Genomic DNA, 121,896 nt, shown 5'->3' on the forward strand with positions numbered 1-121,896 from the left:
TTTCCAAAACTCTTGTGATACTTTAAATTCAAGCTAGTATGATTCAGGTGGCTTTATATAGGTTAATGAAAATGCAATTTGGCAATGAGAAAAGGTTTTTTTTGTTTCATTTTTTGAAGAAATTTTGATGTTCAGTTCACTATAAAATAACAGTGTAAGTAATTTGAGAAGATTGCAAGTTAGAGTGGAATTTCAATATCCACAGTCTCAGTTTATGGTTCTACAGTCAATCTAACAATGCTTAAGAGCTCCCCTTTTTTGCATTTCTAATCTTAAAATTATAATCAACTATGTAGGTTTGAAAACATAATTAGATGTTAACTAGCCACAATTCTTATGTACATAGAATTCCAGATCTATACATGTTTTCAGTGGAGCTTCTCATTCCTGCTTCTCTCAATGTACACCAGCAAATATTTCCTTGCATTCCGCGAAACACCTATCTGCATGAAGATATGAGCACCTGGAGGCTGTCTCCAAATAGTCCATCTTTTGGGTACTTTGTACTTTGACCTTTAAGACAATTGTCAATCTTTTGAGAAATATATTTTGAAACCCTCACAATACCTCTCTTCAGTCCAAAAGTAGATTCCCCTATATACTACATTTAATACAAGCATTTTTTCTGATTTTTAACAAGAACACTTTATGTGTCTACTGTTAACATGCTCCTTCCTCATACTTCCTGTTGTACTCAATCTAACACAAATCACAACAGACACCTACTTTGCTTTATGTACCATGAAATATTCTTCATCAAGCATAGTATCATTTTTAGATATATTACAGATAAGGATGAAAAATTATTTTCACATGGTTTTCTTTTATCTATGCCAATATTATGAGAGACTGAGTGAACAAGTCATTGTTTGTGTGAATGTAAAATCTTGAATTATTTTTATTGACAGAGGTTGAAATTGAATTGGTGAACAAATGTTCTCTTTCAATGAAATAAAAATATCACTACCCCAGACACACTCATCAGATGAAAGGCAATTCTAAATAAAAAGTTCTTTTAAAGTCCTAGATATTATTTAACAGTTTAGGTAATTATCGATCTGTCTTAAGATTATTAGGAAACTGGGAATTCTGATCAGGCAAGCGGTGCCATTGGTTCCAGAGGCTGGGTGGCCTGGCTTAAGTGCCCCATGCACTTTCCCCAGAGTCTGACTAGTTTGGGAACCTCACTGAGCCCCGGAGGAAGATCTTTGCATTGGGTCCTGGGTAGGCCTGTGGTGGCCTCCCGTTTCCCAGCAGTGCTTGGTGGACTCTGGAGTTCTAAGCAAGCAAGTAGATGCCATTGTTTCCAGAGGCTGTGTGGCATGGTGTAACTTTCCCCTGAGTCCAACTAGTTTGGGATGAACGCTCAGCCCCATAGAGGGAACTTTGTGGATTCCTGATGCACTGGACCAGAATGGCAGGTCCTAGACTGGTCTGTGGTGACCTCCACACTCCTGGCAGTGCTTGGAGGCCTCTGGGGATCTGGGTGACAGGGTGCCATCATTCTGGGTGCTGGCATTGGGCCAGGCTCCCCCACCCTCAGAGACTCTTTCTAAATCCGGGAAGCTGGGTGGCCAGAGTCCCAGAAGCTGAGGGCATAGGAGAAAATCTCCAATAGACCTTGGGGAAGTCTTGGAATAACACTTGAAACACAGAAATATAAGAAAATGACAGAATGAAACACCAAATTACAATCTCAAGCCTCTAGAGCATCCAAAGAAACCTTAGGAGTGATGTACATAACAGAAAATATATGCCATACACCTCAAATATTGAACATAAGAGCAACTGAAATAAAGAAGCAACACTGGGAAGCTTTAAAGGAATTCAAATTAGAAAAAAAATGGAAAAGAAGCAATGATAAAATAAATGAAAGAGATGCTGACTATATCTAAAGAAGACACAGTTAAAATAATTGGAAGAACTAAAAAAAGATAGAATCTCTGGATGAGCAATATTAGAAACGAACAGAAAACATATAGCAAATGCACAGAGATATTCAGGAAATAAAAAAAATTCCATTGAAAGTTGTAAAAACCACCTCAATGAAAGTGCAGAGATACTTTTAGTCCCCAAAGACAAGGTTGCAGCTAGTGAATAAGAAAGGAAAGATCTTTTAAAAATAACAAGGAATCAGGAAATAACAATTCAACAACTGCAAGATGATGCAAAGAAAAACAACATAAGATTGATAGGGATTAATGAAACAGAAGGGGACAACATAAAAGATGTCAGGAGGATATTTAGAGAAGTAACAGCTGTAAATTTCCCAAGCATGAGATAAGAAACTGACATTTGGGTCAGTGAAGCACATAGAACCAAATAGTCATAACCAAAATAAAACTACACCCAGACATATAATAAACACCATCCCTGAAATCCAACACAAGAATAGAATATTAAAAGCTGTGAGAGAGAAAAGACAGATCACTTATAAAGAAAAACCTATCAGAATCACAGCAGACTTCTCAGCACAAAAAATAAAGTCAAGAAGAACATGGAGTGAAGTATTCCAGACCCTACAGAAAATGATTTCCAACTGAGACTGATGTACCCTGAAAAACTGTCCTTCAAAATCGATGGAGAACTAAGATATATTCATGACAAAGGGCAGCTGAAAATCTTCATGATCACCTAGCCAACCCAAAGAATATTGAAAGACAGTTTATATAGAGTTAGGAAAAATCCCCTAAGCAAAGAAGACAATTAAAAAAAAAAACAGAAAGATACAAATGGAACAGCAGAAAGATAACATGTGAACAATAAACAAGCATATAACAGCTATAACTATTAATGTATACGGTCTCAAGGCACCAATTAAAAGAAACAGACTGGCAGAATGGATCAAGAAACAACATCTAACCATATGCTGTCTACAAGAAGCCCATCTCACCCAAAAGGATACTCACAGACTGAAAGTCAAAGAATGGAAAAAAACACTTCACAAAACAAGAACTCAAAAAAAAAGAAAATGAGAGGTAGCGATTCTGTTTGCAGACAATGTGAACTTTAAATCAATAATGATCAGAAGAGATAAAGAAGGTCACTACATAATGGTTAGGGGAAAACTTCAAGAGCAAGACATAACTGTCTTAAAGATATATGCAGCAAATTCAAGAGCACCCAGTATATAAAACAAGTATTAACAGAAATGAAAAACCAAATTATCAGTAACACAATTATAACAGGAGTCCTTAACACACCATTGACTCCAAGGGACCGACCAACCAAACAGAAAATGAGCAAAGAAATAACAGACTGAATCACACCTGTGAACAAATGGACTTGATAGATATATACAGAGTGTTTCATCCAACAATGTCAGAATACACATTCTTCCCAGCATTACATGGGTCATTCTCTAAAATAGACCATATATTAGCTCACAGAACATATTTAAATAAAGCAAAAGATTTGAAACAATCCCTGGCATATTATTGGATCATAGCTCTATGAAATCAGAAATTAACGATAAAAGATACTGCAAAAATCTCACAAACACATGGAAACTAAATAACACTCTCTTGAGTAATCAGTGGGTAACAAGGAAAATTAAAGAAGAAATTAAACAATACCTACACGCAAATGAAAATACAAATACGATTTACTGGAATCTGTTGAATGCAATGAAATCCATCCTCAGAGGAAAATTTATGCACTGAGATGCCACATCAGGAAAACACAATGAATGCAAAAAAATAACCTGATGTTACACCTCAAACACTTAGGAAAAGAAGGGCAAGTCAAGCCCAAAGCCAAAAGAAGGGAGGAAACTGTAAAAATAAATGCAATAGAGACTAAGAAAACAATCCAAAGAATCAATGAATAAAAGAATAAGTTCTTTGAAAGAATAAATAAATTTGATAAGCCCCTAGCTGACCTTATTTTTAAAAAGTGAGGAAAAAACACAAATTCATGCAATAACAAATGAAAAAGTTGAAATCATTACAGACTCTGTAGAAATGCAGAAGTTCATCAACAGCTATTTGAAACACCTCTACTCTCATGGTTTGATAACACAGAAGAAATAGACTAATTCCTAGAAACATATGAAGTACCAAAGCTAGGTCAAGAAGATGTAAAACTTCTGAATAACCCAAATTCTATTAATGAAATTGAAAATGTAATTAAGACCTTATCTACAAACAAGAGCCCAGGCCCAGATGGATTCACTGCAGAATTCTACAAGAAATATAAAGAACATTAATGCCAGCACTACTCAAACTCTTCAGTGAAACTGAAGAAAAGCAATCCTTCCTAAGTCATTCCTGGAAGCAAATATTACTCTAGTACCAAAACCTGGAAAAGACCCAACTGAAAAAGAAAACTACAGACCAATCTCCCTAATGAACACAGATGCAAAAATCCTCAATAACATATTGGCAAATAGGATGTAGCAAATCACCAAGAAGATTATACACCATGACCAAGTGGGATTCCTCCCAGGAATGCAGGAATGGTTCAACATACATAAATCAATAAATATAAGCCACCATATCAATAAAGCCAAAAGTAAGAATCACATGATCATTTCTATAGATTCAAAAAAGCCTTTGATAAGTTCCAAAATTCATAAATGGTAAGAAAATTACAGAAAATTGGAATAGATGGTCTTTACCTCAATATAATACAGGCCATCCTAGACAAAGCAACAGCCAGTATCATACTAAATGTCCAAAAATTGAAAGCCTTTACTTTAAAATCAGGCACAAGACAAGGATGTCCCTTATCACCACTGCTATTAAATAAAACACTGGAAATACTAGCCAGAGCAATTAGACAAGAGAGAGAAATAAAAGGGTAAAGATAGGAAAAGAAGAAGTTAAATTATTAATGATTGCAGATGACATGATACATTACATAGAAGACCCCTAAAACGACATTGAAAAACTCTTAGATATATTAAATAGATTCAATAATGCAGCTGTATACAAAAACAACCCTCAAAAATCAATAGTACTCCTATAAAATAATAACAAAATCACTGACAGAGAAATAAGAGAAGCTAGATAGTTTACACTTGCAAGCAAAAAAAAAAGGGAAATATTTAAGAATTATTCTCATGAAAGAAGTGAAAGACCTATACAAGAAAAATTATAATACTCTGAATATGAAATTGAAGACAATCTCAGAAAATGGAAAGGCATCCCTTCCTCATGGAAGGGAAGAAGAAATATTGTGAACATGGCCATTCTCTCAAAACTATTATACAGATCCAATGCAATCCCAATAAAAATAACATCAACATACCTCATAGATCTTGAGAAGTCAATCCTAAAATTCATCTGAAGGGAAAAGAGTCCTAGAATAGCAAAGACATTTCTAAGAAGCAAAGACAAGGCAGGAGGCATCACAAGCCCTGACGTGACGTTATACTACAAAGCAACCATAGTAAAATCAACATGGTACTTGAATCCAAATAGAGCTGAAGATCAGTGTAATAGATTAGAAGATACAATCACAACTACAACACACTCAACCACCTTATCTTTGATAAAAGGGAAAAACAGGTTCACAGGAGGAAGGGCAATCTATTTAATAAAAGGTGTTGGAAAAACAGGCTTTCCATAAGCCAAAAACTAAAACTAGACCCATGGCTCTCACCATGTACTAAATTGAAATCTAAATGGGTCAAAGATCTGAATATTAAACCAGAAATACGAAATATATTGGAAGACAATTTGGGTAAATACATGAAGACATAGGGGTAGGTAGAGAATTCATGAACAGGACTCAAACTGCTTTGGAAATACTTCCGACAATCAATAACTGGGACTAACTCTTATGAAAAAGTTTCCACATGTCAAAAGAAATCTCCAGCCTAGTGAAAAGAAAACCCATAAACTGGGAAAAAATTTTAGTGAATTTTCTCTCAAACAAGGGACTTCTCTCTAAAACATATAAAGAAATTTTAAAAATCAGACCTCCAAAATTCAAAGATCCAATCCAAAAATGGGCACTGGAGATGAATACACAATTCTCAGATGAAGAAATAGAAGTGGGAAATAAATGCATGAAAAATGTTCACTATCATTACTCTTTAGAGAAATACAAATTAAAACCACAGTGAGATTCAATCTCACTCCTGAAACAATGGCAAGGGCTTATGAAAACACCAAATGCTGAAGAGGCTGTGGGGTAAAAGGAACTCTCCTGCACTTTTGGTGTGAGTGTAGACTGGTGCACCCATTGTGGAGGTAAGTCTGGAGATTTCTCAAAAAGCTGGGATTGGAAGTCCCACTTGTTCAAGCTATTCCACTTGTAGACATATTCCCAGAACAACTAAAAATATTATACCACAGTGATATATGAGCACACATATATATAGCTCCACAATTTGTAGTAGCCAGATCTTGAAAACAACCTATGTGTCCATCAACTGAAGAATGGATAAAAACGTGGTATTGTTTTACAATGGAATACTACTCAGCTATAAAGAATGATTACATTGAGATATTTAATAATAAATGGATGCAGGTTGAGACAATACTCATAAGTAAAATAAATCAAACTCACATATATTAATACCAAATAGTTTCCCTAGTGTAAGAAATGATATAAATACATAAAAGTGTGTGGTAAGCAAGATTCCCCATTATATGGCTTTGAAGACTTATAAAGTTTTAACTTATTGTATGGAATGGTTTTATTCTGGACTGTTTGATATTATTGTCTGTGATGGTATGAACAGCAATTTTGAAGAAAACCAGACATCATAATATCTAGTGCTAATATAATATCATCTTGTTTTGAAGTCCCATCAAGCTGCTGTTCTTCTGTCTAAATTGTTCTTATCATGTTGTATCATATTGGATTTTATTATATATGATAGTATAAACAAAATTTTTATAGACAAAGAGATAATATAGAAACCATCGTTTGTTTTCTCTTAGCTGGTTCTAAATACCTTGTAATACTTTTTTCCTCTTGAATGGTTTCACACTGTCTTGATATGTATGATGCTATAGTATACGAAGTTATACTCAAATATTTCAAGGAAAGAGACACTATGCTAACTACTGTTAAGTCGAATTATTTTGTGTGGAACGCTTTGTTGCTTAAGTTGTTTTGTTCTGACCTGTATTATTATGTTTTTTAATGTCCTCTTTACCTCAATCTCCCCCTTTTTAAATAATTTATTATTTTTTTTAATTAAGGGAAAATTTAAAAAATTAGAGGAATATATTATACTAACTTTTTGATTTCCTAATAACTCAATTTGAAGACCTGTATGGCTCTAAGTACCTTCTTTTGACTGTTTTACTCTATTCTCTTCTGTTTGATATTATCAGTTTTGGGGGTATAGGCAACTACTTTGAAGGCAGTAAGGTTCAATATGATACCCATTCTGGTTTGACTATTTTGTTTTGAAATTCAGTAGTGTCTTCAATGTTTAGGTTTTAACGTTTTTTTCCTGTACTGTTTTGTTCAATTTTATTATACCTGATGATATAGGCAATTCTTTTTAAGGTAGCAAGAGGCATTATGGTAACCATTGTTGATTACCTTGTATTCTGTTTTTGCATCATGTACTATGTCCAACCTTTGTTTGGACTGACTGCTTTGTTTTGTCACATTTGGTTTTATCTCTTCCAAAAAAAATAATAAGAACGTGGGAGTAACAAAACCCAAAATGTGTAAATGATATTATAAAAAAGAGAGGAAAAGAAAGTGCTTTGAAGGATACAACTGCAAGTGTGTTTAGGTGTGTAAGATAGATTACTATATTACTACATTTTTGTTGGATCATTGAACACAATTGTTTGTGGTTTCACTGTTTGAGTACCCTCTTTGTATGCTTAGTTTCATAACTTGATCAAGAATTTTTAAGATGACAATATGTAATCTATTAGCTAGTGATTTCTTACTTTTTTTGAAATTCTGTATCACTTATACCCTTTTACTGTTTAGTTTTTTTTCTTTAAATACTAAAAGAAAGATTATTAGGAAACCAAGTACAGAATCAAAACTTAAGAATGAAAGAATTAAAGACAAATGTTAGTACTTATGGCATCCAAGTATCACAATAAGTCAAAGATGTATTACTAATCAAAATGCATTTGGATCCCAAATATTGTGAAATACTTGGGATCGTTATCATTAAGTTTGTTTATACTCTTTTAATATGAAAATCCATTAACAAATTCATACCTCATAAAGTGCAATATTAATGGAGTGCCTCTCAATAATATGAAAAGATTATTGAAAACTTGCACACTTAGATGAATTTACAAATTGTTTTTATAGTGATCATCTATTGGGCATTCACCCAAGTGGGCTGAAAAACTTTTATTGGGGAAACTCGCTATTTTGATACAGCTGCAGCAATATAATACCTAGAAAACAGTTTTTGAAATATTCCACAATAAATTTACAAACTCTGGTAAAATTCTAAAAACATTTCATTATGCTTCTAAAAATGTCTAAGCCAATACAAAAAAGGCAAAATAGTTTTCTGGATACCTATCCAGGCAATGAAATTTAACTCTCTTATTTTTAAATTTTATTTTAAAGAGGAAAAAAAAACACTGAAAGAAAAAAAACAAGGAAGAAACAACAATGACAAGAATAGCAAAAACCCAAAACAATAACAATATAGGCTTTCAAAACAAGGTGGTAGGCATTTAACAATAGTTGTTATATTGCATAGGGTTATATGCAAAACAGTTGCTTAGATTACCAGTATAGACATACAAAATTGGTCAAACCATATAAGTATTAACTGTTGTTTTTTATTAACTAATAGAATTAATAGTATACTCATTTTAGCTATCTTATGAGTATATATACAAATTAAACTCATTTCTAAGCTGAAATTAAGAAAGGATTGATGTTAGCATTTAAATAGTATATAATATTCTCATTCATAAAAACTTTGCAATACTTCTCTTCCACCCATTTTTCCTTTAATTTCTTTCTTTTTATTTGAACTGGGGATTGAACTTATGACCTCACGCTTGCCAGGCAGGCACTTACACCACTGAGCTAAATCCCCAGCCCCTTTCTACCTATTTTATAAGAATCTCTTCTAAGCATTGGAGAAACACGATGGAGAGGAATACTCACACAAGGCATCAACAAAATACTTTAATAGAGATGAAAATGGCATGGTGTTCAAGGAAAATAAAGCCAAGCAAAAGTGTTGTACTTCTACTCTAATAGACAAAATAACACCCAAGAGAACACTTACAAGCAATAGAATGGATGACGTGTTAGCAGATTAGGGCAGCACAACAAAATTCCTGAACCAAAAAAGCACAAAAGTGGAAAAATTTAAAAACACCTGATTGTAGATATTTAACCAGGAAATTAGATGACATAAATGACTGCCTTTAATGAATTGTATTCCAATTCTAAACTAATATTTTAGGAATGCTTACTTTGAATCTATTAATTTTAAAGAAGAATACTAGAGGAAGAATTGAGGAAGAAACCATACTTAGGTATTTACACAAAGCTTTAATTTCTTCCTTTTTTCTCCAACCAGGAATCATGTGCGGGGATCCTGTAATGAACAAAAATATTGGTCATTGAGCCATATTTCAGTATAAAGAACCTTATATCAGAAGAGATAATTTATTTCTGAGAGTGTCTTGCAAGGCACTTGGAATAGCTTCAAGTTGTTGAGAAGATGATACAGTAAGAGACAGAAATATCTTGAGTTATTCTAATATCATGTTTCCTCCAGACTTCCAACAAGGGGAAAACAAGGAATGAGAATTAAATGGCACTTTCAGTGAAAGCACAAAAATACAAATATGAGTGGTGAGCTTTTAAGGACACTATTTCAGGCCATATTTGTTGCGCAAGCTTATTAAGTCTGGTACACTTTTGGAAAATCTAGCATGATTTATTTTGACAATTAATAAATCTTTTCTGAAGTACAGTCTTTAGACTTATAGATAAGGAGATGATGAAAAATCTTTGAGAATCAATCTTGAAAATGTGTGGGAGAGAGCAACGTTCACAGTTGGCTGTGTTTCTATACAAGTATTTGGGGAAGGGCTAGGAAATGTTTGTCCAACTTTGTGAGGTGTTGAGTAAACTGGTGGTATGGGCAGCACCACAAAGTGATGGCCATATTCCACATGGAAAGAACAGTTTTGAGCAAGGAAGTATGGGATACTTTATGAGGTATGTAGACAATCTGTGAGGAGGATACTAAATTGCACTATAGAAAGGTGCCAGTTATGAGATATTCAGGATATGAAGACAAGAATTTGGAAGGTGATTATGCAAGAAGAGTTAGCAATTTCTTGGAAATTAAAAGGATGGTCAGGCTACAATTAAACTCATCAGACTATGTATTCAAAACTATGTTTACATTGTTTTTACACATTTCGTGCATATAATGTGCTAATGAGGCAGGTAGTTGTGACAGTTGACTGCCTTAGATTTTCCCCTAATGTTTAGAAGGCAAGGCAATTGAGATTCAATGGAAATTATATGCTTCAGTAAAATGAAATGCTCCATAGAGAGTTGAAATACATTCATATTTAAAACATCACATTTTTATTATCTCAAGGAAAAAAATCAGGAAATCTCAACATAGAATTCAACTAACAGAAAAACCATATTGAGATCCAAAGCAAGACTTTTAAATGAAACTTTGTGTACACAATATAACAACTACCAAAATGATTGAAAAGACTAAAATATTTTTATATAGCATTTAATGGGAACATTAATTATAGGAAGATTTCATAAGTGATTGTTAAATGTGAACCTATGATCCTGGTTACAGAGCTGAGTGAAAATAATTCATCACCACCTCTAACTTTGCATCCTGCCAGATGAGGTGACAAGTAAGTTATTCCATTGCTACTACAGACAGGTTCTCATTTACATTCATCACAGTTGCAGTCGGATTTGCAAAAAGAGAGTGATGCATTTGCATGAGGTATCACTGAATTAAGTCTGGAAATAAATAAAAGATGAATATAAAAGTAGAAAAGAGGGAGACAGTGGAACAGAAGTGATAGGAGGGAAGAAAACAAAGAAGAGGGGAGTATGTTACCTTGGTTGTAAATAATAAAGAAAGGAATATAAGATAGTTGGACTGCATGGTCTGTAATATTCTTTTATCTCTGGAATTCAAAATTCTGCTATGTCAGGTTATGATTTACTAAAGCACAGTGAATAGGAATAATCAAAGACTATCAGCAATAAGAACAAGCTGAGAGATAATTTAGGATTAAATGAAGACACCTCCAAGATCATGATGAATATCAACAAAAGAATGTGGAAAGATTGTAACCTTAGTATTGATACGTTAGAGATTCTGTATTTTGAAATCTCAGAGCTTAACAGCAAATAATACTAATGAATATGGTTACTGAACTGTGATCCAAGGAACTTTGCAGTTAGGTAGTAAGAAACTATCTTAAAATGTTAGCTGTAATCAATAGATTTTCATTTGCCTAGTGTCTGAGATTTGACTTAGGATAGACTTAAGTGCAAAGAATACTTGATACTATATGATAGTAGTGGATAGGCAAAGATTTTGAGCCTAATATGAAATTTTGTGTGGAATGTTTAGTATTTATATTTACAATCAAATTGTACTGCTTTTAACAATATTACTTTTCATAAATAAAGGATTCAGTAAAATGGCAGGACATGGTTTCATATTTAGTTTTTTTTCTTTTTTTTGTCTTTTTTTGTTTTGTTTGTTTGTTTGTTTGTTTGTTTGTTTGTTTTTTATCGGTACCAGGGATCGAACTCACGACTGCCTGCTTGCACGGCAGGTGCTTATGCCGCTGAGCTAAATCCCCAGCCCCTTCATATTTAGTTTTTAAACTCCAAAGAGAACTGTAAATAAGGGTTGCAAAATCACTTTTGGAGACTATAATCTATACTGCAATTATGACCTACCCAAGTTTAGGACTCAAAAGTAAGAGTTTTAGGATCAGTAATGAAGACTAAAACTTTTAGAGTCAGAAACACTGAATTTAAAGAAGAATCTGTCAGGATACAAAATGATATTTTCATATATATAAAATAGGGATAAAAATACCTACTATTTATTGCAATCAGCCTGAAAAATAAATTATCTTTATAACTCACTTTAAAGTAGAAATAAAAACCACAGTTTCAGGTTTTAAGAAGTATAAAATTTGCAAATGTATCTTTCAAGATACACAAATCCAACAATTACCTATGTAAAAGAAATTTCTGAGTGACAGACATTTCCTAGGAAATCCTTCATACTAGTGATAAAGATAGAAACCATAAAAATTTACAAAAATCATCGCAGAAAAAAATAAACATTCATAAAATAAAAAGACACACAAAAAAAATTGCAACCCCATATTTCTAGTCCTATCAGTACACTACAGGTGGCAACAAGGTAGGGAAAATGAGAAGCCAGCCACATGATTTTTCTAAAATGATAGCATAAGAATTTTAAAAATGAGATCAATGTGGTTATAGAGAAAATAATCTCTAAGGCTAAAAAAAAAGACACAAATTCAAGGACATTTTCAATGAATCTGAAGTAGGCACAGATTTAAAAAGTAAAGCAGATAAGGAAAATTATGGAAACCAAGAATGGCAAATATAGGAAAAAAAAAAAGGAATCTCTGAAACAGATCCAAACTGAGAATCAGGGGATTAAAAAATCCATTCAAATGAACTCAGTTAATTGAATGAAGGGGAGTACAGAATATCAGATCTAGAATACAGAATTTTGGGTCCAATCAGATAAAGTAACATATATTAAAAATAGCAAGGGGCTGAAAAATCAATCCAAATCTGGAAGATAATGCAAAGAAGAGCAACATCAAATAGATCAGAGTCAAAAGGAGAGCCAGAGAAGCTAAAAACACCATTAAGAACCTGTTTACAGAAGTAATGGCAGAAAACTTTCCAAGCTTGGAAGAACGAATTTGACATGGAAACAAGTGAAGTCTATAGAACTCCAATTATCCATGGCCAAAATAAATCTGCACCAAACTTATCAAGTCTCCATAATTTCAGCACATAAATACAATATTAAAACCTATTAGAGAAAAAAAAAATAAATCTCCTCCAAGGGAAAGTCCATCAGAGTCATAGAAGAATGTTCAAGACAAACCCCAAAGTCAAGAAGAGCTTGGACTGATGTATTAGATTTCTTCAAATAAAACAAGCAGGGCTGGGGATTTAACTCAATGGCTTAAGTGCCTGCCTTGCAAGTGTGAGTTCAATCCCTGGTACTGAAAAAAACAAAAAAGACAATAAAACAACCTCCAATACAGTTAACTCCAACTTAGTGTGTTCTTCAAACTTATCTTTCAAAATAAATTGATAAACAAGATACTTCCACGACAAAGTACAACTGAAGAATGCCATGACCAGAAAAGCACTTTTAAAAAATGCTTGAAGGATATATTTTAAAAAGATGATGAAATAAGATGAATGTGATCATCATTTATATCTAAATTGTACCAATAAACTCTGATTTGAAAACAAAGAGATAATAAAGACCAAAATTCCAACAGCACCAATATAAATAAGCCACAAGGTAAATAAACATGCTAAACAGAAGGAAAAGACAGAGAACTAATAGCAGGTTAATGATATGAGAAAGATAAGCCAAACATACCAGTTATAACCACTGAGGTAAATGGTCTCAATACACCAATGAAAAGATACACACTATCAGAATGAATCAAGAAACAAGAACCAACACTGCACTACATTTGAGTGAGAAACACATTAAACTCTAAAATAAATTCATATACTAATAGTCAAAATATTGAAAACAATAGTGCACATGACACGAATCTTTTGTACCCACCCTCCTCCCCAAGGAGATTACTGGGCCCTAAAGGATGAGAACACAATGAACAGTGTGCCAAAGGAGCAATACTAATAGGAAAATCTTTCCGTGCTTTCATAGAAAGAAACTGGTAAAGCCATAGCCATGACTCATCCTGATCACTGACCCTGACTCAAGAAATGAGAGGTCATGTACATGGTTTATGGTAAATTCTGAGGAGACTTAACTGACCTAGGCAGGTAGTAAGTTGTTAATTTTAATTACTGCAGGTGTCAATTTAACTTGCTCTTAAATATACACCAGAAAATTATAAGCAAATATACATAAAACAAGTCATCATAGTAAAATAGATACAGGACTAGGAACAAGCCTCTAAACCTCTGGAAGTTTCCAACTACACTAGCAATTGACCACTGATCTAGGTTATCAAAAATAAATTACAATAAAATCTGTATGTATTCATACCTGCTAAAATAAAATATGACATTCTGAAGCCCATCTTTGGTGAAAACTTCTGACAGTGGTCTCTCATTAAATCATCAACTCTTCTCAACTCAAGCAGTTAAGATAGAATCTAAGCCAATTCTGCCCTAATTGTAGTTGGGAATAGCTCTTCAGAGAAAAAATATGAACAGCTACATTAGTTATAAATATTACTGGCAGTTAAACATAGCTGACCCTCCAACATGTGAAATGATTATAGCCAAAACCATATTCAGTAAAAGAACAGGCTACAAAAACAAACTAACTATATATATAGCCACATACTCACCTTTGTTTAAAAACATTCACAAAACATAGAGGAGAAATATAGTTACCTAGAAGAAATTAGAATGTGCCACATTTACAAAAACAAACAAAAATTTTAAATATGTTTTCAAAAATTAATCATATTCTTTCAGAATTAATTGTTCACAGGGACAAATTGACAAACACTGCTAGAATGCAAATCTTACAAAAAGCCAAAGTGAAAATGAACTGGCCCAAAACAGTTAATAACATAGGAGCAAGGATATGCTTTTATCTTAACAGGTCATAAAACATAATCATGGGTGCCATCCTAGAACACAGTTATAGAGATAAAATCTCTACATGATGAAACTGCTACTACCAGACCAGTCATGTGTTCTACAATGAATTGACTATATTAACATGCTGCTATTATTTCTGTTCTTAGTAAGTTACAGGGGACACCAAGCATAATTCCTACAACTGTTCACCCTCAAGTCAACTATTACAATTACAAAACAAGTTATACTCAAGCAGCTGTTATACTTACAAAAACAAAAAGGAGTAAATTTGGCAGATGATAGATTATATACTAAGTTTAGAGGATGTTGGAGGCTGTCCTTGTCCTGCCCTTTGAGGCAGACTGGAACACAGAAACTGATAACCTGCCATCTCTCTCACTATCCTCCTCAACATAAAGACTCTCATTAGCATAACTCAACCACCACCCTCTGAGTCATCAGGTAATCACCTCACCACTTCCTCAATCAAGGCTAGAGTTCTGATGCCTCTTCTTCCCAGAGATCAACTTGTCATCTAAGATCCCAATACGTTGCCATTTTGTCTCTTGCTCTTTCTTTTTGCCATGTGGTGTAACACTTTTCAGAAAACTGGGGACTTTACCATGATTGCCTGATAGCATTATTTTCATTTTATAGGAAAAAAACATAATTCACAGAATTCAGTAGCAGTAGGCACTAATGGAAAACTTCTCCAAACTTGTTATGATGGGACATTTATATTAACCCTCTGCATTCTGGGAGATTAAGACAGAAGAAGCAGAAGTTCAAGCATACCCTAGGTAACTCTACAAATTAGTGAGATACTGTCTCAAAATAAAAATGAATATATTTGTAAATGTTGTACCCCAAAAATGAGACCCAAAGATGTTGTCCAAAAAATGGGGCAAGACATTTTTTAAAACAAAAAGGAGTGCTTTTCTTAGCTGGCACCAGTGGCACAGTGCAGTTGGAGTTTGCAAAGCTGTGTAACTGGGTTAAAATTTTGACAGACTTTCATCACAAGGCAAATGATGGGTGGGAGAACAAGAATAAGGAAGACAATTGTTCTCCTCTACTTAAGGACAGAGAAGTTTCACAGTTGGTGGTTAGTCATTTCCTTCATTACAAGAATTTACAGCCATTTGTCTACTAATTTCATGATCAATTATCTTTCACAAAAGGGTGACAAAGATCGAGAGGAATATAGGTAACTCAAGGTTGACTGATTCCAGGAACAACTTTCCCTCACAAAGGGAACAAAGGTTAACACAGTAAACAGATTACCAGGGTGATGATGCATACAGAACAGTATGGCAGCACATTTTGGTTACAGTATAATATTCCACAATAATTCTCATTAGTGATCCAAATCACTGGCTCATGAGGATATCAGAGAGTGGTACCTGCTCATTGCCTGTATCCTTAAGATCATTAATTTAACAGTTTGAACTCAGTCTTTAACAAAATTATCAATTTGTTTACAATACAGGATGGAAAATTTACACAGATGAGGACTAACAAAGTTCCTGCGGCCACTGTTATTAAAGGTGTTAATCAAGGGGAGAAAGAAAAACAATGTTTAAACCAGCTCTGCCTGCCTGTCTCTCTGTCATTCTTATAATTACTTCTTCAGGTTAGCCATGTTCTGCCCGATGACTTCAGAATGATTGGCATTCAGACAGCAGTTTTGCCCTAAAGCCAAACAAGCCCTCTTTCTTTTAGGAATAGTAGATCTAGTCCCTGTCAGTTTTGTAAAACCATCTCAGCCATGGAACTCAAGGAATCTTCAAGCTCAGAGACAGCGTCACTGAGTGTGACTAGATCCTGATCAATAAGAGCACTTAAGTGTGTGTTCTTTTGGTCTGGGATTATTATGCCGGACACTTCTACACCAATTGATCCTGCCAATCCAATATCTACAAAAGTATTTTATTTCTAAGGACTGTGAACGCCTCTCTAGATGCACCAATATGGGTAAGGTCAGTAGGTGATTGTTATAACTGGGGGCAGAGGTACTAGCCAATTGACTATAATCTCTTGACTATATAGGTCTTTGTAAGGCCCAGTTTGTCTTTCTTTAATCTGCCAAACTTGCTGCATGGCACAGTGTCCTATTTTTATCCTCTTTTGTCTAATTTTTACTATGGTATTTTTTAATAGAGCACATAAATCTAGTTTAATTATCCCATGGACAGTGGTGTTGGTTATCCACATCTCACCAGTATTGTAACCAGTTATCTTTCAAGTTGTAAATTGAGGATTATGAAACATGCTTTTCAGGTCTCCATAAGGGAGAAGACATAGAAACAAGACCATTAAGTACATTTGGCAATTTTAAGTTTTAAAGGGGTCCTTGGAGAGGATAACAGTTCACTTATCTGCAGGTCCTTCACCATCAGAGGCCAGGACCAGCTTGAATTGAGAATGATGGATCCAGACAGGTTTCCCAGTGTCTCTGACAGAAGTTGGAGTGCTGAGGACCACAGTGTACAGGCTCTCCAACCTTGGTTTGAGAGATTCTCGGTAATGTCTTCTGAAGAGGAGTAGTGTCTCAGGTTCCACTGCAGGGAGTTCATCCTCAGAATGAGCTGCAGGTGGAGGATGTTGTTGTTGGAATAACTGATGGATGGAAGTCAGAACTGGTTGAAGGGATGGGAAGGATGTAAGATCTTGATTAGCTAGATCAGCCAGTTTTTTCTTCAGAAATCTTAAGAATGATGGTGAGGGGGTCTCCCATACAAAACCTCAAAAAGGGAAATACTAGCATCATAGGGGGTACATCACACATGCAAGAGGATAAAACAAAGGTGACTCACCCAGTTCTTGCCATTTTCCAAGACCATCTTAGTTATTAACATTTTTAAAAGCTGGTTCATCCTTTCTACTTATCCTGAACTTTGAGGCCTGTAAGCACAATGGAATTTCCAATTGATCTGCAAAGCTTGAGTTAGTTTTTGAGTTATCTGAGCTATAAAAGCTGGGTCATTACCAGACCCCATGGATAAAGGGAGGCCAAATCATGGGACAACCTCATATAAAAGCTTTTTGACTACTATCAGAGTTGACTCAGATTTAGTAGGAAAGGCTTCGACCCAACCAGTGAAAGTATCAACCATTACTAATAAGTACATATTCCCTTGAAGTCCAGGCTTTCCTATCTCTATGAAATCTGTTTCCCAATGTTCTCCAGACATGGTCCCAAGGTAGCAAGTGGTTTCTATTTGTTTGGTTTCATCAATTGGCACTGAGGGCATCTGAGGCTCACAGACTGGGTAAGATTTGATATCAGCCCCCAGGGATATCAGGTTTGCTTGAAGTTGAGCCTCCAGAAGCAAGTCTTCCTGAGTATGAATGGGCTCTGAGAGAGTAGGTGGGATCAACAGTAATATCAGGGCTGTCTCAATCCCCACTGATTTTTGGCCCCCTTTCAGGTGGTAGCATCTGCTAAATTTTTTACCAGGATCATATCCCACTTGATGAGTTTTAAAATGGATGATAGCCACCTTCCTTGGCATCCAAATGGCCATCATCAAATCTAAAATTTGGGGAACATTTTGATCTTTTGGCTGCTGGAACTCAATAATCCCCTTTCTTGTTAAATGGCCCCATGAACATGGGCAGTACAATGCATATTCTGACGACTTGAGGGCCTCAGTGAAGGCAATGTGTTCAACCCATTGGGTCAATGTTCCTGGGTCCAGGTTTTGTTTCCATGGAATATGACAGTCTGTGGTAACAGTAGCTACCATGACCTGCTTACCTTGATAGATATAACTGCTTCCATCAGAGAAATACAAAGGAACTCTGGATAGTGGCTCATCCATCAAGTCTGGTCAAAGCCCTGTGAGATGATCAATAACCTCAATACATTGTGGAGGGGCAAGGAGGGGCTCATAATCAAGGAGCATAGTAGCAGGGTTTAAAGCTACTGTTCCCTTGAAACTGATCGTTGTCAGATTCAGAAATAATGCCTGATGTACGTGACTCAGGAGTTACAGAGCCATAGGTCTGTTGGAGCCTTGATGAGAGTCTCCAGCATGAATAGGAGGAGACAATTTACAGGGTCCATGCAAGTCATTTTTGATCCTTCTTTACCAAGAGGGCCACCAAGTCAATCACCCCTTCAGGCCATCCAGCTGCCACATTATCAAGTCTTTTGGAAATATAGGCAACAGGCCTCTGGCAGGGTCCCAAACTCTGGGTCAGTACTCCTTTTGCTATCCCTAGATTCTCCTCAACATAGAAGGAAAAAGGTTTTAGCAGATGTGACAACTCCAGGGCAGGAGCCTCAGTTAAGGCCATTTTCAGCTGTTTAAAAGCCTGCTCTTGATAGTCTGTCCACTCTAGAGTGTCCAGTGGCTCTCTTTAAAGAGACTGCCCTATCTCAGTAATACTAATACTCCAAAAGCAACTATGTCCTATGGCTCCTAAAATTGCTCACACTTGCTTTTTAGTCATAGAAACTGGAACCTGTGTGATGACTTGCACCCACTGGGAGGAAAGATTCAATTTTCTGCATACATTTAGTAACCTAAGTAGGTCACATGTTTTTGGCATAGTTGTGTCTTTTTTTGTAGAGACCTTATAGCCCAACTCATCTAAAGCCATGGAAGAGCTTGAGGCATTCCTTTTGGTAATGCCCCTTCTCTTTGCAATAAGCACATTGATTTTTATCTAGGGGCAGCTGAGATTTCACATCAGGCTGGGTGACTGTCCATTTCTGGCCTTTAGTGTCCTCCCAGGTGTCAAATATCTTTACACAATCTCTAATAACTGACTGAGTGGCATTCCCTCAAATCCCTCAAGCTTTTGCAATTTTCACTCCGTATCAGGGGCCAACAGGGTTACAAAGGCAATATTAGTGGACTTGCATTTTCAGGTGCTACCAGACCTATGGTTGTATAAATGTGATGGGGCTTTTGCAATCTTTGCAGCAACCCTCAAGGGAGACTCATTAGCCAATTGTCTCACCTCTTTTACCTTGGGCACATTGGTGGGTTTTTCTGGTGAAACCCTTAAGGGCTTCGGAGAACAATCAGTGAAACCAATCAAGAGCCTACTTATCTCTGGTTGTCCAATCATAGTGGGACAAAAGGAAAACAAGGTTCTGGTGTTCAGAATCAGAAGACGGGTTTCCTTCTGGATCACATACTACTATTTGTCCAGGGTGTGAAGGTGCTCTCTCCTCCTTAGTAAATAGTACCTGTAGCAGCTACTCACAGTCATCCCAAGTGGGATGATGAGTGAAAAAGATAGATTCCAAAAGAGAAATGAGGCCTAGGGGATCCTTAGACAAAGGGTGGGTTCTGCTGTTTCCAGTTGTAGAGATCAGAAAGGGAGAATGGGGACAAAGGTAAACAACAGTGCAGAGTGGTAGGACAAGAGAATAGCTCCAGTTCTGAAGCTGAATGCATCAGGGCAGGGGGAAAATAGGGTTGGGGCAAAGGTTTTTTCCTAGTCCTTTGCCTGTTTTTATATCCCATTTTAATCATCATTTTCTTAATTTTAAGATTTGAATTTATTTGTTCAGTTTGCAAATTGGAACTTGTTGGTTCAGCTTTAAAATCAGAATCGCTAGTTAGCACTAATTTCTACTTTTGTAACAAATGTCTTCGCCACAAGTTAATTGGAATAGATGCCACATAAGGTAAAAAGAAACCCTTTTGTTGGTCAGATTCCTCATAATGCAAAGGTGAGGCACTCAAAAAAAAAAAAATCAACTGTGCCACATAGTCTCCCTGTTCAATAACCTAGATGTCCGCAGCACATGCAAGAACTTGTATTTTATCTCTACAATCACCATCAATCACACTAGGCACAATAGTTATTCCTTTTAAATTTAGATCGGCTTTTTCCAGCACAAGAACAACTGTTCCTTCAGTTGGGGGCCTGCAAATTCCTGTCCCAGAAAGCATTTCCTCATTTATTGCTGGACAGGGATTGGGACTCATTCTATTTTTATGAGCCTGCTCCAAGACAAGGGTTTTATAGGTTTACATCAAAATTCAGGAATTGAGAAGGAGACGGGCTCATTAGTGCCAAGTGTGTGATATCCTAAGTTGTCAACTGATATGTATCCAAAACATTTTGCAGTAAAGGTTTACTAATCCAATTCTATCAAATTCTGAACACACTTGTTTCTCTCTCTTAAAAAAAAACTTGTTATTCAAAGGTACTATAAAGGAAAGCAAATAAAATTTTCAACCCCTCAAGCTTTCTACTACTTACTACACACTCTCAAATTGAGCTTTTTCTATCATATTTCACATTCTGGCACAGAAAGACATTTTTACTTGAGGACAAAACCATTTTCTTTGTCCCTCTTTTTTTTAATTACCAGTCAATTACCTTCTTTTTCACTTTTCAAACAACAGTAAAATTTTTAACAAAATCCTTGAACTGACTTTCTTTCAGTTGTCTAAAACATATACTGAATCATTTTATGTTTTCTCACAACCTTAAAATGCTACACTTTAAAAATTGTAATTTGTTAACTGGCTCAAGTAGAGTCTGACCTGGTTTCACTTGGTAGTTAATATGGTTTTTTTTTAATCTTTTTTTATCAGTACTGGTGGTGATTAAACTCAAGACTGCCTGCTTGCAAGGCAGGTCATTATGCCCCTGAGCTAAATCTCCAGCTCCTGGTAGTTAATGATCTTTAAAACCCATAAAAGAATATATATTCACATTTTAACCAGAAAGAAAGTACTTTTTAAAGGCATGCCAAGGTTGCAAGTAATCAATTGAGGACTAAAACATAACACAAGGTGCCACAAAAGAAAAGACCACCATTAAAGACACAAACAAAGGTTTTTCAGCCCGAAGTCCAGTGAGCTAAAGGTAAATAATTTTCATTATGACCCATGAGTCCAATAGACCACATGGAGTCTGCAACATAAATGGGCAATGAGCCCCTAAGTTAGTAACAAATTCAAATGGGTAAAAGCCCGGAGTTAGTAACAGATTTAAACAGGCAGAGAACTCCAATGTACAAAAACACTGAACATTAAGACAAATGGGAAAAAGCCCCAAACTATAAACAGCAAACTGCACCAAATTACAAACAGGCAAAAAGCCCCTGGATGGGATCCCACCCTTGTGCACATGGAGCACTGGGCTTCTCTGTAAATAAATGTGCACATCCAAATTACAGATTGGCAAAAAATACAAAACTTACAGATATTTAAGCTGATCGATTGGTGAAAAATAATCTGGGAGTGTTTCCCGAGCAATACTACATAATCCCCAAATGTTGTACCCCAAAAGTGAGACTCCAAGATGTGGTACAAAAAGTTGGCAAGAGGTTTTTAAAAGAAAAAGGAGTGCTTTATTTAAGCTGGCACCAGCAGCACAGTGCAGTTGGAGTTTGCAAAGCTGTGTAACTGGGCTGAGATATTGACAGACTTTTATCACAATGTAAATAATGAGTGGGGAAACAAGAATAAGGAAGACCTTTGTTTTCCTCTGCGTGAGAAGAGAGAAGTTTCACAGTTGGTGGTCAGCCATTTCCTTCTTTACAAGAATTTACAACCCTTTTTCTACTAATTTCAGGATCAACTATCTTTCACAAAATGGGGACAAAGGTTGAGAGGAATATAGGTAACTCAATGTCGACTGATTCCAGGAACAATTGTCCCTCACAAAGGAAACAAAGGTTAACACAGAAAACAGGTGACCAGGGTGACAACACATACAGAACAGCATTGCAATACTTTTTAGTTACAATATAAAAGTAAAAAGTCCTGGAGATGTAGATCATTGCAAAGTTCAATCTCCAGTACCACAAACAATACCAACAAAATGCATATGTCAAAAATGAATCTTAAAGATTATATCCATCTCTGAACATACACATAGAATATTTACTGGGATAAAGTCACAGAGTTAGGATTTAAATTCATCCTAAACTCTCATATTAATGTTGTTCAGTCATTACAAATGGTGGACACTTTCTTTACGAGAAGAATATATTTATTTAATCAAGCATCTAGGTTTTGGGCACTAAATGTGTTTTCCACATTGTGAATGGAAATTACAGATTTCAATCTTGAAGTTAGCCCTCTCTTGTTCATTCCTACCATATGGACCAACCACAGAGATTGGGTCTTCATTTTTAAATTCTAATAATACCTGAAAAAAATGCTTTCCACATGGTAAGCATTTATTTAATACTTGTTTATTGATTAAATGTTTTTCTGGAATAAATGGATTCTATGATTCTTAAAGGACACAGCTTTTATGCCATAACTATAATGTGTAGGTAGGCTACACAGTAATCCTTAGGAAATTTCTATTTCTATTTTGGGAAAAGAGAGAAATTCTGGAAAGGGGTTTAGCTCAGGAGAATAAGCACTTGCCTGGAAAGCATGAGGTCATGCATTTGGTCCTTGGTACAGAGAGAAAGAGAGAGAGAGAAAGAGAGAGAGAGAGAGAGAGAGAGAGAGACAGAGAGAGAGAGAGAGAGACAGAGAGAGAGAGAGAGAGAGACAGAGAGAGAGAGAGAGAGAGACAGAGAGAGAGAGAGAGAGAGAGAGAGAGAGAGAGAGAGAGATGAGCATTTGGGGATCACAATTAAAAATAGGAAAAATTGTGTTTGAATAGTCTTTCAATTTTCATGGTAATATTTTTAAATCATTTCAGAATTCAACAAGATTTATATGTGAGAGGTAATGTCCTTGCTGACTGCAATAAATTTTGTTACTCCACAATTAAAATATAGGATCCCGTGTGTGGAGACAAATGTTTATCATATATGTTAGCTTCTTTCAAGTTGTGAAACATCCTTTGAAACTGAACTGAGCATGGTAACTTCCTGTTGGCGTTTTTTGACAGAACTTTTGTGTAATGCATTAGAAATTTCTGACTGTGAAGTGTGTCTACGTTTGTTAAAATATTCGGTCTGAAAACTAGATTCATTTGTTTGAGGAAATTTTAAATTACTGTCTATACGTATACTTAATTAATTTTTTCCTGTATCTGAGCACTGGTTTCCAATTTCCAAGTACTTTAAATTTTTTCCTCATATAATGTAGGTAAAAATAATAAAGATAGGAATTTCTTTATCATTTGCATAAAGTTGGCAGTTTTGATGTCAATTATCCAGATAATTACTTTTTTTTCTCTGTGGATACTCATCTATATGTTGTTTTTCACACAGAGGTAGTTTTTGTTTATATGTTTGTTTGTTTGTTTCTTAACAAGACACAGTTAGGTACATTCTCTTCCCTCAGAATATCCACAATGACTATCAAGTTGTTGGTTTAAAGTAAAACTTCAGGTTGGTTGTAGTTAGGCTTGAATATAACCTGATTCTTAGTAAGTCTCACACAATGCAATTTATTTCAACTCCATGCAGTAGTTTGAAAAAATAAATGCCAGACAAAGACTGACAAGCATTTTGAAAAGGATTGCTTTTTCTCTGTTTTAGAATAAACTATATTTTTGTGGCAAGCTTTTTTTCTTTGTAAACATTTTCCTCTTACAACTGATTACTCTGAAAGAGATAGCTTTTAATAGTGCTGTTACAATAATTTTTTTATTGAGTAAAATCTCCAGGGATACACATGTTGAATATGAAGCAGATTACAATGATTTCTCTGAATGATCAACAGTTTTATTCTGTGATAATAATCAGTATACATCATGCTATGTTATGTATATAGTTCACCACGTCACTTGTAGCTTGACCATCTGGGAAAGATTCTATTTTCTAAATGTTTTTCTCCCTTGTATATGATACATAGATGTACATCAGAAAATATTTCTTTTTCTAAAACTTAAATCTTACATTTTGTTTTACAATAAATACATTTACCAATCAACTGAAATAATGTCTTGCATCCCATGACTTTATTGTAGCTATTTTAAGTTTTACACAATACTCAAAGTTCTTATCTGTAGAATTCATATTTCATAAGACTGGTAATTTGGAAACTGTTTATCCATGACTTCATTCATTCTTTCTTTCAAATTTATAAATAAGGCAGCTCTTTTGGATTGTGCAGCAAGCTAGATGATAGGAATTAAATAAATGGAGTTAATTTTTATCAACTTGACTAAATCTAGAGAGTAGAATTTGTTCATTTCTGGGTATTTCTGTGAGGATGTTTCCAGATGACACTGAAGTAAAAGGTCTGAGGAAGAATGAGTGGGAAGATCTTCCTAATGTGAGACATAATTCCTACAACAGTACTGAAAGAGTCTTGGCCCAGACAGGACACTGTAGCCAGTGAAGCCTTAGAGGCAGAACCAAGGAGCTCCTATCTCCCCCACCCCTAGGAAATTACCTGTGACTCCATCTTCCCCACCCCTAGGAATTTACCTATGGCACCAAACCAAGACCAATGGGCTCCCCATGCATCCCTAATGGCCCCTTAGGTTCCACTGCAAACCAAGGCTACTTATATATCCCCAAGCCACATGTCTGCCAGAGAGAAAGCCTGATTTCAGTGGTCAGGGGGGTGTTTTGTTTTTTTTCTTTTCACGTTCTCAGAATAATGGCCTCTTTTATTTTATACTTTCCATCTTTTGGATATGATCTTATCATTTGGTGCCATGACTCAGATCAGCAGGCAATTGACTCCTGGGACACACCCAGTTTGAGGCCCCAGCCAATTCATGAACCTGATTACATCCTGGATTAATTCTCCACTTTTAGTCTCCTGAGACCTGCTTAACTTGTCACCAACTGCTGGTACACAACACCAGCCCGATTTATCTCAGGTGAGCAAACTCTGGAGGATTCTTTGGTGCTGGGCTCTGTCCCAGGCAGGCTTTCTCCCCCTTTCCGTGGGTTCATGACACTCTCACGTCCTTCAGACAGCCCAAGCAGGGTCTTTCTGGGAAACCGGTGTCCACACTCGGAAACTCTCACATCCTTTGGGTTCGGATAGCCCAAAGCAGAGTTTTCCTGGAACAGCCCTCGCTGGAAGGCTCTCACGTCCCTCAGAGCTTCACACTCTCATGGGCAGAACTGTTACTGAACCCACAGGGAAGCCACTCGTACATCTCTCGGTGACGACTTGAAATATGAGATTTTGGAACCCTAACTGCCGTTTGGTGCCATGGGACGAGTGATAGCTCAACCTCTGGACCATGACTCATTTCTTGCCTGAATTAGTCATGTGAAACACTTTTTCTAATTCCAAAGACTCCTCTACAATGCTCAATTTCCAATCTACATGCTCTTAAAATTAAAAGCACCATAAAAACTAAACAATTTTTTACTGCCAGGAGGTTTGGCCGAGCTACCCACTTACCAGCAACACATAGCCCAAAGGGGGATGTTTGACCCCTATATTCTCAAAACTCTGCATGATTTTTGCCAAACTGGTGACAAGTTAAGAGAGATCCCTTACATACAGGTTTTCCTTGCTCTGAGGATGCACCCATCTCTCATTAAATCTTGTACCCCCACCCAGGTACTTTTAGCTAACTGTGCTGAACCGCAATCTCTCCCCTCCTGCCCTCATGATCCACTAAATGAAGCCGCAACATGCCTATCCTCAAAATTGTTCCTTGCCGTTCTCTCCCATTGTGCGATCATCTTCCCCTCCTTCTCTCTGGACCCGTAACTGTCCCAGTGACTCTAATCCCTCTGTTACCACTTCTTTGCAGTGTCCAACCTCTTGCTCTCCTGAGAATTCTGTCCCCTATGGCATTCTCACCTCCAGCCCACCATACTAGGTCTGCTATATCCTTCCAGCAGGCCACGTGACTGTTGCAGCTTACGCTGGGGACCGTCGCCATGTTGCAGCCCTCTGCCATGTGAAACGGCCCTGCCATCTCGGGATGGATCTCATGGTCAATGGCCACCCCCTTGTGGCTGCTCTTGTGATCAACAACAGCCACCCTTTTGCGGACCACATGAAGGTTCACTGTGCTATGGACAGCAATTGCATCGCTGCAAGGCACACAGTGAGGCACCAACTGCCTGTGTTTCCTCGTCCCGTGTTAACTGGCAGACACTTTGTAGCCAGCCATTCTACAGATAATTGCTCACACATGCCTACCAGACAAATGGCTGCCCAATGGCCATCTACTCCACAGTCTTCTCCTAAATCTCTGCTACCACTTCAGGAGCAAGTTGGCCCCAAGGGACTTGCTAATATGCATGTGCTTTTCTTCTTTTCTGACTTATCACAGATTACCCATAAATTAGGGAGCTTCTCTGTTGAGCCACAGAATTATATCAGGCAATTTGAATTTATAACTAATTGTTATGATTTACATTTGAAGGATTTTATGTGATTCTAAATACCATTCTCAGCTCACAAGAGAACTCAGATGTGGCAGGCAGCTTGAGAAGAAGCAGATCGCAAGCACTGCTGATAATGACACTGGGCCTACAGCTGTACCAGAACAAGATCCTAACTGGGACTATCAAAATGAAGAAGGTTCAACAAAATTACATAAAATCATTGACTGCTTAATTGTGGGCCTTAACATGATTGCTCACAAACATACTAATTATAACAAACTTTTAGAACAGGTCCAGGAGGCTAATGAAAACCCAGCTGTGTTCGTAAATTGGCTTCCGGAAACCTTGATTAAGTTTACTAATGTGAACCCAGACTCTCAAGAAGGGATAATTGTTGTTAACTCTTATTTTATTTCCCAGTCTGCTCCTAATATTCATGCAAAATTACAAAAGGTTGAAGATGGCCCTCAAACTCTGCAAGGGGATCTTCTTAAATTAGCTTTCTATGTCTTCAACAACAGAGAAAAAAATCAAAAAGAGGGAAAACAAGCTCAAAAAATTAAGTTTGCTAAATATCAGTCTGATCTCTTAGCAATGGCACTTGGAGCTCCAAGGAAAAGAAATCCAAAACAAGGTATGGCTGCCCGAGTCCCACTGGAACCGTGCTTTAAATGCAGCAAACAAGGACACTGGGCAAAACATTGCCCCAACTCTGGCATCCCTCTAGGGGCATGTCCATACAGCAATGTTAAGGGCCATTGGAAGAGTGACTGTCCTAGCTGCCAGCCAGCAGGTAAGTTAGAACTCCTTGTCTTCACAGGAGACTCTGTCAGTGCCAGATTCATCACTGACTAATCTGCTCAGACTTGCTGTGGAAGATTGATGGGCTTGGGGCTCACCGTACTCACTCCGGTAACCTTGTTGGAGCCCTGAGTCTCACTGGAGGTCTCAGTCTAACAACCTTGCATTCACCACTGGAGTTGTCCTGGCTAAAACAACAGGCAGCAGCATCTACCTGGGCATCAACCGTCATCCTGTTGACTCCCGTAGAATCCAGTACAGCGCCCCCTGCCAGAAGGAAGTTGTTAAAGAGAGAAATCTTCACCTCTTTTTGTAATAATAATCATAAGATGGGATACGAAAGAATTTTGGCCCAGACAGTTTACTGTAGCTGGTGAAGATTTAGATGCGGAACCTATGAGCTACTATCTCCCTCGTCCCTAGGAATTGACCTGTGACTCCTGACCACTAGGAATTTATCTTTGGCACCAAACAAAGACAAATGGGCTACACATGCATCTCTAATGCCCCCTTATGTTCCACCTCAAACCAAGGCTACTTATATAAACCCCATGCCACGTATCTACCTGAGAGAAAGCTGGACTCCAGTGGTCAGGGGGTGTTTTGGCTTTCTCTCTCCGCATTCTCAGAATAAAGGCCTGTTTTGTTTTACACTTCTCATCTTTTGGATATAATCTTATCAAGTTCAACCTCAAGTCAACTATTATAATTACAATACAAGTTATACTCAAGCAAATGTTATACTTACAAAAACAAAAAGGAGGAAACTGGAGGGATGATAGATTATATACTGAGTTTGGAGGATGCTGGAGGTTTTCCTTGTCCTGCCTTTTGAGGCAGACTGGAACACAGAAACTGATAACCTGCTATCTCTCTCACTATCCTCCTCAACATAAAGACTCATTAGGATAACACAACCACTGCCCTCTGAGTCATCAGGTAATCACCTCACCACTTCCTCAATCAATAAAGGCTAGAGTTCTGATGCCTCTTCTTCCCAGAGATCAATTGGTCATCTAAGATCATAATACGTTGCCATTTTGTCTCTTGCTCTTTCTTTTTGCCATGTGATGCTACACTTTTCAGAAAACTTGGGACTTTCCCATGATTGACAGATACCGTTATTTTTATTTTATGGGAAAATATCAGAATTCACAGCGTTCAGTAGCAATAAGCATTAATGGAAAACTTCTCCAAACTGGTTATGATGGGACATGAATATTGTCCCTCAGCATCCTGAGAGATTGGGACAGAAGAATCAGAAGTTCAAGCCTACCCTAGGTAACTCAGCAAATTAGTGAGATCCTGTCTCAAAATAAAAATGGATATATTTGTAATTGTTGTACCCCAAAATAAGACCCTGAGATTTTGTCCAAAAAATGGGGCAAGACGTTTTTTTAAAAGAAAAAGGAGTGTTTTTTTTTTTTCTGGACCCAGTGGCACAGTTTAGTTGGAGTTTGCAGAGCTGTGTAACTGCGTTAAAATTTTGACAGACTTTTATCACAAAGTAAATGATGGATGGGAGAACAAGAATGAGGAAGACATTTATTCTCCTTTATTTGAGGACAGAGAAGTTTCACAATGGGTGGTCAGTCAATTCCTTCTTTACAAGAATCACAGCTGTTTGTCTACTAATTTCATAATCAACTATCTTTCACAAAAGAGTGACAAAAGCCAAGAGGAATATAGGTAACTCAGGGTCAACTGATTCCAGGAACAATTGTACCTCTCAAAGGGAACAAAGGTTAACACAGCAAACAGGTTACCAGGGTGATGACACATACAGAACAGTATGGCAGCGCTTTTTAGTTACAGTATAACATTCCCCACTGATTCTCATTAATGATCCAAATCATTGGCTCATGAGGATTTCAGAGAGTGCTGAAAGGACACAAGGTACCTGCTCATTGCCTTGTGTCCTTAAGATCATTAATTTAACAGTTTGAACTCAGTCTTTAGCATAACTTATCAGTTTGTTCATAATAGAAGACTGAATAGTTACACAGACGAGGAGGATTAACAAAGGTCTGGAGGGCACTGTTATTAAAGGTGTTAACCAGAGCGAGAAGGAAAACCAATGTCCCAACCAGCTCTGTTTTGCCTGCCTGGATCTCTCTCATTCTTACAATCACTTCTTGAGGTTAGCTACATTCTGCCTGATGACTTCAGAATGATTGGCATTCCCCTAAAGCCAAACAAAGACCTCCTTCTTTTAGGAATAGGAGATCTAGTCCCTGTCAGTTTTGTAAAACCATCTCAGCCAGAGAACTCAAGGAATCTTCCAGCTCAGAGAAAGAGTCACTGAATGTGGCTAGATCTTGATTGATAAGAGCACTTAATGGCCTGTACTTTTGGTCTTGAATTATTAGGCTGGACACTCCTACAACAATTGATCCCACCAACCCAATATCTACAAAATTATTTTATTTCTAAGGACTTTGAACATCTCTAGATATGATAATCTCTAGATACACCAATATGGGGAATGTCAGTAATTGGTTGTTATATCTGGGGGCAGAGGTACCAGCCAATGGACTGTAATCTCTTTTAACTACATAGGTCTTTGTAAGGCCCCTTTGTCTTCCTTTCATCTGCCAAACTTGCTGAATGGCACACTGTCCCATTTTTACCCTCTTTTGTCTAATTTTTACTAGGATCTTATTTAATAGAGCACATAAATCTAGTGTAATTATCCCATGGACAGTGATGTTGGTTGTTGACATCTCACCAGTATTGTAACCAGTTATTTTTCAAGTTTCAAATTAAGGATTATGAAACATACTTTTGAGGTCTCCATAAGGGAGAACATATAGGAACAAGACCATTAAATACATTTGTCAATTTTAAGGTTTAAAGGCGTCCTTTGAGGGGAAGACAGTCCACTTATCTGCAGGTCCTTCACCATCAGAGCTTAGGACCATCTTGAAGTGAGAATGATGGATCCAATGGGGTTTCCCAGTGACTCTGACAGCAGGTGCAGTGCTGAAGCCAACAGTGTAGAGACCCTCCCACTGTGGTTTGAGAGATTCTTGGTGATGTCTTCTGAGGAGGACTAAGGTCTCAGGTTCCACTGCAGGGAGTTCATCCTCAGAATGGGCTGCAGGTGGAGGACGTTGTTGTTGGAATAACTGGTGGATGGAAGTCAGAACTGGTTGAAGGGCCTGGAAGGACTTAATAAGAGCTTGGTTAGCTAGATCAGCCAAATTTTCTTCAGAAATCTTAGGGAAGAGTGGAGGGGTCTCCCATACAAAGCTACAAAAGGGGAAATACTAGCATCATAGGGGGTATACCGCACATGCAAGAGGGTAAAAGGTAGGAGACCCACCCAGTTTTTGCCAGTTTCTAAGACCATATTAGTTATTACCATTTTTAGAGCTGGTTCATCCTTTCTACTTATCCTGAACTTTGAGTCCTGTAAGCACAATGGAGTTTTCAGTTGATCTGTAAAGCTTGGACAAGTTTTTGAGTTATCTGGCCTATAAAAGCCAGGTCATTGTTAGACCCCATGGATAAAGGGAGGCCAAATCAAGGGACAACCTCATATAAAAGCTTTTTGACTGCTATCAGAGCTGACTCAGATTTAGTAGGAAAGGCTTTGACCCTACCAGTGAAAGTATCAACCTTTACTAATAAGTACTTATTCCCTTGAAGTCTAGGCTTTCCCATCTCTGTGAAATCTATTTCCCAGTATTCTCCAGACATGGTTCCATGATAGCAAGTGGATTCTATTTGTTTGGGTTCACCAATTGGCACTGATGGCATCTGAGGCTCACAGGCTGGGTAAGATTTGACATCAGCAACCAGGGATATTAGGCTTTGCTTGAAGTTTAGCCACCAGAAGCAAGTCTTTTTGAGTATTATGAATGGGCTCTGACAGTGTAGGTGGGATCAGCAGTAATGTCGGGGCTGTCTCAATCCCCACTAATTTTGCGGCTACCTTTCAGGTGGTAGCATCTGCCAGATTTTTTACCATGATCATGTCCCACTTGATGAGCTTTACAATGGAAGATAGCCACTTTCCTTGGCATCAGTTATGGGTTGAGAACTGGTGTTCAACTTAATGCCAGCTGGATTACATCAGTATGTATTGAGTGAAAGATGCTCCACCTGAGGAGGGTTGACAGGATAAATAGGTGGAGAAGAAGGGAGGTGTCGGAGGGTTGAGGCATTAAAAGGCATTGTGAGTTCTCCTATGAGTAGCTGTCTGAGCTCTTAGCTCTCCTGGAGAAGCTTTGGTCCTCACATCGCGCTTTGCTTCCTGGCTCTAGAGGGGAAACATGTGCTGCTTGGTCTCCAGGATGAACTCTTCACACTGCTTCCTGGCAAATACACCACTGTGCTTGTCATTGGAGGAGCTCGGGGCCTCCATGTCACTGAGGACAGCTGTGGTGCCTTTCAGGATAACCTGGTCTTTGTTGTGAGTGTGACTTCTTGGCTCCAGCATAGAACTCTCATCCCACTAGCAAAGCTCCTTAATCCTGCTGGCATAGACTTTCTGGCTTCCACCGCTGACCCTTGGCTCTTCCTGGCACAGATCCATAAAAGAGACTGGGGTGAATCCTTCTTATGAGCTCTAGACCTCCTGTTGGACTCGTGGGAGGCATTGTCCTGAGCTCTGGGCTTTTATCTGGACTCATGTGGGACATTGCTGTGGGGTTTGACTCTTGACTAAATATCTATATCTTTGGTGTTGTGGATTTTCTGCATTTTCTCTGTGTTAACTTCCAGTGACCATTATAAAAATATTATAAACTCTATGTCCTAATCATAGTTGTGCTCTGTGTATAAACCCTGACTACAATAGCATCCAAATGGCAGCCAAAAAATCTAAAATTTGGGGAGCGTTTTGATCTTTTGGCTGCAAGAAGTTAATAATCACCTTTCTTGATAAATGGCCCCTCAAGCATGGGCAGGAGAAATGCAAATTCTGACAACTTGAGGGCCTCCATGAGGGCTATGCATTCAACCCATTGGAGTGATGTTCCTGGCTCCAGGGTTGATTCCCATAGAATCTGATAGTCTGTAGTAACAGAAACTCCCATGACCCACTTACCTTGATAGATGTAACTGCTTCCATCAGAGAAATACAAAGGAACTCTGGATAGTGGCTCATCCATCAAGTGTGATCAAAGCCCTGTGAGACGACCAATAACCTAAATACAGTTGTGGAGGGGCAAGGAAGGGGTCATATCAAGCAGCATAGTAGCAGGGTTTAAAACCACTGTACTCTTGAAACTGATGGTAGTTGGATCCAGAAGTAATGCCTGATAGTGCATGACTCAGGAGATATGCAGCCATAGGTCTGGTGGAGCCTTGATGAGAGTCTCCAGGACAAATGGGAGAAGACAATTAAGAGTGTCCATCCAAAAGTCATTTTTGAGCCTCCTTTACCAGGAGAGCCACAGAGGCAATCACCCATAAATAAGGTGGCCATCAAGCTGCCACATTATCAAGTCTCTTGGAAATATAGGCAACAGGCCTCTCCCAGGGTCCCAAACTCTGGGTCAGTACTCCTTTTGCTATCCCTTGCTTCTCATCAACATAGAGAGAAAAAGGTTTTAGCAGATGTTACAGTTCCAGAGCAGGAGCCTCAGTTAAGGGCAGTTTCAGATGTTTAAAAGCCTGCTCTTGAGAGTCTGTCCACTCTAGAGGGCAAAGTGGCACCCCTTAAATAGTCATAAAGAGACTGAGCTATCTCAGGAACATTAATAATCCAAAGCCAACAATATCCTATGGCTCCTAAAAATTCTCGCACTTGTTTTTTAGTCACAGGGAATGGAATCTGTTGGATGGCTTGCACCTGCTGGGAGGAAAGAGTCCATTTTCTTCATGGATTTGGTAACCTACATAGGTCACATTCTTTTGACATAGTTGGGACTTTTTTTGCAGAAAAAGGCCCAACTTATAGCCTAGCTCATCTAACGCCATGGAAAAGCTTGGGACAGTCCTCTTGCCAATGCCCCTTCTCTTTTAAATAAACACATTGATTTTTATCTAGGAGCAGATGAGAGTTCACATTAGGCTGGATGACTCTGTCCATTTCTGGTCTTTAGGGTTCTCCTGGTTGTCAAATATCTTTAAGCAATCTCTAATAACTGACTCAGTGGCATTCCCTCAAATTCCTCAAGCTTTTGCAATTTTCACTCAATATCAAGGGCCAACTGGGTTACAAAGGCAGTATTAATGGCCCTTGCATTTTCAGGTGCTACCAGACCTATGGGTGTATAAATGGGATAGACTTTTTGCAATCTTTCCAGAAACTCTCAAGGGAGACTCATTAACCAATTGTCTCACCTCTTTACCTTGGGCAAATTGGTGGGTTTTTCTGGTGACACTCTTAAGGGCTTCTGAGAACATCTGGTGATACCAATCAAGAGCCTCCTTACCTCTCGTTGTGCAATCAGGGTGGGACAAAAGGAAAACACGGTTCTGGGATCACAGGATGGGTTTCCTTTTGGATCACACACTGCTTTTTATCCAGGGAGTGAATGTGCTCTCTTCTCTGCAGTGAACAGTACCTGTAGCAGCTACTGACAGTCATCTCAAGTGGGATGATGAGTGAAAAAAACAGGTTCCAGAAAAGAAATGAGGCCTTGGGGATCCTTAGAGAAGGATGGGTTCTGCTGTTTCCAGTTGTAGAGGCCAGAAGAAGAGAATGGGGACAAAGGTGAACAACAGTGCAGAGTGGTAGGACAAGAGGAGAGCTCCCATTGCAGAGCTAAGGGCATCAGAGCAGGGAACCAATAGGGTTGGGGCAAAGGTTTTTTCCTAGTCCTTTGCCTTTTTGATATCCCATTTTAATAATCATTTTCTTAATTTTAGGATTTGAATCAATTTGCTCAGTTTCCAAATTGGAACCTGTTTGTTCAGCTTTAAAATCAGAATCACTAGTCAGCTCTAATTTCCACTTTCGTAGTAAATTCTCTTCCCCACAAGTTAACTGGAATAGGTACCACATAAGGTAAAAAGAAACCCTGTTGTTGGTCAGATTCCTCATAACACAAAGGTGTGGCACTTGGAAAAAAAATCAACTGTGGCAAGTAGTCTCCCTGTTCAAAAACCTAGATATCCACAGCACGTTCAAGAACTTGTATTTTATCTCTATGATCACCATCAATTGTACTAGGCACAATAGTTATTCCTTCTAAATTCAAGTCAGCTTTTTTCAGCACAAGAACAACTGTTCCTTCAATTGGGGAACCCCAAATTCCTGTTCCACAAAGCATTTCCTCATTTATTGCTGAACATGGATTGGGACCCATTCTATTTTTATGAGCCTGCTCTGAGACAAGAGTTTTTAGCTTTACATCAAAATGCAGGAATTGAGCAGGAGCCAGGCTCATTAGTGCCAAATGGTTGATACCATAAGGTGTCAAATGACATGTATCCAAAATATTTTGCAGTAAAGGTTTACTAATCCAATTGTCTCAAAATCTGAACATTTTTGACTCTCTCTCACTTAAGAAGAAAACCTTTATTCAAAGATACTATAAACCAAAGCAAACAAAATTTGCATCCACTCAAGATTTCTACTACTTACTACACACCCTCAAATTGCACTTTTTGTATCCTCTTTCATGTTCTGGCACAGCAAGATATTTTTACTTGAAGATGAAACCATTTTCTTTGTCCCTCTTTTTTAATTACCAGTCAATTCACTATCATTTTTCAAACAACATTAAAACTTTCAACAAAATCCTTGAACTGAATTGTTTCAGTAGTCTAAAATATATATTGAATCATTTTTTGTCTTCTCACCACCTTAAAATGCTACACTTTAAAAACTGTAAATTTCTTAACTGGCTCAATTAGAGTATGACCTGGTTTCACTTGGTAATTAACATGAATTTAAAATTTTTTTTTTATTGGTACAGGCAATCAACCTCATGACTGCTGGCTTGCAAGGCAGTGCTTATGCCCCTGAGCTAAATCCCTAGCCCCCGGTAGTTAATATGATTTTAAAACCCATAAAAGAATATATATTCACATTTTAACCAGAAAGAAAAGTACTTTTAAAGGTATGCCAAGGTTGCAAGTAATCAATTGAGGACTAAAACATAAAACAAGGTGCCACAAAAGAAAAGACCAACATTAAAGATGCAAACAAAGGTTTTTCTGTCCACAGACCAGTGAGCTAAAGGTAAATAATTTTCATTATGACCGTTGAGTCCAATAGACCACATGGAGCCTGCAACATAAATGGGCAATGAGCCTCTAAGTTAGTAACAAATTAAACAATTTCAAATAAGAAAAATCCCAGAGTTAGTAACAGATTTAAACAGGCAGAGAACTCCAAAGTACAAAAACACTGAACATAAAACAAATGGGCAAGAAGCCCCAAATTATAAACAGAAAACAGCACCAAATTACAAAAAGGCAAAAAGCCCCTGGAGGGCATCCCACCCCAGTGCACAAGGAACACTTGGCATGTATGCAAACAAATGTGCACACCCAAAGTACCAATGGACAAACAGACCCAAAACTTATACAAATTAAAGCTGATTGAATGGTGAAAAATAATCTGGCGAGGGTTCCCCAAATAATCCCAACCCCCAAATGTTGTACCCCAAAAATGAGACCCTAAGATTTTTGTCCAAAGAATGGGCAAGAGGTTTTTTAGAAGAAAAGGGAGCACTTTATTTAAGGTGGCACCAGCGAAATAGTGCAGTTGGAGTTTCCAAACCTGTGCAACTGTGTTGAATTTTGACAGACTTTTATCACAATGTAAATGATGGGTGGGGGAACAAGAATGAGGAAGACCTCTGCTCTCCTCTGCTTGAAGACAGAGAAGTTTCAGAGTTGGCAGTCAGCCATTTCCTTCTTTACAAGAACTTAGAACACTTTGCCTACTAATTTCAGGATCAACTATCTTCCACAAAAGGGAGACAAATATCGAGATGAATACAGATAACTCAAGGTTAACTGATTCCAGGAACAATTATCCCTCATAAAGGAAACAAAGGTTAACACAGCAAACAGGTTACCAGGGTGACAGCACATACAGAACAGTATGGCAGTACTTTTTAGTTACAGTATAAATGTAAAACTTCCTGGATATGTAGATGATTGCAAAGTTCAATCTCCAGTACCACAAACAATACCAACAAAATGCATATTTCAAAAATGAATCTTGAAGATTTTACCCATCTCTGAACATACATATAGAAGATTTACTGGGATAAAGTCACAGAGTTAGGGTTTAAATTCAGCCTAAACTTTCTTTTGAAGGTCTTTCAGTCATTACAAATGGTGGACACTTTCTTTACTAGAATAACATACTTATTCAATCAAGCATCTAGGTTTTAGGCACTAAATGTGTTTTCTGCATTACAAATGGAAATTACAGGTTTCAATCTTGAAGTTAGCCCATATTGTTCATTCCTACCATATGGACCAACCACAGAGATTAGGTCTTCAACTTTCAATTCTAATAATACCTGGCAAAATGCTTTCCACATGGTAAGCACCTATTAATACTTGTTTATTGATTAAAAGTTTTTCTGAAATAAATGAATTCTATCGCTCTTGAAGTACACAGCTTTTATGCCACAACTGTAATGTGTAGGTAGGCTACACAGTAATTGTTAGGAAACATTTCTATTATGGGAAAAGAGAGAAATTCTGGACAGGAATTTAGCTCAGGAACATAAACACTTGCCTGGCAAGCACAAGATCATGACTTTGGTCGTTGGTACAAAGAGAGAGAGAGAGATAGAGAGATAGATACAGAGGGGGGGATTGGGGGTTGCAATAAAAAATAGGAAAATTTATGTTTGAATAGACTTTCAATTTTCATCGTATTATTTTAAATCATTTCAGAATTCAACAAGATTTATATGTGGGAGGTAATGTCCTTGCTGACTGCAATAAAATTTGTGACTCCACAACTAAAATACGTGATCCTTTGTGTGGAGACAAATGTTTATCATACATGTCAGCTTGTCTTGCAAGTTGTGAAACATCCTTTGGAAATGAACTGAGCATGGTAAATTCCTATTGGCCTTTTTGATAGAACTTTTATGTAATGCATTAAAAATTTCTGACTTTGAAGTCTATCTACGTTTGCTAAAAGTATTCTATCTGAAAACTAGATTCGTTTCTTTAAGGAAAATTTATATTGCTGTCTACATGTACACTTAATTACCTTTTGTTTCCTGTATCTGAGCATTGGATTCTAATTTGCAAATACTTTAAATTTTTTCCTCATATAATGTAGGTAAAAATATTAAAGATAGGAATTTCTTTATCATTTGCATAAGGTTGGCAGTTTTGATCTCAATTATCCAGATAATTATTTTTTCTCTCTTTGGATCCTAATCTATATGCTGTTTTTGACACAGTGGTAGTTTTTGTTTATATGTTTGGTTTTTTTTAAACAAGACTGAGTTAGGTACATTTCCTTCCCTCAAAACATCCACAATAAATATCAAGTTGATTGTTGTTTCAAGTAAAACTTCAGGTTGGTTGTAGTTAGGCTAAAATATAAATTGATTCTTAGTAAGTCTCACACAATGCAATTTATTTAAACTCCATGAAGTAGTTTGAAAAATAAATGTCAGAAAAAGACAAGTATTTTGAAAAGGATTGCATTTTCTCTGTTTTAGAATAAACTATTTATTGGCAAACATTTTTTCTTTCTAAACATTTTCCTCTTACAGCTGATTATTCTGAGATAGCTTTTAATAGTTTTGTTACAAGAAATTGTTTATTGAGTAAAATCCCCAGGGATACACATGTTTAATATGAAGCAGATTACCATGATCTCTCTAAATGATCAACAGTTTTATTCTGTGATAATAGTCACTATACATCACACAATAATGATACGTATATAATTCTCCACTTCATTTATAACTAGACCATCAGGGAAAGATTCTATTTTCTAAATGTTTTTTCTCCCTTGTATTTGATACATAGATGTGCATCAGAAAATATTTCTGTTTCTACAATTTAAATCTTGCTTTTCTTTTACAATAAAGACATTTACCAAGCAACTGAAATAATGTCTTACATCCCTTGGCTTTATTGTAGCTATTTTAACTTTTACACAATACTCAAAGTTCTTATCTGTAGAATTCATATTTCATAAGACTAGTAATTTGGAAACTTTATCCATGCCTTCATTGATTCTTTCAAATTTATAAATAAGGTAGCTCCTTTGGATTGTACAGCAAGCTAGGTGATAGGAATTAAATACATGGATGCAGGAGTTAATTTTATCAACTTGACTAGAAGAGTAGAATTTGCTCATTTCTGGGTATGTGTGTGAGGATGCTTCCAGATGACACTGACATAAGAAGTCTGAGGAAGAATGAGTGGGAAGATCCTCCTAATGTGAACAGGTACCAACTAATTGTCTGGGGTCCAAATGAAACAAACAAAGGGAGAAAAGCAAATTTTCTTTTTTTCCTGTAGACAGTATATCCCACTTTTCCTGCCCTGGAACATGACTCTGGGATCAGTATCAGAGGTCTCTTCCAGCATTCTCAGGCCTAATGTTTCAAATGAGAAGTACACCACTTGTTTTTCTGGGTTTTCAGGACTTGAGTATAGGTTCATCCATGTCACTGGCCTCCCTAGTATCAAGCTTGCGGATGGCCTACAGCTTTTATAAGCACTTGAATGATGAATTCCTTTATATAATAAACTCTTACTTCTCTCTGTCTCTGCAACTCTGTGTATGTCTCATTCTGTCGCTGTCTGTCTTTCTGTCTCTCTCTCTCTCTCTCTCTCTCCTCTCTCTCTGTTTCTCGCTCTCTTTCTCTCTGTCTCTTTCTCTTTTCCAATACATCCTATTTATACTATGTATTTCCAATGTGGTTAAATGAGTTTAACTTCTATTTTTATGGACCTTATGATTTGTGAGAGAGCTTTGAGTTAACCAATAGTTACAAATAAGAGTAAAATTGTAGCTTGACTATACTACATATATTTATGGGTATAATAAAATTTTACAGGCGATGATACAGAAAGGTGATAGAACACTGAAAAGTGGTTAAATAGAGAAAAAAAGGTTATTTCAGGAAGAATAAGATGCATAGTAACAAGTCCCTGGCACAAAACATTTGGAGGAGCAGTGTCGGGGTACAAACAGACACTCCAGCCAATATACTCATCTGTATGCATGGGAGGAAGCCATTCCTTCTCCTCCACTGTCTTTGACTAAAGTTTGTTTTCCATTTCCAGTTTCTAAGGAATTTAATATTTCTTAGGTTAGCACTTTAGGTTTCCCTGTAAGTTCTTTTTTCACAAATTCCCTCTTTATAATTTTTGAATTTAAAATTTGGAATTTAAGTTTAATGCCAGCAGTGATTTGATATTTTCAACATTTTCTGATTTTTATCTTTTTCAAAGTACATTTTAATTGTATACTTAGTTTAATTCTTAAAAACTTTCCATGTACATTTCTCTATTGTATTTATGGTTTTAGATCTACACCCTCAAAATACGTTATTATGCATAAATATCAAAAGAATTGTTAACATTAGGCAAGCATTCATGTCTTTGAATTATTCAGATACATTTTGACCTATTCTTTGTCATCTATGAAGGGCTCCTATCAGGATAAACAATTCTTTTATATGTTATGTAAAGAATGCATCATAGAAGTTTTAAATCAAAAGTGCTGGAGTGTCTCTGTCATTACATATATTTTTTTTCACAGGTGATCCTCCTGTAAACACGGCACAAAAACTTGGCAAACAATGAGAAAGAAGAGACATACAACTAGCAGCATCCATTACACTGAGTCAATTCCACTGGAAAATACAATATTCAAACATATATTCTTATTCACATTACTTCTAATTCTGCTAAAAGAAATGTAAAAGTGATACATTTTAAACAAAAACAAAAGAACAAGAAAATAGAATTAGAAAATGATGATAGCTTATATTTTTTCTGGCATAGACCACTTTTGCCAGAGAACGGACAGGTAAAAGGAAAACATACTCCTTAAATAATATTTGCTTTCTAAGGTTAGTTTTCCTTCATCCATTTCCATTGCTGTGCTAGAAATTTATGTTCTTTAATATGTTTTCTTACATTCAGAGGTTGTAATTATTTTAATATTTTAGTTTCTTCATCAGTATGTTTTTGGAGGAAAATGCACTTTGGTCAATAGCCAAACATAATTTCAGACTCTCATTAATGAGGTCTGTGAAATATATGATTTACATCAATAATACAGGTCAAGATTGCATGCATCATCCATCAGGTTAGACTTCAGACTATAGTAACATTACCCACTGTTACGTTGCTAAAACAATAGACTTTTGCTGTTTTAGACTTCAGATTTCTCTCTTTTTCACCTTTATTTATTTTCAACTCACCAATCTTAGGAAGAGTTACAATTAACCGAGGAAACATTTTTTTCTTCTAATATACATTAGCCAAGCTGCTCATTTCAAATTTACATACATCATATATTCCAACATTATTCAAGTGCATAGCAATGCTCTACCAATAACTATTCACATTCATTTGTCTTTATTATTTCCTTCTGGAAAATTTATTCATTGTTTTATCATTGTATTTCATGGAAATTATCAGTGAAGTCATTAGGAACTAAAAAATAGCACTCTAGCATTTCCATGTACTGTTTTTGGAAACAGCAAGAGAAGTACTTTTTCTTCCATTACATATGTGTTTCTTTGAGTGTTGTAGAAGGTACAGAATAGTCATTTGATGATTCGAGGTTTGCTTCATCTGTGATTTTTCCTTCATTATTGAATGCCTTGGTATTTTGTCCTTCACATTTTTTCCTCAAGAGTTGAAAAAATATAATGCATACAATAACTCCTACAAATTTTAAGGCCATAGTCATGCCCACAAAGGAATATCTATGAGAGAGAAAGAGAGTGATTAGCATTTATAATTGTATGTAATGGCTTACTATATTTTTTAGTATGCAAACTTTATAGAGAAAAATTGAACTTATATACAAAATAAGGAAGCCAGATTCCAGCAACTACTCTCATTAACACATGAGAAATTTTGAATAATTTCTAAAGAATTGCACAGACACAGAAGATCCATTTTAATAATAAAGGAAGATAGACAAGTTTAAGACTCTTAAAAACCACAGTCATGTTAAACAAGGGAGAAGGGAAGTACTAAGAGACAGGCCTAAAGCTCACTAAAAATTAAAAAAAAATTGAAAAGACCATATTCATAAGTCAGAAGTGCTTGTGTAAAAACTGTGTAAAAATTGTCTCTTTAGTGTAAGAAAACAAAGAGCAAAGTATAGAACAGATTTTGTATAAGGTGAAGTAACTGCTAAAAGGAAAGACCAACTGATATGGGGGAAAGGAAATATATATATATATATATATATATATATATATATATATATATGCTAATGTATACATTAGCTGAGATAATTGTACTAATAATTCTAATAGTTCATGGAAAGAAACAGTGCTTATATTGTTTAATAAATTTTGCATGCCTATATATGGTTATTTGAACAACTATTTTGCATATAATACAAAACATAATAATCACTGTTAATTTCCTATCATCTTGATTTGAAGTCCTTTATCATTTTATATTGCCATGGTTTTGTCTTCTTTTTATTCTCTTCAAAATATAAAATAAATATATAAAAACAGAGGCCGGCAAAATGACCGAAACTCAATCACAGGCCTATAAAATGTGCGTCTTCTCCCTGGATTGTATGCTACATTGTTAAAGAATTATTTAGTCTTTTCCTGAGCTGCTATTAAATGATGCAACACTCTAGATACTAAACAGGAAATACAAACAGCAGGGCCTTCTCAACCACACAATCAGTGCAGTGAATCACTCTTAATCTGCAGTACATTGTGCAACTAGCATTTTTTTTGATATTGTGCTTAGACATTTTACTCCTACCATGTCTGCAAAAAGCCCTTCTATGTACATTCCATGAAATCCTGCTTGCATGGATTCTTAGAGAAAAATCAAGTTATATTTCACTTTTGATAAGGGATTTATTTTTGTTCTGATTTCCTTCAGAAGTTGTCTTTAGTTTTGATTTTCTATGGTTTGAAAATGAACTAGTTAGTCTACATACCTGAGATTCTGCATTACAAAAGAGGCTTGGTGTTAGCCAGTTCTGTGAACTGCAGGCTCACATAAGTGTTCTGAGCAACGTTACAGATACTAGGATACCATGTTAAGTAGGTTAGGAAATTTCTATTAAATGAAGAGTATATACACATGCACATACCTATATTGCACAGAGAAGGAAAAACTGAAAGTAAAACTTTAATTTTTTTATTTTTCACTGATTTAACAATTAACAGGGTGTTCAAAATTATTGCAAGAGCATGTCTGATTAGATATAATATACCTGTCAATACAGGTAATTATAAATGATTGTAAGTAAGGAAAAAGAATGACAGCAATCAGAAAAAGGTAGAAAAAGTATTACAGGTATTCTGTCTTTTGCCATGAAGGATACAGTATTATTTGAAAGTAAATTTAGATTATTGCAAACTCTAATGGAAGCAATGAAAATTAGATTTGTAATTTATAAACTAAGAAACTAAAGAAGGTAGAAGTATGTCAATTTAAATCACAATGACAGAAAATAAAATTAAAGACATAAATAGAAAAATAAAGATGTATTTTGTACGTGTATCAACTCTAGATAAGCAATATAAATATTATGTTTTGCAAACATGTACTAATACAAAGACGATTCCATCTTAGGAAACCAGTATTGAAAGAGCAATTTCAAAGTCAAGTAAACAGAATGAAATAAATAATAAAAATTACAACTCAAATTAATGATATTAAAAACAAGTCATCAATAAAAATCAAAAAGAAAAAGCTATTCCTTAGAACAAATCAATATAATCTATAAGCTTCAGATGAGGGTAAATGGGAAAAGAAAATGGACACAAATTACTGACAACAGAATTAAAAGAAAATACAGAGAGTCCATGGACTGTAGAGTACATGGACACTGAAAAGTTAACAAAGGAGTACCATGAGAAAATGTTTCCTATTTTTAATAACCCAGAAAAAACAGCCAATACCTTTAAAGACATGATCTACTCAAATTTATAAAAAAGTGAAAGAGGCAGTCTGAATAGTATGTATATATGTATATATATATATATATATATATATATATATATATACAAAACTGAATCAATAATAATTAATAAATTTTAAAACTTGTGGCCCAGATGAATTCACAGGACATTTATATAAAATATATTACGAAGAAATCTTACTTGATCATTCTATTCTATTACTTTTATCCTCAAACCAGATAAGGACATTACAAGAAGAAGGAAAAGATAGACTACTATCTCTCATGAATAGAGACGCAAAACATTATGACAAAGTAGAATACTGAATTCATAAATATCTTTAAAAGATAATAAGAACAAAGCATGATGCAATGAGATATGTGAGACTCATTTACCACATAACAATCATTAGAGCAGGGATCTCCAACCCTGGTATCTGGTCCATGGCATATTAGGAACCACTCATTACATGAGTGGCAGGAGGCAAAGTAAAGCTTCATATGTATTTAAAGCTATTGCCCCCTGCACCTGAGCACCTGTCAGGTCCCCAGTAGAGGCATTAGATACTTATATGAGCACAAATACTACCTGTAACTGCAAATGTGAGATATAAAGCATTTGATTTCTCTTTATGAGAATTTAATGCCTGATGAACTGAGGAAAAGTTCAACCAGAGCCTATAATTAGTGCATATTCTATCCTTTATTCTATTTACACTTCTGGGTGCATATCACTTCCACAATGGACAAATTTGGCAAAGCTATTCTTAGCAAGAATGAGTAAAAACAAATGTCACTGTGGAAAGAATGACAAGAACAGAAGGCCTTGAGACTGATCATGAAAAAAACTAAAATCCTATCATCTTGTCTTGAAATCCTTTACAGCTATTATTTGGGGGGGGTTGTTTTTATTTTTCTATTTTTTTCTCTTTAAAATTAAAAAGAAAATGCTGAGTCCTACTGATTCAGTGCATGGCAACAGATGATTAACATTCTCCAAGCTCACTTTGCATGACATATTGTGACTGATTTTCCATGTAAGAGATGAAATCTTCAAAACCACTGTACCACAGGATCATCAAAAATCCTGCATTAAGAGGCAAGTCCTTAGAATTTATCAGGGAACAGCAATGTTACTATAGAAAACAGTCCCTTTTAGAAGGCTAACATTTCATCAAATGTGCTTTACTAAGAGAGTCATTCTTAGTGGTTAACCATATTGTTAGTGATAAAGAATCCTTTAACATTAATGCAGAGTTCATACTACCTATTTCTCAGGACTTTTCTTAAAATTGAAGGGGAGGTCAGAGTTTAAAAATGGCACATATTCCTCTTTCAGAGAACAAAACTAGATAAAATAATGAGTTGGGCTGGGGATTTAGCCCAGTGGCATAAGCACCTGCCTTGCAAGCCCGCAGTCATGAATTTGATCCCTGGTACTAATAAAAGAAAGAATAGAGTCAGCATGATTTACACTCCAAGTAGGTGACTCTATCAATGTTGCTGAGACAACACTGCATGATCTTGTCTCTGTGGAGAACTATACAAATCTTTCAATGGTTACATACTAGCAAAACTGACTTGGTCATTTTGTGACTATGTATAGAGGTAGAGGCTTTCGTAAGTGGATGGCTTTATAGTTTCACCACTCAGTCAAAAGTGAATGTACGCACTGTGTCATCCATAGAGATATACTAGCTATCCATAAAATATCAACTGTGCTTAACAGTTTGCAGGATGTGCCTAAACTCATCAATCCCATTAAAGTAAATGGTTTTAACTCATCTCTGTTTGTGTACTTCTATGAAGAGTTAGCTGCAGAACATACACATATATACATGCAAACATACTTGCACACACTCTTTCAGAAATACAGAAATTAGATGACATGCTGAAGATCTTTAAATTAAGACACTTTTTCACAGTTTGGTTTTAGATAAATAGTTACCCTTACCACAACTTTTCAGTAATAGAAAGCACATCATAAAACTTCAATACTTGTGTGACAGTTTCAAGCTACTCCATAAATTCTGTTATTTCTGGAGAAAACAGCAACTGTGTTCACTTTGGCATACAAACTGGATGCATTCAAAGAAAAATTATGGGAGCAATGAATGAAACAATGGTTGGATGTGGAAGTGGTGCAACTCACCATTATCATTAGTTATTCACTAGGAAAATATTTGCTACTAGTGCTCAAGATGTTATGTTCTGCTGGTAAAAACACAGTTCTAGAGACAGGAAGGCTTATCTCAGGAAACAAAACTCTTATTCAACTACAGTGAAAGCTAACACTTGCTGTAAGTTATTTTGGGCCCCTTATTCATCTGAGTAAACAAGTTAGAATGGGAATTACAGTGATATCCATTATGATTGGTCAGATTTTCTAGGTGAAAATGGATTCTACCTTCACAATGGAAGAAAGTATGAACACAGTTTTAGTACAGCATATCTCTTAGGTGACTCCTAATATTGCCATGATCTGATATTAAGGTCAATGAAAAATTACAATGATGCATTCAGAGAGGATGACATATTATACAGCACATTGAGGAATGAATAAGTGGGTCACCCTGCCAGAAAAATATACACAACCTGATGAGGTGCTGGCTGAAGTCCAGGAGAGTACAGAATGCATAGAAAAAGGTAGTTATAAATACCAACTATGACCACATCAGTGTAACAGAGATGAGGACTATAATTAGAATTATGTTCCCCTAATAGGCTTCCCTTGTAACACAATGCTAATAGACTTTAAATTGGTACTTAAGTATTATTAAACCTATGTTATAATGTTGAAGTTATGAAATGTTAGAAGTAACCATCACCCAAAGGAACTCTTGCCTTCTATTCTGGGGGATGACTTAGTCCATTTCCATGGTATATAGTATGCTTCTACCATGTTAGGTGTTATTTTCAACTCATCTTTCTATTTGAAGACTAAATATAGGTTAAGAACATATGTCTGGTTGTGAGGCTGTCAACAGATGGGTTGTTCACATTTACTACTGTGTCAGTTTAATAAATACCCAGCTGAACACTTAGCATTTTCTGGGCATGACTGCAGAATGAACTTACTGAACAGGAAAGACACCTGAAGGTGGAGAATCCAGATACAGGGACTGTCTAAGGAAAGTCACAGTGTGACCCAAACTGGCCCAAGAAAAAGGACATGAGAGCTATGACCACAGGCAATACCATAGTATTGAGGCCACTGAAACCCTTTGACATTTGCATCATAGTACAAATTGCTCCAGGTGCTGGACGTGGCCCTGTGGGATTTAGTGTTTACCCTGATGGACTATGGCCTAGCTTTGGTTCATTTCTTTTGAATCACCCTACTTTTGCCTTTCGCAATGAGAGTGATTGTCTAATGTTGGAACTATTTAATGTTCTTTTCATTTTCACAAGGCTTTGAACAAAGCCTATGCCTTGAATCCCAGTGTAGCATTTGGACTTGAGTTTGAAATTATTATAATTTTGGCATCTCTTAGATGGAATAAGTGCACTTTTATTAAAGGGATGCAAATGTGTTCACTGGGGACCAGGGATGGAATGTTGAGACTTGTTCCTAAATATTCTCTACGGAAGCTTCCTGCACTCATAGATGAAGTTTTGGAGAGGTAACTTGAGTGTGTGGATCTGGTGCCTAGGTGTATTTAACTGGACAGGGCTTCTGATGGGTTTATCGCTGGCTGTGACATCAAGTGGTTAACAGTGAAAGAAAGTGGGACATCCCTGTGAGTAATATATAGATATAGATACAAATATCATTATATATCCCATCTGCCTTGAGCCAATGAGCCCTGGTACTTGTCTGGGGCCAGCTAACTATGGACTCAAACAATTACAAACTCTGAGATAAAATAAACCTCTCCATTTGCTTGTGGATGCTAGACATCTCATTGTGTCAGCAAGAAAGTATCTAACAAAGCCATTTTCAAACAATAGCAAAATTTTGAACGAAAGATCCAGGTTAATCTTTCTCGGATCTTGTGCTTGATTGCTTACCTCAGTGTTTGAAAGAATTTAATAAAAGGCAATGGGGAAAATTGGGACTTACTGGATTCCGAGAGCATTGATTCAGAATAGTAATGATACATTTAAAAGCGCACATGCATTTTGTTTCCTTCAACCAAAATTTTTCTCCAATCTCTTTTTTTCTTTTGACAATGTATTTTAGTTTATTTATTTTAAAGATTTGGATTTATTCTCTCTTTAAATTATTTCCTTTTTTTCTCATTTCAACTATTTTTCTTGAAAAATTATCAGTTCTTTACTCTGCTTAATTTCTCCTTTGCCTCCTCTTCTTTCAACTTCTCCTTCTGTTTCTCCTTCTTCCTTAATTTTTTTCCTACATATTTCTTCTCATTCCTCTGTTCTTCTTGTTCTTCTTCTTAATCTTATTTTTCATTTCCTTCTTCATTTGTCTGTTACAAGTACCTAATATTATTAATGTCCATTTGTTCTTAAGTAGAATCACCTATCTCAATATTCTCTCCACTTTCTCATATTCCAGTGATACAATTTTCAAATTTTAACATTCTCATTCTCTGTTTCCCAATTCGCTTTACCTTTACTAACACAAATTTCAAACTTAATGAATCTTCAGATAGCTAAGTAGATGCTGTCAGTATTCAATACTGTTCCATTGTTAATGAAGGTAAAATTATTCCAATTAGTAGATATTTTCTATATGTAAGTATTTGAATTGTCTCAGTGTTTATCATATATTGCAGATAACTTTTCAGGGCTAAGGAAGGTACATTATTGGCTAATCAATAACCACTTTGTCTTTGAAAGTATTATTTTCGCTGATTTTACTATCAGCCAAGGTGACATAACTACTGGTGTTAATTGGATTTTTTTGTCCAATATTAAAACATACAAAATTGTCACAGCCTAGTGACATCAGCAATATATGACTAATTCTCAAAGAAGTATAGATTTGTCGTATTACAGCAAACCTCTCTATCCAAGTAAACAGTTGCATGGTTCCTAGAAATGATGAATAGGTAGATAGATATGCATGCTCAGAGGAGACAACTGAAATGAAGAAATTAACTAAGAAGATCTCCACTCGTAACAAAGACTTCTATAATAACGAACTTAAAAGCTCCAGCCCCAAAGCAAAGAAATAGAAACATGAGAAGACAAGTCAAAAAATGCTTTTAAAACTCCCAAATCACCCAAAAATGAAGCATAGTGCAGAAAGGGGGAAGAAAGAAAAAGCCGCACATCCATGTTATTCAAAATGATAACAGCCAAGAAAGAAGCAGATGAACAAATTACTTGATGAATAAAAAGTAAACATAACTAGACAATAGATGTAATAAGTGAGTCTACAGAAGACATGAATAAAAAGCTAGTAGAGCCAAACAAAATGATACAAATAACAAATCTTTAATGAAGAAAGAATTCAATGCTATAAGTTTTAAACAGATATTCGGGAGATTAATATTCTTTTGAATCTAGGGCAGCAGAAATGACCAGTGTGAAAATGGCATGTAAGAACCAAAAGACAGCACTGGAGACCAATTAATAAGCAATATCTTGAAAATAAAAGTGGAACAGGAAAAATGAATTCATCAGCTTCTAGAAGATGCTGAGAAGACTAAGATGAGTAGGAGTTAGTAAAAATCAGAGGATAGTACTGAAGGCACAAAACCTGTTTACTAAAATAAGTCTTTCCAAATATGGTAAATGAATTTAGCATTTAGATAACAGACACATATAGAACCTCAAGTAGCCACAATCAAAAGAGAATATCTCCATGACACATCAGAGTCACAACCCAGAAATCCAACAAAACAGAATTTTAAAAGCGTTTAGAATAAAGCATTGTATCACTTGTAAAAGTAGATATTATAATTGCAACTGACTTCACTACACTAACCTTAAAGGCCAAAAGACTTTGGAGCAAAGGATTTCAAGCACAAAGAGAACACAATTTGCCACTCAGTCTGATATATCTTGTAATCTATCTTGCCAAAATGATGGTAAAATAAGCTATCATATTATAAAGAGCACCAAAATAAATCCATGATCACCAAGCCAACATTATCCAAAACATTATCAAAGGTATCCTAGGAAGAGACAGTAAATCTAAAAAAGTCAATGGTGCAACAGAATGAATACCTACTGAGGTGAAGAAGAAAGAAAAGGAAGTCAAACTGCAACAGCAACAGGAAAAGAGTGTGGTAACAAGACTGAGTCCATGTCTTTCAGTAATAATTCTCAGTGTGAATGAATTGTTTTGCAATCAAAAGACACAGATTGGCAGAAGATCTCAAGATGCAAAATCTTGTGGCATACTATAGACAAGAAAAACATTTAATCTAAAACTAAATTTGCACACTAAAAGCAAAGGATGGGATATAACATTCCATAGAATTGGAATCCCTAAACAACCAGGTGTATGTATTTTATTTTCAGAAAAATTAGGCTTCAAGCCAAAACTGTCAAGAAGTTGCAAAAAGAAGGTCACTGTACATTGGTTAATAGAACAAATTAACAGGGAGAAATAACAATTATAAAAATATATATGCACCAAACAGGTGTAGGAAGTGGCTCAGAATGGCAGCTGCTGCCCTGCCCCTCCCACCTGAGGGCATTTTGTGTGTCAGCCTACATTTCCCATGATCCTCCCCTTGCCTACAATGTTCATGACATAAGCAACTTCCTGCTTTAGCCTACATTTCTCGTGATCCTCATGTCTGCCTACATTACCTATAATCCTCTACTGCTTACATCATATATCGGAATGTGATGATGACCTATCAGATAACACTCCATGCCCTCTTCCTGCCCCATTGGCCCACCTCCACCCTATATAAGTTGTAGCCATTTTAAAAATAAACGAGGCTTGAATGGAATCCCGCAAAGTCTCGGTCTCCCTTTTCTCTTGTCCTACCCTTCATCCCCGTCCATTCTCCAGGCAAAGGCCCACGGACTGATCCATGGGATGGATCAAACATGGGTTCATTCAACTGTATAAAACAAGTACAAATGGATATATAAGTTCATCAAACATAAGCACAATTATACTGGAGGAATCTCAGTATCCCACTGTTATGAATAGGCAGATCATGTTGATGAGATATCAGCAAACAAATACCAGGGCTGACCTCACCTGTCATGGTTTATGTGGTGGCCCCCGGACCTTATGCATTTGCATTGTACATTTGTGATTGATTCATTGTCTAGCACTTGGATTAATGGTGTCACTGCTACACCCACATAGAGGTAGAGCCAGCATACAATGTAATGGCAGGAAGAACGTGTGTCTCTCTCTTGCTGCTATCCACCTTGCTGTTGTCCACTTGCTGGTGTCCACAGCCACCATGAACTGCAGCCACTCCATGCCACCCTGCCTTGGAGCCAACTGACTATGGACTGAAACCTCCAAAAACTGTGAGAAAAAAAAACCTTTCCTTTCCCAAAATGGGCATCAGGTATTTTGTCTCAGTGATGAGTAAAAAGTAACTAAGATACAGCCAGTGAATAAATTTTACCCAGTGTTCCAAGAAACAACAGAACACATTCTACTCAAAAGCTTATGAACTTACTACAAAGTAGATCACATATTAACCAGTAAAAATGTGCAAGCACACACAAAAATCAGAATTCTACCACACATATTGGCTGAGCATAATAAATAAAACTAGAACTCAACATCAAACAGAAGGAAACCACAGAATATATGCAATTAAACAATATTATCTTCAATGTTCAATGGGTCATAGAAGATATCAAAAAAGAAATCATACAGTTCCCAGTGATATTCCCTGTACAGAATTTGGGAGACACACTGAAAGCAAAAGAAGACTTTACAATGAATGCCCACACAGCAAAACAGAGTGAGCCCAGACAGCAACTTAACAATGCAACTCAAGATCTTAAGAATGAGAAAAATCCAAATTAAAATCTAGAACCGGAGAGGGAATTGTAAAGTTCAAGGAAGAAATCAATGAAATAGGCACAAATTTAAAAAATAAATAAATGAATCAAAGAGCTGATTCTCTGAGAGAATTTAAAAGCAATAAGAAAAACCTGTAGATTCCATCTGTGCTTGGAGAACTGTGCAGTTTCCAGCAAGCAGGCAGGTGCACACTATCCCCGGAGCCCAGCCTATTTGGGACTCCTGCACCGCACCTTCTGGGTGCAGAGGAAGGGCTGGGCAGTTCTGGGGCGCCTGCATCCACCTCCCCGTGTGTCTAGAGGACTGTGGATATCTCAGCAAGTAGGTGAGCATTGCAGGTTCCAGAGGCCCCACAGCCTGCAGTAAATGCTCAGTACACTCTGCCCCAAGCCCAAACTATTCAGGACCCTCCAGACTTCTGGGTACAGTGAAGTGCATGAATGGGTTTGAGGCAACTACATCTGCCGCCCCATTCTGGCTACACTTGGAGAACTGTGGAGCTTCCAGCAAGCAGGTGGGTGCACAGTGTTCCTGGAGCCCAGCTTATCTGGAACTACAGAGTTCTAAAAAGGCAGAAGAGGGCCATTGGCTCTACAGGCCTAGAGGCTTGGGGGAACTGGGTGCCAGAGTCCCAGGAGCTGCGAACATAGAAGTGGATTTCCAACAAACCCTGAGGAAGTTTTCAATTAACACTTGAAACACAGAAATATAGGAAAATGACAAAACAACCTCAAACCTCCAGCCAATCTCAAGAAACAACAGGAGCGATGTATATAGAAGAAAATATATGCCATTCACCACAAATATCAGACATAATAGTTACTGAAGTTAACAAGGAACTCCAGGATACTTTAAAGGAATTCAAACTTGAAATAATCTCCCAGGTAAAAGAAGAAGTGACAAAAGAAATGAAAAAGATTCTGAATATATCTAAAGAAAATACAGTTAAAAAATTTGAGGAACAAAACAAAAGATAGAATCCCTAGACGAGCAATATAAGAAACAAACAGAATATATAATGCAGATGCACAGAGATATACAGGAAATAAAAAACTCCACTGAAAGTTGTAAAAACCACCTCAATGAAAGTGAAGATAGAATTTCAGACCTTGAAGACAGGATTGTAGCTAGTGAACAAGAAAGGAAAGATCTCTTAAAAATAACAAGGAATCAGGAAATAACAACTCAACAACTGCAAGATGATGCAAAAAAATAACATAAGATTGATAGGGATTAACGAAAAAGAATGAGACAACACAAAGGATGTCAAGAGGATATTTAGAAAAGTAATACATGAAAATTTCCCAAGTAGGAGATCAGAAACCTAAATCAGGATCAGTGAAGCATATAGAACTCCAAATAGTCATAACCAAAATAAAACTACACCCAGACATACAATAAGCAACATCCCAGAAATCCAACACAAGAATAGATTATTAAAAGCTGTCAGAGAGAAAAGACTGATCACTTATAAAAGGAAAACCTATCAGAATCACAGCAGACTTCTCAGCACAAACAATAAATCAAGAAGAGCATGGATTGAAGTATTCCAGATCCTCAAGCAAAATGATTTCCAACCTAGACTCATGTACCCTGCAAAACTATCATTCAAAATTGATGGTGAAATACAATACTTCCATGACAAAGAACAGCTGAAGAACTTCATGAACACCAAGTCAACCCTGCAAAAAATATTGAGACAGTTTAGATACACAAAAACCACTAAGCAAAGCATAAAATTAAACAGAACAGAAAGATAAAGATGCAACAGCAGAGAAATAACATGTCAACAATAAACCAGAATTTAACAGTAATAAGCATTAATGTAAATGGTCTCAATGCCCCAATCAAAAGAAACAAACTAGCAAAATGGATCAAGAAACAAATCCAACAATATGCTGTTTACAGGAAACCCATCTAACCCAGAAAGATGCTCACAATGAAACTCAAAGGATGTAAAACAATACTTCATGCAGCAGGAATCAAAAAACAAAAAAAAAAGTGCAGGAGTAGCCATTCTGTTTGCACACAACGTGAACTTTAAACCAACAATGATCATAAAGGACAAAAAAGGTCACTACATACTCATTAGGGGAAAACTCCAAGAGGAAGAGATAACTATCTTAAATATATATGCACCAAACTCCAGAGCACCCAGTTATATAAAACAACTATTAACAGAAATGAAAACTCAAATTATTAGTAACACAATTGGAAAAGGAGACATTAATACTCCATTGACACCAAGGGACAGATTAACCAGACAGAAAATAAGCAAAGAAATAACAGAACTAAATCACACCTGTTTTGTACAAATAGATTTGATAGACATATACAGAATGTTCCACCCAACAACATCAGAATACACGTTTTTGTCTGCAGTACATGGATGATTCTCTAAAATAGACCATATATTAGCTCACAGAACATATTTAAACAAATGCAAAAGAGTTGAAATCATCCCTTGCATGTTATTGGATCATAGCGCCCTAAAATTAGAAATTAATGATAAAAGATACTGCAAAAATCCCACAAACACATGGAAGCTGAATAACACACTCTTGAGTAATCAGTGGGTCACAGAAGAAATTAAAGAAAAACTTAAAAATCCCTACAAGAAAATGAAAATGCAGATACATCTTATCAGAATTTGTGGGATGCAATGAAAGCCGTCCTCAGAGGAAAATTTATTGCACTGAGTTCCCACATCAGGAAAACAGAATGAATACAAAAAAATAACTTGATACACCTCAACAGCCAGAAAAAGAAGAGCAAGTCAATCCCAAAGCCAAAAGAAGAGAGGAAATTATAAAAATCAGAGCAGAAATCAATGCAATAGAGACTAAGAAAACAATCCAAAGATTCAACAAATCAAAGAGTTGGTTCTTTGAAAGAATAAATAAAATTGATAAGCCTTTAGCCAACCTTATTTTAAAAAAGGGAAGAAAAAGCTCAAATTCATGCAATAAGAAATGAAAAAGGTGAAATCACTACAGACTCTACACAAATACAGAAGATCATCAACACCTATTTTGAAAACCTTTACTCTCAAAGGTTTGCTAACACAGAAGAAATAGGCAGATTCTTAGAAACATATGAAGTACCAAAGCTAGATCAAGAGGATGTAAAAGTGCTGAAGAACCCAATCCCTATTAATGAAACTGAAAATGTAATTAAGTCCTTACCTACAAAGAAGAGCCCAGGCCCAGATGGATTCACTGCAGAATTCTACAAGAAATACAAACAAGACCTAATGCCGACACTCCTCAAACGATTCAATGAAATTGAAAGGGAAGCAATCCTTCCTAAGTCATTCCTGGAAGCAAAACCTGTACATTCCTAGTACCAAAACCTGAGAAAGACCCAACTAAAAAAGAGAACTATAGACCGATCTCCCTAATGAACACAGATGCAACCATCCTCAGTAAAATATTGGCAAATAGGATGCAGCAAATCATCAAGAAAATTATAAACCATGACCAAGTGGGATTCATCTCAGGAATGCAAGGATGGTTCAACATACATAAGTCAATAAATGTAATCCACCATATTAATAAAGCCAAAAGTAAGAATCACATGATCATTTCCATAGATGCAGAAAAAGCAGTTAATAAGGCCAACATTCATTCATGATAAGAACTTTACAGAAAATTGGAATAGATGGTCTTTGCCTCAAAATAATAAAGGCCATTTATGACAAACTAACAGCCAGCATCATGCTATATGGCCAAACATTGAAAGCCTTTACTTTAAAAGCAGGCACAAGACAAGGATGTCCTTTACCACTCCTATTTAATATAGTACTGGAAGTACTAGCCAGAGGAATTAGACAAGAGAGAGAAATAAATATGGTAAAGATAGGAAAAGAAGTTAAATTATCATTGTTTGGAGATGATATGATACTCTACACAGAAGACCCCCTAAACTCCATTGAAAGACACTTAGCTATAATAAATAAATTCACTAATGCAGCTGGATACAAAATCAATACTCTGAAATCAATAGCATTTCTATACACTAACAACAAAATCACAGAGAGGGAAATAAAAGAAACCACACTCTTCACATTAGCAAGCAAAAAAAAATGAAATATTTAGGAATTACTCTTACAAAAGAAGTGAAAGTCCTATACAGTGAAAATTATAATACACTGAAAAAAGAAATTGAAGATGATCTCAGAAAATGGAAAGACATTACTTGCTCATGGATAGGAAGAACAAACATTGTGAAAATGGCCATTCTCCCAAAACAGTTACACAGATTCAGTACAATTCCAATAAAAATACAATCAACATACCTTATAAATCTACAGAAATCACTCCTAAAATTCATCTGGAACCAGAAGAGACCTAGAATAGCAAAGGCAATTCTAAGCAGCAAAGGCAAGACAGGAGGCATCACAATCCCTGACTTGAAGTTATACTACAAAGAAACAGTAGTAAATTCAACATGGTACTGGAATCAAAACAGAGCCGAAGATCAATGGAATAGATTAGAAGATACAACCACAACTACAAACACACTCAACCACCTTATCTTTGATAAAGGAGCCAAGCAGGTTCACTGGAAAAACGACAGTCTCTTTAATAAATGGTGCTGGAAAAACTGGCTCTCCATTTGCCGAAAACTAAAGCTAAACGCATGCTTATCACCATGTACTAAATTAAAATCTAAATGGGTCAAAGATATGAATATTAAAACAGAAACACTTAATCTATTGATAGACAAATTGGATAGAAACCTTGAAGACATAGGGGTAGGTAGAGAATTCATGAACAGGACTCAAACCACACGGGAAATACTTCCCAGAATCAATAACTGGGATCACTTATTATTAAAAAGTTTCTACATGTCAAAAAAAATCTTCAGCATAGTGTAAAGAAAACACAAAAACTGGGAAAAGATTTTTAGTGAACTCTCTCTCAGACAAGGGACTCCTGTCTAACACATATAAAGAATTTTTAAAAACTCAGACCCCCAAAATTCAAAGATCTAATCCAAAAATGAGCATCTGAGATGAATACGCACTTCTCAGAAGAAGAAATACAAATGGCAAATAAATACATGAAAAAATGTTCAGCATCATTGTTCATTAGAGAAATGCAAATTAAAACTACACTGAGATTCCATCTCACTCCTGAAAGAATGGCCAAGATCAAGAAAACCACCAACAACAAATGCTGGAGAGGCTGTGGGGAAAAAGAAACTCTCCTACCCTGTTGGTGGGAGTGTAGACTGGTACAACCTTTGTGGTGGTCAGTCTGGAGATTTGTCCAAAAGCTGGGATTGGAAGTCCCATTTGTTCCAGCTATTCCACTTCTAGGCATATTCCCAGAAGAACTGAAGGCATCACACCACAGTGATATATGTGCACCTATGTTTATAGCAGCACAATTTGTAATCGCCAGATCTTGGAAACAACCCAAGTGTCCATCAACTGAGGAATGGATAAAAAAAAGTTGTGGTATTTCTATACAATGGAGTATTACTCCGCTATAAAGAAGGATCACATTGAGATATTTATCAATAGATGGGCGCAGCTTGAGACCATACTCATAAGTGAAATAAATCAATCTTACATGTGTGAATACCGAATAGTTTCCCTAATGTAAGTAATGATTCAAATATATAAAAGTATGTGGAAATCATGATTCCCCATTATGTGGCCTTGAAGCCTTATAAAGTTTTGACTAATTAATTGTAAAGGCTTTATTCTGGGCTTCTTGATATGGAAATATTTGAAGCTATAGTATATGAAATTATATTCAAATATTTCAAGGAAAAATACAGACACTATGGTAGCTACTATTAAGTCGGGTTATTTGGTGGTGAAGCACTAGGTTGCTGAAACAGTCATGCTTTGAGCTGTATTGTTATTTTGTTATGTCCTCTTTTATCTCAATCTCTCCCTTATTCATTAAAAAATTAGTTATTTTTATGTTTTTTTAATTAACGAGAAAAATTTTAAAAATTAGCAGGATACATTATAGTAACTTTTTTGATTTCCTATTAACTTGTTTTGAAGTCCTGTAATGCTCCCACTTGTTTTGACTGATTAGACTCTGTTCTGCTCTGAATGACAGTATCAAGTTTGAGGGTATAGGCAACTACTTTGAAGGCAATAAGATTCACTAAGTTGCCCATTCTGGTTTGACTATTATCTCCTTTGGAAGTCCCATATTTACAATGTTTAAGTTTTATTGGTCTTGTTCTCTACTGTTTTTGTCCAACTTTATAATACCTGGTGAGATAGACAATTCTTTTTAAGGAAGCAAAAGGCATTATGGTAACCATTGTTGATAACCTTGTACTCTGTTTTTACATCATGTACTATGTCTATCCTTGGTTTTGACTGACAGCTTTGTTTTGCTGTATTTGACTTTATTCTCTTCAAAAAAAAGTAATAAGAACTAAGGTGTAATAAAACCCAAAATGTGTAAATTTTGTTGTAAAAAAGAGAGGGGGCAAAAAAGTGCTCTAAGGGATACAACTGCAAGTGTGTTTAGGGGTGTTAAATAGCTGACCATATTCATGTTTTTGATTGGATAATTGAACACAACTGTTTGCAGTCTGTTTGAATGTTCACTTTGTATGCTTTGATACTGTGACTTGAGCAGTTATCTTTAAGATGATAATGTGTAATCTATTAACTGGTGATTTCTTACTGTTGTTTTTTTTTTTTTTTTTTTTTTTGTAGTTCTGTATTACTTGTACCCTTTCACCGCTGTTTTGTTTTGTTTTTTCTCTTTTTCCTTTTAAATAAAATTTTAAAAAAAGGAAAACCTTTAGACATGGTGGTTGCTTCCTGCCTATCACTCTTACTAACGTGCTATAATACACATGTGTGAAACATTATATGGAATTATTTATCAGATTTTTTTGATACAGGGTCAGACTGTGAATTGTAGCATGGCCTTGAACTCACTTATCTCTCTCAGGCAAGCCTCAGATTCATGGTGATCCTCCTGACTCAGTATCCCAAGTGCTGGGAGTTTAGATGTGTTGCACCATGCCATGCCATTTTACATGTTTTGGAGTCTAATTATGTGCAGAATAAATTTCTAGAAGTATTGTTTCTGTTCTGAAGATGTGCACTTTTGTGAGCATGATATGTAATTATCACTTTTTGATTGCCAACAATCAGGGTCAGTTTTAATTGCAATCAATTAACTTTAACATTTTTATACAAATCATAGCTACAAGTATCAAGAAATTTGTGGAAATGCTTAGTAATTTATCCTCCAATATATATTATGGCTTTAGAGCACATTAATGTTAACATACAAATGGCACGTAATGTACAGACAGTTCCCACATATTCCCTGTACTATATATAAATCTATTTTTTTAACATCCTTCAGTAGTATGGCACCTTTGTTACAGCTGATGAATACTGAAATATTATTAAGGATTCCATGTTTTATTAGAATATTATGTTAGAGAGTTTTACAGGTTTTATATGGCCATGTATTTAGCATATTATTATTATTAAAATATGTCTACTAAAGTCAAAATGACCTGTGTTTCATTTATTTATCTCACTCTAAATACTTGCATCTACTGACTTTTTTACTGCTTCCATAGTACTGCCTTCTCTAGTCATGTAGTTTGAATCATCACATCTTTGGCTTATGAAAACTGTCATCCCCATTTATTCTTCCTTTATTTTTTAGATTCACGCCTCATCTCTATTGTTTTATAACATTCCATTGATTAAATGTGCAACAATTTATTCATCCATTTACCTGGTGAAGGCATCTTTGCATTTTCCATTATTTTATTGTAGAACTACAAATAGAGTTGCTATTAATATTTACATGCAGATTTTTTGTATTCAGAAGTCTGCAGTTGACTTAGAAAAACACCTAGAATTATTTTCTTGATCATATGATAAGTTTGTACATTACTTTATTAGAAACCACTAAGTAGTCTTTAAATTGGACTGAAGAGTTTCATATTCTGACAAACAATGAAAGATTACTTCTGTTCCTTCACATCCTTGCCAGCATTGGGTGACTTTTTCTTTGTTTGCATGTTGTTTTTTATTTGTCTTTTTCTTTTAGATTTGTTGTGTATTCAAGATACTTTCTGTCTGTGTTGCAACATGCAATTTCTTCTTCCTGTTTTACTTTTGTCTTTGAAGTTTGCTTTAAAAAGTTTTATTACACAGTTCTGCAATTATTTACCATTTTTTCTACTATGATTTCTCAGAGCCTTGGTCATACTTAGAAACAGACCTCTGTTTCATAGATAATGAACATTAATTCTATCATGACATATTCAAGTGTCTGTGGTTTATAATTAATCCAGGTATAAATTTACAATAGATATTATTTATAATGAAAGCTACCATTGCCATTGTTTTTTCAGATTACCATTCACTTTTCTTTATACTAATGAAAAATATCGCCTGCTATGAATAGAAAAGAAAGGAATGAACACATGGAAACAAAGCCTTAGTGAATGACCAGGGGAGGAAGGATTAAAGGGGAGTAGTGGAATGGGAAAAATGATAATGATAAAGATATATTATCAATAATGATTAAGATGTACTATATACAGGAACAAATTCCCTATGATGAATATGATCATTATGTATAGTGAATAGGTATTAATAAAAATATTAAAATGAATAAAAAGGAGTGGAATAGTATAGGAATATTTTTCCTTTTACATAATTCACATAACAAGAGCCTTATTGCTCATTTGTTTCTCTAGAGAGGATACACACAATGGAAACAAAAAGAAAAATCATTATGTCCATATAAATATATAGTGTTATATATATATATATATATATATATATATATATATATATATTATAAAGTTGAGAAAGTTAAACTGTATACACAATTCAGGAAAATAAAAATTTAAAATGTAATTTTTTTTCAAAAGATGCTGTTACCCTTTTATTGGAAGACATTATAGGATGCTGTATTACTACTTTTACTGGAGACCTTATAGGATGCTGTATACCACAGAAACTCACTACACCACTGGCCCTTACACAAGAAAATTTAAAATCCACGTGCAACAATCTCACTGGCCAAAGTTACCATGTAAACTGTTCACCATACTAATAACTTCTGGAAGATGCTGATCACCAATTTTAGCACTCCTTGTAAGTTAGACACCAAAACTTATATTAATCTTATGATATCAGAATAAATTTTGCATTAAAATATTTACACAAGTTTTCATTTTCCTGAAGTATATATATATTTTGTTCAGACTCTATATTCATATATATATATATATATATATATATATATATATATATATATAGTATATCTGTATGTATTAGACATTTGGTATATATGTTTGTTACATATGTATTATACAAAAAGCTTTTTATAAATATTCACACCTTTGTCTATATCAGTACAGCAAGAAAAGATAGTTACATATATCTCTATACACAGATTTTGGCATGAGCAAAATCTTTGGAAACAAGCAATTCTGCAAACATCCAACTTATTTTAATTTCTCCTATTTCATTTTAGACAAGTTATTATTCTTCAGTCTTACTTGACTCATATTTGAGAGGGAAAAATAAAATATTCATTGCTATAATTGCTATGAGTACTAAGTTGCTTATTCTCTGATAAGATACTGATACAGATGCTAGTGGTACTTTAAATGGTGACTTTACTTATTAGTTTAATATTGTCAAAATGATATGCTTTTGAAATTAATATTGTCTAAGTAAAAACAATGAATGAAATACATGTAAGACAACTTACCCTAATAATGCAGAATCATACATCCTACAGGCCCCTCGTGTTCCACAGATGGTGGTAGACCATTTTAAACACGTTGTATCAATAACAGCCCCAAAATATATTGGAGCTAACATTCCTCCTGCAATATGATATGAGAAACCAACAATTCATAGAAGATTTCAGAGTCAGGAAAACCAAAAATTGTGAAAGTCTCATTGTTTTGACCTAATTGTATGCAAAATACAAAACTATAGAGAACCTCAAAGGTCAAGATTGTTAGGCAAATTTTTGGTTACCCTCAAGAACTCCACTTTGGGGTACAAGCACTTCCCTACATGAACACACACAGCCATCTTCCCTAGACTCCTGGAATAAATTAAGTTCATCAACTGAGGTTAAACTGTACTTCTGATCCAAGTGAGGCAAGATATAAAAAGATTAAAGAGAACATAAGCCCTTCCCAAGAGAATGCAGATGGAAGAACAGAGGATCTCAGAAAAGGAAGAGAAACTGTGATCAAGAATATAAACAAAATCTAGAATACATGAAACAGAACCAAAAAGATTACCAGGAAACTATAAGCTCCATTGAAAGCTGGCAAAATGCCTTGACAGAAACTAAAGTTAGGCTTTTAAAACTTGAAGAGACATTTATGGTGTATGATCATGAATGAAAAGATCTCTTAAAAATAACAAGGAACCAGCAAGAAGCAATTCAAAGACTAGAATAATACAAAATGATTTATAACTTAAGAATAAAAAATGTGAGCAAAGAATCAGGAGTAACTACAAATGTACTACAAAGACTCTTCACAGATATAATTAAGGAAAACTTCCCCAGCATAGGAAAAAGAAATGATATCCAGATAAATGAGGCATACAAAACTCTAGCCACCTACAACAAAAACAAATCTACACCCAGACATATAATAATCAAGATTCCAGAAATTCACAAGAACAGAATGTTAAAAACAGCCAGAGAAAATATGCACCTTACCCACAATAGAAAAATATTTAAATAGAAAAATTATTAAAATAATGACAGACTTATCAACACAAACTCTCAAATCAAGAAGAGCCTGGGGGGAAATATTCCAAGCCCTTAAAGAAAATAATCTCCAACCAAGACAGATGTACCTGGAAAATTCTCTCTCAAAATTAATGGAGAAACAAGGTATTTTCAAGACAAGCAGGAACTGAGGGAGTTCATGGCCACCAACCCAGCCTTACAAAAAATACTGAAGGACATTCCAGAGAGAAAGAGGAAAAAATACCAGGATTCCAGCAACAGTGGCAGAGAGGCATCAATGAGCAGGGCAGAGAGTGGAATAAAGGAATGAAGTGCACAAATAATAGTAAAAGAATAAAATAGTAGAAATGAGGCAGAGATGGTAAGCTATAATCTTTAATATAGGTACCCTTGAAATTCTAAAAAAAAAAAAAAGAAACACAGACAGAGTAAATTAGGAGGCAGCATGCATCGAGATGTTTCTGAACAGGAAAGACAATCAACCTGAAAGAGGGTGTCATGGTTTATGTCTGTGTCCCCCAGGCCTCATGAGTTTGCATTGTGCATTTGTTATTGGTTCATTGTCTAGTGCTTGGATTGATGATGTCAGTCCTCCACCCACAAAGGGGTGGGGCCAATATGTGATATAATGGCAGGAAGAAGGTGTGTCTTGCTCGTTGACTGTTCCTGTTTGCTGTTTGCAGCCACCATGAATGGCAGTCCAGCCATGCCCACCTGCCTTGGAGCCAACTGAGTGTGGATTGAAACCTCTAAAAACTGTAAGAAATAAACCTTTCCTTTCTGAACTTGAGCATCAGGTATTTTGTCTCAGCCACAAGCATAAAATAACTAAGACAGAAATTTGGTACCGAGAGTGGGGTTGTTTGCTGTGACTATATCTGACCATGTTTTTTGAGAGGGTTTGGAGATGGTTGAGACAAAATTTGGAAAGGTTCAAACATGTTGCCTGGATGCATAGAGCTGGAGCAGCTTAGGCTGTTCTGAAGAGGAGATTCTGGTCAGAGCTCCAGAGACCAAAAGGCTGATAGAAAGCCTCATGGGAAAGACCAGGCTTGGGAGGTTTCTGCTGGAAAGAAGGACAGTATTGGTTGTTGGGCTCCACATGATGTGTGTTATGGCTTGGCAGAAAGTTTGTCTGCATTTTGCTCCTGCCCAGAGACTTTGCCTGAGACTGAGACAAAGGTCAATAGACTGATTAATCTTGAAAAAGAAATTAAAAAGCAAACAAACATTGAGGCTGTGGCATGGCTATTGTTGGGGGCTTTCAGCCAGCTTTATGTTTCGAATCAAGAGCAAAGAGTCGAGCAGGATAATTTCCAATACTGTGAGTTTGGCCAGAAGGAAAATTCCAGGAAGGCTGTGGATTGTAGAGACAGAGTTGAGATTTTGATTCCTGAGGAGAAGCAGAGAGATAAGAAAGATGGCCCCAGGGCATCCCAGGAAGCAGGTCCCAACCCTGTGCAGCCTCACAGCAAAGGTGAAAGAATTTGTTCAGAGGAGAAAGCTGCAGAGTGCCATGCTCCAGAATGGTGACAGAGGCCACGTGAGGTTCCAGAATGGCAACAGAGGCCACATGAGGTTCCACAATAGTGACAGAGGTCACATGAGGTTCAAGAATGGCAGCAAAGCAGCGAAACTTTTCATCACAATCAGGTAAAAAGAGCCCTGCAATCCAGGCAACTGACCCCTACAGCCAAGAGAGAGAAAAGTCTGGCTACTGCTCCAGCTAGCAGCAAACCTTGGCAGCATCCACAAGGTGTTGATTTTAGGTGCAAGGAAAATGCACATCCTGAGGGTAAGATGGCTTCCACCTTGATTGCAAAGGGCCTGGCTGGTCAAGCGGTGTGCTCTGGAGAGGGCAATTTGTAAAAATGTAAGGGTGAAGCCAAAGGTGCAGAGGACATCCCAGAAGTTTGGAAAAGCCAGAAATGTGGATGATCCAAGGAAGCTGCAAAAAGCAAGCAGAGAAGATTTAAGAAAAAATCTGCAGGAGTTAAAATTGCCCGAAGTGCTATGGGGGTGAAATCACGCAAGCCATTTGGAGCTTGTAACCAGATTGCTTCAGATGCTGAGTGTGAAACTCTAGGACTTAATGTTTGCCCTGCTGGATGTTGGACTTGCTTTGTTTCCATTATTTTAAATTCCCCTGTTTGTAACTTTTGGGATGGTAATGTTTATCTTGTGCCTTTGCATTTCAGAAACACTTAACCTTGTTTCATTTGTACAGGGGCTTAGAGTTAAGAGTTTGCCATAGATCTTGGAGAAGACTTGGGACTTGGACTGTTCAGCAATGCTGAAACTTAGGACTTTGGCAACTCTTGGAGTTGGACTAATTGTCTTTTGTATAAAGGATGTACATGAGTCCTGGGGGCCAGAGGTGGAATGTCATGGTTTATGTCTGTGTCCCCCAGGCCTCATGAGTTTGCATTGTGCATTTGTTATTGGTTCATTGTCTAGTGCTTGGATTGATGGTGTCAGTGCTCCACCCACAAGGGGGTGGGGGCCAGGATGTGATGTAATGGCAGGAAGAAGGCGTGTCTTGCTCTTTGCTGGTTCGAGCTTGTAGTCGGCGGCTGCCATGAACTGCAGTCCAGCCATGCCTGCCTGCCTTGGAGCCAACTAAGTGTGGACTGAAACCTCCAAAAACTGTAAGAAATAAACCTTTCCTTCCCCAACTTGGGCATCAGGTATTTTGTCACAGCCATGAGCATAAAGTAACTAAGACAGAGGATTAATAAACTGAGAGTCAAATATGAGAAAATGATGCTATACGTGACAGGAAACCAGAGAGAAATAGGAACAACTCATCCAGCAGCCACAGATAGATTGGAAAACTATAACACTTTTAGGCAGTGTAGAACAACACAGCTTGAAGGAAGGAAAACCTTTGTGGCTTTAATAAGTAAAGGAGTACAGCTTAACATCAAGCTCAGGGGTAAAAAAGTTTAGCAACACTCAGATAGATAAAAGGTTAGACCCCTAATCTAAAAACTAAAAGAGCTAGTGGGACCCAAAATATACAAAGCACCCTGAGAAAGGGAAAGAGAGGAATTGTCTACAAAAGGAAGGCAGAAGACATTGTCAAAAGTGTATCAGGATTTAAAAGTCACAGTAGTCTTATTGTTCTGTTTAGTTTGATTGTATTTTTTTCTGATCTATCTACTCATAATAGATTTGAGGGCACAGACAGCAAACCAAAAAGTAGCAGGTTATACCATGGTAACTATCATTAATTTCCTATTAATTTACACTGAAACTCTGTATTACTTAGATTGTCTTAATATGAATGATCTTATTTGAAGCTGGTTTGTTAGACAACTGTTTAGCCTCAATTGATTTTATTCAAATTTGGTATGCTTGATAGTATCAAGTCTAAGAGGAAAGGCAACTACTCTGAAGTTAACAAGATGTAAAAATATCCACTCTTGTTTTGCTTATTAACTGCTTTCAAGTCCTACAAAGTCTTCAAGGTTGTGTTTTTATTAAAATAGCTATGTGATATTATGTTTAATTATATTATGCCTGATGATGTGGACAATTCTATTGAAAATAACAACAGAAAGCATAGTAACTACTGTAGATCACCTAATATTGTGATTGTATATGTCTCTTTCATCTCATGTTTTTCTAGGAATTTATTATATTGTCTTGTTTTCATCTGTTTTTCTCTATAATACAGAAAGGATAAATATACATGTAGAGATTCACACATGGGAAGAATTACTAAACTATTTATGGGAACAGATTATACAATACACGATGCAATGAATAGATACTCTGAAGAAGAAGAGACACTAAGAAACCCAAAGCTAATTCTGTAGCATTATGATATAAAATCTACCAATACTATTAACTATTCAGAGTAATATTAGTCTAGTATCTTATGTTCAATTTTAGCATACATAAAGAAAAAGACAGCTACTACAAAAAGACTGAGAAACATTATGGTAGTCATTATTGACTTCCCCAAAATCAGGTCTTGAAGACCTAAAAAGCCTTCACCATTCTGTAATTATTTGATTAGTTCTATAATGTTTAGTGTATATTCAATGTGTGTGAAGATGGAGACAACTGTTTGGATGAAAGCAAGAGAAAATAAGATAGACAGTGAAGATCTCCACTGGACTTGTTTTGAAATCTGTGTTTCTTTTTTAAACTGTTTCCTTATAAACTGTTTTGTGCTATTTTGTTATTTTTAATCTTACCTCCTTGAGATAAAAAACAAGTGTGTAGGACTGATACCATATTACTAAGTTCTTGTTGGATCCTTGAGCAGAACTGTTTTCGATGTCCTTATTTTAATATCACTTTGTATGCTTTAATTTTGTAACTCAAGCAACTATTTCAAAGATGACAGCATGTAACATCAACTGGTGATTTCTTACTGTTTATTTTTCTGAAATTTTATATTGTTTCTACACTTTTTATTTTTTTTCTTTCTCTTTAAATAAAAAAATTTTCAACATAACTCATCACTCAATAGAAGCAAATTAAAACAACATTGAAATTCCATCTTTCCCTAGAAAGAATGGTTATTATCATGAAAACAACCAATAAAAAATGCTGGAGGGGATATTGGAAAAAGGAAACTTTCTCCACTGTTGGTGCAAGTGTAGACTGATACTAACACTGTAGAAATCACCGTGGAGAGTCCTCAAAAAACTAAGATTAGAGTCCCAATATGCCCAACTCTTCCCCTTTTGAGTGTTTTCCCAGAAGAATTTAAAGCCTCGTGTCGCAGTGATAAATGTGCCCTCATGTCCATAGCAGCACAATTTGAAATAGCTAAATTTTTAACAACCCAGGCACCCATATACCAAAGAACTAATTTTTTGAAGGATGTGATTTTTTCATTAAAATGCAGTACTACTCAGTCATAAAGAAGGATAAACTTGAGACTTTCATAAATAAATGGAAAGGACTCAAGGCCATACTCTTCAGTGACATAAATCAGTCTCACATGTGTAAACATCATATAGTCTCACTTGTGTAAGATGCTGAATACATAGGATGCAAAATGTACAACTGATTTTTTGGGAAGAAACTATTGAAAGAAATAGACACTCAGGTGGGGAAGAGAGAAAAAAGTAAGAGAAAGAGAAAAGTATGCTTAGATATATAACCAAGATATTTTAAATGGTTATACTGCTAGATTCTCTAAGTTCATTGAAAAAAAAAAGATTTATACTAATACTGACTTGGAGATATTTCACAGAGTAGCTGGTGATTTGATGTGAATATTTATCCCCTGCACTTAATATACTCATACCTAATGTTCGTGAAGTCAGTGAATTGAAACCCACTGCAAGAGACTTCAAATCAGGTCGAATCGTTCTGAAATAAGACAAAAGCAAAGAAACATTAAACATCTTTAAAACAGCATACTGAATTAAATATTAAATTGTTCCTATGTCATTTTTCTTCATGGTTGACTGAAACCCCTCAAGTGGATTGCCCACATTATATAGTTATTATTTTCAAGTTTAAAAGTTACACACTTCATTGATATTGTTATGGTACTTACTGTGTTATGATTTCATGATAGTTTCATAAACATTTTCACATTTTTTCTTATGAAAATCACATCAGAGCCAAAATCGTCTTTACTGCAGTGCCAACTTAAATGATACAGTTTTGTGTTTCTTTTCATCAAACTATTTGGAGACCATTAAGCAAACATTTATTAAGTACCTATGTCCTGGGAAATGACATGCTAATTTTGTTTTTGAAAGTAAAGAGAAAAAAAGATGATTCATATCAACTAAATGATTTGGAGAAGATATTTAATCTCTCTTAGACTCTAACTTTTTAAGTGAGCATTATAATGCTTCGTTCATGTGTTGTCAGAGCTCAGTGTAATGAGCAAGCAATTGATACCTCAAGTTTATTCACATATATTTGTTCTGTTATCCTCCCAGGAGTACTATGATTTTTTTGGAGGCCCTCAAAAGTGAGTGAGACAGCTAGGGGTTTTGGCAAATGCCGACAGGCCTACTTCCTTGGGAGGTGGATGCAGGATAATCATGTGAGCTCTGGAGTTCAAATCCAGATGGGATAAACAAGCCTGTCTAAAACACACAGTAGCCACAGCAATAAAACAGAAGAATAAAAGAAAAGGGACTTGAAATCTTGCAAAATTGCACAGAAAAATTCAGTTAAAGGTAATATAATAATATTTAACACTATAGTTATATATTACTAAAGAAAACAAGCATTCTGGTTCTGAGGAACTGCCAGATCAATGAACCTGAGGGACAGGAAGCTTGTCCTGTTATTGAGGGAGGTGGTACATGATACAACAAAGATGGGAAATTATAACAAAGGGGACATTAATTTCTCTATTAGTGTCTCTCTCTCAAATATAATTTCCAAGAGAGATTTGGGTAAGCCTGAGAGCTCAGGTTTCATTGATTCAATCTTCTCATAAGTGCCTGCAGAGTCATTTCTACTGCCTTTGATTTTTAAAGGATGCACTTACTTATGTTTTACTCTACAAGCATAACATACATTGTGAAACTTGTTAACAATTTTTCTTTTAAAACAGGGAGAGGCCAAGTATTCAGGACAACTGCGTAGACTACTACATAAGGTTAATATTTTCCTAAAATGGGTCACAAACCTCAACAGCAACCCAGTAGAAATTGTACAGGTGTATGATATAGTGACACACACATGAGAACAATCACAAACAGCCCCACATTCATGTGTGTGCACACTAACATTCTGCCACAGGTTCATCCCCCACCTCACTCATATTTACACTCACATGTAGGTGTGTTCATGCACCCACCATCTTCAAATAAGTAATTATCACTGCGGTGTGACCTCTACTTCAAATCTGCTACTGTGCACTTCAGTACACTAAAGGACCTCTCGGTATGAATTCATCATATAAACCACTGTAAGTGTGGTATTTTTAACTATTATAGAAGCTCTTCTTTATACAGATGAATTACATTTCATTGAAACTCTATTGCTCACACTAATTACAACCACCAGGAACTATTTTTTCTAAGAAGATTTCAAACAAGCCCAAAACATCCTGTCACACACAGAATATAATAGTCGGGTTACATTTTGAAAAAGATTGAGGCAAAATTAAATCTTATACATGACATTGTCACTATAAATCTAAAAGGCCTCTCTGATGCACAGATACAGAACAGGACCTTGATTCTCTGCTTTCTTCAGTCTCCTCTTTCCTAGTCTTTTCCATTTTGCTCAGTGGCTCAGTACAGAACTCTGAGAACATGCTCACACTCTCCTCTGTAGAGGATGCCAATTCATTTCATCTGCAAAATCAATTGGCTTTGTCATTTAAAAAGAAAAACAAAAACACTGAGACTCAAATCACTGATCACACCCCTTTCTATAAAGTCTTGCCCTGGTTTGCCTCTAGCTGCCTGATTTCTGGGACTGGCTCTTCTCATTTTTCTGAGACCCAAAATAACAACTCCATATCTTGTTGCCACCCAGCAGGCCTTGCTGGGACACAGCACACATGTGCTGTCTGCTTGGCTAAGTCACAGAGCACTGGGCACAAGAGCACATTAGCCCCTGCTATCTCAGCAGTCACCACAAAGCCACACAGACTCTGCCATTCAAGCTCCTCGCTTCCCTGATTCCTTACTCTCTACACACTCCTAAGTCAGTCAATAAAACCCCACTCAATAAACTTGAGTCTGATTCTTCTATGAAGTCATGTGAGAAAGTCTTGCCAAATTCCTGCTGGCCATGTCCTGAGTTGCCGCCATTTATCAACAATCACTTTGCTCAGTCAAGCCCCTTCTTGTGGACAATATGTGGAGTCTTCTGTTTTCCATTATATGATTTCTGCCTCACTTCAGATTATTTCTGATTTAGCAGCCAGAGCAATCTTCTAATTGGGTAAATCAGCAGTGCAACCCGAGAGCTCCATCTCTCTTCTTGGCTTCAATGTACTTAGAAGATATTCCAATGTCTTGACCATGACAGACGTGATTTGTACTCCCCTAGATCTCTCACTGTGCTTTCATTTATTTCTTACTCATACCTCGCATGGCTGCATATCTCACAGCTCTCATTGCTCCCAGGGTTAGGAGGGTGAGAGGAGAGATAAAGAGAGGGCAGTCACTGAAATACAGAAAACTGAGATGATGTGGAGCCCGCTGACCCTATGAGATGGAAGGAATGAAGAAGCAGGACTATAATAAGGAGCCAGAGCTCAAGGGCTGAAGCACATTTACTTATCCACTTGGGAGGTTGGAAATCATGAAAAAATTCCACCGAGGAGTTGATCCACGTGGCGTGTCCAGTGTTCCTGAGACTAGAGCAGCCTATTCCTGTGACTTGCCTCAGGTGTTCATGTTCTTGAGGGATTTCTGGGGCCTTGTACATCTCTGGTCTCCAGTTCAGGCGAATCCCCACACAATTGTATGGAGTATGCTCGGCCATGGGGCCTTTGCCTCTGCTTCTACACTTCTCTGCATTGATAGCTCTTTTCTGGCACCATCTTTGTATGGCCGGGAGTCTCAAAATTCATCTCGTAATCCAGATTACAACCTTCAATTACAATCTAATTACAACCTTCAGCGTACAGTGTCTGGACTAGTATCATTCACTGGCCTTTTCAATGTGTCTATTTTCTTAATATGATTTATTTTTGTTTCTAGTAAGCAATATTTACTTTATTTCCAAGTTTTTTTATTACTAATTTTCCTGCAACCATTACACACACACACACACACACACACACACACACAGATGAATTTGAAGTTAAATCAAAAGTTTTATCAGTTTTAGTCACCGCTGCAATTAAATATATAGATCTGAGCCTGTTGCCTGAAATGAAGAGATACTAACTGAGTCAATGTCACCATTTTTGTTTAGCCTAGCTTAGGCAATAGTTTATGATGTAAATTGAAAAAGAAATACTAAATTCAACTATATACTGTGTACTCACTCTTAAGTTTTTTTCATAAAATGTTAGTAAAAGTTTTGTAAGTAGTTTTTGCAAGTGGTAATGCTGATTTACTCAAGTTTTTAGAAAAATTAGAAAAATTATCATGTGTAATAAAACAGTACTTTCTAAAATTATCATATTTTCATTTAAGTATTATTGTGATTCAAGCTAGTATGACTGAGATGATTTTCTATAAGTTAATGAAACTATAATTTAGCAAAAAGAAAAGTATATGCTTTGAAGAAGCATTTTGATGTTAAGATAACTATCTGTAAAATAATTTAGTGTAAGTAATTTGGAAAGATTGGGAGTTAGAATAGAATTTGAATTTCTGTGGTCTCAATTTACAGTTCTGTAGACAATCCAATAATACTTAAGACCCCTTCTTCTTTGAGCTTTTGATAATACAATTGTAATCAAGTAGGTAGGGTTAAAAACATAATTAGATGTTAAATAGGTCATCATTCTTTTGTATACACAGTTCCAGGTCTATACCAATCTTTAGATGATTTCACAGGAGCTTTTTTATACTACGCCACAGTTTGTTCCAAAAAATGCTTCTTCTCATTCCTCAAACATTGTAGCACCTTCGTGCATGAAGATAAGGGCATCTGGCCCTCTCTTCAAATATCCCCTCTTTCAGCTACTTGGTCTTTTAACCTATAGAACAAATGTCACATCTTTTGAGAAATACATTGTGACTGGTCCCTCACAGTACCTGTCTTCAATTCAAAAGTAGATTTCCTTATTTACTATGTTTCACACCAATCTTTTTTTTTTTTTTTTACTGATTTTTAACAGGAACACTATGTGTCTATTATTGAAGCTCCTTTGTTTCTTCAGTTTTTCCTGTTGTATTCAGTCTAACATGAGTGGTAAAACACATTTTATTTGCTGCATGTACCATGAAATATTCTTCATCAAGCATAGTATTTGTTTTAGATATATAATAAATAAGGAAGAAAATTGAATTCATTTCTTATCATTTTCTCTTTTGTTTACAACAATATTATGAGACACTGAGTGAAAAGCCATTGTTTGGAAGAATTAAAAGCCGTGAATTATGGTAATTTACTGAGGCTTAAATTAGATCCAGTGCATAAATGTTCTCTTTCAATGAAATCAAAATATGACTACCCACGCTTATCGGGATGGAAAGCAGCTCCAAATGAAAACTTATTTTAAATTCATAGAGATATTCTGACAGTGTACGTAATGGTCAGTTTGTGTCTTAACATTCTTAAGAAACCTAGTACAGAATCTGAATTCCATGATTAATTAATGGGAGACAAAATGATAGTAATTCTGGCATCCAAGTATCACAATAATTCCAAGAAGTTGCATTACTAATTAAAATATAGCAAGGCATGAATTTGGGTCCAAATGATGTAAAATATTAAATATTTGGGGGAATCATCCTTAGATTTGCTTATGCACTTATTACAAAAAAATACTTTAAAAATTCATACTCACCTCACAAGAAGCAAGACAAAAGGAGTGGCTCCCAGTGATACAAAAATATTAAGCAAAACTTGCACACTTATATGAAAGTACAATTTTTTTTTGCAACCATCATCTCTTGGGCATTCACCCAAGTGAGCCGAAAAATTTGTATTGAGGAAACTCGATACTTTGATACAGCTACAGTTATAGTACACCTAAAAAACAGTTTTTGAAATATTCCAAAATAAATTTTCAAAACCTGATAGAACTATATTTCATTATATTTAACTAAAAATTAGCTATAGAAACTAATATATTTACTAATTTAAACTAGTAGATTATTTTTAAATTATTAAAATACCTAGCTGAACAGCTAAAAGGCACAATAGTTAACTGCACACCTTTCCAGACAAGGAAATATAACTCATTTTTAAAATTAAATTCATTTCTAAATTGAAATTGGGACAAAACTCAAATATCCTGTAATATTCTCAACATAGAATTCAACTAAAAGAAAAACCTGATTCAGATCCAAAGCAAGACTTTTAAATGAGGCTTGTGTATACAACATGACAGGTATCACAATGATTGAAAAGACTAGAATATTTTTATGTATCATTTTAATGGGAACATTAATTATAGGAAGATTTCATAAGTGGTTGTTAAATGTAAACCTATGATCTTGATTACAGAACTGAATGAAGATAATTCTAATACTCACATTAGGATTTTCATCACCACCTCTAACTTTGCATCCAGCCAGACAAGGTGACAAGTAAGTTATTCCATTGCTACCACAGACTGGTTCCCACTGATGTTCATCACAGTTGCAGTCAGAGTTGCAAAGAGACAGTGGTACATTTGCATGAGATGTCACTGGATTAAGTCTGAAAATAAATAAGAGATGGATATAAAAATAGAAAAGAGGGAGATAGAGGAACAGAAGAGAGAGGAGGGAAAAAACAGAGAAGAGGGGAGTACGTTATCTTGCTTGTAAATAATAAAGAAAGGAGTATAGGAGAGTTGGCTTGTATGGTCTCTAATGTTCTTTCAATCTCTAGAATCCAACATTTTGCTGTCATGATTTACTAAAGCACAGTGAATGGGAATAATCAAGACTGTCAGCAATAAAAACAAGTGGAAAGATAAATTAGAATTAGATGACAAAATCTGCAAGAGTATGATAAAGACTGACAAAAGAAACATGGGAAGATTGTAACATTAGAATTGACACCTTAGAGATCCTAAAGTTTGAAAACTCAGAGCTTAAGAGTAAATAACACTAACGGATATGGTTACTGACCTGTCATCCAAGGAACTTTGCTTCGGTAAGAAACTACTAACCTTAAGATGCTAGCTGTAATCAGCAGATCTCATCTTGTAATCATAGTACATCTTTTGATTTAGGGTAGACTTCAGTGCTAAGAATACTTGATACTATGTAATAGCAGTGAATAAGCAAAGATTTTCAAAGTCTAATATGAAATTTTGTGTAGCTTGTTTAGTATTTATATTTACAATGAAATTGTACTTCATTTGACAGTATTACTTTTCATAAATAAACAATTCAGAAAAGTGTCAGGACATGTTCTCATATATAGTTTTTAAATTCCAAAGAGAACTGTAGATAATCGTCGCTCACTTTGGAGACTATCATCTATATTGCAATCATTACCATCCCAGTTTAGAACTTATGACTAAGAGATTTAGGATCAGTGCTGAAGACTAAAACTTTTGGAGTAAAATTCCTAAATGTGAAGAAGAATCTTTCACAGTATGTTATGATATTTTGGAGTATATAATTTGTGGTTTTTTGTAAGCCTTAATTCTCATATGTATAAAATGAGGGAAAAGGTACCCACCATTCACTGCAACCACCCTGGCAAATAAGTTACCATTATTACAACCTGCTTTAAAGTAGAAATAAAAACCAAACCTTTAGGTTGCAAGAAATATAAAGTGTGCAAATTTATAAGTAAAAGTAAAAAATTCAAAAGTAAAAGTTAAGTCAAACTTTAATTAAAATCGTTTTCTCCTCTAATTTCCCAGAGTCTCTTCATTGCTTAACATATTAAATGATTATACAAACCCATCATAGGTCAAAGTTAAGCCAGCAACCGATTTGCTTTCACATAAAATAGGAAAATATACTCCGTGGATAAATAAGCTCATGGATGAAGTAAATATTGCGAATTTGCCAATTCCAACTATGGATAATTTCAGTTTTTTAACAAGATATCCTCCTAGAAATATTCCAATCGCCACAGTAGGTAAGACTATGACTCCTAGAAACACAAGGGAGAAACATTGTAAATATATTAGTATAGCTTTTCTAATACACCTTTACATATACACACAGTGTATATCAACACAATTCATTTACTCATTTTTTTCCCAAAGTGGAAGCATTGCAGGTCAAAATTAAGAAAAAAAGAAACAATGTAGGAGAGATAAAAGTAATTTCTTCCAGCCAAAAATGAGGAGTTGCCTTCTTTAATTACAAAGGCAATGAATAGACAATATTTGTGTCTGAATAAGTGTTTAATATCATCCCAAAAAATCACAAAAATGCATAATCTTTCTCCTTATGTGAATTGTTTCTGTTACTTAAAATCCTTTGCCTTTTCAAAATAAAGAGTCCTGGCACTTAAAATCTAGCACAACTTTCATTCTCTAGAATTAAGTATTTGAATTAGTATGCATTCCATATTTGTTAATACAAATTAACACGCAGAACTATATATGGTATTTAAAATGTTGGATTCCTTTGTAACTTTATTTCAGTCCCCTGTAAAGCAATTAAAGAAGACTCCGCTAACAAAAAATCTAGCTGAGTTACAGGAAATCAAAACCTAACCTTGACAGTTAAACTTTATATTAAGTTCAATCAGAGAATTATATAACCTGAGGCAATATTTTAAGAAAATCATTTTCACATTATTCATTTTTATATACATATGATATAGTTACGTATCACTTGATATATATTTAGTTCATCAAATGCTTAGTATTTACAGTATTTTTATTAACTTTTTAAATAATCGGTTTCCATAAGCTATTATATGTAGGTATTATAATATAAAATTCTAAAATAAGAATTTATTTAAAATCATGCTTAGTTTAATGGTTTATTTACAGTAGTTGCTCTTTTGAAAAAATCAGTGGCCTGTTTTGTAAGTAGTTCAGTTCTAATTTCAAAAATCCATGAATTATAGAATTATATTGATCCAATTTTAAAACAATTTGTTTTAGCATCTCAACACTAAAGTGTAAAATCTGACCATATAGATACAATGTATAAATGTTCCACTCAACATGCAATTTTTCCTTTAGAAACTCCTAAAACATAAGCAACAATTTCAAGGGTGGAACACTAACTGACGTATTCAGTAAGGTTCAAGAGAGTATATGGAAATTTTTGCTGAAATATAAAATTCTATTCACAATAAATTGCCATTTGGAACACAGCTACTCAATATACAAAGAAACAAGAACAAATGTACCTTACCCATATAAAAGTTAGCCTCAGATGCTGTCACACCATACTGTTGTTCTAGGTTTTTAAACACATAGGTAATTGTACCAACTAAATGGCTGGTCATTATCAATGTCAAGATTACATACAAAATATAAAGGCGATTGGTAAGAAGATATTTCATAGAACTTAAAAAATCTTAAAAAGATGAAAATAGACACTATTAATATAAAGCAAGTTAAATACATGTTATTATGATATTCATTACTGTTATGTAAAATATATGATATGATATACATTAATACACACCTAAAGTTACTTTCCTGAAACACTACTGCCAGTAGTTTTAAAACTATATTCCTTTGCTATTTTCCATATATGGTTTAGCAAATTTTGCCCCAAAATTAAGTTCTATATATGCATTGTTTTATATCCAGTTTTGCACTTATAATCTTTGCTTATTACAATATTTTAGATATTACATATACTAATTCATTTAGTATTTGTTCATTCAGCCAAATTTGGTGCTCAGTTTGGTACCATGCAACATTCTACTGGTTTGAAGAACAAGATAATCCATCATGCAATGCATCTCAGATTTAGTACCATATAACTATTACATTAATAATTATTAAATTAAAACATTAACTGTAAGAATATTAAAAATTCACAAAAATAAGAACACTGAGGTCCACAAATAATAAAGTCCAATGTAACATAATGAGGACTGTGGATTTAGATCAGTGATATAAGCACCTGTCATGGTTTATGTATGTGTCCCCCAGGCTTCATGAGTTTGCCTTGTTCATTTGTGATGGTTCATTGTATAGTGCTTGGATTGATGGGGTGAATGCTCTACCCACATAGCAGTGGAGCCAAATGTAATATAAGGCAGGAAGAAGGTGTGTCTTGCTCTTTGCTGGTTCGAGCTTGCAGTGGGCAGCTGCCATGAACTGCGGTCCAGCCATACCCGCCTGTCTTGGAGCCAACTGAGTGTGGACTGAAACCTCCAAAAACTGTAAGAAATAAAACTTTCCTTTCCCAACTTGGACATCAGGTATTTTGCCTCAGCAAGGAGCATAAAGTGACTAAGACAAAACTTGGTACCGAGGAGTGGGGTCGTTTGCTGTGACTATACCTGGCCATGGTTATCAAGAGGCTTTGGAAATTGCTTGTGGGCAGACATTAGAAAGGTTCTGGCTTGTTGTTTGGATGCATCAAGCTGGAGCAGCTTAGGCTGTTCTGTAGAGGAGATTCTAGTCAGAACTCCTGAACATACTCATAAGTGAAATAATTCAAACTCACATGTATTAACACCAAATAGTTTCCCTAGTGTATGTAATGATAGGAATACATAAAAGTATGTGGTAATCATGATAACCCATTGTATTGATTTGAAGCCTTATAATGTTTTCATTCTTTACTTGGAATGGTTTTATTCTAGGTTGTTTTAATTTATTGTGATGTTGTGAACAGCTATTTTGAAGAAAATAGACATCATAATACCTAGTGCTGATTTAATATCATCTTGTTTTGAATTCCCATCAAGCTTTTGCTCTTCTGTCTCCACTGGATTTATCATGTTGTATTTTATTGAATTTCATTATATATGATAGATCAAACAAAATTTTTTATAAAGAAGGACACAATATAGAAACCATTGTTCATTTTCTGTTAGTTGGTTCTAAATACACTGTAATACTTTCATGCTCTTGAATGGTTTTACACTGTCTTGATATGTTTGATGCTGTAGTATACAAAGTTATATACAAATATTTCAAGGAAAGAGACACCATGGTAACTACTGTTATGTCAGGTTATCTTGTGGTGAAACACTATGTTGCTTAAATTGTTCTGCTGTGACCAGTGCTGTTGTGTTGTTACGTCCTCAATCTCCTTTATTTACTTATTTATTTATTTTTAATTAAGGGAAAAAATAAATAAAATATAGTCTGATATATTAGAGTAACAATTTTGATTTCCTATTAACTTGATTTGAAGCCCTGTATTGCTCTCACCATCATGTTTTGAGTGATTTTACTCTATTCTGTTTTGTTTGACAGTATCAAGTTAGAGGGTATAAGCAACTACTTTGAAGACAGTAAGATTCACTATGATTCCCATTCTGGTTTGACTATTATCTTTTTGTGAAGTCCTGCAAGTCTCCAATGTTTCAGTTTTATTGGTTTTGTTCTGCACTGTTTTGTTCAATTTTATTATACCTGATGATATAGGCAATTCTTTTTAAGATAGAAGAGGCATTATGTTAACCATTGTGGATCAATTTGTATTCTGTTTTCACATCATATGCTATGTCCACCCTTTTGATTTGACTAACTTTGTTTTGTTTTTTCACATTTGGTTTTATTCTCTTCAAGAAAAGTAATAAGAACTGTGGGAGTAATAAAACTCAAAATGTGTAACTGTTATATGTGTAAAAAATAGAGGAAAGGAAAGTGCTCTAAAGGGTATAACTGCATGCACATTTAAGTGTGTAAGATAGATAACCATGTTACTAAGTTATTGTTAGATTTTGAACAGAACTGTTTGCAATCTCACTGTTTCAATGTCCACTTTGTATGCTTTAATTTTGTAACTTGAACAACTATTTCTAAGATGAAAACATGTAATCTATTAACTAATGATTTCTTTCTATTTATTTTTTTTTGAAATTCTGTATTACTTTTACACTTTTTCTGTTTTTTTTTCTCTTTAAATAAAAAGGAGGAGTCAAAGGGCAGATAAGAAAGTGGGGAGAAAAAAGTTGTACTATGCAAGAGCTGGAAATATAAATCAGGGATACAGTGCCTGCCTGGCAAGCAAAAGATCATGAGTTTGATTCCCAAAACCAAAAATATACCCAAAATATATATCATTTATATGTACAAATTCCCTATGCTGAATGTTATTGTGTGTATCTAAAATTTACCAATATAATAAAAATTTTAAAGGAAAAAATTTATATATATATATATATATATATATGACATCTAAAGAAAACTCAGCTACTAACTTGTGACACAAGGTTAAATTGCAGTAGTAGCAAAGAATGAAAAATAAGGCCAACATTATAATAAGTTTGTACCCATTTAAATTTCCAAAATTAAGAGACAGCGCTAAGAAGGGGAGATAAGCAAACAAAAGATGGGAAAAGACAAAATTTTAAGAATAAAATGGAAAATTAATAAACAGGAAGAAGGGTTCAATGGAGGGGTGGAGAATGAGAAAACAAACAGGAACCATAAGTGTCATGTAAAAAAAAAATAAATATCACATACAGGTACAAACTCCCTTAGGTGAATATGATCATTATTTATTCCTAATTTGTCCTATAAGTTTATAAAATAAGGAAGCTCACATAATATAAAAAATAAAAGTTCTTGCATATGTTCTTATTAATGTGTGTGTTAACTTTCAAAAACTGCTACTTCAGTCATGTGCTGATAAATATGTAACAAATGACACTCAGGGAAACAAGTCCTGCTTCATAGTATTTCCCTATTTCCACAGCAAAACTGGTGATAAATTCTTCTGGGATGAACAATTTCAAGATATTAATATGCTTGAAAGCATCATAGTTGTTTTTGGTGAGACAGTACAGACTGTCTCTAACACATCATTGTTCCAGGGTTGAATTTTGGAGAAAAAATAAAGGGAGTAAATTAAATTGCTGATAGGAGGCCAGATGAGGGCAGTAATTGAGAATGTACAAAGCCATGAAATATGAATTAGAAAACATCGCCCAAGGTTAACCAGGGCATGCTTAGTCTTTTAGTATTTCACCCACTTTTCCCATATCAGAAGTACTTTTGATAACTCACTGTTTTAACCATTTTTCCTCTAGCTGCTGGGGATCATGGCTTCTTAGTAGTTTTCCATTGGTGTGTAGACCTTATATTAGAAAGAAGGCGCTAGCAAAGAGTGAACATCCTAATTCAAATTAATCACTGCAGTATTTTAACTGTGTCTGTGCTTCTACTTTATTTTGAACATTGGAACATTTGAACAAGGAAACTTTTCTTTGGGAAAATTTCCACTAAAAGTAATTTTATTTTTAGTACCTACTAGAGTTTCAGAAAAATTTTGGGACTTCCTTCTGACTCCATGTCTATGCCTAAGAATGAAGTTTAACCTGAGCCCAAGGACATTAAGCTAATTTATTGTAACTGTCTCTGTGTCTGTTCTTCTCAACACTAACCAAATTCTTGGAAAGTATGAAAATTCTTGGAAAACAGAGACAATCTACTATCACTAGGGCATAGTACAGCACCTGTGCAATCTGCTCCTTAAGAGAATTAGTGAAGTATTATAGTACATTTAGCTCTCACTAATGTGCTGTTAGATAATTATGAAATGAATACATATTCTGGTTAGTGTGTAATATGTGTTTTAGTTTTTGCTTGTTTTCTCCAAAGAAAGGTGACAACCTATTTCTATTCAAATGCTCAATACCAGGGAAACATATACTACATTTAATAGGAGTTTTAGAAACATAAACAGGTAAATTTACCACATAAAGAGCCAGCTCCTGAACACTTTGATGTGTCATTATTTTGGAATATTCACTCCTTCTCACAGGTATTAACACTTCCATATAGGTTATGAATGTAAAATACTTACCAGTCATAGAAATACCTTGACCTTGATCGGTCAAGTTAGCTGGTTGATTGTTTTGTTTGTCTGTCTTGAGTCCCCGCAAAGATGTTGAAATGTTGCTTCTTGGTTTCTGTGGTTCATCTGGACTCCGAGGTAGGAAAAAGAATGGTATGGAAGAAATAATGGACAGCAGTCCAGACATAAGGAAACCAAGCCACCAAACACCAACCCAACGGGCATCTTGGGGAGTTATTTTGATGCTGCCTAGAATAAATAATTAGCAAACAGTCAAAAATCATCCCTCAATAACATAAGATATGGGAAACTGATAATAACTGTTTTGCTCAATAGAAGAACAAAGTCAACCTCAGTCCTAAGGTATGACTTTCTTATCATATTTCATCACCTCTGAAACTGGACCAAGTCTAACATCTGATGACATTAAAAAAAAATCTGTTATTCAGGAATCAGTCATGATGTAATTGACACAGTCTGAGCTTCTGTACATAAACTCTATGGCTTTTTGTAAACATCACTGATAATCTTCTTACATTGGATGTTCACACCTGAAAGCTATTTTAAACCCATGGAAACTGTGAATTCTTATCATTCTCTGAAAACATCTATCAATACCATCTGCTGAAGTCAAGAAAGTACAATAATGAAACTTTCAGTAGTTTTCAGGAAAACCTCAGAGCCACTAAAAAGGTTTCTTCCAACCCAGAAACCTACATTTATGACTCTGTTGTCAACACAAAGGTTGAAGCTGCTGAAAGTTATACACAATGAAAATGAGTTTAAAAGCAATTTAGAAAAGTTAGACTCAAAATGTAAATTATATTTAGCCACATTCTTTATGCAATATTTCTCCTGAAATCATTCCACAGTGATATGTTAGTGCTATATATCAAGTGAAAAACAACTATTTTGTTAAGTTTAAAGTAGTCTAAGTATTAGGAGAGAACACATGAAGCAATAGCAGGGTGGCAGAAGAGGAAGCCATAAACTGTCTTCTCAGCAACAGATAAACTGATGGTACAGCAAGGCACAGTCCATGGTCAGCTTCCTGTTCGGGGTTTCTAGTGAGGCTGAATTTCATGGCAAAACGTTGTGGTGAAGCAAAACTGCGTACCTCCTGGTGGTAACTAGAGAACGAAGACTCACAGAGGCAAAAGAAACAGATGTCCTCCAAGGTCTCATTCTTATGACCCACTACCTGCAATTGCTCCACTCCTGAATTTCTATCACCTCCCAATAATTCCATCAAATTATGGACCCATAAATGGATCAATCAATCAATGAAGCAACATCCTTCATGATATAATCATTTTCCAAAATCTACACCACTGAACAGATAAGCCAGAGCCTGGGGATATAGTTCAGTGGTGTAAGTGCCCACTTAGCAAGCACAAGGTGATGAGTTTGATTCCCAGTATTTAAAAAAAAACCTCATTAACCAGAACCCATGACCCATTTGTGAAGCCATGGGCACATCAAAGAGATTTCACTTCATAAACTCTTCATTTTTATTTCAGTTGAAATCTTACAGACCAGAATAGAATGCAAAGATGTACTCAAACTGCTGAAAGAGAAATTCTCTCAAGCAAGAATCCTACAGTCCTCAAAACTGTCTATGGAAGATGGAAAGATAAAAACTTGAGGAAGTTTGCACAGTGTTTAAATTAAGTTAAAGATACTCCTCAAGAGATAGACCATGTAAAATAAAGTGAGTTTGGGGGTAAAACGATGAACCTGAATTTTGAGTTGTAGGTGTTTATATGACAGCTTAGAAGCACGATATGAACAAGTACTGAAAATATCAATGGAACCAATTGTAGAAAATGTTAAATTAGAAATAAATTAGGTAGACACTGATTTCATTGAGTGAGGAACAGAGTCTAACAGTACTATGGTTGAGAGGTAGGTGTGAGGTAAAAAAAAAAAAGAAAAGAAAAGCTTCCATTTGTATTATTTTTTCAAGGTGCATGGTTCCAAAGAGAAAAACAGAATAGCACCCTGAACATTATCTGTCGATTTAAAAAGTCTATAATCTTTGTGTTTATGCATACATACTGAAAGCCATTTTACATAAGTCATTCATAATGTTTGTTTAAATCTATATATTTATGAAAAATTAATCATGAAAGTTAGAGAGGCAGGCAGGCAGAAAGGAAAGAAGGAGAGAAGGAAGGAAAGAAGACAGGAAGTAAGGAAGGAAAAAAGGAAGGAGGAAGGAAGAAAAGAGAGACTCACAAGTGTTTTATCTTGAGGATGAAGAGAGGGTGAAAACATAAAGAGCAAGGAGAAGAATGGATCAGCAAAGTATTTATGGAACTTAATCTTGGAAGGGGCAGAAAGGGGGAGTCCAAGATCCAGTAGTAGACACTGCCTCAGCTGAACATGGATACATTTTCCACTAGAAAGATGAAAACAGATGTAGTACAGGTGTATTCGCTGGAAGCAAGCATTCAGTTTGAGAAAGTTTGCACATCATGCCCACTATCTCTTGGATTCACGAAGGAAAGTGCTCTAACATAGACGGTCATGATGTCACTTATGTGAACAATCCTTCACTGATTTGCTCCACGGCATGTTCTGAAAGTTCCCACAGGCAAAGGCCTCTTCCAGGACCAGACTAAGTGACCAAACACCAAAGTGCACAGTACACTACTCCAGCTATCAGTCAGCCCTGCAGCCTCACATCAGGTTTAGTGAAGCAAACCCTAAATTCTGCACTTCAATGTCCAATCTACCATGAACCAGATTTATAAATTTACCAGGCTGCAGAGCCAGTTCTGAAGGAAAAATATTTTAAATTTTTTTTGATGAAGTAACCTAAAACAAAATAGCAAAAATTTCTCATTACACAGTTAGTTGCACAGTATGATATAGTAGGAGCAGAATTCCACTTTTGTTATAGTTATGAATGCATTTTTTTCTAATTTGTGAATTTGAAAAATAGTAACCAAAGGTTATTGGAAGAGTGAATTGAATTAAATAGTGGAATAGTGTCACGTACTTGAGTGATTCAGTCATGTGACCTTGTTCTGATTGTACTTACTCAGATCTACATAGCCGATGTCCACATACATTTTAGCAAACAGAGACCCCATTATCGTGCCTATGACTAAACCAACAATTCCCGATGAATTCACAAAACCTGAAAAAGTATAAAACAAATATATCTGATTTCAAGAATTCAGGAATCTGATACAAGATGTTTTTAGAAGTAGTTTTACACATTTCTCCAAATCAATTTTTCTAGGTGAAAAGAATAGTAATAGTGATAATAGTAGCATTGTTATTTCTAGGGTAAAACAAAGAGAATTCTCATTTGGTTTAACATTTCTGTGCATTACCTATGTATAGAGAGGACTGTCCTTCTTCTGCAAAGTCATCAATATAAGAAATTCCTAGTGGTGTTATAGGGGTTTCCCCTATTCCACGTAGTATGTTACCCATCAGGACATAGATCCACATGTAGGACTCAGATTCCTTCTCACAGCCTATGCAGACAAGATAGTATATTATTTAAAACAATATCTGTAGCATTCTTATCATGAACTTCATTAATCGGGAACACTAGACATATTACTTTTTGGGTTTTTTCGAATTTTACGTTATTCACATTCACTTTGTAGAGTCCGAAACTACAGAAAAGTGCCACACAAAAAAGAAACAAGTAAAACCAGCAGAGATTATACTATACTGGAAAAGTCATGGCACATGTTTGTTATGTATCTTCCACATGTAAGTGTACATAAAATACATATAATACGCACTTGTATATACAAGAATATGTATTATAGACTTACATATTCAGTTCATATTAAAATCTGCTTTTATAACACTGTTTTATAACAGACTCACCATATGTTTCTTTTGTGTTGTCTTTGATACAAGAATTCTAACTAGTGCATGGTACCCTATTGAATAAGAATTTCAGTCAACCATACATACTTATTAGCAAAGTTTTACAGAAACACAGTCACATCTATTGCTTACACATAATCAGTGACTCATTTTGAGTCACACTTGTGCTACAGCTGCAGAGCTGAGTAGTTGTGATAAACTAGATGATCCACAAAACCTAAATATTTAACTATCTGGCTCTTTACAGCAAAGTATGCCAGACACTCAATATGCATTCTGTGTATTATTTCCAAATATAAAAATCAAAACAAATTTAACACATATTAGGGCTTAGGAAAACTATATAATTTTAAGCTTGAAACTATGCATTGAAGAATTTAAGACTCAGGACTTTAAAAATAGGCAGGGCACCATTGTCTGTGAAAGTCCTGAAAACAGTTAAAAAAGATCAGTTTCACTGGGATTTGGGAATATTTTTTATGGAGGAAAAGTATCAGCATTTCTAAACTGTTAACAATGCAGGACTGAAGTGTAAAAGGAAACACAGGGCTCACGTGTAGACAGAACTCTTACAATGTATTATTGCCTTAAACATCTTGTGCAAAATACAGAGGCAAAAGTTCCCCGTAACAGTGTGTTATGGGAACACTTTTGCACACACTGCCTTCTCAGTATTTTTCTTTGTCTGATAGCTTTTTCTTCTGGTATCAACTCCTTAGCTTTCTTACAATCAACCAATGCATGATCATATTCTTCTAATCCTTGCCATCTGTGAGCTCTGGGGTACAGCACTGTGTCATTTGTTATGAAAGTTTTAAATTTTAGAAGACTTTTACAATTACTCTTAATTCTTACCTTTGCTCACTGTTTCGGATGTTTCACTGACTGATGTAGTTTGATTAATAAAACAAGTGGATAGTGAATTCTCTGAAGTATTATTAACATGGGTTTCTGTTGAATACCTGTACCTGTGAAAACATTGTTACCTTTAAATTGTTTTGAAATTTATTTTAATATAAAGAGAAAAAATCAAATAAAACAGTTTTAAAACAGGCAACAATGTGGTTTTTATATGAAAACCTGACTTTTTTTATATAATTGGGTACTTCTGAGCTATAAAGAAAGATAAACTTCAGACATTTCTAGGTAAACAGATGCAACTCGAGACCATAATACTAGGTGAAATGAATCAGACTTACACGTAAAACATATAGTGTATGTATAAACATCATATCACCTCACCAGTATGACAAGCTGAATAAGTAAATAAGATCTAAAATGTATCATAGATATCGTGAAATTGGTAGGAATATTTTAAAAAATAAACTTTATACATGTAGGAAATTGGAAGGAAAAGGGAAAAGAAATATATATATGTATATAAAATTACTATATATAGTATAGTCAATCATATATATATAATATATATATATGGATATATATATATATGTAGTAGTTAAAAGACAGACCCTACTCAATAAAGCAAAAAAATAAATACATAAAATATTTTTCTTATTTTTTAATCTGTGACATATTTTATTTTACAAAAAAACATGAGGTATTTTTTGTTGTGTTAATACTTCCTACCTCTCCAAATCATCATAATCCTTATAGCAATCTTCCAACCTATGTTTTAGGAGAGATACTGAATGCAAGTGAAACTTTAGTATTCACTAAGAAAACTCTCCTTGCTGGGAAAATTGTTGTCTTGTTCTCATCCTGGTTATATTCTGATAAAGACAAGAAGCAGCTTGTAAACTCTAGAACCTCTGAATTAATTGCAAAGAAGATCACAAACCGAACTGTATGAAGATGTGCGATAATATTTTAAAAACTTCAGAGCAGGATTCTTCAATCTATACTTCATACTGATTCATTACATTATCTGTCAACAACCTAATTTGCTTTTCTACATTGATAGATACCCTCTAATATTCAATTCTTCAAAAATATACAAAAATCTAGTACACTTGAAACTTTGAATGTGCACTTTAACTTGATGAAGGAGGATTTAATAAGATTAGCAGAAATGGAGTTAGACTAGGGGCAAATGCTGACATACAAAAATTTTGAAGTTTCCTGTAACACCAGTGACAGTTAAACTGTATGCCAGTCATTAGGCACCACTTCAAAAAATTGGAAATAAACAAACAGCTTTTGTAGTTAGGGAATTTCACACTTTCAAAATTAACTACACATGATAAAAATATAATGTTATTATACAAGGCTCTTGATTGCCATTTTAAAAAGGGTTAATTAGTTTTCTTTGATGGTAAGTAGTATTATAGACTCAACTACTAATGTGAAAATCACATGTAAGACAATTTTTAATGATGGGCAGAAGTTTCAAAGGTACATCGAAAGGATAAGCATTCAAAGTTTCAAATGCAGAACATATGTGATTATGACACATTGCATCTGAAGCATTCAAGTGTGGTTGCAAATTAAGCACAGCTGTGAAGATGCATCTAAGTCTAAAAATGAGAATTAGTGTCACAGAGTAAAGCTCATATAGAAATCAAGTGAAGAAATATGCAAGTTAACATGGAGAGCAACAGGAGTTATTGTTGCTACAGCAGTAAGCACTTTTCTCTGGCACAAATGCCTCTTTCTTATCAATGCACATTCTGCTCTCATTCAATAGTAGTGGAAGCTGATTTTTTGGTGGGAATGTGGCCATCAGAAAATCTCTTTCTCTCTGTGTGTGAATTAGAGCTAACTTGCAAGCATTGTGAAGTTGATGCAGGTGCTACACTTCTGAAATACCTCCCAGTACTCATCCTGTGCACATTCTATGCTTCTTCTTCGTGTTCTCTGCTTAGCTCCTGCTTCCTGGACCAACAACAACATGAGGCAGAACAAGATGAAGCAAATAAGCAGCAGCAGCAAATATGAGGCAGCTTCTCATGTTAACTGTGAGGTGAAGACTAAGCTTCAATCTTATGTGAGCAGTTACTATTTTACATTCTTACTTGTGTGAATCTGATTCTAATCCCAGATACACAGTGACCTCAGAAAGAATGGCCTTGGAGGAAATGGGAAACTCCACACCTCAGGGCATTGATTGGTAAAGTCTTCTGGAGTGCAATTTATGTCTCACATCAGAAGACATGAACTTCGGGTCTCAAAATAGCGGCTGGATAGGTAGCAAGGTAGAGAGCCTCTCTGAGAAAAACAACTCAAATATTAGAATATAACATCATTGAGAAGACCAGATGAAAGCAGGGATATTCTCATGATCCAGGAAGAAACTGAGGAAAAAGAAAAAGAAAGAAAGGAAGGAACAACATGGATGAAAGCCTGGAACCAGACACACTCACTGGGTCCAGTCCCACACTGTGCTGGCAAGCCATGGAGTCAGATAATTTACGGTTGCAATGAAGTTGCGGGTACAAAAACTGGGAGTTGATGAGTCCAGGGTCCTTGGTGGGAGCATGCAGCACAGCATAGAGTGGAGCCAAGGTGGAGAGCTGTATTAATTCACAGTGAGTGCTGGAAATTGGGTCCACAGAGGGTGTGGCCAGCTGGAGGACATATTGGAGTTGCGCAGGACATTTCTGAAGATGAAATTGCTATGTAATGATATGTTCAATTATATTATGCCTGATGATGTAGGCAATTCTATTGAAAATAACAAGAGACAGCATAGGAACCTAGTAGATCACATAGTATTGTGGTTTTATATGTCTTTTTCATTTTGTGTTTTTCTAGGAATTTTTTTGTTGTCTTGTTTTGATCTGTATTTCCCTACAATACAGAAAACATAGGTATACATGTAAATATTCACACGTGTAGAATTTCTAAGCAGTTTACAGGAACAGATTATATAATGCATGATGTTATGAACAGATTATATAATGCATGATGTTATGAACAGATTATATAATGCACGATGTTATGATGTTATGAACATCGTGCATTATATAATCTGTTCCCATAAACTGCTCTGAAGTTTGCTCCATAAACATACTCTGAAGGAGAGATAGTATGATACCCAGTGCTAATTCTGTAGCTTTATGATATAAAATCTAGCAATACTATTATTCAATGTTCAGAGTGATATTAGGCTAGTCTCTTATGTTTAATTTCTACAAACGTATAGATAGACCCAAAATGCCTTCATCATCCTGTTTTGATTATTTTAGCACTATATTGTTCAGTATGTATTCACTGTGTGTAAAGATGTGTACAACTGTTTGGAAGAAAACAAGAGACAATATGAGAGACAGTGAACATCTTCACTAGTCTTACTTTGAAAGCTGTGTTTCTTAAAATTGTTTCCTTATGCTCTGTTTTGTTCTGTTTTGTACTGTTTAATTTTACCCTCTTTAAAATAAAAGTAGAAGAAAAGACATGAACTTCATTGTTAAACCAAAAGAGTCATAATGAGATTATTTCTTATAAAACTATACTTTATTTAGTGTTATGTACATATAAAGCTATGAAAGCTATGATGAATACAATGATTGATTGTTACATACAAAATATATCCATTTATATTCAAAGATACATATGGATATAGAGAACTCTAAATAAAGAACTGCCCATTTAAGTGTAATAAAATGAAAGAGTATGCTAAAGCACATGACAATGAGGGTGAACAGCACAGAGCTGTTTAACACTTACCGTCCCATGAAGAAATGAGGTAAAGCAGTCAAAATACTACCAGCTCCCATTACAACACAACCTAATCCAATTAGCTTCGGTCTATGTAGTTTAGATCCAAAGTAACTTACAAACACGATCACAAACAAACTTCCTAGAAACAGAACAAAGTTATATTGGCATGATCCATCTCAGACAATAGTGACTGAGCCCAATTTTGCAGCCAATAAAACTAGAGGCCTAAATACATCCAAATTGAGGACAAAAATGGTACTTTCTTTTTTTTATTTTATTTAAAAGTAAAAAGAGAAAAAACAAAACAGTGTAAGGGTACAAGTAATACAGAACTACAAAAAAAAAAAGTAAGAAATCACCAGTTAATAGATTACACATTATCATCTTAGAGATATTTGGTCAAGTCACAGGATCAAAACATACAAAGTGGACATTCAAACAGTGAGAGTGCAAACAGTTGTGTTCAATGATCCAATCAAAAACATTAATATGGTCATCTATTTAACACACCTAAACACACATGCAGTTGTACCCTTTAGAGCACTTTTTTTGCTCTCTTTATTACAACAAAATTTACCCATTTTTGGTTTTATTACTTCCATAGTTCTTACTACTTTTTTTTCTTTGGAAGACAATAAAATCAAATATGACAAAACAAACCTGTCAGTCAAAACCAAGGATAGACATAGCACATGATGTAAAAACAGAGTACAAGGTTATCAACAATGGTTACCATAATGCCTCTTGCTTCCTTAAGAAGAATTGTCTATCTCATTAGGTATTATAAAGTTGAACTAAACAGTAGAGAACAAGACCAATAAAACTTAAACATCGTAAACATTACAGGACTTCAAAAGAGGATAACAGTCAAACCAGAATGGACATCATAGTGAATCTTTTTGCCTTCAAAGTAGTTGCCTGTACCCTCAAACTTCATACTATCATACAGATTGGAACAGAGTCTAATCAGTCAAAACAAGATAGTAGGAGTATTACAGGACTTCAGATCAAGTTAATAGGAAATCAAAAAAGTTACTATAATATATCCTGTTCATTTTTTGATTTTCCCCTTAATTAAAAAAGTAATAAAACTAATTAAATAATTTTTTAATAAAAAAGGGAGAGATTGAGATTAAAGAGGACATAACACCATAACAATACAGGTCAAAGCATGACAATTTCAGCAACCTAATGCTTCATCACCAAATAACCCAACTTAATAGTAGTTACCATAGTGTCTTTTTCCTTGAAATATTTGAATATAACCTCGTATACTACAGCATCAACCATATCAAGACAGTGTAAAACCATTCAAGTGGATGAAAGCATTGTAGGGTATTTAGAACCAGCTAACAGAAAATGAACAATGGTTTCTATATTATCTCTTTGCCTATAACAATTTTTATTTATACTATCACATATAATAAAAGCAAGATGCAACATGATAAAACCAATGGCAATAGAAGAGTCATAGTTTGGTGGGGCTTTATTGATGTGGTGGATCACCTTTCTTGATTTATGTATGTTGAACCATCCTTGCATGCCTGGGATGAATGCCACCTGGTCATGGTGTATGATCTTCATGATGATTTGCTGCATCCTATTTGCCAATATTTTATTAAGGATTTTTGCATCTGTGTTCATTAGGGAGATTGGTCTATAGTTCTCTTTTTTAGTTGAGTCTTTCTCAGGTTTTGGTACTAGAGTAGTATTTGCTTCCAGGAATGACTTAGGAAGGATTGTTTCCCTTTCAACTTCATTGAATAGTTTGAGGAGTGTCGGCATTAGTTCTTCTTAGTATTTCTTGTAGAATTCTGCAGTGAATCCCTCTGGGCCTGGGTTTTCTTTGTAGGTAAGGACTTAATTACATTTTCAATTTCATTAATAGAGATTGGGTTATTCAACAGTTTTACATCCTCTTGATCTAGCTTTGGTACTTCACATGATTCTAGGAATCTATCTATTTCTTCTGTGTTATCAAACCTTTGAGAGTAGAGGTTTTCAAAATAGGTGTTGATGATCTTCTATATTTCTGTAGAGTCGGTAGTGATTTCACCTTTTTCATTTCTTATTGCATGAATTTGAGCTTTTTCTTCCCTTTTTTAAATAAGGTTGGCTAGGGGCTTATTGATTTTATTTATTCTTTCAAAGAACCAACTTTTTGATTCGTTGAATATTTGCATTGTTTTCTTAGTCTCTGTTGCGTTGATTTATGCTCTGATTTTTATAATTTCCTCTCTTCTTTTGGCTTTGGGCTTGACTTGCTCTTCTTTTTCTAACTGTTTGAGGTGTAGCACCAGGTTATTTATTTGTATTCATTCTGTTTTCCTGATATGGGAACTCAGTGAAGTAAATTTTCCTCTGAGGACAGCTTTCATTGCATCCCACAGATTCTGGTAAGTTGTATCTGTATTTTGATTTTCTTGTAGGTATTGTTTAATTTCTTCTTTAATTTCCTCTTGACCCACTGATTACTCAAGAGTGTGTTATTTAGTTTCCATGTTTTTGTGGGATTTTTGCAGTATCTTTTATCATTAATTTCTAATTTCAATGTGCTATGATTGGATAACAAGCAAGGGATGATTTCAGCTCTTTTGTATTTGTTTAAATATGTTCTGTGAGCTAATATATGGTCTATTTTAGAAAATGACCCATGTACTGCTGAGAAAAATGTGTATTCTGATGTTGTTGGGTGGAACATTCTGTATATGTCTATCAAGTCCTTTTGTTCACCAGTGTGATTCAGTTCTGTTATTTTTTTTTGCTCATTTTCTGTCTGGTTGATCTGTCTCTTGGGGTAAATGGTATGTTAAGGTCCCCTGTTACAACTGTGTTACTGACAATTTGATTTTTCATTTCTGTTAATAGTTGTTTTATATAACTGGGTGCTCTGGAATTTATTTAATCTTAAATATATTTAAGATAGTTATCTCTTCCTCTTCGAGTTTTCCCCTAACGAGTATGTAGTGACCTTCTTTGTCCTTTATGGTCTTTGTTGGTTTAAAGTTCACACTGTATGCAAACAGAATGGCTACTCCTGCTTTTTTTTTTGAATTCCTGTTGTGTGAAGTATTGTTTTCCATCCTTTGACTTTCAGTCTGTGAGTATCCTTCTGGGTTTGATGGGTTTCCTGTAAACAGCATATGGTTGGATTTTGTTTCTTAATCCATTCTGCCAGTCTGTTTCTTTTGATTGGTGCATTGAAACCATTTATATTAATGTTTATAACTGTTATATGCTGGTTTATTGTTGACATGTTATCTTCTGCTGTTGCATCTTTATCTTTCTGTTCTGTTTAATTATCTGCTTTGCTTAGTGGTTTTTTCCTTTGTGTATCTAAACTGTCTTTCAATATTTTTTGCAGTGTTGGCTTCGTGTTCATGAAGTTCTTCAGCTGTTCTTTGTCATGGAAGTCTTATTTCAGCATTGATGTTTTGCAGGGTACATGAGTCTAGGATGGAAATCATTTTGCTTTAGGATCTGGAATACTTCACTCCATGCTCTTCCTGACTTTATTGTTTGTGCTGAGAAGTCTGCTATGATTCTGATAGATTTTCCTTTATAATTGATCTGTCTTTTGTCTCTGACAGCTGTAAATAATCTATTCTTGTGTTGGATTTCTGGGATGGTGATTATTATATGTCTGTGTGTAGTTTTATTTTGGTTATGACTATTTGGAGTTCTACAGGCTTCACTGAACCTGATGTTGGTTTCTGATCTCATGCTTGGGAAATTTTCAGCTATTACTTCCCTAAATATCCTCTTGACGTCCTTTATGTTGTCCCCTTCTTTTTTATTAATCCCTAACAATCTTATGTTGTTTTTCTTTGCATCATCTTGCAGTTGTTGAGTTGTTATTTCCTGATTCCTTGTTATTTTTAAAACATCTTTCCTTTCCTGTTCACTAGCTGCAATCCTGTCTTCAAGGTCTGAAATTCTATCTTCACTTTCATTGAGGCAGTCTTTACAGCTTTCAGTGGAGTTTTTGAATTTCCTGTAAATCTCTGCATCTGCTTTATGTTTTCTGTTTGTTTCTTATATTGCTCATCTAGGGATTCTATCTTTTTTTTTAGTTCCTCCAATTTTTTAACTGTGTCTTCTTTAGATATATTCAGCATCTCTTTCATTTCTTTTATCATTTCTTCTTTTACCTGGGAAATTATTTCAAGATTGAATTCCTTTAAAGCTTCCTGGAGTTGCTTATTTATTTCAGTGGCTATTATGCCCAATATTTGAGGTGTATGGCATATATTTCCTTCTATATACATCACTCCTAGGATTTCTTGAGATGGGATGGAGGTTTGAGGTTGTAATTTGGTCTTTTGTTTTGTTTTTTCCTATATTTCTGTGTTTCAAGTGTTATTCAAAACTTCCTCAGGATCTGTTGGGAATCCACTTCTATATTCACAGCTCCTGGGACTCTGGCACTTGGTTTCCCCAGGCCCGTGGGCCTCTGGAACCTGTGGCACTCCTCTGCCTGCTTAGAACTCCACAGTCCCAGATAGGCTGGGCTCCAGGGACAGTGTGCCCCCACCTGCTTGCTTCGAACTCCACAGTTCTCAGAGCATGGCTGGAGCAGGGAGGTGAATGTAGGAGCCTCTGATCTGCCTATCTACTTCACTGTACCTGAAAGGCTCCAAGATCCCAAACAGGCTTGGCTTGAGGGAGAGTGCACTGGGCACTTACCACAGGCTGCACAGCCTCTGGAACTGATGATGTTTGCCTGCTTGCTTAGAAGTCCACAATCCTCCAGACACATGGGGATGCAAGATGCAGCTGACCCAGACCCTCCCAGCCACTCCCCCGCACCCAGACAGTGTGAGGGTCCCAAGTAGGCTAGGCTCAGGGGACAGTGTGTGCCTGCCTGCTTGCTTGAAACTCCAAAGTTCTCTGAGCTCAGCCAGAACAGGGAGGCCGATGTAGGTGCCTGAGACCCACCTAGCCACTTCACTGCATTGGAAAGGCTTCAGGGTCCCAAACAGGCTAGACTTGGGGGAGTGCACTGGGCACTTACTGCAGGCCCTGGGGCCTCTGGAACTGGTGATGCTCACCTGCTTGCTTAGGAATCCACAGTCCTCCAGACTTACAGGGAGGCAGATGCAGGTACCCCAGACCCGCCCAGCCATTCCCTTGCACCCACATGGTGTGAGGGTCCAAAATAGACTGTGCTCAGGGGACAGTGTGCACTCGCCTGCTTACTTGAAACTCCAAAGTTCTCCTAAATATGTTACTTTCTTAACACTACCCAATTTAATTGAGTTGTAACTCAATGTATATTAAACCAGTTACAGGGAAGTTGGTGTAGAACTAGTAATAAATAGAATAGATATTTTTTAAAAGAATATAAAACACCACACAGGTTTTTGGATTTAGAAAAAAATAGAGTAGATTTTAGAAACTAAAAAAAAAACCCAATTGAATTGTTTGGAAATATTACTGAGTCAGAATTTTAATGAAGAATTGGAAAAGAATAGACTGCATTGAAAAGAAAAGTGGGGAGAAAAATCTTCCTGAATTGAGGGAAAGATAGCCATTGATGCATTTAGTCATGCAATTCAAGCATTCTTTAAACTTCTATTATGTATAGTGTCCTGAGACAGAAACAGAAATATGAATAAATTGTGGTGTCTGTCCTAAAGATATTTTACATTGTTGTTACAGAAACGGACAGTTGTACAGATGTATTATTTGGCCAAAGATGGAGAAGTTAGAATATTTAGAGGCAAATTTGCAGGAGGAGAGGCCACTTGGGATATACTGGTAAATTATCTACAAAGAAAAGAAGAAATGGAGTACTCCAAGTAAGCGAGTCACCAAAATTTCTGTTCCATCAGCAGCCACACGTATTACAGTGGACAGCATCCAAGAAATAATGAGTTCCTGATTTAAAAAAGGGACAGAAAAGCACCAAAATGATTCAGCAGATAACTGAAAACAAGAGGAAATATTTCAATAAGGATTAAACTGTAACAAAGGAGGCACTGAAAAGAAGGAGTTATTATCTTTGCTGGTATAAGAAAATTCTCCATAAAATCAAAACTGGAAAACTAAAACTAAAATACTAATTATCATGAGTTTAAAAAATTAGGAAAAACCCTACAAATTACAAGATCATGAGAATTTGACCGATAGCAGGAGTGAACACTGCAAAAAACCTTTAAAAAGGTAGACAATCAGAAAGAAAGTGATTTTAATAATTCAGAAAATTTATTATTCATTTTATACCTGTTTCAGACAAAAATAAATAACAAAGTAGAGAACACAAAATAGAAACAAAATAAATTTCTTATGCTAAACAAAGACCTAAGCATTCAATGTATCATTTTTCCATTTCAAGCAATAATTGGAAAAAGATAGTCTTAAGCATATGGTGGTAAAGTTTCTGAGATTCAAGAATAGAAAGGAGATACATACCAGTGTAAAAGAATCATACTGCTTATAATTTCTCACATTCAACATTGAATGCTATGAACAATAAATGAATATCTTAAAAAGAGTTAATAAAGTTATTTTCAATTTTAATTTCTATGTCCAGTTATCACATTCTAGGTTAGTAAACTAAACACATGTCTAAGAAGCAGTTTATCTGGGTTACTTTTTTCTCATTGCTGAGACAAAATACCCCACACTCAAAATTATGGAAGGACAGGTTCGTTTAGCTCAGAGTTTGTGAATGTTTCACTTTATAATCAGCTCCCTCCAAGACAATAGCATAGCATAGGAGCAATGCTTCAAAGCAGCACAAGTCAGCAAAAGCAAAAAGAGCAAATAAGAGGGAGAAGTAATACTCTTTTTCTCCCTTTTACTGTAAGCAGGGTATCCACGCCTGGGTGAGTATGCAACTCACAACATCTCTGTGCCATCCTCTTGCACAGGTCCGGTATGTTTATAAAATGAGAACCCTGGAGCCCTGATAAATCACTAAAATTTCTGCACGTCTTAAATTGATACAACGACATGCTAGAACAGTAAAGATATGTCTTCTATCCCCCAATAACTAGAACTGCAGTCACTTAGTTAAGTGTTTAGATGCTCAAGTTGATATGGTGTATCAATTATTACACAGGAGATTGGTAAAAAATGTCATGAGTTCAAATATTTTTGGAAAAAAATTACTACTTTGCAATATACTCCAGAAAAACTAAAGATGGGAAATGAAGTCACCATATTCAAGAAGTAAGCGAGAAACCATGACATTGTACAAATAAGTGCTACTACACGGGTGCAAAACCTGACAAAAATATTAAGAAAAAATGCCTTGATTGAAAGACCCACAGAATGAACTTCATTTTAAAGCTACCGACATTCTTAAAGTTAAAATTCCAAATTCTTTCATTAAACTTTCTTGTGGCAGAGTGAAGGACATATAGAGTACACTATCATCTGAATCACAAAAATTCAGAATTAATAAGGAAGAGATAGGACTTTTAAAATCCTCAGGTAAATATTCTAAATATGGTTCAAAGATAAACAGCAACCTTACAGGACATATTTGCAATCTGGGTGGCAGACACAATTTGAGGCTCCTACTAAATGCAAGATGATCACAAAGTGAAAAGAAAAGGAAAAGGAAAAGGAAAAGAGCAAAAACCAGGGTGGTTAGCCATTGCGATTGGCACATGAGACAGCAAACAGATCAGGGAGACCTGGCTCTGAATATGGGTGGCCCCAACAATAGGGGAGTGGTCTAGATGGAACAAGCACAGAAGGAGGAATCTTGCTGGCACAGGCTCTCTGAGTGTGTTCTTAGTCCTGTTTCCTTCCTGACCTGAAGTGCGCAACATTTCTCTACCACACACTTCCACTACCCTGTTCCTGTCTTTGCACAAGCCAAAAAGCAGTGGAACCAGCTGCCTAGGGAGTAAACCTCTGAAACCTTAAGCCAAAGTAGATGGTCATTTGTTTAAGTTCATTTTCTAAAGTATGTGGTTAAAGTGACAAGAAGCTGACTAAGCTATAAATTCATAAAATAAGAAGCACTAATATTTGAAATAAGATTCATGAATATGGGAATAGATAGCAAACTAAAAGGAGGGTGAAAAGGCATTATCTTCCATGTTGTGCAAAGGAAGGAAGGAAGGAAGGAAGGAAAGAAAGAAAGAAAGAAACAAAGAAAGAAGAAAGAAAGATAGAGAAAGAAAAGACAAAGAAAGAAAGAAAAAAGAGAGAGAAGAGAAGAGAAGAGAAGAGAAGAGAAGAGAAGAGAAGAGAAGAGAAGAGAAGAGAAGAGAAGAGAAGAGAAGAGAAAAAATATCAGGCTCAAACACTTAAAAGAGTAGTAAAAATCCAAGACAGTTTGTTCCAAACTCTTCCTTTCTCTCCAACTCATAAGAATCATGGTTCTTCCTTTCTATTCACTTGGAACATGCTGACATTAGGCGCTGGGAATTTCTTTTCATTGGGTGTTGTTCTGTACCTCACAGGATGCTTGCTGAGTAGCACCTGGCCTCTACCCCTGGTTACCAGCTATACACACAGGCCCAGAAGGTATAACAGCCAAAAAATGTTTATGAATAGGCCTTGAGGGACTAATTTACCGCACATGAAAAGAGTAGGAACAGAGTATGTATGAACGTTTTCTTGCTGCAAGCCTGTTAAAATAGAAATAAACATTACCAATTTCAAAGCCTCCGTCAATGAAACCAACAACAGAAGATGGTATCTCAAATCTCCTTTCTATTTGGGTGATGGAAGTTTTCATAATGGAGCCACCGAAAGCCTTGCAGACATAGCTAAATGACAGAGCTGCAAAGAATATCTAAGAAAAAAAAAAGAAAGGGGAAAAATGTTAAAAAGAAATAATACAAATACTATTTATATGAACATTTCAGAATTTTTCTTTTTTAACCAAAAACACTATTTTTAACATAAAAGGTTACATAGCCTTCATTTTTAATGCTAGCATTACAGCACAGATAATTTTTTTCTGTTTTCATTTCATAAACTAATAAAACAAACATTCAGAACGTAATAAAAAGCAAACCAAAAACAATATATTGTGTATCATTGCCTTCAAGGTATAAAACATCAACGAAAAAGTTTCTTACAAAGAAGAAACAACCAGATGTAAGTATAAAACATTCCATTCAATTGACGTAGACAAATAGAAGAATGAAAGTAATTCACATATAAATTAAAAGATTTTACAATAAATAGAATAGGTAATTTGGAGAGTTATCTGAAACTCTCCCCACTTCCTACTTACTTTTCTTCATTTTTAAATATACTTTGAGTGTATAAGATAACAGAAACCACATTGTAATTCAACATGTGTGTGTGAGTTATTTCACTTAATATTGTTTCCAGATTGCATCTATTTACCTAGAAATTCCTTATGTTTATTGCTCTTTATGGCAGAGTGGTATCCCATCATGTATAAATATCACATTTTTTATCTATTCATCTCTTGGTGGAGATTTATGCTGGTTCTAAGATTTAGCTATAACAAGTTGTGTTTCCAGAAATTCAGATATGCAATGCATTCCTGTCTAATTATAATTTTATCTCTTTTGAGAAAATACTTAGATAGTGGATAGCTGGGTGAAACAGAATTTCAATTTCTAGGTTTTGAGGATTCTCCAGATTGACTTCTGATTACAGCATCAACCTAGTAACTACATCGATGTAGTTAGATTACTGTTTTGCATTAATGTAATTGACTGATTTATTAAAAGATAGTGCTCTCAGTTGAACATGATATTCAGCTATACATTTCCAGGCAGATACCCAGAGCCCGAGTGAATGTAGTGGCAGAACATTCCCAAATCATCATTTCTAGGGAAATGGCAGAAAGGTTAAACTTCAAAGTGGCCAGAGGAGATCACATAAACTACACACATGCCTGACACTCAATGTATGTTTCAGTAGATACAGATATTTAAATTTTCATTTTAACAAATTTGATACCTGATTTTCTCACTACCCAGAACCACAACCATAAGCAAATCCCTCTTGATGCACTGTTGAAAACTCACCATATTATATAATGCATATATATATATATATATATGTGTGTGTGTGTGTGTGTGTGTGTGTGTGTGTCTTCAAGTACCATATGTTAAGAACCTAATTTCCTGGGCAGTAGTATCTGGGGTTAGAAACTTTGGAAAGTTATAAGATAATGATGGTAGAGCCTTTATAACAGTATTAGTTCCTCCATAATAAAATAAATTCATTTGAAGACACTTCATAAAGATACCCATGCGTGCTTTCAGAAGAAAGTTCTCACCAGAGCTCAACAATACTGTTACCTTGATCTCAGACTTTAAGCTTATTGATTGTGTGAAATACAGTTCTGTTGTTAGGTCATCCACTCTATGTATTCTATTGTCTGAATTAAGATGAAAAATAGCTGCTCATTGCTACCAGTATTCTACGCGATCATGTCTACACTTGCTTATTGTAATAGCTCTTCATACACTTTTGAGCTTATACTCCTGTCCACCTATGTGTTTTTAACTTGGTAGCCAGAGAAATCCTTTAAAAACAAATAGATCATGCTGCTACATTTTACCATTTCATCTAACTCATAGTATCTACTCTTTCACATAACCTAAAAACCCTCTGTGTATCTTATATTGACCATACTTGGGAGATATAGATTAATGCCCAATAAATGGTCACATAGGTGACAAGATATGATTTTTCTTCTATAATGACTTTCAATTATATACAGTGTCACTGAAAAAGAAAAACTTGATTTGACCTGACAAATAATAAACTTACTAGAAATAACTAAGATTTTTCTGTGAAAAATAGTAAGTCACCAAATCTTATCAGAAAGTCATTTTATTAGTCCCAGATATTAAAAAAACAAGGTGACAGAAAATGATATTAAGAATTTGATTGAAGATGAAGTCTTGGTTCTTGTTCCCGTACAAGACACAGAGCTAACAAATGGACTAAATTCTCCTGTGAGAAAAGCAGACACCAATTTGTACAGGCTTCATGCACCCCAGGCTGCTACAAATGCAAACATATAGAAACCTTGCAGGAAAATTCATGATTCTTTCCACCCTCTCACCAGAACTCCTCTCACTTCTTTCTGCACCATACAGTTGGTAGGAAACATCCAAAATTCCCTATGTCTAGTGTTTTCTGCTGAAGAACTAGTTTCTGTCTTGCTTGTATACTAATAGAAACAGGTGCCACTTTAGGATAAGGTTGGGGTCTCAGAAAAAAGACAACCAAAAATGTGAATCATTTTGCAGTACCAAAGAATGACACTAATGGTTCACCAGCAGCAGAATTTGCTATGCCACTAACAAGCCAGCACACTGCAGGCATATATCAGGGAAGGCAATTTCCTAGAAGAAGCAAAACTTTTTTCAAATAAATGTGCTACACATGCCCCAAAGGGGCAGAAAGAAGTGGATACACACACACACACACACACACACACACACACACACACACACAACTTTGGAGGACTCTATGCAACCAAAAGGTGCAACAGAGGAAAATAATTTTTAAAACAACAATGTCTTTTCCTGTGACTGTTTACCTTAAGTAAAAGAATATTCAGCACACCAATTAAACATCGATTGGCTGAAATGCTAAAATGTGCCAATACAAGAGACTCAATTTGTATCCACGGAGGCACAGAGGCTATAAAAGAAGTTTTCCATGTAAAGAGGAAACTGAAGAGAGCAGAGTTAGTCATCCTCACTTCAGACAAGAGAAACGTGAAATGAAGTTGTTCCCAGAAGACACGCTGGCTTTGGGAGCCAATGAAGAAGAAGGCAGTTACTGGCGCAGGTGCTAAAAATCAAGAACTAACCCCTACCCTTGGCAAACAGCTCTCTGCTTTGGAAGACAGGCTGAGTTGATAGCAATTGAGGTGCAAAAAGCAACTGAATGTATTGTTTGGTTGATTTTGAAAATCTGAACATCTATTGGGAGAATAACACTATACAATATAACAAATATGGGTGATTTCCTTCTATCTTGTTTTTGAAATCCAATATTGTTCTCATTGTTTTGTTTTGTTCCAATTTATTGTTTTGTTTATTCAGTCTCCTGTTTTGATTGGCTTTATTCTGTTTTCTTTGGTTTGATTTGCTGTGTCTCATGGAATGGACAACTATTGTGAAGATAATAAGGTATATTATGATAGCCATTGTTAATTTCCTATTATCCTGCTTCAGTTCTGTACCAATTTCATGCTTGGTGGAAGCTGTGGGTTAAATTCTTAGTAGTAATAATAATAATAATAATAATAAATAATAATCATAGTAATGTCAGTACCCCCATGGGCATAGAATTATATATATATATATATATATATATATATATATATATATATAAAATAGTCAAATATCTAGTATGAACATTGATATCACTGAAACAAGAAATAACAACACAAATGCTGTAGGTGAATCAAATAACACACTTCCATTAGTCCATGGATAGAACAACCAGAGAGAAAAACAATTGGGAAATAGAGGACTTGAACAACACTAGAGACATATGAGACATAATGGAAAACAAAACAAAACAAAAAAGATGCTCTAGCCAACAGTAGCATAACATGATCTTCTCAAGTAGAGAAGAAATATTCTCTAAGGTAAAGCACAAGTCAACACAATTTAAAAGATTGCAAAAAATAAGTTACCAGTTATCTTTTCCCACCATAGTTGAAGGAAACAAGAAATCAATAACAGAAAGAAAAAAGTAAACATGTGGAATTTAAAACCTCTCTCTTTATCAATGAATTAATAAGAAACTAAAAGAAAATAGAAAGTATCTAAAGACGAATGGAAATAAAAATACAGTATACCAAAGCTGTGGGATTCACTTATGCAGTACTAAAAGATATTTATAGCATGCAGCGATTATACTGAAAAAGAAAGATTTCAATTAGCAATCGGAGATTGTTAACAGAGTAGGATAAGAATAAATCAAACCTAAAGTGAAGGGAAAGAAGGCAATAGTAAACAATAGGACAGACATAAATGCAATAGAGAGTAGAAAAACAATTCGAAACAGTGAGCTCCAAACCTTTACTATATCAGCCGAATTTTAAAAAATCTTCTGTTACATTAATAAAAGATAAACAAGACATAAATATATAAAATTAAAATGAAACAACAAAAAAAAACTGAACAATGGATGCCTCCAAAACAGAAGAATTATAAGAGACCACTCTGAAAAATTACACACCAACAAACTGGAAGGCTATAAGAAATGAGTAAATTCGTAGAGAACTTACCAAAACTTAAACACAAATGAATAAAAATCTAAACAGACTTATAATGTGTCAGGACATTAAAACAATGACCAGAACTCTTATAATAAAAAAAGAGACATCACACAACCTGATGGCTGCCCTGGAAATTCTACCCAACACCTAAAGAAAAATTAAACTTCCAAAGAGCTTAATAAGTCAGGCAGACAAATTTAAACATCACGTGGATTCTTTTATATGAGAAATTCAAAGTATAAATAAATCAAAGAGTGAAATAAAAGATAATCCAAAACAGGAAGACAGAACTTTTGCAAATGTGTTGGGGACCCAGGGATAGAGGGAGGAGTCACAGCAGAGGAGCAGACATAAACGGAATGAAGATGTAACGTGAATATGGAGCTCCCCACAATTAATATAGTCATTATGTACTGCATGAATGCAGTAAACAAAATAGAAATAAAACAAATAAATGAGATGGAGTGCAGTGGACAGAGAAGGACAAAACAAGGAGGAAGGCCATTTCCAAACTCATTCTATGTGGCTAGCATTACCCTGATTCTAAAGTGAGACACAGACAATAAATGAAAAGCACAGACCAAGGCTCATGATAATGCTGCTACTCAGATATTTGACAAAATATTAGCAGATGAAATTCAGCAGAACACTGAAACAATGTTACCGTATGACCATACAGGTCTTAAACTGATGAAGTAAGGGTGACTCCATGTAGGAAAAATTATCAATATAATACAAAGCCTTAATAAAATGAAGCAGAAAATTTGATTATTTTAATAAAGAGAAATTATTTCAAAAAGTTCAAAACCTTTTTCGTGAAAATAAGCCAAGAATAAGAAGATAGATTAATATAATTAAATCCTGAAATCACACACACGGAAATATCACCATATCCTCTATGATCAGAAATTCTCTAAAGAAAGAAAGAAAAAAGGTAAGGGGCTGGGGATTTAGCTCAGCGGTATAAGTGCCTTCCTTGCAAGCAGGCAGTCGTGAGTTCGATCCCCAGTTCCGATAAAAAGAAAAAAGACCAAAAAAAAAAAAAAAAAAAAAAAAAAGGAAAGAAATGCTCTAAAGACGTCCATTGTCACAACAAATGATCAGTGTGGTGCTACAAGCTATATCCAAATCAGTTAGGCAAAAAATTATATAGATAGGGGTCAACAGGTGTGGAAAGAATAAAATAAGACCTTCACCAGGTGCATTAAATTAGTAGAAAATCTTACAAAGGGAGGATTTTCCCTCTGAAGTTAGATTCACTGGCTCATTCTACTAAAGAAGAGAAAGTTTTAGTAGAGAAGCTCCTTTAGTAGCACTAAAAGGACAAAAGTAGAGAGGAATAAACCAGACATAGAAAGGCATCAGATACCACAAATACTATAAGAATTTACAACAAAGAAAAGAATGGTATCTAAAATTTTTCTAGAGGAACTTCTTTAAGAACAACAAAAATGACAGAAGTAGAGAGGAATAAACCAGATATTGAAAGGCCTCAGATACATCAAATGACATAAGAATTTACAAGAAAGGAATGCTCTCTGCTTAATATTTAACTAGAGGAAGTGTTGAAAGGCAAAGAACTAAGGAAGCAGAGAAACTAGGATAAACCCCCACCTTCAACAAAATACAGAGGAGGAAATGACAGGCTACCGAATCTAAAGGAAACTCTTATATATCACAGTATATATTTTCACTGCAGGGTCACAGTATTACTTCACTAGCACCCACATATCCCCTTCTTTTTTCTTCTTCTTCTTTTTTTTTTTTTATTTAAAGAAAAGGAAACAGAAGAATACATGGGGATGTAAAAGGGTAGAAATAATACAAAATTATAGAAAAATAAATGGTAAGAAATCACTGGTTGATAAGTTACATATTGTCATCTTAGAAATAGCTGTTCAGGTTACAAAATTAAAGTATGTAAAATGACATTCAAAAAGTGACACTGCAAACAGTTCTGCTCAATGATCGAACAAAAACTCAGTAATATGGTTATCAGTCCTACACACTTGTTTTACATCTCAAAGAGGGTAAGATTAAACATCAAAACAGAACAAAGCAGTTAAAAAAACAATTTAAAGAAATACAGATTTCAAAGCAAGTCCACTGGAGATCTTCACTGTCTATCTAACTGTCTCTAGTTTCTTACAAATAGTTGTCTCCATCTTCACCCACATTATATACATATTGCATATTATAGAACTAATCAAATCATTACAGGATAATGAAGGCTTTTTAGGACTTCAAGATCTAACATTGGGGAAGACTATAATAACTACTATCACATCTTTCATTCCCTTCATGGTAGCCGTCCCCATCTTTACATATGCTGAAATTGAACTTCAGAGACTAGACTAATATCATTCTGATCAGTGAATAATAGTATTGCTAGAATTTATATCATAATGCTACAAAATTAGCATTGGGTTTCTTAGTGTGTCTTCTTCAAAGTATCTATTCATTACATCTTGCATTATATAATCTGTTCCCGTAGATAATTTTTTTTTAAAATCTCATGTGTGAATTTCTACATATATATTATCTATCCTCTCTGTATTATAGGGAAAAACAAATCATAACAAGACAGCAAAACAAATTCCTAGAAAAACATGCAATGGATAAGACATATAAGACCACAATATAGGTGATCTTCCATAGTTACTATGTTTTCTCTTGTTATTTTCAATAGATTTGTCCACATAATTGGCTTAATATAGTTAAACATAGTATTACCTATTTTTATAAAAACACAACTTTGAAAGCATTGTAGGATTTGAGAGCTGTTAACAATTAATACCAGTATGGATATCCTTTACATCTTGTCGTCTTCACAGAGTAGTTGCCTCTACTTTTAGGGTTGATACTAACAAGCATACCAAATTCAAATAAAATCAGCCAAGGCAAACCCATGGTCTTATGAATAGGATTCAGTTAAGATCAGTCATAGTAAGACAATATAAGTAATACAGGATTTCAGTTTAAGTTAATAGGAAAGTAAGGATAGTTACCATGGTTTAACCTGCTATTTTTGGGTCAGATGTCTGTGCCCTCAAATCTGACATGAGTGGACAGACCAGAACAAATTAAATTCAAACTAAATATAGCGATAAGACTACTGTATCTTTTAAATCCTATTAACAAAGGCCACTATTAACAAAGGCCTCTACCTTTTTTATAGTGTTTCAGAGCTGTCTATACTAAAGACTATAGCTTACCATCTCTGCCTCATGTCTGCTACTCCACTTTACTGCTATAATTTGTCCACCCTATTCCCTCATTCCACTGTCTGCCCCGTTCATTGAGGCCTCTCTGCCACTGTTGCTGGAATCCTGGTATCCCTTCCTCTCTTTCTCTGGAATGTTCTTCAGCACTCTCTGCAGTGTTGGATTGGTGGCCACGAACTCCCACAGTTCCTCCTTGTCTTGGAAGCATCTTATTTCTCCATTAATTTTGAGAGTTTTGATGGGTATATGAGTCTTGGTTGCATATTATTTTCTTTCAGGACTTGGAATATTTCTCCCCATTCCCTTCTTGACTTAAGAGATTGTGTTGATAAGTCTGTTGTTATTTTGATAATTTTCCCATTGTAGGTAATCTGCTTCTTTTCTCTGGCTGCTTTTAATATTCTGTTCTTTTGGTGGATTTCTGGAATTATGATTATTATATGTCTAGGCATAGATCTGTTTTGGTTGTAGGTAGCTGGTTTTCTGTGTGCCTCTTTTATCTGGATATCATTTCTTTTTGCTATACATGGGAAATTCTGCTTTAATATATCTGTGAATATTCTTTGTATTTCATTTTTGGTTGCTTCTGCTTCCTCACTCACATTCTTTATTCTTATGTATCCTTTTGTCATCTTCTAACCTTTGAATTGTTTCTTTCTGGTTCCTTGTTATTTTTAAGAGGTCTTTTCTTTCACGATCATATGTCATAAATCTCTCTTCAAGCTTCAGAAGCCTGGCTTTAGTTTCTGTCAGGGCATTTTGCCAGTGTTCAATGGAGTTTTTAGTTTCCTGGTAATCTCTTTGGATCTGTTTCATGTATTCTAAGTTATGTTTAAATTCTTCTTCAGAAGTTTTTCTTTCTTTTCTGATTTCCTCAGTTCTTCCATCTGTGTTCTCTTGGGTGAGGCTTGTCATTTCTTTAATTAATCTCTTTATATCTTGCCTCACTTGGATCAGGAGTACCGCTTAAATTCATCTATGTGGTCATGGAGGTATTTTTTAATTTTGGCTGATGCTGTGTCCAGCATTGGATGGTTACTGTGCTTATTCTCTTCAGTGTTTACTTCTCCTGGGCTTATTTTCTCATGTTGGGCAGCTGGAGATTTTTTTTTTATTTTTATTTATTGTCATGTTTCTAGTTTCTTTCAGACTGCAGTGTCCTGGGAGTCTCTGGCCCTCTCCGTATTGCTTAGGGCCTTTCAGAAGCATGCTGACTTGAGTTTTTGCTGTCTTCCCCAATTTGCTGTTTTCTGGGATAGGCAGGGATCAGGGATGGCGCAGGCTAGCCTGCAGCCTCTTTGCCAGTCAATCCGTAAAATAGGCTGTACTTTCTGGATGTCACAGAGTTGCAACTATTTTGTATCTGCTTATTGGGCCCCAAGCAGAGGCTTGGTTCAGCCCCAGCAGATCCTGCCAGTTCTCTCTGTGCCAGAAGCAGCTGAGTAATGTCACCATGGTACAGGGTTCTGCCCAAATCCCAGCTGTTCTCTTCCAGACCTCTCTGTGCCAGGAGCACCAGGACAGCGGGTCTGCCCAATTCCAAGATGTCTTCCACTAGTTCTCTGTATGACGCTGAAGCCAACATGGTGCCAGGCTCTGCCCAATTTCAAGATGTCTTCCACCAGACTTCTCGATGCCAGGGGTGACTCAGTGATGTCCCCAAGCGCAGGTTCTGCCCAACTCTAAGATGTCTTCCGCCATACTCTCTGTGTTATTGATGTCGCTGTGGTGGCGGGCTCTGCCCAGTTTCAAGATGTTCTCTGGCCAACCACAGCAGCCACGAGACCCAGTCCCTAGTACTCACCAGGGCTCGGTGCAGGTCTTCCACTTGAGTCTACTGCACACTATGCCGCTTGCCTTCACTGCGTACCCAGCACAGCATGGAATGGTCAGAAAACTGCACAGTGTTTGGTTTCGGAGCTCCAGAGCTTTTCACAATCTCCTCTGGTGCAGCAGGGCAGTCCTGGCTGCTTCATGGGGTCCCAGGTCTCAATTTCCAGCAGTCACCAAAAGCCAACCTAGCTTTTCCTGTTGGGTCCACTGATCAGTTTGCTGCATTAAAGGCACGGGATTTTCAGCCTCCCATTATCAGCCTTTGCAGTCTCAGCACGACTTTAAATCCCCCAGCTGTGCTTTCTTGGTTAATAATTGTTATCCATTCATCTGGCCCTCTCCATGTTGTCATATTCTAGCATCTAATATGGATATCCCCTTCTTAATCACTGACTTCAAGCTTCCTTCTTATAACTTCCTCCTAACCAACTTATGCATCCCACAGATAAGCCCCCAACAGGACAAAAGGGCAGGAAGAAGCTAAAAAAAAGCCCACCCAAAGGAGTATGCACACTGGTTAAGGGGAAGAAGACAAAAGAACAAGAAGTCAAAGTCCACTAAAAGAAATGTTCTCATAGGCAAAGATGCTTGGGTGAGCGTCTTGTAAGACCCATCCAAAGACAGCCCAGGAACCAACCAGACTGTGACAAGTGGCAGATTTCCACCTGACAGGAAGAGGGCATCACCTAATAAAGGAAGCTGGGGATATGTTCTCTAAGATATCCTTTTCTGTTTGTTTGTTTGTTTGTTTGTTATTTGTTTGTTTGTTTTTGAACACCATACTCTCTCTACAGGGTGGCTTTTTCTGTCTTTGGGAGGTTTTTTCCACACAAATCATATTTGATTGTTAATTTTTGTCCTTATAATTCATGATTGGTCCTTAGTTGTCAATACTGGCCAGCTCCTCACTCACAGAAACAGAAAGAAAGGAAGGGTGGGGAGCAGAGGAGTGAGGTTTAAATGGGAAAGGAAAGACAGTGAAAGAGAAGTGCATGGAAAGGGAAGTGTAACTGGATGGAAGGCAAGGGAAAAGGAGAGAAGAGGGAAGGAACAGGGTAGGTTGGAGAGGCAAAGAGAGGGTGAAGCAATCCAACCACCACCTCCTGGAGGGTCAGAGTCCTCTAAAGCTCTTCCATCCTCTTATGCTTTCAAATCTGCTAAAGATACATTATCATAAGTTTATAATGCCCAACAACCACTGATTTACCCCATAACTCCTGTCATATTCTCTGGCCAGGTCCTGGCAGACAATAGTCCCATCTAGCATTTCTCCAGCCTTAGCTCTAGCATACAGCTCCATTTTGACCTTTTCCCCCCACAGGCCCCACCACTTTGTGCTCACAACCCTATCAGAGACCTCATACCCTACCAAAGAGGCATGCTCTAACCTCATATTAGCTGTCCCTCTTAAGCTCCTTCTAAATGAATCTGACCTGACTATTGAGCTTGTATAATTGGACATACTTTTTTCTAACAGAGGGGAGAAGACAAAGACATATAAATAGGGAAATAATTTTAATGATTCCTGTTCACATGTGATATGATCTTACATGTGAAAAGTCCACAAAAGCAAACTCTCAGAAGTAGTTTAAAAATCAGCAAACCTGCAGGATACAAATCAACATTCAAGAATTGGTTGTGTATATACTCTAATAATGAACATTCCAGAAAGAAATTCCAAACCAATCCCAGTTAGCACAGCACCAACATGCATGCTGTACTTAGTTCATAAGAACTGCAGAGGCTACACTTATCCAAGGGAGTTGTCTTATTTACTTTTCTCTCATTGCTGGGACAAAACACTAGACACCGAAAGTTGAAAGAGCAAAGGTTTCTTTAGTTCAAAATTTGTGAAGATTTCAGTCCATAATTAGCTGGCTCCAACACATGGTGGCATGGCACGGGGGCAACACTTCAAAGCAGCAGAAGAAAACAAAATCAACAAGAGCAAAAACAGGGACCTGGGAGAAGAAAGCCTAAGCATTAAGTATTCTCTACATTTTGAGGTTTAGCCATTATATTAAGTGTGAGTAACGAAGTGTTTTAGTTTGTAATTTCTTAATTATTTCTGATATTGAGGTTCTTATTTATTTGCCTATTTGTCAACTGTATATCATGGCCAAGGAAAGTCCTGTTTACATATCTTACCCATTTCATCATCTAACAGTTCATCTTACTACTGTTGAACTTTGTGTGTTCTTTGTGTATTTGGGATATGATTCCTTTATTAGATATGCCATCCCTTTCTCTTCTGGAATCCAGAAGAGAAAGGTTTCTGATGAAGGACTGATTTTAGTGAAAAATTATTGGACATAAAGAGTTATTTCTCTTGCTACTTTCAGGGTGTATTTTGGGGTTTTTTGTTTTGTTTTGTTTTTTGTTTTTATTTTTTATTTTTTATTTATTTATTTTTTTACTTTCTAAACTACTATAGGTAACCTCCTTAATTAGTATATAATTTTCCTGAGTTTTAAACCCTTTACACTTTCCCTTTTTCTTTTACTTGGTAAATTCAATCAATTTGCATTGTCTGATAACCAAAATATTTGGAATTAATTCTGTAGTATCATTTGAGGTTTTACCAATTTATAATGACTTATTATCTATTTTTCTCCTCTAGATCTTTATTCATTTAAGGTGATGATGATGATAATGATAAAGAGGAGGAGGAGGATATAGGTGGAATTTAATCAATACTTATATAGTATTTTGTCATGTACTCCAAATATGCTAATTTTCTTAATCCACAAAATCCAAGGAACTGAACTGTATTATCATCATTTTAATATGGAAATTATGTTCCAAGACACTGTGAAATGCACGTTGTCTTAGATAGAGTAGCAAAAATTTGAATCTTGATCATTTCACTCTTAAATCACAATTGAAATTACATTTTAATTAAAACATAATACAGAATGCTTGGACTTAACTTATTTTACTCAACCTTGTAATAATTATATTCTAATGCCAGTTTTTCAAAAGAATCACATTTTAGATATACTAATAATTTTATTTGACCACTGGAGTGCAATTTTTTTTTTTTTTGCTTGAAGTCACTTGCTGTATTTAGCAGGATGCTAATTCATTTAGAGAGCATCTGTCAGTGAAAGTTTTTTAAATTCTTATCTGGAGGCATCAAATTTTTAATAGAATATAGTTGAGTTCATAATTGCAGCTTTTAATTCTTTTGTCTGGAAGACATGGTATCTCCTTTGTTCTCTTGCCTCAAGTTACAAATAAGAAACCATTTCCATTTCTTTGCTTATCATTGAGGGCTAGTTTGTTTCATGTGTATCTTTTTGCTGTTTCTTTCTTAGGATTGCATCTTCCTTTTCTGTCAATTGTGGGTTTACATGAATATCTAAGGGGAGCACTAGAGGGAAATAAGAGGGAATGGAACAAAAGAATATTCAAAATGATAATGACAGAAAGTTTTCTCGTTAATATGAAAAAATTTTATATTCTCGAAGTTCCGAGAAAGCTAGCCAGGAGAAATATAAAAATAATTATTTAAAACTATGCCCATGTATATTACTTTCAAACAACTCAAAACTAAAGAGAAAACATGAAAAATCCTTATAAAGGCAGGCAACTGTATTATCATCACAATAATTCACAAGACTTCTTAGAAACATTGGAAGCAAGAAGGAAAAGTTCAGAGAGAAAAATCAAAGACAGCTTAAAAACAAAACTAGAATGCTGTAGCCTGTCAAATTATCCATCTAAATAAAGCAAGAAATACTTTCTTGGACAAATAGAAATTAAAGAAAGTGGTTGCTTCTAAACCCGTGTTTGCAAGATTTTACAAGTTCTTTAGAAAAGAGTGGGGGAAAGATGAGAAATATAGATTTGTATTATTTGAATGTGGAATGAATTAGAATTAATTTCAAATGTGTAGTAAAGCAAGACGACAAAACTTAACTCAACTAGTATAGTTCTTTACTTTTCCCTTAGTCCATAACAAAGAAACAAGGAAAACACTATGAATAAAATATAATACCAAAAATAGTAAATGTACATAGAAACTTTTTAGCTATCACAACAATTATCTAAAAATGCATCACAGACTTCAATACAAAACTGTAAAACACTTACAAGACAGCCCTGGGAAATTCTAGGTGGTCTGGGATTTGCTAATGACTTTTAACGCCCATTACATGTGCAAAATCCATTAAGGAAATAATTGATAAATAGTTAAAACTATCTACTCCACAAAAAGACACCATCAAAAGAATAGAAGAGTCACAGACTAGGAGAAAATATTTGCAAAATGCATATCTGATCAGAACTATTTTCCAAAAGACACAAAGCGTTCTCACCAAATAAGAAAACAAGCAGATTAAGAAACAAGGCAAATAACAAACACCTCTCAAAAGCAAATATACAGACAAAAATAAGCACATGGACAAATGCCCCATGTATTCATTAGCCATCTCATCACTGGAAAACAATACCTGAAAACCACAATTTAAAAGAAAAATTTCATTTGGCTCATCTTTACAGGGAAATTAAGCCATGGTCAAATCTATGGCTCCAATGCAGAGAAATCATTGTGCAAATTGTGATAAAGCAAAGCTGTGTAATACATGGTGGTCAGGAACAGAGCCTGATTAGAGTATTAGAGAGAAAGCAGCCAGTGACCATATATGGAATCAAAGACTCCTCCATGACTCATTCAGACATACTACGAAAGGTTGTTTATTTATCCCATAGGATAGCATTTCCTCACCTAGTCAGGCTGATATATCACATAACAATCAAAAGCCACTGCTCATCAACTCAAACACATTTCCTCAAACTATAACTAGTCACCAAATAAACACAATAATACCTTAATATTTTCAACAAACATGTTACAGCTATCCTGTGTGTAAAGACAACATAATACTCCCAAAGTCTCAACAATCTACTATTTCTCAAATCAAAGTCTTCTCTGATACTCAAAGCAAACTCTTGGCTATGAACTTTCCTAAAAATCATTAACAAGATACACAATCCAAAGGGACAAAATCATAGGGAAAATGTTTCCATTCCAAAAAATGACTGTACAGTAGGAAAGAATCCCACCAAAGCAAAATAGAAATACTGCAGAGCAAGCATTAAGTCCAGTGGTCAAACATCTGAGGCATGGGGCATGTGGACCTGTAATGGGCGATGTGGCATGGGGCATGTGGTAATGAGATGTGAATTCTAGAGGGCTTGAGCAGCACCATACCTACAGCCTTCAGTCAGAAATCCAAACAACCTCTCACTTAGGCTGGGTCCACTCAGGCCTGCTGCAGACATTCCATATCCTTGGCACCTCTGACACTGGTCATCCCTGTATCTTTGGGTTCATTCCAAATTGTCCTCTCTGGAGCTTTTGGCTTGGTCTTCAAGACCTTCCTTTGAAATCTAAGGGAAAGCAACCCTGACCCCACAACTCATGCAATTCTGCTTACAAGTAAAATAAACAGCATGTGGATGACATAACGGTCTTCCACAGCGTCAGCAGAAGCCAGACCCACTAGGACCATGACTGCAGCAGCCTCTGATTGTCTGGATGGCTGATTCCAGTGAAATGAATGAAGGATACCAATTCCCAAGATGGCCTTTCTGTACCAGGTGATGTAGGACTTTCTTGCTAATTACTATGTGCCCCAAGACATCTTTCTTTTTATACCAGTACAGTATACTTCAATCCCTGATAGTAGTGCTAAAATCTTGTTTGACGTCATTTTATAGGTGGTTCATTTTGGCCAGAATGAAATTTTCAAACTCTTCTTCTCTACATTCTGTTATAAATGCAAATTTTCACAATAAACATGGCTAAGATGGGTAGATGTTTATATCAATATTGTTATAATAGAAAAATCCTGAGAACTATGTAACAATTCAGGGAGATAGATAAAACAAGCCAGGAATGTAACTCAGTGGTATAAGCACCTGTCTGGAGAGTGCAAGACCATGATTTAGATCCCTGGTACCAGAAAGGAAAAGGAAAGAAAGAAGAAAGAAAGAAAGAAAGAAGGAAAGAAAGAAAGAAAGAAAGAAAGAAAGAAAGAAAGAAAGAAAGAAAAGAAAGAAAGAAAGAAAGATAGGTTAATATCATGAGTTGTACATCACACTCAAAATTTCAACCTATGTATGAAATAATATGGATTATTAAACATCATAAGAGTGATTTAAAATTCTGTATGCCTAAAATTATCTTTTTGTTTACCTCAATTATTATACTATTTAAAGGAATATATATAGATATTTTCAACTCATATTAAAGATCAGTAAGTTCAACCAGAAGTCTTTAAGCGGACAGATTAAATTGCGTGGCTCTGGTGAAACGAATTTAATCACAAGATTGCATAAAATGTGGATGATTCAGTGATGATATTTGTGACCCAAGAAAGACTAGTCCTACACCAGTAGCTCTGAACACAAAAGAGGGCTACAAGCCAAGAAATCGGGGCAAATTCTAGGAGCTGCAGTAAAATAAAGAGGTTTTCCCAAGAACTTCCAGAAAACCTTGCCATTGTCAGCACCATGAGTTGTTTAGCTTGTTGATAACTGCTCTTCTGAACTGTAAGGTATTTGTTTTAAACCTTTAAATACTCATATGTATACACACACACACACACACACACACACACACATACACGCAATTATAGACACGTATTTGAGTGTCAGTGTCACACAAGTGATAGATGACATAAAAAAAAATCAACCTGCGGTTAAAGAGTAATAAATGGAGATATTTCACGTGGGGTGGTCAGAGTTTCAGTAATGCTTAAAGACCTCTGAATCACAACCAACTAATGTGATTTCCACAAAAAATTTTCAGAAGACATAAAGTGCACAGTTCTCACAAACAGATGTGAACTTGGCATGTCTGTGGGACAGACAAAAGGTCAATGGAGGAAATGGCTGCAGGAAATGGAGTCTGATAGAAAACTATGGATGTATTATTTGTGCTATCCAAATAATTTATCTCATAGTTTTGGGCTGTTTATGCTGAAAAGGGAGTGTGAACACCAACAGAGAGGAAGAATATTTCTTTTTGCACTATCATTTATGTTTTGGGGTGGTAATAAATTACGTTTTTGCTGTTGAAGAATTTTTATTACAACAGAGTTGTTTAACCTGAAAAGTAGAGATGATAATTTTAAAAGTGAAGTACAATTTAAAAGTTCTCTTGGACCTGGACAGTTGTATAAAAAAATTGAGGGAAAGGGGACAGAAAAAATCAAACTATGTTATTAAAATATAATTGCTGTCTTATCTCAGTTTTATACTTTTCTAACTGCTGAGGCTGTACCCAAAAGTCACTAACTATACGCACATGGATGTTTGCACATGAACAATGATAAGGATCCCACAGTTGGTGCACACTGAATAATTTGATCTGGAGGTGAACTTTCAAAATATGGAATGAAGAACACTAAATAGCCTTTTTAGACATACTTGTTTATCATGTTAAAAACATTCAGTTATGTTAGCAACAAGAAATAAAGTTTAACACACAAGATTTGGAATCAGACTGTCTCAGGTCAGACTCTTCTAGTACTTTCCATCTTTGAGACATGGAAAGCATTTACCTTTTATATAACTTGATTTTTTATAGGTAAAAACTGGTAAGCACATTTGATTGTCAATATTTTGGGGACTCTAATAAGAGAAGTATATAACATTAGAGTAATATGTGGCATAGTAGTACTCAATAAATTCCTGATATTAATTATTGTTTCTCTTCTCTTCTTTATGGGGCTGCAGGTCATGTGTTGATGCCCAATTCCAAGGCTCTTGTGCCAAATGTACTATAAGAATTATCTATAACTTCATACTAGCGGCAGCTAATTAGTTGTTACTTTCCTATGTATTTGAAACTGAAATCACTCTACCACTCAGTGTATTACCCTAGAAAATAGGATATTTTCCATTGACCAACACCTTTTCCTATGACTACCTTTTGACTTAAAATTATCAAATATTTCTTACAAACAGATCTTATCAGGAATCTCTAGCAACAGATTTCACATTCCCTGGACAAAGTTAAAAGAAACTATGTAGCACAACATTGCAATTATGATCTTTGTGATCTCTAGTCAACCAGGTAAAACTTCAACTAACTGAAAAAAAATTGCTAAAAAGTGACTCTAGATTATTTATTGATTTCTTTGAGATTTTCTTCATAGGCTTTACAGGGTTTGTTCTGGATTTAAGTAATTTTGAGTTACAAGGTAGACCACTTCAGACAAATTTCTGTGCTTCCCAGAGTTGGCTTTTTCATTCTGCTCTGTGCTTGTTCAATACTTTTCCAATTTATGAAAATAATAATATAATAGAATAGAATAGAATGCCTCACAACCTCATAACAAAAGGAAAAGGCAAAATTATTTTTGTCAATTCACAAGTGGAAAAATTAAACAGATTGTCTAAATCATCAACTAGGTCTTGATTATTGAATGTTTGTATTTATTTATGCCTGTTATGTATTTCTTTCTATATTACTTTAGTTCTCAGAATAAAAGATATTGTTCTCTAAGAAAAGAATACTTAAAATAGTCAAGATTGCAAAGTGATTCACAAGACATTAATCTTCTGGATTGATATCTTACTGTTAATAATATGATTATATAACACATTACACAGCATCTTTTATTTCAGTCACACTTATAAATATCTCTTGATCAAGTATAAAAGTGAAGATACTAAAATATTTCTAATGTTTCCATATAAAAGTTAGGCATCAAAAATAACACCAACTAAAGACTTTAATAATATACAGAAATTTAAATAAATATAAGTATAAATAAATATTAAATAAATATACACATTACGTTGTTAACAGTTGGATGTATACTTCATTTGAAAAATTCTAATATGAAAACTAACGTCCTTTTTAACAATTGGCTGCCTTTCCTACAAATAAAAATTCTCTCTTCCCTTGTTTTAGTGTGGATCTATGACATTCAACTCACCTTTAATCTATTGCAGCATCTACTTTCACTTTTCTCTGAAGAATCAGTTTCTGTTGTTACATTCACATACTTATGTTGGTCCATGGTTAATCACATATATGATGTGAATAGTTTCAGTTGTTGAAGGTTGGTTTGAAATGACCACCTAGCCAGGATTTAAGAGGATTTCTTATTTCATTTTATAAATATGTAACTTAGAAATAAGAAATTCTGCAATGCCAAACTGAACCAGTCAATCAATAACTGCTGTATGTTCAGAGTCCACTACATTTCAGCTGCTCTACTATGTAAATGATGGGCACAAAACAGAAAAGGACTATACAAGTTCTAACATCAGAAAAATTATAATTAGGCAGATTAACTTGTGCAGAAAAATTTGGAACTACAGGAACATGATACACAATCAAGATATATGAACAAAAATTAAATTATAGAAATTGAAATTTTATATTGTATTGTATCTTTTTAAATATATTAATACCAGTATTGATTCCCTATATACCACATTTTCTACTTTGTCATGGTATTTTAAATATATTTTAGAAGGCTTTAATATAGTCTTCTCTAGATGTTCTTTTTATCTGAGTTCAAAATGACATAACAGTGCATATTTGTTAGACAGTACATAAGACAAGTCCCAAGGTACTGGGGTGTAGACTGGTTTTTTTCCTGAAAAAAAAAAGAGTCCAGTACTTCCCTGTGGAGTGGGGCAGGGAGTCATAATCTCAGCAACCTCCATGTTCTGTGTCAAGTTTTCACTATTTCAGGGCTCTTAGAAAAGTAGTGCTCCCAAGTACCCTTTTGCTAGCATGTACCTGTGGGATCTCTGATGACCTGATTTTTTCCCATTCAATTGGAGAAAAAATATATTTTCTTTCCTATCACATTGAGTCAAAGTCTGAGTGCGAAAAAAAGGAAACTAGAAATGTGTTCTCTAGATCTGTAAGATGTGCTAAAACAGCATTGAGATTTCATCTCACTCCAGAAAGAATGGCTGCCATCAAGAAATCAACTTATAACAAATGTTGGTGAGGCTGTGGGGGAAAAGGAACCCTTCTCCACTGTTGGTGGGTTTGCAGACTGGTGCAGCTGCTGTGGAAATCAGTATGGAGATTCCGTAAACAACTAAGATTGGAAGTTCTATTTAATCTAGCTATTCCTCTCCTGGCTATTTTCCCAGAAAAATTGAAAAGGTCATGTCTTAGTGATATATGCACCCATATTTATAGCAGCACAATTTGTAAAACTGTCTGCTAAACGTTGGAAACAACCAAAATGCCCATCAACCACAGAATGGGTGAAAAGGATGTGGTGTTTTTATACAATGGAATATTACTCAGCTATAAAACATATGATCTTGAGGCTTTTATAGGTAAATGGAGGCAACTTGAGACTGTCTACATAAGTGAAATATATCATACTCACATTTGTAAATATGATATTGTCTCTCTAGTATGAAAAATAATAACAAAAAACTGAAAGAGTAATAAGATCCAAAATGTATAACAGATATTAAGACAATGAAAGGGAAAGAAAGTGTCCTAAAGGATATAACTATATGTATGTTTAAGTGTGTAATATAGATAACCATATTGCTAAGTTTGTGTTAATTCATCAAACAGAATGTTTTGTACTGCCAAAGTTTGATTTCCACTTTTTAGGCTTTGAATTTGTGACTTGAGCAACTACTTTTAAGATAATGTGAGCTGGGGATTTGGCTCAGATGTATAAGCACCTGCCTGATAAACTCAAGGTCAAGAGTTCAATCCCCAGGACCAAAAAGAAAAAAAAAAGATAATACTACGTGATGTATCATCCAGTGATTTTTTACTTTTTTTGGAATTTTGTATTATTTCTACTATTTTTTCTGTTTTGCTTTCTTTCTCTAAATAAAAACAATAATATTTGATTTGAAGAAAAGGAAATTATAGATGATTAAGTGACTTTTGCACATATTCCAATTTTCTATATTTATCAACTAAATTTCATCCTCCATTATCTAGATAAGATGAAATAAACAATTAGGGAGTCTACTCTAATAATTCCATATTTGGAGCTGAATTAAGTAACTGTTTTCTGGTGGTAACTTTGACAGACTCATCTAGAAAGTCATAGAAACAGAATTTGAAGCTATTTTTATAGTGTAAAAATATTATTTCTTATACTTTTAAACTAAATAAATATGAAGTACATCTATCTACAAAAGGAATATTTACTAGATCCTGAGAGTTTAGAAAATTGGTGTAGAGAAGACCCAAATTATAAAATTTGTAACATTTATAATAACAAATATATATTTTATTAACTTGCAAAAATTATTACATAGAAAAACATTTAAATTAGAGAATCTTAAAAGATCTTACCTGAATTTAGATTCCTGTGCAACTGAAGTCTAACGTTTACCCTTTCTGAAAGTCACTATTTAAATATTTTTTGTCAGTCCAGTGATGATTAACCATCTTCTTAGGTCAAGGTCCTAGGCAAATAATATAATCATTTCTGGTTCACAATGCAGTGGGGTAGGTTAAATTTTATATTGATTATTGTTCAGAATTTATACATTTATTTTACATTAACTTCTTTGAACTATTTCTTGGTTGATTTGCATTTGTTTATTCAGGTAAGTTGATGAATTTTCCATTGAACATAATAGTGTGATGTTTGTTCCAAACTAATATTCTTCCAAATAGTGTAATGTTTTTTCCAAAGCAATATTCTTCCAAATAGGAAAGAAATTCAAGGAAATGTTGGGATTGTGTCTATAGTTTATATTAGCATTCCAAAGAGAAGACAAAATAGACATTTTTTTGCTGGGTATCTGGATATGGTGTCAGTGTACTGTGAAAGACATTGTACAGACAATCAAGATCTCCAGTGGGCTTCCTATGAAATCTGTATTTCTTTAAATTGTTTTTTTAACAGCTATGTTCTGTTTTGATATGTTTAATCTTACCCTCTTTGAGAAGTAAAACAAATGTGTAGGACTGATAACCATGTTACTGAGCTCTTGTTCGATCATAGAGCAGAAGGGTTTGTAGTGTCACTTTATGAATGTCATTCTAAATGCTTTAATTCCATAACATGAACAGCTACTTCTAAGATGACAATGTGTAACTTATCAACCAGCAATTTCTTACCGTTTGTTTTTCTGTAAGTTTGTATCATTTCTACCCTTTTTTAAAATCTCCATGTATTCTTTTGTTTCCTTTTCTTTAAATAAAAAATTAAAAAAAAAAAGACATTGTACATCCCACGTGGAATGGTAAAGTGACCGGCACTCATGACCCGGGTCTAGTCAATGACAAGACATGGTAGGGTCCTTGCATCAAACCTGAGGAAACCTGCCTGGAGTTTCCTTCAATCACATATAAAATAGTTTTTAGAAATGAAAGAATTTGGGGCTACTTTTAATTTTTTCTGTATTTCTTCTTCTGTTTTTCTTTCTAAATTTAGCTCAATTTTAAAAATTCAAACATTTTGAAAGTTCCGGTATGTCTCACATGGAGTTCTGTTTTACAATTGTAAAAATGTGTGTGTTTCAGTGTGTGTGTGTGTGTGTGTGTTTCAGTGTGTGTGTGTGTGTGTGTGTGTGTGTGTGTGTGTGTGTGTGTGTGTGCTAATACTTCTTCAGAAAAATGTTGGCACAGTTGTGCTCATTTTCTGTGCTTGGGTTGTTAGGTGAGTTCTCTTCATTGTTCTTGGTTATATGTGAATTATAAAAGAATCAAATAATGAGAAGAAAGAAGAAGAAGAAGAAGAAGAAGAAGAAGAAGAAGAAGAAGAAGAAGAAGAAGAAGAAGAAGAAGAAGAAGGAGAAGGAGAAGGAGAAGGAGAAGGAGAAGGAGAAGAAGGAGAAGAAGGAGAAGAAGAAGAAGATGAAGAAGAAGAAGAAGAAGAAGAAGAAGAAGAAGAAGAAGAAGAAGAAGAAGAAGAAGAAGAAGAAGAAGAAGAAGAAGAAGAAGAAGAAGAGAAGAAGAGACTAAGAAGTATGTGAAGGTTGGGAAATAGACATGTGGAGCTAGGGAATTTAAGACAAAATAATCTTATTGCAGATTCAGGATCTCTGGTGGGGAGACTTCTATCACACTTTGAAGATTCTGATTCAGAAAACCAGAGGTACTTCTTTGTTAGAGGCATTTTATTAATTTCTAAGTAGTACAAGAGTTTGAATACCATCATAGCAAAACCACAAAATACTTTTTATCATTCTCATGGGTTTTCATTCACAGTGAAAACAGCGTGACTGTTCTTATGGTAGGTGTCTCTGCCACTACTCATCCCATCTAGGGCTCACTTGCTTGTTTCAGATAAATGCGTGAAAGTGGACTGAGCATGCGCCTGCATTCTCTAAAGGGAAATTATTCTGTCTTAAAACTGAATCGATTTGTTTTTGGAAATCTTAAATTACTTTCTTTCCATATTTTATTGCCTCTTATTTCTTAAATCTTAATACTGTTTCTATTTTCAAAGTTATTTAAATTTTTTTCCTCCTATGATGTAAATTGAAACACTAAATAGGAATATTTTTATCATTAACATTACAGTTGTCAGGACTGGGGATTTAGCTCAGCGGCATAAGCGCCTGCCTTGCAAGCAGGCAGTCGTGAGTTCGATCCCTGGTACTGATAAAAAGGAAAAAGACAAAAAAAAATATTACATTTGTCAGCTTGGATCTCAATTATCCATTAATTTTTCTTTTTCCTGTGAAAATGTATCTATATGCTGTTTTTCACACCGGGCTAGTTTTTTTCAACAACACAGATTAAGACATATTTTCTTCTATCAAAATACAACATATATAACATTGTTTGAAGTAAAACTTAAAGTTGGTTGCAGTCAAAGTCAAATATAAGTGCAGTCAAAGTCAAATATAAGATTCTTCATGTCTTATATAATGTACTTTATGTAAAGTACATAAATTAAGTTAAAAAAAGAAATGTCATAAGAAGACTAACAAGTAATTTGAAAAGTACTGCCTTTTGTCTGCTTTTAGAATAAACTATAGCAGCAAATATTTTTGCTTTGTAAAAGTCTTCCTCTTACAACTGGTTACTCTGACAGAGATCCCTTTTCATAGTGCTGTTGCAAGAACTTTTAAAAGTGTTCAGAATACCTGAGCTGTTGCAGATTTGCTTTGTATAGATTTAGAAAAAATACTAGGCTTTGGGGTTTATTCTTTTCTGTTTTGATTTATGGGAGACACACACCATGAAGGACATGAAAGTGAAGGAACTAAGTGGCCTCCACTTTTCATAGTCTGTGTGAGTG

The 121,896-nt window shown here is 35.4% G+C and overlaps 1 protein-coding gene across 3 annotated transcripts; it reads right to left on the bottom strand.

Annotated features, from left to right (window-relative positions):
* Positions 1–36,384: 36,384 nt before the first annotated feature.
* LOC100719136 (solute carrier organic anion transporter family member 1B3-like) lies at positions 36,385–119,038 on the bottom strand. Of its 3 annotated transcripts, XM_063238331.1 has the most exons (15): positions 118,992–119,038; positions 116,629–116,773; positions 98,033–98,174; positions 89,423–89,555; positions 85,652–85,764; positions 84,283–84,429; positions 83,985–84,083; positions 80,948–81,187; positions 76,361–76,525; positions 74,942–75,137; positions 73,574–73,739; positions 72,883–73,067; positions 67,738–67,802; positions 61,461–61,578; positions 36,385–41,613 (listed from the first exon to the last, which is right to left on the bottom strand). In XM_063238331.1, exons 2-15 carry the CDS (start codon positions 116,710–116,712, stop codon positions 41,409–41,411), a joined length of 2,058 nt encoding a protein of 685 aa, XP_063094401.1. In that variant the 5' UTR covers positions 116,713–116,773; positions 118,992–119,038; the 3' UTR covers positions 36,385–41,408. The 3 variants fall into 3 exon arrangements, with proteins under 3 accessions (XP_063094401.1, XP_063094402.1, XP_063094403.1); XM_063238332.1 differs by lacking the exon at positions 76,361–76,525; XM_063238333.1 differs by lacking the exon at positions 61,461–61,578.
* Positions 119,039–121,896: the final 2,858 nt, after the last annotated feature.

The sequence above is a fragment of the Cavia porcellus genome, unplaced genomic scaffold (genome assembly GCF_034190915.1).
Source record: "Cavia porcellus strain 051 isolate PalLab524CR breed Dunkin Hartley unplaced genomic scaffold, mCavPor4.1 scaffold_27, whole genome shotgun sequence".
Classification (NCBI taxonomy): domain Eukaryota; kingdom Metazoa; phylum Chordata; class Mammalia; order Rodentia; family Caviidae; genus Cavia; species Cavia porcellus.

Excerpts from the sequence above, each read along its gene's own strand:
- LOC100719136 (XM_063238331.1), bottom strand. The coding sequence starts at position 116,712 with ATGGACCAACATAAGTATGTGAATGTAACAACAGAAACTGATTCTTCA. Across the intron at positions 85,765-89,422 it reads CCTCATTTCTTCATGGGACG|GTACAGGTATTCAACAGAAA; the intron begins GTAAGTGTTAAA and ends ATGTTTTCACAG. Across the intron at positions 67,803-72,882 it reads TTTGTCTTGCTTCTTGTGAG|AACGATTCGACCTGATTTGA; the intron begins GTGAGTATGAAT and ends GTCTTATTTCAG.